General features: G+C 42.2%; 2 protein-coding genes and 1 long non-coding RNA gene across 6 annotated transcripts; 2 read left to right on the forward strand and 1 right to left on the reverse strand.

Annotated features, from left to right (window-relative positions):
- The first annotated feature begins 7,010 nt into the window (after window positions 1-7,010).
- On the forward strand, window positions 7,011-30,679 carry nod2 (nucleotide-binding oligomerization domain containing 2). Of its 3 annotated transcripts, XM_034186101.1 has the most exons (11): window positions 7,011-7,197; window positions 7,488-8,024; window positions 11,237-11,363; window positions 11,475-13,248; window positions 13,348-13,431; window positions 13,506-13,589; window positions 13,683-13,766; window positions 13,834-13,917; window positions 20,051-20,134; window positions 21,753-21,836; window positions 30,476-30,679. In XM_034186101.1, the coding sequence occupies exons 2-11, from the start codon at window positions 7,557-7,559 to the stop codon at window positions 30,546-30,548; spliced, it is 2,946 nt and encodes a 981-aa protein (XP_034041992.1). In that variant the 5' UTR covers window positions 7,011-7,197; window positions 7,488-7,556; the 3' UTR covers window positions 30,549-30,679. The 3 variants fall into 3 exon arrangements, 2 of the variants coding, with proteins under 2 accessions (XP_034041992.1, XP_034042003.1); XR_004564751.1 differs by lacking the exon at window positions 30,476-30,679 and having other exon boundaries at window positions 19,986-20,134; window positions 21,753-21,833; XM_034186112.1 differs by lacking the exons at window positions 21,753-21,836; window positions 30,476-30,679 and having other exon boundaries at window positions 19,986-20,352.
- A 5,402-nt stretch (window positions 30,680-36,081) lies between these two features.
- On the forward strand, window positions 36,082-97,536 carry cylda (cylindromatosis (turban tumor syndrome), a). Of its 2 annotated transcripts, XM_034186122.1 has the most exons (17): window positions 36,082-36,399; window positions 39,295-39,838; window positions 40,802-41,110; window positions 51,775-51,880; window positions 55,199-55,298; window positions 58,020-58,138; window positions 77,173-77,561; window positions 80,763-80,928; window positions 82,048-82,189; window positions 82,399-82,521; window positions 83,418-83,509; window positions 83,644-83,710; window positions 84,927-85,059; window positions 89,676-89,784; window positions 89,965-90,083; window positions 90,358-90,574; window positions 94,990-97,536. In XM_034186122.1, the coding sequence occupies exons 2-17, from the start codon at window positions 39,347-39,349 to the stop codon at window positions 95,172-95,174; spliced, it is 2,868 nt and encodes a 955-aa protein (XP_034042013.1). In that variant the 5' UTR covers window positions 36,082-36,399; window positions 39,295-39,346; the 3' UTR covers window positions 95,175-97,536. The 2 variants fall into 2 exon arrangements, with proteins under 2 accessions (XP_034042013.1, XP_034042019.1); XM_034186128.1 differs by lacking the exon at window positions 58,020-58,138 and having other exon boundaries at window positions 77,171-77,561.
- On the reverse strand, window positions 92,686-94,416 carry LOC117524376. Its single transcript, XR_004564757.1, has 2 exons — window positions 94,284-94,416; window positions 92,686-93,637 (listed from the first exon to the last, which is right to left on the reverse strand). It is a non-coding gene; the product is annotated as an uncharacterized LOC117524376 (long non-coding RNA).
- Window positions 97,537-144,179: the final 46,643 nt, after the last annotated feature.

Here is a 144,179-nt window from a genome sequence, read left to right on the forward strand (position 1 = left end):
ACCCAGACAGCTAGAGATGGACGGCATTGTAGTTGCGCACACACACTCTCCACTGCTGAAAACGGATGTACTGTTGCACGCATCATCAACCCTACACAGGGACCTGTTGTTCTTCATTCAGGCAGTGGTGGCTTTTGATACGGGCCATGCGGGCCATTGCCCTGGGTGACATTCATGGAGGGGCGGCACCGTGGGGACAAGCACTTAAAAAAAATCATCTCCACCGCAAAATGGTTTTCTTGTCACTGTGTGCAGAATTGGCAAATTGGCGCCGCCTGTAGGCAGTTGCAGGCGCCCCACTTGCTGAAGCAGTGAGATGGTGAAAGAAAGAGGACGGACATGCCTCGTGCGGAGGACAGTTCACCTCTGGGTTTCTCTAATGGGAGGTGGTGTGTGTGTGTGTGGGGGGGGGGAGGTCGTGAGCTAAAGTCAGTTCCACCTCGACTTTCTTCCAAATAACGCACATCTCATTCATAACATTTTAAATACAGGCTTATAATTCATGCACATTTTTCTGAATTGTGTGACATCTCCTGACAAACTACTACTACTACTACTAATTGGGAAGAAAAAAAGGCAAACACTACATGATCAAATTTCTGTGAAACCTAAAACTTTTGCAGATGAGTTAATGCTAAGTATTTACACATTTAGCCTAATATATACACACATCAAGCTAAATATTTAACTAAATGTTGAGACAAATATGCACCTTAATAAAAGAGCTAATTGTTCATCCCTGAAAGACGGATTAATAAAGTGTCTAATGTAAGACATGTTTATCCAAACTTGCATTTCATGGATGTTTTGTTTTGGAGTAATATTGTAGCCTGCAGGCTTTTGATGTTGATTTCAATTTCAATTTCAGGGGCACTTCTAAAATATTAATAATATAATGATAAAAAATGGCTGTTTGTGCAAAATTTTGTCTGTTTTTTTAAGGGGTGGGGGTGGGGGGGCGCTCAGACGGAGTGTTGCCCAGGGAGTAATTCAGTGTAGAACCGCCACTGCATTCAGTTTACCAAAGTGTCGGACACAGAAATAATTTACGATTCAGCCACTAGTTGTAATGTGTGATCCTTAATTAATTTGTTAATTAATCTCATGTCGTGGCAGACATAGTTTGTTTGACAATCTGATGGTATTATTTACTATCTTGCTTCACAAGAACTGGACTGGGACTAACAAATTAATTCAAGTCTAGTATTGATCCTCTTCTGTATTTGTTTTGACAAATATTGGCTGTACAAATGTTAAATTGAGTTTGAATAAATGTAACAGCACAGTAATAGCACAGAAAATGCAGATTTATCCTGAAACTCTCTTGAAAACATTGATCATGTCCACACTGATTTCTATTTATGTCTGGTTGTTAGATGCTAACCAAGATGGCGGTACTCTGGCAACAGCCAGCAAATGAGCGGATCGCCCCAGTCCTCCAGCTAGTGAGTAAACAGAAATCAATGGCTAAAACCCAGAAACTGGCATGCACACAAAAATCCAGATGTATCAATGTGTGCGTATGCATGGCTCCAAGCACGTTCCATTTGTACGTCCTAATCAACGTGGAAATGCGCGCACATGCAGACATACCAAACTCCTCCCTGTCCGTGCCCAAATTTCAAGATGCAAATGTATTTAAATAGGCCCTAGGACCTGGGGATTCCCCTCTCTGTCTGGAATGATCAGGGTAAGAAAAGGAATTTTAAGAAGTGTGAGCTGCATATGAGGTGGAGTAAATGAAGTGGAAATACACAGGGATATTTTATTTGCCACCCTGTGAACCAGAATAAACAAGAAACGGAAGCAGCGCCCACACATTTAAGTTAAAAAAAGAGGCAATAATTCTTTAAACAAAATTAGGCGGGTGCATAAATTTGGGCACCCCAACAGAAAAAATACATCAATATTTATTAGATCCTCCTTTTGCAGAAATAACAGCCTCTAAACACTTCCTATAGCTTCCAAAGAGAGTCTGGATTCTGGTTGAAGGTATTTTGGACCAGTCTTCTTTACAAAATGTCTCAGGTTTGTTGGTTTCTGAGCATGGACAACCTGCATGAATGCCTTAGTAGATTTTGAGAAGTGTTTAGGGCCGTTGTCTTGTCGAAAGCTCCAGCCCCAGTGCTACTTCAACTTTGTCACTGATTCTTGAACATTGTTCTCAAGAATCTGTTGCTATTGATTGGAATCCATGTGACCCTCAACTTTAAGAAGATTCCCAGTACCCGCACTGACCACACAGCCCCACAGCATGATGGAACCACCTCCAAATTTTACTGTAGGTAGCAAGTGTTTTTCTTGGAATGCTGTTCTCTTTTTCAGCCATGCATACCGCCGCTTGTTATGTCCAAATAACTCAATTTTAGTTTCATCAGTCCACAGCACCTTATTCCAAAATGAAGCTGGCTTGTCTAAATGTGCTTTAGCATACCTCAAGCCACTCTGTTTGTGGTGTGTGAAAAGGCTTCGTCTACATTGCAGCATCATACAGCATCTCTTTGTGCAAAGTGTGCTGTATAGTTGAACGATGAACAGGGACACTATCTGCAGCAAGATCATGTTGTAGGTCTTTGGGGCAGGTCTGTGCATTGACTATGACTGTTCTCACCATCCTTCGCTTCTGCTTATCTGAGATTTTTCTTGGCCTGCCACTTCAGGCCTTAACTAGTACTGTTCCTGCGGTCTTTCATTTCCTCACTATGTTCATCACAGTGGAGACCGACAGCTGAAATCTCTAAGATAGCTTTTTGTATCCATGATATTGAACAATCTTTGTTTTCAGGTCATTTGAGAGTTGTTTAGAGATTCCCATGTTGCCACTCATTAGAAGAGATGCAAATAGGGGAAACATTTGCAAATGGCCATCTTAAATACCCTTTCTCATGATTGGATTCACCTGTGTAAGGAGGACAAGGGTAAGTGAGCTTGCCAAACCAATTTTGTGTTCCAATAATTAGTGCTAAATGTATTCAAATCAATACATGGCTAAAACATTTCATGCCCCCTCCCCGCTCTCTGCCGTGACTATAAATAATATCATTTGTTCATAAAATTGTTGTTGTAAGTACACCTCTGCATAACATTGTATCCTTATTAATATTAAAGAAAACAAAAAAGAAAGAAATTTAGATCAACTTACAGCAAAGAATAACTTTATTAACATTGTTTTTTAGTCTGTAACAGAATTTTTTTGAAGTGCATCACTTTGCTTGAAATAAAAAAATTAATCCTTAAACTATAAAGTTTTTTGGGCCGACTGCCATTTGATACTGAAAAACAAAATGAAATAAAATCAATAAATAATAATAAATTCAAATGTTTCCGAATACTTACTCAGGATCACAATATATAAAACACTTTTAACAGACAAACAACAATGAATAAAACAATTTGTGCTCATTTTTTATGATTTTTTTATTTTAAATTTATTTTTATTAGTTTTTACTTTTGCAGCACCTGTGTCATCCAGCATGACTGCTGCTCAGTCCCTCTGCTAAGGTGCCGTGATGTTAATGGTGCTCGCTGGTTTACTGAAGCAGCATTCACAAAGCGGGATGATTGCTGGCAATATCTGGCACGTTTTTGCTGAAAAAACTCAAGCGGCTTATCTGCATGATTGGGGTTTAATGTCTTTAAGTGACACCTTCATTTATTTGGCTTCATGCTGTCCGCTGTCAACATTTTAAGACACACTAGTCTTTCCTTGTCTCCCACCGTAGTCACAGTGACGCCAAGCTCTACATACGCTTCATCATATATAATCGTCTTAGCTTTCAAGTGCGAAAATACCCTACATAGACCTGCATCCCATTATGCTAGAGTCCTCAATACTCCCTGCGCACACTCTGACAATGAGAGCGCCACGGCCACCTACTGTAGTGGATGTGCAATTACACTTTATTCTAATACAGGGAAAATAACATGTTCCCTGCGGGCACACGTGCCCCCTGGAGGGGGGGGGGGAGCCCCACTATTTGAGAAGGACTGCATTAGGGAAATTGTCTCTTGCTGCAAATTGCACTTTGGTGTTGGACTCTGATGTATCTGGATGACATCTGGATGATTGCATTCCACACAGCTGGCATGGCTCAGCTCAAGTTTGACTGGCACACTCCTGAGTGATCGGCCAGCTCCAGCTGGAATGCCCCTGTTGCCAGGAAGCCCAGAGTGGCCACTACATGCGTGGGCACAGACAGCCCCTGGCTCCTTGCTGTATTACGCTCTGGGCCGGTTGCAGTCTGCGCGCAACTCCAGTAACACTGGTCTTGGTAATCAGAATTGGCTTATGAGCCAATTATTGTCATTTGCAAGTAAATTGTTGTGTTCTCTGAATAAACGCTCACATTGGATTGCACTATTTGCAAGGTCCTTTAACAATGCTAATGCAATCATTGTTCGTGCCATTTTACACATCACTTTGTGCATGCTTTTATATCCACCCATATAATTGCAAACACATGGGTGTGTTAATTGTTCATAAGTGTGTTTCTGATGTGCACATCACTCTGATGACTTCATGTTTTCACAATATTGACAGTTTCCCAGCATCACCTCTACGTGTTGCCAGTGGACCAATAGCTGTAGAAATGTGCGTATTCCAGCCATGATTTTGGCATGGTGCAGTGCACATTCCACGGTCATTTCATTTTGATACATCTGAACGTTAGCCCTACGCCACCTTTGTCCATGATGCCCAAGATGAATGAACTGGTGCTCTTTCCTGATGTATGAGTGAGTGAGAGAGAGAGAGAGAGAGAGAGAGAGAGAGAGGAGTTGACGGTAATGGCCGTTGGAGCTCACTAAAAGTTATGAGAAAGACCCGAAACCTGTTTTGATTGATTTTTTTCCTTCACACACACCCACATCACTTGCACCATTATTATTATTATTATTTTAAAAAGTTAATTTTAAGACCAATGTGCACATGGATGCACAGATGAGTACCATTGCATTTGCTATTTAAACAACGTGGTAGCTTGACATTTAAATGACAAATGCATTGGTTGGAAATGAGCAGTGACACTTTAGTTACGCAGTGCGCTGCTTTGGGTCAGGTGGAAGATACGATGATGTCATGAAGAACTGCAGACTCATAGTTGTAAACCCTTCCTGTCTTGGCTGTCAGTGCAACTTTACTGAAACATTGCAGAGTTACGAGTACAATAAATATATAAAATTGTCGGTTTATGCTAGAAACTCCTGATATGGATATGGACACAAAAGAAAAACAGAAAGTGGTTGATTGAGGCAATACCCCATCATGTGGTTGTGTGGCAAAATCACGAATCAGACAGTGATGAAACCAACAAAACATGTTGAAACTTGACTTTCCTCTTCATTTTATGATACCATCCATCCATCCATCCATCTTCTACCGCTTAGTCCAATTAAGGGTTGCGGGGGGCTGAAGCCTATCCCAGCAGCCATAGAGCGCAAGGCGGGGTACACCCAGGACAGGACGCCAGTCCACCTAACCCACATGTCTTTGGAAGTGGGAGGAAACCAGAGCACCTGGAGGAAACCCATGCAAACATGGGGAGAACATGCAAACTCCACACAGAAAGACCACGGGAAGTGAACCCACGAACTTCTCGCTGTGAGGTAACAGTGCTAACCACTAAGCCACCGTGCTGCCATTTTATGATAGTACCATTTTTTCAAATTATATAAGTACAAAGAACTAGTTTTGCTTAAATATTGCATGAACAGGAGGTCTAATGGCTCTCCATGCTTGTGGGAAAAGTCTTTGTATGTTGATTCTAGTCTGACTGCATTTGTTGGTCAGAGGTCATCTTAGCTTCACAATGCTGTTTATTCTGCATCATCAGCACAACAAAGTTGTCACACAAGCCCAGCAACATTGAAGGTTTGGGCAATGACAAAGAAAGAAAGAAAGAAAGCCCCCCCCCCCCCCCCCCCAAAAAAAAAACCCAACTTGAATGCTTTGAGGTTTTGTCACTCAACAACCATGTCACCGTTTCTGGTGGCAAAAATGAAAGAGGTGTGTATGGCCAGTCTTGTATGCAGGTCTGTGTAGCAAGTATCACTAGCTCTTTATATCGGTGTCGAGGGGTAACAGATATACAGGGCAAGGCTCATGCACTAAGCATCCACATGCAGCTGCATGGTACAAAAAACTCAAACACACAAATGAAGTGTTGCATTATTATCGCTGCAAGATGTCATTAAGACATTAAATCTATACATCAATAAATAGTTTCTTGTCAGCGGGCCCAACAATATTGTATCAATGTTGTTCTTATTCAACTTAATATAATAAAATGCCAAAATCAAGAAGTAATGTTGGTTGCTTTGTGTAAATAATTTCCTATGGGTTTGTAACAGAAATTTAAAAGCTCAAAATACACCTAACAACATTTTACATCAATCAGCATGATATGAATGTTGATCCAACGTCACTCTCATGATGTTGTGACAACATCAGAATGTAACATTGATACGATGTCAAAATGTGATTAGGTGTATTTTGATCTATTTTTAATTTCTGTTAGAAACCTATAGGAAGTGTATGTATTTATTTACACAAAGCAGCAGATGTTACTTATTGATTTTGACAGTTATTTTAATAAGTTGAATATTCTATTTAATATCTATGTTGAACCAATGTTAGGATTTCTAAGTGGATCCAATTTTCAAATCAGCACATTTTCTCCATTGATTCAAGTCAGATTTCAACATGGATCAGTGCTGCCCTGTGTGTTGTATTATGTTCAAAATATCATTTAGGTGCCTTTAATCACAAAAGAACAAAAAGCAGCAATAACAAAAAAACTGGTTCTTTTTGGTTGACTTTTAAAAGCACCTTGGCAACCTGAGACACGTGAACAGCATGAACATGCGGATGTGGCCACTTTCTGTTTATTTAACTTCCTGCTGAACATTTGAGTTTTGGTGACTCTGTTCTATATAAACCGTTAAACAGGGAAGCGAATTCACTTCTGTGGGGTGGTGTGCACATATATCAACTACTGTTTCGGTCAGTCGTGGTTGTGTGTGTACTTGTGGAGGTGCCACTCTTTTTGCTCGCAGACTTCGGTTTGGTTCTCACCAGAACCAGTTTGACAGCAGAGCGAGATTCTCTTTCAGCTGTGGAATGAGGAAGGAGCCAAAGTAATGCAGCGTTTGTGACTGACACCAGTAGGCAAGACAACTATGTAACGTTGAGACCACACCGTAAGTTTAACTTTAAATGTAGTTATTTGGTTGGCTAGCCTGAACCCTTACTGCCAATAAGTTATATAAGCACATTATTGCATTATCAGCTCCTGTTATTATATTTTTATAGCCAATAATGTAATAACATTATATTATGGGCAAACATTCATTACATTGTTGGGTTGATAAATTTTACATAATTGGCTTTTATGACATTAAGAATGGAAAATTATTACTTTATTAGCAGCTACTACATTATCAGTAGTTATTATGTTATTGGCTGTTACAATTCATTCTCACTGCCACAGGTGGAGATACGAGAAGCCGCATAATTTGTTCCTGATGTTTCCGAGTATGGAAGCTGGCAGAGATAAAGTATGTTTACCCCGGAGCTCGTCCTGAAAAAACGAACAGAGATAGTGCATGCTTTGTCTAGCAGCGGCTCAGCCGAGCATCTGGAAAGAATCCTGGACATACTGCTGGCCCAAGGTGTGCTTGCATGGGAGGAATACCAGAGCATACAAGTACAGGGTAGGACGCTGTACACCAATGCCAGACAGCTGCTCGACCTGATACAGACAAAGGGTGCAGACACCTGTGGCGTGTTCCTGACTGCTGTCAAACAGGTCATCCCTGGAGACCAGGGTGCTGACATCTTCTCTGAAGAAGAAAGAGGAGTATCACATAAAACTGTGACTTGCGCACTTCTAACTCAAAGACCAGGACTGGTGAATGAGCTCCAAGGCTGCATTGAAGGTGCTCTGAAAACTCTGGTTGATTCAGGACACTTCACCTCGACAGAATGGAATGAGGTGCAACTGCCAATATACACACCCTCCCAGAAGGTGAATGTCACTGTAATGTGGTTTACCAACTCACTAGACAGGAAATGTCTGTCATCACCACAGCTACGGTTAGGTTAATAAGTAATTGGATAGTGACACAGTTTTTGGAATCTTGCCTGTGCACACCACCATAATGGAGTAGAAATGAAACATTTAAGATATGTTTGGCCGTGTCAGCTTCTAGATTTAATGTAATTTAATGTTCAACAAAAGCCATTGGACCCCCATTTTCAGAGCCCATAACTAATTAGAAAAATTAAATTTAGCACAATTTAATACAAATCATGACTTTTACAGCCACTTTTTATTAGACAAGCCAAAAGTTGGATCCACAAACACTTCCAAGTCACTGAATATGCTTTGGACTTCATTCACATTCTGGATTGAAGAGCATAACTCCAATATAGGCTCTGAGGCCCACTGGTGAAGGAGTTTATCCCCAGAATCCATCATGTGGAACAAATGACAGTCTACGACTCCCCGTAGAAGGGACGCCTGTTTGATGCAGGTTACTTCCCCAGCCAGGTACCTGTTTACAGCTGGGTGGACTAAGATGATGTAGATGTGTTTTGTCCTAGGACAGAGGCAAGTAATGTGACTGGAATCCAAACCAGGTCTACTCAATGATAGCTCAACTTCTTCATTAAGAAATGCAAACAGTATTAAATGGTATGGTACATCGATCAGGAGAAGGTCGCTTTTAAATAAAAACTGAGTGACTGTGCAAGAAGAAGACTGCCGGCACATCAATTACAACTCTGATGGTGATGGAGGCGTCTGTGGCTGTGATTAGAGGAACTGTGTACAGTACAACTTTTCTATCTTGCATCACCTCGTGTACAGCTTCTTGTTGAAGTGGAAGAGAAGAATTCCCTAAAAACAAAAAAAAGAATACATGAAATTTCAGTTTCATGTATGGGAAAATAATCAGGCCTAGATTTGAGTTCCACCATATCATGAAACTGCAACTGGCAAAGGTTGCACTATCCCCAGGTACTCAGCCACTAACTCATTCAGAGTTGTCATGGGTGTCTTGGTGGCTTCCTTCACTCATCTTTATCTTGCACAGTCACTCAGGTTTTGAGAACTGCCTCCTCCACACAGTACCATACACCATATATTGAATGTTCATTTCTCTACCATAAGCTGTCTCCAAAGGCGTTTCAGAGAATTTGGCAGTACATCCAACCAGCCTCACAACCGCAGACCACGTGTAACCACACCAGCCCAGGACCTCCACATCCAGCATGTTCACCTCCAAGATCGTCTGAGACCAGCCACTCGGACAGCTGCTGAAACAATCGGTTTGCATAACCAAAGAATTTCTGCACAAACTGTCAGAAACCGTCTCAGGGAAGCTCATCTGCATGCTCGTTGTCCTCATCGGGGTCTCGACCTGACTCCAGTTCGTCGACGTAACCAACTTGACTGGGCAAATGCTCACATTCACTGGCATTTGGCACGTTGGAGAGGTGTTCTCTTCACGGATGAATCCCGGTTCACACTGTCCAGGGCAGATGGCAGACAGCGTGTGTGGCGTCGTGTGGGTGAGTGGTTTTGTGATGTCAATGTTGTGGATCGAGTGGCCCATGGTGGCGGTGGGGTTATGGTATGGGCAGGCGTCTGTTATGGACGAAGAACACAGGTGCGTTTTATTGATGGCATTTTGAATGCACAGAGATACCGTGACGAGATCCTGAGGCCCATTGTTGTGCCATACATCTAAGAACATCACCTCATGTTGCAGCAGGATAATGCACGGCCCCATGTTGCAAGGATCTGTACACAATTCTTGGAAGCTGAAAATGTCCCAGTTCTTGCATGGCCGGCATACTCACCGGACATGTCACCCATTGAGCATGTTTGAGATGCTCTGGGCCGGCGTATACGACAGCATGTACCAGTTCCTGCCAATATCCAGCAACTTCACACAGCCATTGAAGAGGAGTGGACCAACATTCCACAGGCCACAATTGACAACCTGATCAACTCTATGCGAAGGAGATGTGTTGCACTGCATGAGGCAAATGGTGGTCACACCAGATACTGACTGGTATCCCCCCCCCAATAAAACAAAACTGCATCTTTCAGAGTGGCCTTTTATTGTGGACAGTCTAAGGCACACCTGTGCACTAATCATGGTGTCTAATCAGCATCTTGATATGGCACACCTGTGAGGTGGGATGGATTATCTCAGCAAAGGAGAAGTGCTCACTATCACAGATTTAGACTGGTTTGTGAACAATATTTGAGGGAAATGGTGATATTGTGTATGTGGAAAAAGTTTAGATCTTTGAGTTCATCTCATACAAAATGGGAGCAAAACCAAAGTGTTGCGTTTATATTTTTGTTGAGTGTATTTAAAAACAATCAAATGTTTCATTTCATCTGTTCTTTGTACAATTTCAGTTAAATAGCGGGTTGTAGGATTTGTAGATCATCACATTGTGTTTTCTTTACATTTTCCAGTGTCCCAGTTTTTACACTGTGCATTGTATGTGTTGGGACAAGATAACTCAGAAACAGCTAAACAGATTTCCTTCAAACATGGTGGGAATATTACTTGGATAGATATCTAGATGTGATTTGGAGTAGTTTGGTCAAAGACAGCAAGTCACAGAAAACATGAGAAAAAAAAGGTATATCTCAACAACCAAGAAGCCTTGATGGAAGATCTAAAACATATGTTGATCAGCAAAATATTTGTAATTGACTGGTATGAATCACTTCATCATGAAGCCACACGTAGTCAAAACACCATTACAGACATATATATTTACTTGTACATTTTTATTGTGTGTAGTGTGCATATGCATCAGCCTTCTGATGCCGTTCACTTTTGCAAATGGGGTTGTAGATTTTAGTTTCAAACAGGGGAACAAATTTTCTCCACAACCTGAGATGCAAGGTGTGCTACCACCGTGTGAGGTTTGAATGAAATCCACCAAATGGTTTATAAGGAATTGGGCTTCTAATAGTCAACCTCCACCAGTTTCTGTTTGCAGTGGGTATAACAAGATTATAAAAAGTTTATTTGTCCTTTAACACGGAACCCAGACATATCTAACTACTAAAAGTATATCAAATCTTTGTGCAATATAACTCTTTTTATGAGAACAACTGAAAGGTGAAACATTGAACTTGTGATACTATAAGTACAGTACTGGGCGTGAGATGTAACAAATAATGGACATGTGACTCCTGTCAATTAGGCAAGATGTTTGATTGACCAAGTGAGATCAAAAGGAGAGGCAGCAACGAAGGTTCTGCTCCAATACCTTCAACAAAGACATGCGTGTGGATACACACACAACCAGGAGAAATGGACTCCTCCCCAAGGTATTTCATTACCACAGTAATAGTAAATGCCAAAACTAAAGCCTTTTAAATGATTATTGTTTTAAGAATTATTGTTGTGATTTCAAAAATTGTAACTATTTTCTGTCATAGAGTTCTTAAGGTATCAGAAGAAGCTTAGTAGTACCGTGTCGGCCCAGTCGTGTTTCCTCAGCAGTTATGGAGGGATGAGCCACATGCCTCTGGATGACATCTACACTGAAAGCCAGCTGGAGCTAGCTCATGATTCTGTTGGTGTTCATAGCCCTTTGGACATAGAGGACATTGTTGGTAGCCTGGGTACAGTGAATGAGGAGGCCGACACTGTTCTAGTATCTGGAGAAGCAGGCAGCGGAAAGAGCACTCTACTCCAACGGCTGCACTGGCTTTGGTCACGAGGAGCTGCCCTCCAGGACATTCTCCTTCTCTTCCCATTCAGCTGTCGACGACTGAACTCAGAGCAGAGGGAACTGTCTGTACATGAGCTGCTCTTTCATCACTGCTGCTGGCCAGACAGGGAACAAGAAAACATTTTCCAAGTCATCCAGGACCACCCAGATCTCATCCTCTGTACCTTTGATGGCCTGGACGAGCTCAAGCAGAGTTTTTCAGATGAGCTCCATCTTTGCTGCCCGACTGAACGTGCCCCTGTTTCTGTAATATTGTTCAACTTACTCCAGGGTTCCTTACTGAAGGGAGTAAGGAAAGTGGTGACAAGTCGCCCAGAAGCAGTGGGACCTGTGTTGAAGAAACATTTTCGCAAAGAGATCCTCCTGAAGGGCTTTTCCCCCAGTGGGATAGAATGTTTTGTGAGGAAACACCACAGCGACTCTGTGGTAGCTGGTAAGGTTTTAGAGTCCCTACAGACAAATACTGCTTTACTTGGATTGTGTCACACTCCAGTCCTCTGCTGGATTGTCTCGCAGTGCCATAAAGAGCTTCTAGGCTGTGGAGGTGGCAGCCCACAAACCATCACAGATGTTTACCTCATGATCTTACAGCACTTTTTCCAGCATCAAGACTCCCCGAAGAGCACTGCTACAGAAAGTTGGCTACAGAAAAACTTAAAAACAATCTTACATTTGGGGCAACTTGCTTTTGGGGGGATAAGCACCTCCTGCTATATATTTTCCAATGAGGACCTGGAGACATGTGGTGTGACCATGAAGGATATTGCTATAGGGTTTCTCATACATACCAAAGACATGTCATCTGCCTTTAGCAGACGGTATGAATTCCTTCACGTGACTGTGCAATGTTTCTTTGCTGCCCTATATATTGTTTTGTCAAACGACACAGACCGTTGGACTATCCCTAAGCTCTTTCAATCACAGGAAGTGAAGGAGTCAGGCCGGCGCACTGCCTGCTTCAAGTGTTTACCCTCCTCTGACAATCAACAAGTTTTAGAGAAGGAGACCAAAATGACAGAAAGACTAAATCTGCAAATCACAGCTACTTTTGTGTCTGGACTCCTGTCCCAGCAGCATCAAAATCTACAACTTCACTGCTGCTCCAGTGTGACATTTGACAAGAAGGTCAGGCAAGTTATGAAATGCTTGTCCAAAGGCATGCAGAAACACTTTAAGTCTATTCCTCAGCCTGTACCAGGAGAGAAGAAGAGCATGCACGCAATGCCAAGTTTTGTCTGGCTTATCAAATGCATCTACGAATTACAAGAGAGCGAGCTTGCCAAAGATGCAATGCAAAAGCTGCAGGTAGACCACTTGAAACTGACCTACTGTAACATTGGTCCTGTAGAATGCACTGCTTTAGCCTACGTGCTCCAACATTTAAGCAACCCTATAGGCCTGCAACTGGACTACAACTCTATAGGAGATGTTGGTGTAGAGCAGCTTCTTCCCTGCATGCAAAAATGTCATGCTCTGTAGTAAGTAAAACACTTAAATTGCTCTTTATTAATTTGCACATGAACTAACCACATTTTCAGAGGAAAAGGCTCATTATGTACAAATTTGTGCTTCATCAGTCTCCGAAATAATAGCATTACAGATGAGGGGATCTGCAAACTGATTTCTAAGGTTATTCACTGTGAAAACCTCCAGAAAATTGCGTAAGTATTGTCAACATGACAGACATTATTGCAATCAAGTACTACTTATGCCTCTTCACTTTGCTTCTCTTTAGGCTCTTCAATAACAAGTTAACCGATGCCTGCACACATCACCTTTCTCATTTACTGAAGACCAAGCAGAATTTCTGCTCTCTACGGTTGGCATATATTTCCAGCACCACTCAGCTGTAACACTAATGTGGTATCCAAATAATGAAAGAAGCCAAATGAGATATTTTTGTTTTTTTCAGGATTGGCAACAATAATATAACAGCAGAAGGAGCGTGTCGGCTGGCGGAGGGACTGAAATTCAATCGTTCACTGCAGTATTTAGGGTAAAGTTATTGTGTGTGAGTGAATTTCCATGTACTGCGATGTATTAAACTTTGCTTTTATGCGCAGGCTTTGGGGCAATAAAATAGGTGATGCAGGAGCAGAAGCTCTTGCCAGTGCACTTGAAAACAGCAACACCCTGGTGTGGCTAAGGTAATACTTTTCTTCCTATTTACTGCAATGTAAACATTACCCCTGTGTGAGCTCCCACAACAGATAATACTGTTCATATGTATGCACTTATGTTCACTTCATTAGGCATGCCAAATGAATTCTGCCATGATCTACCGAGACAAACAATTTTGAGATGAGCCTATAAGTGTTTAGGACAGTTGGGTTAGCACCGTTGAAAGGGGAACTACAAGCAGATTTTTATGCAAGGGGAATTTCATGTGCTCAGAGAGAAATGTAAAAGATAGGTCAGAGGTGATGTGATAAAATTAGCTGCTAGCTTAAAAAATAAGGCTCCAACTGATCAAGACCATCTGATTTTTTTAATATCTTAGGGCTTTGTGCATCTCACACACTATAATGGGATGAGAACTATTGATCATCATAACAAACTGGAATTTTTGTGAATAATCTCAAGAGTGTCATACACCAAACCTTACTTTAAATACTCATTAAAGTCCTTAAAAACACATGGAGGAAATTCTGTATTATTTTTTATTTAGATTAGATTGTTCATGAATTGTTGGCGGCTGTGGTCAAAGAAGAATGGCCACATGTAGTGGTGGGCACAGCTAACATAACCGTCAGCTTTGATAACCGCTTATCCCCTGACTGAAAAGCTAACTGTATTCTCAAGGTCGGTCATCCGGGCATTTAACCTCAAGAGGCGGGTTTTGTCGCTAAAAACATCATTGAGCTCAATACAAATACATGCAATTTGGTCACTTTTAAAAGGGGCCTGATTCATCAATAAAGTCAATTTAATGTACAGTGGTTCATTTCAGGTCCGCTTGGTGTATAAATCACATGGTTCCAGGCAGTGAGAGCTGTTAAAGTAAGTTAGAAACAATAAAAAACGTCTGATTTCAGTAGAACAGCATATAGACCGAGCGTGTTGTCACCAAACGGCCAGTCACGGAAGCATGAATTCTCGCCTTCGGATTGACCACTTTCCCGAGGTGACGTGGCGCCAACTTCAAGAATTAATGCTAAAATGATAACCTACTAAAACATTTGGCTGAAGCTACTGCTAACCACTGACTTTTATAATTATCACTGAACAGGGTGTTTCTCTGGAGGTTAGCTTTACTTTGTATGGACGCTCATGCTCTTTTAACAACTTGCCAAAGGCAGGCGATAATGAAAGGCAGATCTTTAATGTAACTGTCTGCCCACTAGTATGGCTTGGAAATGAGTGTTTTTAGTGCGAAGGCTTTGCGTCTGTCCGTCCATCTGTCTGTCTGTCTGCCTGTCTGTGCTCAGCATATCCCTTACCAAAAAATAGTACTGGTAAGTATATAAAAAGTAAACTAGAAGTACGAGGTCTATTAGAAAAGTATCCGACCTTATTATTTTTTCAAAAACCATATGGATTTGAATCACGTGTGATTACATCAGACATGCTTGAACCCTCGTGGGCATGCGAGAGTTTTTTCACGCCTGTCGGTTACGTCATTCGCCAGTGGGCAGTCTTTGAGTGAGGAGTCGTCCACACGCTCGTCGATTTTTTTCATTGTTTAGGAATGGCTCAGAGACTGTTGCTTTGTTTGATAAAAATTTTTTCAAAACTGTAAGGCACAACTGAGTGGACACCATTCAATAAATTCAGCTGGTTTTCGGTAAAAATTTTAACGGCTGATGAGAGATTTTGGTCTGGTAGTGTCGCTTTAAGGACGGTCCACGGCGCCTGACGGCGATCTGCGCTTCGAGGCGGCAGCGTCTCGCCGTTCAAGTTGAAAACTTCCACATTTCAGGCTCTGTTGACGCAGTAAGTCGTCAGAGAACAGAGAACTTTCAGAAGAAGTCGGCATGAGGAGTTTATTCGGACATTCCATTGTTAACGGTCATTTTGTAATGAAAGAACGTGCGGGCAGAGTCGCATGTCGGGCTGGACCCGACCGCGGGGGGTCGCGGCAGGAAAAACACCTCCGGTTGGAAATCTTAACAGGCAAGTTGGAACATGCCCAAGCTGTTAAACAATTTCTCAGTTACTCACTTGTTGAAAGCCATCAAAAGCCGTCTGAATTTTACAAATGGTCTTCAACACGGAGGTGTTTTTCTGGTCGCGGCGCACACAGATTTGCGTCGTCGTCACGGAAACGACTCGGCGAATTTGCGCGCACGTTCTTTCATTACAAAATGACCTTTAACAGTGGAATGTCCACATAAACTCCTCATGCCGGCCTCTTCTGAATCTTCTCTGTTCTCTCACGACGTCCTGGGTCAACAGAAACCTTAAATTAGGATGATTTCAGCTCGAAACAGCCAGACAACGTCGCCTGGGAGCGCTGCGCGACGTCCCGCTCCGTGGGAAGTCCTTACACCGACAGAAACACCCCATAATCTCTCATCAGCCGTTAAACTTTTCACAGAAAACCAGCTTAATTTCTCGAATAGTGTCCACTCGGATATTCCTCACAGGTCCAGAAAAAATTTTGATAAAGCAACGCGCGCCGTCTCGAGCAGCGTGTGAAACAAAGGAATTCAGCCGAGAGGGCGGGACCACATCTCACTCAAGGCCTGCCCACAGGGAAATGACGTCACCGACACGCGTGAAAAAACTCACGCATGCGCACGAGGGTTCAAGCATGATTGGTGTAATCGCACGTCATTCAAATCCATATAGTTAAAAAAAAAATAAAAGGGTCGGTTTATTATCTAAGAGATCTCGTATACTTGAAACATGCTTGCATATACTACTTTTTGGTAAGGGATGTCCAGCCCTATTATTGCCAAAGTCTTCAAATTGACAGGGAACATTCTTGGGACACAGACCTTGAACAAGTTCAAAGATGGCTAACCTTGACCTATTTTAAGAGGTTAAAAAGTCACATTCTGTAACCTGTTCCATTTTTTCTTTTCTTTTTTTTAGTGGTGGGGGGTGACAGCCAATCAGAGTAGATCTGTGCTGTGATATTTGTCTAAAATCGCTTCATTTATGTGTTTATATAACATGTTTCTCATATATTATGTAAAAGCTAGCAAGAAATAAACACTTCTAAAATGGAAAACGCTGTTTTTGGAACCTCATTGTCAGGGTTTGCTCCAGCTTAGGTCTTGACCTTATTTTCCATCAGCCTTTCTGTTGATATATTTTACTTGGTTTTTGATCATCTGTTTATTTTGCTTTTTTCACAGCTTGTTTCTGTTCCTCACACATCAGCCACATGTTTAGTACCATTCTTGTTTTATTCGTCTTTAACCCACTGTCTTTGATTTTGTTCATGATTGCTTTGGCCACAGTTTTTATTTGGCAGGTTTACCACTGAAGTGTTAGTTTAATTATCTTGTGTTTTATACTTTTTCCACTCATCGGTTCTGTCCTAGTTGTAGCTTTTGATTTACCTGTTACCTTCTTTTCAGTCTTAGCCATTTGTCACCTGTTGTTATTCTGTTCATGTTAAGATTTCTTTTTGTCTAGAGTTTTTTGTTTGTCTCGGTCTGGATATTTTAGTATTATTAGTTTATGGATTCTGTTTATGTCACTGCACTCCCTTGTCAGTTCCTCCTCATCTTTGTTCCTCATGTTTCACACCCAGTTTCGTTTGTATCACTGTCACACCCTCAAATCAATACACTCTCTTGCCCTTCACCAGCACTTCCTTATTCCAGTTGGCCATGCCCTGTTATGTTTGTCTTCTGCTTGCCCACTTGTCACTTCACTCTCTTGCCTTGTCTCTTATCTTTGGTTGTCCACGCCCTCTTCCTGCCAGCTCACCACACCTGTTTTCCATCACTGCCTAATTATTCACCATGCATTTAAGCCCTGTGAGTTCTGTTTGCATTTGCTAGTTCGTTGATTCTAATATCTTCATTCCAGCTCTTCCGCTCTTGATCTGTGTTGCTTGTTTTGGTACTTTATTGCCTCGGCGTGACTGACCGTGCTTGTTTCCTGGACCTCGTTTTTGTCTCTGCCCACTTACTACTGTTTGCTGTGCTCTCGACCATAGCCTGGTTATTTTTGACTACGCCATTGCCTTTAGCCTGCCTGTACCTTCACCTCGCTGACTGCTTCTTTGTGTAACAGACCACTGCCTGCATTTATTATGAAGTCTTTAATATCCTACTCCCTGTTTGAGAGTCTGCATTGTGCCTCGTATCATCTGTGCTCAGCTGCTCTGAGATCCTGACACTCATGACACCTCTGAAGTGTCATGAGTGTCAGGATGAGTGAAGTTTAGAAGACATTTCGCCGGCATTAGCGCGATGATGTCACAGGCTGGTTTAGCTATCTGCAAACCTCCATTTTGTTTGTGTGTTAATATAACCTCTTTGTCATTTATTATGTAAAAGCTAGTGAGAAATAAACACTTCTAAAACTGAAAACACTGTTTTTGGAACCTAATACCACCTCTGGAGCAAAATAGCAGACGCTAGCATGCACGCTAACTTTCGCTAACTCAAAGCTAACTTTCTATAGAGTTAAATTTGTCTCATTAATACCTGCAAATGCACATAAGGAGTCCTACAAATATTCCTTGATTTGCACAACTTCTGCTCGTCAAAAGCTCATGTATACGCACATGCAAAGCCTCCTGCAGATGTTGTTAAAATGTAAATATTGTTTTTGATTGATTGATTGATTGATTGATAGGGGGGCTTTATTGAACATGTACAAATTGTACGTAAGACGATAGGATCTTCATAATTAATTAAACAACTGCAACTTATAAAGAACACAGTACTCATACAGCCGAGGGTATTTTAGCATTGCCTTATATTTTTGAAATGCTATGGTATTAATACAATAACATGCTTTTGGAGGGCGGTATGTATTTTCAGAGGCCCGAAGTCCATGCCCAGTCACCCAAAATGACAGCTATTCGCCCGAGTTAGACGAGGGCATATATCTGTCATCTAGTGTAATCTGTCATGTAATGTAATCTGAATAGCTGAAGATCTAAGGGTTTAACCCTCTGAGGCAGACGCCGTCGTATATGATGACTGAGACCAAACTTTACTAAATTATAAATAACTTTTTAATGATATGAGATAGAAACGTACTTTTTCTTTACTGAAAAGTTAACTCCACGGACCTTTGAGCCACCGTCCACCATAGTTGTACTTCTCATAGAACCTGTGTGATGACGTGAGCAACGTGAGTGTCCAATCGGAATTGGTTCACTGTCACATGGTTTTCCAAAATCCAGTCGTAGGGCAGATTCACCTCACGTGACACACGAAAGATTGTTTTTAGGAGTGCTGTGTTACTAGTTTATTATAGTTTGCTGTGTGTTTTGAATAAATGTGTATGGAAAATTATTTGCTGCTTTACTTTTTCCTTTCTTATTTCTGATTGTAAACCTTTATTACACTTATAAAACACAACTATAGCATATATATTTAAAAGTACGAGTTGTCCTGAAAAAAGAGACATAAAACTTGATTGTGGGATTCAGGGAGAGCTGTTAACAGCAATAATAAAACATTTATGCCAGGCGAGTGAACTGTCCAAAAAAATGCCCTCGGACCCCAGAGGGTTAACCATTGAATCTGAAACATGACAGTAGATGTGTGAAATTATGTGGAATAAGTCTCTTTGCCAAAGGGTATTCCATGTGACATCAGTGACCCTATGGCCTTGGCGGAGGTTTGTGCTCTCCGAGTGCTTCTAGTTTCATTTGCAGCCCTCAGCTTAAGTCTTGTGTTGCTTGATTTCATGGAGGGTCGATGATAAACCATAGAAACCTCCAAATTTTTATTTTTGTCTGTATAACCTAGACAGACAGACCAAAAATAAATAAATAAAATAAAATAATATATTGAAGCAGAAATACAGAGGTTCTTATAAAGGTTGAGCACACCATGATCAGATGATGATCAAGATAAACACAAATAAATTAAATGAAATAGTATTTTCCATTCAATATTCATCCTATTCATATGACATAAATAAAAATATTAAGAAATAAATACCATGGAGCCACCGCCAATTTATCACAGTGCATGTAGGCTCTATGTCACAAAAGAATGAATTGAGGCAGTTTCATATAAAAGTGGTTCCATCTGAATGAAGTGGTGAGTGTATATCAACTGACAATATGTTTCAGGAAGTTATCACACATGTACATCTTGTGGCAGAAGAATCTGATGTTGATGTTTTATGCACTGACAGTCTGGTTGGTAATGGCGTAGGAAGCACAGGAGCTTGTGCCCTAGCCAATATGATCAAGAAGAGCACAAGTCTGGAAGAGCTTTGGTAAGTATTGCAGCAGATATACACAAACAAACAAAAACAATAACAATGATTCAACTGTTTGATGCCTTCTAGGAATCACATTGAAGGCTGTAAACGTACAAAAGTTCTGCCTATGCAGAATTGACTGACTGACTGACTGGCATGATGATCTGAGGAGCCATGGTCTGCCACAAGCCCGGCGCCAGAAAAAAAAATATTAAGGGGGCGATGAGTTTATCACAGGGGGCGGGGTGCTCCCCCTCCTCCAAAAAAAAAGTGCGCATCGGAGGGGACGTGCCTCTGAGCATGCATAATGAATTGGGTGCGCTCCTGGAAAGCTCATGTATTTGAGCTACACCGTTGTAAGAGACTGAGTGAGTAAGAGTAAAGAGTGATGACAGTATTTTTTTAATTATTATTTGAACGTATATAGACCCTCGGTCAAGTGATCTCCTGCATACCACAAAACCAAACCAACAACTGATCTGAGAAACGACAGGAGACAGTAGATTAACCCCACATACAGCCCTCCATCACAAGCACAAACACAGCGCAATTGGGCATGTGCGCCACTCCACGGCACAGAGCCCAACTACGCATGCAGTCACAAAGTTCTTCTGAAAACTGGAGCGATCTGAATTCGGTTGGATGAATATGGGTGTGTGTGGAGACAATTCACCTCGTTCACAACGTGACAGAACTTAACGATGCGCTGTTACGTGCAATAGTGCGCAACAACACGGAACACTATTCTTGACCGTGCGTAATGGTTCCTGATAATTCTCCAGCAACACGTGCCATTAATCGTAACGTGTGGTAACAGGTTGCAGCAGTTCCTGAAGACACCTGACGCCTCTGCCCCGAATCATCACATTCGTGATCAGCGGCCAAGAATGTGTACTTCGTGGCATTCGTGACTTGTTGTCATTATGTGTAAACGCAGCATTAACACCCTCCCCAAGTGTGTCGTGCTGCATGATCTGCCTTTTGCTTGGTGGACTTGACGAATCCCAGGAACTCCAGCTCTGACACTGCTTGAATAAATCGAGCATGCTTTAGTTCATCCACCTTGCCATAATCGCTGGACTCAGGATCCTTGTCCTCTGCCGCACTGACAAGCGCAACCCTCAACCTATCAAATCACTTGAACACAGACACATGCCATATCCGTTGTTTTAAAATTAATTACTTTAGTTAATTAATTTGGTTTATTTGTTAAATACGTGATATTATTGAATAACTAATATTTTGCTATATTTTCCAGTATTTCTTTTTCTTTCTTTTTTATTTTATTTTTTGATAACTCTCACATCCAGGGGGCATCACCCCAAACGCCCCCTCGTGGCGCCGGGTCTGGTCTGCCAGTTTGCATTGTTTGTTGCACCACTGCTGATTATACTGCTGCTTTATACAGTCTAGCCTGTTTTTCGAATAAATACATTTTCTTTTTCAAAAACTAGATTTGTTCTTCAGAAAGCCTTTTTTCCAAAAATATGTCATGAACAAAAATGAATAAAGTGTGTGTGTGTGGTGGTGGTGCTCATCTGTGATTTGTTGTAATTTTGTGCTGATATTTCAGCACAGACTTACATTGCTTGTGATATTATTATAATTTTATAATTTCTCTCCATCTTAAAAGGTTGACAGAAAACTGCATAACCAGAACAGGGGTGGAATGTCTGATTGAAGCTCTGGAACATAATACTCAAGTGAAGTCTGTGTGGTATGTGTTGCATTCTGAACATACATTGAATTTATTCAATCTATTTAGTTTATATAGGGCCAAATAACAATAAAGTTGCCCTCAAGGCACTTCACACAAGTAAGGTCTAACCTTACCAACCCCTAGAGCAAGCACACAGGCAACAGTGGTACAATACAGAACACAACACAGCACAACACAACAATTGATGAAAGTCTATGCAGGTGGACTGGACATCTCAGACAGAGAGAAAAACAAAAACAGAATTGGTTAGCCAGAAAAACTACACTTAAGGTATAATTTGTCAGCATTAAGCAACAGGAAAACAGAAGAAATACTAAGGTGATCGCCGACCACTATCCCTAAGCTTCACTAACAGACCCAGACTTTAAAGTTGAGGTTGTGACCCGTTCTGTTTACTAATAAAATGAATTTAAAAGGGTAGAAAGCATACAGTAGTACCAGTACAGTAGTCTGGACTTGGATTTGCATTTAGGTTGGGGGATGTATCAACATTGAGAGCAGCAAGATGGAATCTGGATGCGGGAATTAAAAGAGCAAAAGCTAGCTATGCTCTCAAAATATGGTGACATTTTTCCACTAATGATCCATGGATCATGTGGAAGAGCATCAAGACCATCACGGACTGTAAAAAGAAAGCTGCTGTGTGCTCAGTGGACCCTTCTCTACCTGATGCTTTGAACACATTTCATGCTCGCTTTGAGGCATCCAACACCACCTCCTGCACCAGACTCATTCTTCCACCAGGTGAACTGCCCCTCAGTGTGGGTGTTGGGGATGTAAGGAGGTCCCTGCCCAGAAACAACCTAATGAAAGGCAGCAAGACCGCATTTCATCCCGGGGTGGGATCTGAGAGATGCTGCTCATGAGCTCACAGGGTGTGACAGATGTTTTAAACATCTCCTTCTCCCATGCTATGGTGCCAACATGCTTCAAGACGGTCACCATCATTCTTGTACCTAAGACCTCCACAGTGACATGCATGAATGGTTATAGCCCTGTGGTGCTGACCTCGATAGCCATGAGGTGCACTGAGTGGCTGGTGTTGGCCATCTTAAAGGACACTACCAGTATCACTATGGACCTTCACTGGTATACTTACAGGAAAAATAGGTGCACATTTGATGCAGTGTTGGCAGTTGTCCACCAGGCCCTCACCCACCTGGAGAGCAGGGACACATTGTCAGGCTTCTCTTTTTGCACTTCAGTTCAGCCTTTAATACGATCTTCCCACAGACCCTTGTTAACAAGATGGCACTATTGGTGCTTAGACCATCACTGTGCCACTGGGTACTGGACTTTCTGACCAACAACCCACAGTCAATGATGATCCATGAACGCTCATCTTTCATCCACCATCCTAAACACTGGTTTCCCTCAGGGATGTGGCCTGAGCCCCCTCTGTCCAGAGCCCCACTCTGCTGACTTTTGACTGCTCAGCCTAATATCCCACCTGTCATATTGTCAGGTTTGCAGATGACACGGCCATGGTGTGACAAATCTTTCACAATGACGAGGCAGTACCAGCAGGAGGTGTGGTGCAGGGCCAACAATCTCTTCAGAAATGTGATGAAGATGAAGGAAGTGATCGTGAACTTCAGGAGGAGTAACCATTCCCCCCTCCCCTCTATATCACAGGCACAGCTGTACAGGTGGTCTCCAGCTTCAAAAACTTGGGTCTACACATTGCTGACAACCTCACCTGGTCCAACAACACAGCCAGCTTCCTGGAAAAGGCCCATCAGTGCCTTTACTTCCTGAGGAAGCTGAAATATGCTGGACTTGCCCCCCCCCCCCCCCCCCCCCGCTCTTGTCTCCATCTACACGTGTGGTGGAGAGCATCCTGTCCCAGTCCATCACTGTGTGGTATAGTTACTGCGCTGTGCAGTGTACAGGTAGGCTCTGCAATCCTGCTGAGTGCGCATCGGAGGTCACTGCCTGATGAAGCCAACAGGACCACATCATCTGCAAAAAGCAGAGGTGCAACTCTGATGTCACCAAACTAGACACTCTCTGGTCTCTGACTATACCTTGAAATCCCATCCATGAACATCACAAAGAGGATTGGTGACAAGGGGCAGCCCTGGCGTAGTCCAGCACAGGGAACAGGCCCAATGTACTCCCACAGTATCCCACACAGTATGTTGTGTGGGCCGCTGAAGAGGAGGTACTGCTGGCCCACCACCACCAGAGGGCGCCCTGCCTGGAGTGCGGGCTCCAGGCACCAGAGGGCGCTGCCGCCTCACAGGAGCAGCCAGGGTGACAGCTGTCACCCATCACCTGAGACGGCTGACAGCAATCATCAGAGGGGTATATCAGCAGGACAGCATCTCCACCTCATTGCCGAGATATCGTTTCTACCGAGGAGGTAACGTATCCAGCCGACTATATCAACCTTGAATACTTTTTGCCTTTATACAGACAGAGAGAAGAGCAGCAGGAGACAGTGTTGGATAAGTACTCACACTCCTGCACTTCAGTGTTTACTTGACGAGAGGAGGAGGTGGTGTTACCACCGTCCGTGTTGCTGGGTGCAGCGCACCCACCTCTGACTGTTTTTGTTCCTCGCCAGCAGTACCAGATCCGACAAGCGGAGGCAGTGGTCACCTGGGAGTTCGGGACTTGGCGGCTCCAGTATTCCCGGGGTTCGGTGGCGGTGGAAATCGAGTGGTTCCGGTTCGACTTGGACAGACGTCTCCTACCTTCGAGCCTGCCCACACAACACCATTGGAATTCGGCTTGTTCCCGAAATTGTAATCTGTTGTGTTTGTTGTGCGAGTTTCACAACAGTAAAGCTTTGTTATTTGACTTACTCCATTGTCCGTTCATTGCGCCCCCTGTTGTGGGTCCGTGTTCCTACACTTTCCCAACAGGATATCTCGGCCAGCGTCATGGATCCCGAGGGGCGTCAACCGGCTGTTGAACGGCCAATGGAAGAACAGGGCGCACAGGCGTCCGCAGGAGGGGTGATCGGTGAGTTGCAGCAGATCCTCACCGCTTTCACGACTCGGTTGGATTTGATGACCGAGCAGAACGTCCTCCTGAACCGCAGGGTGGAGGCTCTCGCCGCGCAGGTGGAAGCGCGCCCTCCGGGCGCCGCTGCGGCTCTCCCTCCCGTCGACCCTGTGCGTAACAGTGACGTTCCACTGGTCGTTCAACGACCCCTCCCACCTTCCCCTGAAGCATACATAAGCCCCCCAGAGCCGTACGGAGGCTGTGTGGAGACGTGCGCGGATTTCCTTATGCAGTGTTCGCTCGTCTTCGCACAGCGTCCCGTCATGTACGCGACCGACGCTAGCAAAGTAGCTTATGTGATAAATCTGCTTCATGGTGAGGCACGCGCTTGGGCTACAGCGCTCTGGGAGCAAAATTCACGGCTCCTTCAGACATATGATGGGTTTGTGAGGGAGTTCAGAACAGTGTTCGATCACCCTAATAGAGGAGAGACCGCTTCAGCCGTGCTGCTGTCAATGAGACAGGGGCGCCGGAGCGCAGCTGCCTATGCAGTCGACTTCCGCATCGTGGCTGCGAGGTCCGGCTGGAATAGCACTGCCCTCCGCGCCGCCTTTGTAAACGGACTGTCGTTGGTCCTCAAGGAGCACCTGGTGGCTAAGGACGAACCGCGGGATTTAGATGGGCTCATCGATCTTGTCATACGATTAGACAATCGGTTAGAAGAGCGCCATCGGGAACGAGACGAAGGGCGTGGCCGGGCACGCGTCGTCCCTCTCCCTTCCGGTTCCGACCGCGTTCCGCCCTCCCACGCTCCACGGCCCCTGCGCTCCGTGCGGTTACAGCCCCCCCTGCTGACGAAGCTATGGACACGAGTAGGGCAACATTTAGGGCACCGGTTACACAAAGGAGGCTGGCCCACGGGGCGTGTTTTGTTTGTGGCTCGATTGAGCATCAATTAAGAGACTGCCCCGAGCGGTTAAACACCAACGCCCGCCCCTAGAAACTGGGCTAGGGGTGGGCCGAGACATTCACGTGGGACACACCCACATCGCCACACGACTCCCAGTTACCATCCTGTATGAGGATTTAACCCTGAAGGCCCCAGCACTGGTGGACACGGGCTCAGAAGGGAATTTGCTAGACAGCAAATGGGCCAGGGAGATAGGGTTCCCTCTGGTGGCGCTTACCTCGCCTGTGCAGGTACGGGCGCTAGATGGCTCCCTACTCCCTCCAATCACTCACAAGACACCACCAGTAACTCTGGTGGTGTCGGGGAATCACCGGGAGGAGATCGAGTTTTTTGTGACTCCGGCCACCTCCCGTGTGATTTTAGGGTACCCTTGGATGTTGAAACACAATCCCCGGATCGATTGGCCGTCCGGGGTAGTGGTTCAGTGGAGCGAGACCTGCCATCGGGTATGTTTAGGTTCCTCGGTTCCTCCCGGTTCCCAGGCCAGGGAGGAGGTCAGAGCCCCGCCCAATCTAGGGACGGTTCCGATGCTGTACCATGACCTTGCGGAGGTGTGTTTAGCAAGGATCTGGTGCTCACCCTTCCCCCGCACCGCCCGTATGATTGTGCCATTGATTTGGTTCCAGGTGTTGAGTTCCCGTCCAGTAGGCTGTACAACCTCTCACGACCTGAACGCGAATCAATGGAGACCTACATCCGGGACTCTTTGGCTGCCGGGTTGATCCGGAATTCCACCTCCCCGATGGGTGCGGGTTTCTTTTTTGTGGGGAAAAAGGATGGCGGATTACGTCCATGCATCGATTACAGGGGGCTGAACGAAATCACGGTTCGTAACCGATACCCCTTACCCTTGTTGGATTCGGTGTTCACGCCCCTGCATGGAGCTAACATATTCACCAAGCTTGATCTTAGGAATGCGTATCACCTGGTTCGGATCCGGAAGGGAGACGAGTGGAAGACGGCATTTAACACCCCGTTAGGTCATTTTGAGTACCTGGTCATGCCGTTCGGTCTTACAAACGCTCCCGCGACGTTCCAAGCATTAGTTAATGATGTCTTGCGGGATTTCCTGCACCGATTCGTCTTCGTATATCTTGACGACATACTCATCTTTTCTCCGGATCCTGAGACCCATGTTCGACATGTACGTCAGGTCCTGCAGCGGTTATTGGAGAACCGGCTGTTTGTTAAGGGCGAGAAGTGTGAGTTTCACCGCACCTCTTTGTCCTTCCTGGGGTTCATCATCTCCCCCAACTCTGTCGCTCCTGATCCGGCCAAGGTTGCGGCGGTGAGAGACCGGCCCCAACCCACAAGCCGTAGGAAGCTGCAACAGTTCCTCGGCTTTGCTAATTTCTACAGGAGGTTCATTAAGGGCTACAGTCAGGTAGCTAGCCCCCTGACAGCCCTGACCTCACCAAAAGTCCCCTTCACCTGGTCGGATCGTTGCGATGCCGCGTTCAAGGAGTTGAAACGGCGCTTCTCGTCTGCACCCGTTCTGGTGCAGCCCGATCCTAGTCGCCAGTTAGTGGTTGAAGTGGATGCCTCGGACTCAGGGATAGGAGCTGTGCTGTCCCAGAGCGGGAAGACCGATAAGGTCCTTCGTCTGTGTGCCTATTTTTCCCGCAGGTTGACCCCGGCCGAACGGAACTATGACGTCGGCAATTGAGAGCTCCTTGCGGTGAAAGAGGCTCTTGAAGAGTGGAGACATCTGTTGGAGGGAACGTCTGTGCCATTCACGGTTTTCACTGACCACCGGAACCTGGAGTATATCAGGACCGCCAAGCGGCTGAATCCCAGGCAAGCCCGCTGGTCACTGTTCTTCGGCCGTTTTGACTTCCGCATCACCTACCGGCCCGGGACCAAGAACCAGAGATCGGATGCCTTGTCCCGGGTACACGAAGACGAAGTCAAAACGGAGTTGTCGGATCCACCGGAACCCATCATCCCGGAGTCCACTATCGTGGCCACCCTCACCTGGGACGTAGAGAGAACCGTCCGGGAGGCCCTGGCACGAAGCCCGGACCCTGGGACTGGACCGAAGAACAGACTTTACGTCCCACCAGAAGCTAGGGCTGCAGTCCTGGACTTCTGTCACGGCTCTAAGCTCTCCTGTCATCCAGGGGTGCGAAGAACCGTGGCAGTTGTCCGGCAGCGCTTCTGGTGGGCGTCCCTGGAGGCCGACGTCCGGGATTATATCCAGGCCTGTACCACCTGCGCCAGGGGCAAGGCCGACCATCGCAAGGCTCCGGGACTGCTACAGCCGCTGCCCGTGCCTCATCGCCCCTGGTCCCACATCGGCCTGGATTTTGTCACGGGCCTCCTGCCGTCCCAGGGAAACACCGTCATCCTCACGATAGTGGACCGATTCTCCAAGGCGGCCCACTTCGTGGCCCTCCCGAAGCTCCCAACAGCCCAGGAGACGGCAGACCTCCTGGTCCACCACGTCGTCTGGCTGCATGGGATTCCATCAGACATCGTCTCCGATCGCGGTCCCCAGTTCTCCTCGCATGTCTGGAGGAGCTTCTGCCGGGAACTGGGGGCCACGGTCAGTCTCTCGTCCGGATACCACCCCCAAACCAACGGGCAAGCAGAGCGGGCCAATCAAGAGATGGAGCAGACCCTGCGCTGCGTGACAGCCGCGCACCCAGCAGCCTGGAGTACCCATCTGGCCTGGATCGAGTACGCCCACAACAGCCAAGTGTCGTCAGCCACCGGCCTCTCCCCCTTTGAGGTGTGTTTGGGGTATCAGCCCCCGTTGTTTCCGGTGGTTGAGGGAGAGGTCGGTGTGCCCTTGGTCCAGGCCCACCTACGGAAGTGCCGTCGGGTGTGGCGTGCCGCCCGCTCTGCTTTGCTGAAGGCCCGGATGAGGACAAAGGCCCATGCAGACCGTCGGCGAACCCCGGCCCCTACGTATCGTCCCGGGCAGGAAGTGTGGTTGTCCACCAAGGACATCCCACTACAAGTAGCCTCCCCAAAATTGCAAGATAGATACATAGGTCCTTTCAAGATCCTCAAGGTCATCAATCCCGCCGCAGTGAGGCTTCAGCTTCCGGCCTCACTGCGGATCCATCCAGTGTTCCACGTGTCGAAGATCAAGCCCCATCACACCTCACCCCTATGTACACCCGGTCCGACACCACCTCCTGCCCGGATCATCGATGGCGAGCCGGCTTGGACTGTGCGCCGGCTTTTGGATGTCCGACGGATGGGCCGGGGCTTTCAATATCTGGTGGACTGGGAGGGGTACGGTCCGGAAGAACGCTCCTGGGTGAAGAGGAGGCTCATCCTGGACCCGGCCCTCCTGGCCGACTTCTATCGCCGCCACCCAGACAAGCCCGGTCGAGCGCCAGGAGGCGCCCGTTGAGGGGGGGGGGTCCTGTTGTGTGGGCCGCTGAAGAGGAGGTACTGCTGGCCCACCACCACCAGAGGGCGCCCTGCCTGGAGTGCGGGCTCCAGGCACCAGAGGGCGCTGCCGCCTCACAGGAGCAGCCAGGGTGACAGCTGTCACCCATCACCTGAGACAGCTGACAGCAATCATCAGAGGGGTATATCAGCAGGACGGCATCTCCACCTCATTGCCGAGATATCGTTTCTACCGAGGAGGTAACGTATCCAGCCGACTATATCAACCTTGAATACTTTTTGCCTTTATACAGAGAGAGAGAAGAGCAGCAGAAGACAGTGTTGGATAAGTACTCACACTCCTGCACTTCAGTGTTTACTTGACGAGAGGAGGAGGTGGTGTTACCACCGTCCGTGTTGCTGGGTGCAGCGCACCCACCTCTGACTGTTTTTGTTCCTCGCCAGCAGTACCAGATCCGACAAGCGGAGGCAGTGGTCACCTGGGAGTTCGGGACTTGGCGGCTCCAGTATTCCCGGGGTTCGGTGGCGGTGGAAATCGAGTGGTTCCGGTTCGACTTGGACAGACGTCTCCTACCTTCGAGCCTGCCCACACGACACCATTGGAATTCGGCTTGTTCCCGAAATTGTAATCTGTTGTGTTTGTTGTGCGAGTTTCACAACAGTAAAGCTTTGTTATTTGACTTACTCCATTGTCCGTTCATTTGCGCCCCCTGTTGTGGGTCCGTGTTCCTACACTTTCCCAACACAGTACACCTTGGGGGACCCAGTTGTATGCCTTTTCAAAGTCCACAAAACATGTAGACTGGGTGATCATACTCCCAAGACGCTTCCAATATTGGATATATGTAATAAAATGCTAGGAAAAAAAAAAGTCAGACCTTCACAACACAGGACCTGTCACTCAAAGTGGACATACTTCTAATGTGTTAGGATGTGTGGGCTTTCTTGAACATGCTCATGAGCACGGTGATGATGTCTGAAAGACAATGAATACATTACAAATACAAATACAGTTATACCACTGTCTTTGATCTTACATATAATGTATTTTGAGCATGTAGCAATAGCACATTCAACGATGATAACTATAATGATTGTGTCCCCAGCCCACGGTCAGTATTTACAGTCTTTTAACAGTCTTAAACAGTTCTTTCTCTGACTAATATAATATGGTCACAGCATTATTATTTTTTTTATCTTTTGCATTATGCATTCAAACCCATGTGTATTTCTACAAGTTGTCTTAAAAATGTGTTGTATGTTTGTGTAAGTGTAATCTTAGTGTATTGGCTATAGAATCACTGAAGAAATGTGGAGGTCCACAGCATCACTGATGATGTTTCTGTTGCAGGTTGAGGAACAATAACCTCAGTGTGGACGAGGTAGAAGAAATGAAACAACGTGAATCAAGACTGGTTTTCTGACTTTGTATTCAGTCTCTTACAATGGGAGTTGCATTAAATAGTGCTTCATTATAATTAACAATTTATATTAAAATGTGAAATCTAACCAGTGTTCTCAATAATTTCTTCAAGGCTTCTACTCAGAAGAGCAAACTATAAAATATATAATTTAAAGTTTCTACCCTTTCTTCGTGGTACACATAGCAGTCAGAGTCCATCTTACGTAGCACAGATAGCCAGCATTTTCATAATAATTCTATGGCTCACTTTAATTGGTTTCTATGGGTACCACCCTTGGCTGGGGAAGTAACCTAATTCTGAGTCTTGACCCAGGACTCAGAAGTCAAAGTTGGTAAACCTTTCCACACCAACAAAGGCACCTAAGCTGCTGCTTTCCACAACAAAACCCAACACCGAGTTCATGCAAACCACTCATCCAGAAAGCTGAATTAATCTTTCTTAATGAGGAATTTCACATTTAACCTTGATTTAAACAGGTTAGTCCCTTTGAGATCGACATCTCTTTTACAAGGGAGACCTGGACAAATTTTAAGTTTTGTCGTGACACACGAGCCCTTATTTCACTGCACTCTCATAAAGATGCCAAGCTGTTCCATAGTACCGGCAGAAAAAAAAAACCCTGGAGCCGCCACTATTCTACAGACTGAAGTTGCGTATGTGTCATCCTCTGTGAATCAAAGACAGACAATGTCTCTTTCCCTACAGACTGTTTTTAAGTGTGTCACAAGATTGTTATGACTAGTAAGCTGAGTGCACATATCCTGATTGATCAACTGGAGGTAGAAAGATCTCATGCTAGATTTATTGCACATAACTGACTGTTTTCAAGGGTAACCTGGCCAAGAAAGGCAGCAGCACACATCATAATAGACAGGTTAACATCATCAAGAGAATGTTAATAACAAATAAAATACAATCATCTTGGTCATCGTGACTTGTAACGATGTGTGGGGGGAAAAAATAGAATTTAAAGAGGCATTGTGCAAAAGAATTCCATTCAGGATCTCTTAAAACAGAGCAGAAGGCACTCAGAGAAGTTAACCCAGACAGTTTCAGTTCAGATTGGAGGGCATTCCACTCAAAGGGAGCAGAAAAACTGAAAACTTTCTTTCCCTTTTCAGTGTGGACATGAGGCACACAGAAATTTAACATGTCGTTTGAACGCAGAGTGTAACAGCTTTCCAGTCTCTGTAGCAAACTGGATTAATAGGTCTAAACCAGTCCAATAAGAGTCTTGTAAACCAGCATCATCCAATGTATATATCACCTTAAAGTCAAAGAGGATATGCCAGATTTGGCATACAACTCACAGTGGTGTGTGAGATGGTGACAGCCGAAGTGCACATGTATACGACATCGCCGTAGTCCAGTATCTGCAGGAAGGTAGCAGTTATCAGGAGCTTCCGGGGACTTAAGGGGAAATACGACTTATTTCTATAAAGGAAGCCCAGCTTCACCCTTAATTTGGAGATTAAGTATAAAAGGTTAAAAAAGAACAAAAGGTTTAAATCATGTATACTACAAGGATCATGACTAGTCAAAAGCTGCCTCACACTGTCAGATAATCGATCACCCATGATAGAAGTTCTTTTAATATCTCTACAGCAGGGGCGGTGCCAAGGGTTGCTAGGGACCCCTGCGCCGCCCCTGCACCCCATAGAACCCCCAAGGAAATAATGGCTCATTCAGTATTTTCATTTAATTTCATCCAGTGTTTTTAAGGCCTTGTTCACACTGAAACTGAAGTTTCCCAATACAATCTTTGTCATTTTCAAAAAGTGTTCCATTCAAGAAATATCTCTGTTCTCACAGATCCAGACAAACCGCTTGAAAATGCTGTAGTACATATGCCAAGCCTGTATGTGGCACTGTAACATTGTCCACAAAAAATGGAGACGAAGTAGTTGTTGGGCTAATCAATGTAGAAGCAGAAGCTAGAACTTTACAAAGTGCCACATAGAGTAAATAGTCTTTAAATCTGAGTTGTTGCGTGGATACATCATCACAGCTGACAATCCACCTTGTTTTGGAAAATGATGTCTGGAAATGCCTTAATTCCTTATCATGGACATTACTTGTGAATAAATTAAGGGTTTTTAAAGAACACCCTCACTGTTTGTCTGCTCTGGGAGCATTTCACAGCCTGAGCTGGAGGATGTCAGCGCTTTGTCCAGTCACCAAGAAGAAGAAATAACTTATGTTAAATAAAACTGTTAACAGCACCAATGACACAATGTCATTCATTATGAGCCGCTGAGGCTACAGAGGCAGGGTGATGACATCATCTATACAGAATAGTTCTCCACAGTAAGACGCAAATCTGGTGTTTTCAGATTTATGTGATCAGATAAATATTTCATACATAAAAGTTCTGTTTATAAATGTTTATTTTCTGACTGTTTTACATTCAGTGATGTCATCATGACATCATTGTACAGTAGTCAGTGAAGTTGGTTTCAAGTTGCTGAAATGGATTGGTTTTTGCTGCTCAAATATCCAAGTGAATTGGAAAGAAGTGAAGTCTGCATTGTCTAAAGAACTACTGAGGAATAGCGCTGGGGACGGCCAAACCAGTGACCTGGCACCTCATAGCAATTAACCCTTGGAGAACATGTAGCAGAAAGCCATTGTGACACACAAGCCATTATTTCATTGCACTCTCATAAAAATGCCAAGCTCTTCCATAGTACCTGCAGAAAAAAGATCTCTGGAGCCGCCACTGCTCTACAGACTGAAGTTGCATATGTGTCATCCTCTGTGAATCAAAAAGGGACAATGTCTCTTTTCCTACAGACTGTTTTTAAGCATGTCACAAGATTGTTATATCCAGTAAGCTGAGTGCACATATTCCAATTGATCAACTGGAGGTAGAAAGATCTCACCCTGGATTTACCGCACATAAATGACTTAAACAAACACGCGTGTGTAGCAACTGTAATCTGCGTTGTATTGTGTTCTTTGACTCTTCCCATTCGCTCCTCTCGGGATACGAACTCACAATCCCTGGCATGGGAGGTGGACTCTCTAACCAGAAGGCTAAAATCCAGGGCTCTGGCTTTGTGACCAGAGAATCCTTATTGGGAAGTGAGGTTTGCTAACTACTATTGCACAGTGACTCCTGCTGGTCTCCCTTACATGTGTTCATGTTATTGGTCATCTCTGTCCAATGAATTCTCATTGATTGTATAATGGGGAACAAGCTTGTGTATTTATGTAAGCTAAGTTTGATTTTCAGCAGGCTGCTCTGAGTCTTCTCAAGATTTCTGATGTCTCTCTTGGATAGATTAATTGCACTCAGGCCATAGGTGAGGACCTGTCTCACTGCTGCGTTCCATACATATAGGCAAGCATGACAACATTGGCATTTCTGTTGCTAAAACCTACAGCCTGAAGTGAGAAGAAAGGCCATCTGTATGCAGCTATCCTATTCTCCACATGGGCAATGAGTATCATTACGAGAGAGTCTCACACCCAGATACTTCACACTATCTACCTCATGGAACTGTGTACCATTAAGTGTCCATATAGGCTTTAGCTCCAAGTAACGCTGAATGTGACACATTCATTCTTGGAGGGATTGAACCTCAATCTGTGTGCTGTGATGTAACTATGACAATAGTCTATCATTCTGTACAGGTCAGTGACTGTCAAACACAGTGTTAACACGTCATCTGCATAGCAGAACACATTGAAGTTCACATCATTTATACATATACCATCATGGGAGTTGTCTAAGGTTGATATCATCTCTTGATAAAGAAGGTTAAATAAGAAGGGGCATAAGTCCACCTTACCTATAGTTCCCTTTGACACACAAATCGGTTCACTGAATGCATTTCCCACTTTATGTGCACATTGATAGCTTGGTACCACACTATCAGCAATACTGTTCCAACACTGATTTGGAACTATGTTAATTGTTTTATAGAATCATTTATCATGTGGTACTGCATCAAACACTCCTTCAGCATCCAGATCACATGTGTAAACAGTTGAGGATTGTTTTGTACAGTACGAGATCATATCATTCACAAGACAAGAAGCCATTACCATCCAGACACAAATCCAAATTGTACTTCTTCAAACTCGAGGAGTCTTGATTTGTCCAGACTATAACTCTAGAGTCTTTGATGGATATTGCAATGGGGCGGTAGCTGGTCGGATTTCCAGGGTCTAATGTGGCTTCTTTAAAATTGGTACCAAGAGCCCATGTTAGACATTATCCAGAACCACACTATGTCTAATACAGACTGATAGCATGGGGCTCAGATGGTTCAACACTTTGGAGTTGATTGCGTATTTCAAGTGTTTTGTTTTTATCCCAACAAGGTGGGGTGTGGTGCCAAGATTCAACTTACTGATGTACAGTACTTAGTTATTGAAAGATCACATGATGCATACATGGACTAAATGACAATTGATCATACCCGGTGGCAACCACTTTCCTGGTGTAAGTAAGTACATCCTTGTTGCATGATGATGGTCCAAACCTCTCTGATAAATGTGCATGTAGAGTGGAAAGATTTATAGAGTTACTATTACTAGTTTGCTGTTCTGTAGAGTGTATCATCTTTCAGAACTTAACATTTCTAGTTTGGTACATAGAGTTCAGTTTATTGGGTAAGCCATTAATTGTACATTTTCTTAGATGATTTGTAGCAGGAGTATACCATTCCAGCTTGGGGCCTATCACCATCTTTCCATATACTAAACCAAAAATTAGTGAAATGAAACATTGTGTAAACACATGTCTCGGTAAAATCTGCAGGATGAGCTTTTCTCTATCATATTGTTGTTACAGAGCAATGGAAACTGAAAGTATTCTAACTATATAACATCAGTTGATCAAATATATACATTACAGCTGCAATGATCAGCTGACTGCTAAATTAATTGTCAACAATTTTGATAAATGATGGGTTCTTTGTAATATTTTTAACATGCAAGTTGTCTGGTTTCTTTGCTTCTTTCTGACAATAAACTAAATATCTTTGGCTTCTGGACAATGTGAGGACGTAATTTGGGGTTTTATTTATTTATTTATTTATAATAGCTACATTATCGTGTAATTACAAATAACAAATCCCCCCTCCCAAAAAAGGCCTTCAGAATATATATATATATATATATATATATATATATATATATATATATATATATATATATATATATATATATGTGTGTGTGTGTGTGTGTGTGTGTGTCTGTGTGTGTGTGTGTGTGTGTGTGTATTGGAATGACAGAACCTGTCGGAGAGTGGGGGGGGGGGGGGGGGGGTACTCTATTGGGAACATTTTCAACTGATCCAACAAACACATTCTCCTATCTGCCTGACGATAATTTACATTTGGCTGCTGTTTCCTTTTTCTCCTTTTGACATCTCCCCGTCAATGTATACTTCAACCAAACTATGTGTTCTTCTGTGGGAAAACCCCATGTGGGACCTACTCGTAAAACAGACGCAACAAGCATCCAATTAGCGCTTGACATATACTTGTCTAACCAATCACTGACATGGAAAACGCCGACGTCATACCTTTTCGCTATTGTGGCCGGCTCCTGTAAATAAGATATCTCATAGGTGCACAGTGTATGATTAAACACATTTTCTGATGGAGGACAGATTAAATACATTCGGCGCTCTTGACGTTTCGTGTTGGCAATCCTCTGTGAGCCCGCTTGTTGCTGTGACATCTCCCCAAGCTACCGTAGCATGCTACATTAGCCGGCTAGGATGCTAGCGTTACTAGCCTCGTAGCTAATAAGGTTGTTATTACAGGCCGAGCGTTCACTAAACGGGACAAACATTTGAAATGACAGCCGGCTGTAAGTGAACGGAAGACCATCAAAGGTAAGATCCGTGTTGGTAGCAATAAATGTAAATGAATATGTGGTTCATTCTGTCTGACGTCAGTCGTACCTGTCTTTAAAGGCCTTTGACAGTTTGTGAAGCTTTCGAGCTGTCAAGTCAAAATGTGCATTAAAACATGTCACGGTGTCGATGCCGGTCATGCCGACAGGCTTTTATAAACCACCTGTAATCAGACACTTCATTCAGCATGCAGAATGAATGCAAACCAGGTTTACTTCAGATAGAAATGTCCCCAGTTTCGTATCCTCTTTGGGGTACATTTTGATGTCAATATGTTAACTGCATGTCGGTAACAATGTAATAACCAAATCACTGCATTAAAATTGATATCCATTATGATAACATGAGTACTTGACTACATTTGATTTCTCATTTTACAGGGAACTCCACAGGGCTGGTTATCTGAAAATGACTCTATGTGTCTGTCACAATATCAAACTGTCCTCTTGTCTAGTATTTCCACATTGTTCGTGCTGACTGACTTGAATAATGTCCTGAGAGAGCCCGGTGAGGGCTGTACAGTGTCTGCTTGAACACTCACAAGTTATTTAACTAGTTTTATGTGATCACTGTCATTTGTCTGGCAAACATCAATTCTTTGCCATTTCTTACATTTATATGCAGGCATGAAATGCAGTACTCAGGCCCCAGTAATTAAACATAAGTAAAATGTCACAGGTAAGTACACGAAAATAAGATAAAATAAAACAAATTACATTACCAATAAACAAATGAAAATACTGAAAACAGATTAAAATGCTAACTCTAAAATTATATATTATATTATGTCCTGTGATTAACTGAAAGGGAGGTAGCAGCAGCGTACTTTTCAGACGACTGAAACTAAAGTCGAAGTAATTGAAGTCACTTGGCCTGGAGTGTGTGTGTGTGTGTGTGTGTGTGTGTGTGTGTGTGTGTGTGTGTGTGTATATATATATATATATATATATATATATATATATATATATATATGTATATATAAAGTGTGTCCTGTCATTCCCTTTAATCTAGAGCACAAGGTGTGGACAACACAGCGGTATTGAACAGATACAAGTGAAAAATATGGAGAGATTTTATGGTGAAGGAATGGATCTAGGCAAACAGGGCAAGCATGCACACTCTGCCAAAAGAGACATAATGGTAGAAGTTGATGTGACAGTTGGATTAACACCTATATGAATATTGTGTCTTTAAACATTTTGCATCAACTGTGTGCAAAGTGTATGCATCTGGTGAATGCACTTAGGTAAGGTGCTGCTGATTGTTTTGCATTTTAAATGCAGCGTGATACAGTGCAGAACTTCAGACCTGATTTCTGGTGGAAACCATGAACGCTTTCTGGTGACAGATGATATAAGCACATCACCCAAGCATTGTACCACATCTTAGTTTTTGTGAACATGCCCATGGGGACGCAGATGAGCATAAGTATTTTTTGGTATTAAAGGAAAACGGGCACTGACTGGACATCGAGTGGTAACTAGCAGTAATACCTGCATTGCACTGTGTGCTCCTTAATGCCAGGTGGAAAATAGGGGCCTTTATCTCATATGATTATGTAGAGAGTTTTCGGTGTAGAGAGTTTTCGGTGAACATTTGTGGAGGGTTGGCTTTGGGTCATGGGGACAGTTGATTAGATTTTGAGGAGAATCCTCCCTCCTTCTTTGTGATTGCCTGTTTGTCTATGTCTATGAAAATTACAAGATAAATTTTTGTGTGTGTGTGTGTAATTTATTAAGAGATGGCCATTGGGTTAGGGGAGAGTCCAATCAAATTTTGATTTGATTAAATTCTGATTCACAATGTTTACAATGTGTCTCTCTTTTCCCTTTATTTCATTCTGTATTTCAACAACCAGCTTCTTGATATTGCAAAGATCAATCCATATGCTCCACAAAGACCTAGAGACTCAAATTTATATATGATATAGCCCTGTTTTATTTAGTCTGTCTGTCCAATAGCCACTGTAAACATTAACCTGAATTAGGCGCATTGTATGTAATCGTAGCATTTACAGCAGTCTCCTAAGTCAGATTTCTTTGTATCAAGTGTTTTGATAAAATGTCTGATGAAGGGCTAGGCCCGAAACGTCACTCTCTGTGTTATTAAAGATTTGTTTGGGAGCTAACCGGCTGTGCGGATCTTTACTTCATTTTTTGTGCTATTCGTCTGCTTGACCCTGTACGCCAATACAGACTCGGATGTGCGTGTCATTTCATTACAATGTAACAACCAAAACATATCTAGTTGTAGTGTATGACAGAGACTAATTTGTGTTGTATTTGAACTATCATATTATCTTAGAACTCTAACACATTGTAGCAGCTCGACTGCAGTGTACAACTAGCTACAATGTGGTAGAAAACGTGTTGGTTGTTTCATTTGCAACATTTCTGTTTGTTTTGCATGATGTTGCATGTTCTGTCAGTCTTGTGTTCTGTCTTGTAAGACTGGCCACAACAGATGGCCATCCCACTGAGCCTGGTCTGCTTGAGATTTCTTCCTTTAAAATAACAAAAATCTCTTAGGGAGTTTTTCCATACCATAGGTGAGGTCTGGAGCAGCCCAATTCTCCTTACCTAACCTGCAATTTTTATGTCTCACTGCTTAGCTCATTTAGGTGCCTGAATTGGCTGAAGATGTTTATAAATATTCAGTATGTACTGTAAGCATTTATTCACAAAATGCAGTAAGGCATAGCATGAAATAATATCTCAATTTTTTCAAAGAATATTGCACTTATCATTTAAAAATAAAATCACTGAAATATTGGTAATGAGTGACACAATTATAATTCAGTAGCATACAGCTGTTGTATCAGTGTGAGCAGACTTCATATAAGATTAATTTGTTCTTTATTCTTTTTTGCTGCAGACCACAGGTCAAGGTTGCCTTGATGTTAGACCTCCTGTTCTAGCATGCAGCCATGAGCTCTGCCCTGTGGAGCCAGGAGAAGCCCAGTGGTGGCTTCAGGGAGGACTGGCGCTTCTACATAGTAGTCAAGGATTGTTCGGTGGAAAAGCATCCCCAGAAGACCCTGAGAATCCCCCGTGGCAGCCTCGGCCAGGCCTGTCAGGAACGCAACAGCTTAGGGCGCACACTACCACCTTGCAAGGGCAAGAAAAGTCTCCGCATTCTAGACCAGACCAATGTGGTTCTGAGCTTGGATGAGCGGGATGTTCTGGAGTTGGACGAGAAGCTAGCTGAGCTGCTTTTCCCCATTACCAACTGTGAGGAGCGCTATGCCCTCCTTTGCAACAAGGCACGGCTTGAACGTGTCCGTGACATTGACTGTGGCTCGAAGGTGCGGGTCCAGCTGCGCTCAGGGGATGAACCACTTCCTGGTGTTGTGCGGTTCAAGGGCTCACTTCTGCCTGATAGGGCCCTCTCTGGTGTGTGGTTTGGTGTGGAGCTGCTGGTAAGAACTAATTCTATCTTCTCTGTAGTTCCTGTAGATGGAGATTGCTTACAGTCTTGTTTGCCATTTTTCAGGTGCTTTTTGGCAGGATACCTCAGATACAGTGTAAATATTAACATTCATGCAATAGAAATGGTTTGGTTAAGACTATTTTTTGATTGAGATGCAACATTAGTCACATTGGTATTTTCCCTGAGTGTGACATGTTTGCACTGTGTATGTCATCAACACATGTTGAACTTCCATGCTTCATCTGACTTGGATTGTTTTGTTTGTTTTAGTTTTGAGGTCAAAGTCAACTTTTTTCTGTACGTTCTTGAGGCAGTTAAGTTGACAGCCTCCTTTCCACAAGGCAGAAACAGAGCTGATTTTTTTGACTGACACAAAGATAATATTTTTAACAATATCTTTAAGATCAACAGAACTGTCATGTCATCCATTCTGCAGTTTATTGTATGTAGGTAGCACAAAGGCTTGTTTATTGCAGTACAATGTTGTTTGTATTCTATTGTGCTCAGCCACAGTCTCTTTGAGTGGGCCAGTGGCATCCATTGGCGGTTACACTGTTTATTATGAAGACTAAGAGACAGTACGTAGCACATACTTACATGTATGGTTCAAAGCATCTTTTGGATTTCAGGCCTTTTGGCAAACTTTGGCATAAATAGTCAATCTCAGCTTCTTCATATCTGGAAATGCTCCATGTGATGCCAAGAAGAAACACACAATATTAAAATATATATTTAGAAGCACACTTTGTCTGTTCTTCCAGTTATTGAACGTATTTAATTTTGTCTGCCGCAGCAATCGATCATATGCTCTCACAGCTGCATGATGTTGACTTCCCTTAACTGAAGAATGCTGAACAAGCAGCTTCACTCTCCTGGTTTCTGCATTATGAGCTGCACATCTGCTGTGCTCCTGTCTGTGTGTCTTCATCTTTGCCTTAATTACTTTTCTCAGGAGGAAGGCCGTGGTCAAGGCTTCACAGAGGGCTCCTACCAGGGACGCCAGCTCTTCCGATGTGAAGATGAGTGTGGTGTGTTTGTAGCCCTGGACAAGCTGGAACTCTGGGAAGATGAGGATGAGGAGCTGGGTGAGCTGGAGGTTGACCACATCAATTTGGTGGATGAGGAACAGGACTTTCCACCTTTGGAGATCAACTCCAGGGTCCTGGTACAGACCAGAGATGGACCGGAGAGAGGCACCATAATTTTTTGTGACCTTTTGCCAGGCAATGAGAGTCTGGGCTACTATGTTGGAGTTGATATGGTAAGGTTACCACATAATAAAATAAACATAAAGTTGTACATTTCAACTATAGCTCAGTTGGAAAGTGCTAGTCCACTAATTGGTGGGTGTGATTTTAAATTGCAGTGCTGACTATTGTTGCTTCATTGAGTAAAGTAGATCTCTTGTTGCTGATTTCTGGCACCACATTGTTCAGTTCTGTGTCTAAAAACAATCAATACCCAATTGGGGAATAATATTATGTGTAAGTGATGTTGCACAACATAGTGACCAATAGGGAAAATTCTGAACATTTAATTTTAGCCTTTAACTTTACCTTGGCATCAAAGTGACTGTGGACTCAAATCCACTTATGAGCTGAAATAATGCAATAACTAAATCAAAACCAGGGTGTTTGTAAAATTAAAGAAAAAGCTGTGTTATGTGTCGGACGCAGCCCGGAGAACCGACCAGCGTTTGAAGGACCCAGTATAAAATAAGCAGAGCACGGTACAAAGGATAACAGGGTTTAATAAACATAACAGTGATGTGAAAAAATACAAACAAATAAGTGCGCGGTCGGCGGGGTCCTTGGGTCCGAACTGGGTCTGGCGTGGCGGATTTGCGGTGTGCTCCCAGCAGCACAAAACGGTCCGGAGCCAGAACCAGTTCGGACCCAAGGACCCCGCCGACACCCCCCAGGTGGCCGCGACAAACCGAGTCTGTGAAAGAAGAAATCATCATGTGAGTCCACACTCTACACACAGAGGGACCGCTCAAAGGTGTACAAACAGCAAACACTTCCTGGCTTAATTACTAATCAGCTTCCCACCCTGCAGGCATAGAACACCCTGTTCACAAAACTCCACTGCAGTGGAAGCTGATTAAACGACTACATACAGCTCAATATAATAAGGTGTGAGGGACACCACATTTACTGACTGTATAAATGTTAGTCACAAAATCTAACGTACCTCAGGAAGTGTGCTGACGAGCGTGAGACCTCACCCCCTCCTCTTTCACAGACCATGCATCAAACCTGGACGTTCTCTGCATCCACTGATGATGAGATGGCTCTCGAGACGACGATCTCACCCGTCTGGTCACAAGGTCGAGTCTCTGGCAAATACACACTGTGTACTCCAGTCTTAAATGCCACCATGTTCCAATCCATGTAGATGCACCACAGCTGTGAGTCCTGACGAGCCGCAGGTGATCAGCCGCAGGTGATCAGGGTGAGGTCCTGATAAACTCAGCTACACAGCCACTCAGTCCCAAATGCGCACCACCTGGAAGGAAAACCAAAAGACAGACAAAAGCCAGCCAGGCACGCCAGCCACAACAGCACCCCACCCTCACGGGAAGCCTCCCGGTGACCACACAAACCTGGCCCAGGAGAAACACCCCCCTCCAGGGACCATGGCTGGAAACCGTATCTGCATTCATCTTCCAACAGAATCTTCATCCAACAGAACGGTTAATGTCTTCTCCTCTGGCTGCATCTTTGCCTTTGTTTCTGTCTGTCAATTAGCACAGGTATGGCCAGGAGTTCTTAAACCTGTGCGGTCAGCCTTTGTCCAACCATGTTCAGTCTGATTAGTCATAAAACAAAAAGACAAACATAAACAACCAAACCACCCCCCCCTCCCCAGGGGACCGTCCCATCAAACCCCGGGAGGAGGAGAAAAGAAAAACACAACCCAAACTTAAGCTTGCAAATAAAAACGCTAACACCACCACCCCCCCCCTCCCCAGAGGACCGTTCCATCAAACCCCGGGGAAGGGGAGAAAAGAAAAACCCAAACTTAAGCTTGCAAATAAAAATGCTAACACCCCCCCCCCCCCAACGACATGTAGGGACCAACACCCCCCAGAGGACATCCCGCCAGCTCCAGGAGTAATAACCACAGCCGAGGTCCCTCTGGGATCCAACGTCACCCACGGGGACTCCCAGCGCCTCCCAGAGGACCATTCCATCAACCCCAGGAGACGCCTCCCCTCATGACCAACGGACCCAGCCCCGGCCGTCTATGGCTAGATGGACCCACAGCCCTTTCCCCCCCAGAGGACACCACAGTCACACCCTGAGGGCAGAAACTGGGGGGAAAAACAAAAGGAAAGAAAAAAAAAAACATACAAACAAAACAACCCCAACCCCACCCCCTTGGCGCAGTGGAAACTGGAAGCACGTCCAGCGTCACCAACCGTGACTATACCCCAGAAGCCAACCGGGAGGAGTGGAACAGCGGTTATGGCAGACGGCACAAAACGGCGCCACTCCTCCGACTCCCAAACCAGCCACCAGCTGCGGGTATATCCCACTGCCCCAAACCTCAGCCACGCCGATGGCAGACGGCTCAAAGGCGCGCTGAAGCCGGAGGTGGAACAGGGAATCAACAAACAAACCCCCCCCCCCCCCAGGTGCAGAGGTTACCTGGGAAACGCCCAGCATAACCAAACTGCACCACTCCAGCAACGCCGACAACCTACGGCTCACACGGCTGGAGCCAGAGGAGAAGAGAGGGAATAAAAAGAAAATACCCCAAACCCCCCCCCCCCCCTCCCGGGTGCAGAGGTTACCTGGGAAACGCCCAGCATAACCAAACCGCACCACTCCAGCAACGCCGACTCTACGGCTCACCCGGCTGGAGTCAGAGGAGAAGAGAGGGCATAACAAAAACAAAAAAAAAGAAAAAAACAACCCAATTACCCCCCCATCACCCCCCAGGGGACCGTCCCATCAAACCCTGGGAGGTGAAACTAAAAGAAATAAAAAGAAAGACTAACAGACTAACATAAAGTTGCTTGGGTCCTTTTCATGCTCCAAACAGAACTGCAGGGTCACGACCCCAGACACTAAATAGTGTAAAAAATAATCCCACACAAAAACCAACTCAAAAAACACCCACACAAAATGAACTAACACAAAACGAATAAGTGACGTATACCGTTAAGCTCAAACAAATGGAACACACCTGTTCCAACTTAAGAGCTTAACAGTAATGTGACTCAGTCACCAACAGAGGGAGCCAGAGTGCTAAAAATGAAAAACCCCCTTTGGTGACAGAAAATAATTCATGCTGCTTTTCCTGTGAGCAGCTGTGTGTAACACACACAACCAAAAATGTGCTCAACTAAATAACACCGGAGCTGACACAACAGACGCAGTAGCTATCATTACCCGGGGAAACGGGGCTACGACTGTAACACAGGAAGCACCGCGACCCGTGCCACAGAGCTCCGCCGTGTGCATTCACCCATTACAGACCCACTCCTGCAGCTCCCGTTTAAACCTCTTATCCGGTCGAAGTGTGACGCGAAGCCGTCGCCAGTCACACTCCCCCACGACCCACGGATAAGGCACAAACACAGGAAACACGGCTGCATGAGCGCTCAAATCAGTATTCAGTAATGGGTTCTCCAAAGCGCACCATCCGGGCGGAGAGCACCCGTAACTGATCCGGATAACTTCTGAACGTCTGCTGCCGCCTTCCCGGCACGTTACCGTCTCTGCTACCGCTGGGTCCGTGATGTTAGGCCAGAGACTACTGTTATGTGTCGGACGCAGCCCGGAGAACCGACCAGCGTTTGAAGGACCCAGTATAAAATAAGCAGAGCACGGTACAAAGGATAACAGGGTTTAATAAACATAACAGTGATGTGAAAAAATACAAACAAATAACTGCGCGGTCTGGCGTGGCGGATTTGCGGTGTGCTCCCAGCAGCACAAAACGGTCCGGAGCCAGAACCAGTTCGGACCCAAGGACCCCGCCGACACCCCCCAGGTGGCCGCGACAAACCGAGTCTGTGAAAGAAGAAATCATCATGTGAGTCCACACTCTACACACAGAGGGACGGCTCAAAGGTGTACAAACAGCAAACACTTCCTGGCTTAATTACTAATCAGCTTCCCACCCTGCAGGCATAGAACACCCTGTTCACAAAACTCCACTGCAGTGGAAGCTGATTAAACGACTACATACAGCTCAATATAATAAGGTGTGAGGGACACCACATTTACTGACTGTATAAATGTTAGTCACAAAATCTAACGTACCTCAGGAAGTGTGCTGACGAGCGTGAGACCTCCCCCCTCCTCTTTCACAGACCATGCATCAAACCTGGACGTTCTCTGCATCCACTGATGATGAGATGGCTCTCGAGACGACGATCTCACCCGTCTGGTCACAAGGTCGAGTCTCTGGCAAATACACACTGTGTACTCCAGTCTTAAATGCCACCATGTTCCAATCCATGTAGATGCACCACAGCTGTGAGTCCTGACGAGCCGCAGGTGATCAGCCTCAGGTGATCAGGGTGAGGTCCTGATAAACTCAGCTACACAGCCACTCAGTCCCAAATGCGCACCACCTGGAAGGAAAACCAAAAGACAGACAAAAGCCAGCCAGGCACGCCAGCCACAACAAGCTGTCATGTCAGATTACTCACTTTTGTGAATCACAATGTCTCACAACATGATGATTTTTTTTTAATACAGTGCACATTGTTTTCTGTTTTGGAGCAGAGTGATTTCATTGACAGAGTGAGCAGTGGAATGCAACATAGCTGTCAGTGTGTTCATGGCGGTGCATTCATAGAGTCACTCTTCATTTAACTCTTTAAATCGCCTCTGGAAATATAATATCCATAATTCCATAAAAGGCATGCAGTCTTCAGCAGAAGACAGTTTTTACATATTAACGGATAGATTTTAGCTGACATTAGTGTGTAGACTTCACACAGTACCATTGTGAGCATGTCCAGCAGCTCTGGGGCTGCATTCAGTGTCACTTGTAATTGGCAGTAACCTTGTGTGTATACTATGACAAACAAATTTAGACTGTTGTTGTGGACAGTCTGGACTGATTACCTCACGTGGACAGCATTCGGAGCCCAAAATTGGCAATGGGACACATAATCCCTACACTGGTCGCTTTGACTACACGCAAATGTTCAACAGAGATGTATATGAAACTAGAAAAATGTTATTATATACACAAACCAAAAAGCCCCATCTTACTCTAGATGTGATTGAACAAGTAGTTATTCACTGTATTACTGGTAAGCAGTCAAAATACAGAGCCACCTTGGATCAGCTTAAATGAGGATAATAATGTAATTTCCTAAAATCTTTATGGATTTTGCGCTATAACACACAAGTAGTCAAGTATGGATCCATTGACCTTCTGGTTTGCGAACAATTTTGTATTCCTGTTCTCATCTAGTAGATTGTTTTCTCATTAAGTTGAAACCTCTGACAAAGATTTCCTGTTAGTCTGGGAGGACATTAAATGTTATTTCTTCCCCTTTTGGTTTGCTGAGGCAGACTCAGATGGTACATATGCTGGAATTAACAACAACAAAAAATAGCATGGGTTGCATACATTTATACAAAGAAATTATATTGCTTTCAGACAGTAGTGAAGATGGTAGAGCATTGTTTTGAAGCTAGAAAGTTGGTCGCTCAATCTCTGAGGACACCTGTGTGTCAAAGTGTCCTCGATTTTTTACATGCAGTACGCGTATATAATTTTTTGCTTTTGGCCGCCCCTGGGTGCTTGGGGTCTTCATAATGATTGCGTTGGAACTTGGCACAGGTTTTACACCAGATGCCTTTTATACAGTTCCAGTTCTACATGGAGAAATGTGCACAGCTCCCTGCCATGTACTAATCAAGACCTGCTCTGCTTCACGTCTGAGATCTGACAGGATCAGGTGTGCTCATAGTAATGGGACTTTATGTGTCCTTGATCAAATCTCAACACATCAATGGGAAATTCATCCAGTTGAGACTGTGGCCTGTCTCCGCAGACGTGTCCATAAAAATCATAGAGGGATATGCTTTACAAACATAATACTCATTACTACATTGGATAATACTACTACTACTGCAGATAACATTCTGATTATTGGTGACTTCAGTATTTATATAAATAAGCCTTCTGATCCCCTCTGCAAATCATTTATGGAAATTATGGATGTATTAGGATTCCAGCAGTACATTCAGGATTTGATGCACATTAGTGGAAATACCCTGGATTTGGTTGACACGTGGTATTGCTGTCACAAACATTGACATCATGCCTCTTACATCGGTGGTCTCTGATCACTCACTTATTAGGTTTACAGTTTCGCTGCCGTGTTTAGTGGAACAATAACCTTGTTTATCACTGCAGCAACACATCAACTCCTCAATTTCAACTGAAATCAAAGGTAGATGCCCTGATATATTAGCTTCACTTTTGGAAAATGCCCAGTCAGTAGACAGTCTTGTGGACAGTTTAAACTCAGCGCTCAAGACTACACTCAACGTGATTGTGCCACCTATATTAAAACCACGCTCCCCCAAAACACAGTCACCTTGGTTCAGTGATTACTTGCGTGACCTCAAGCATAAGGCTAGAGGTTTACAACGACAATGCCGTAGTTCAAAATTAGAAGTACTCCACCTCACATGGCGTGATGTTATCTTAGACTATAAGCATGCACTACTGGCTACAAAGTGGACCTAATACTCTGATTTTATCAACAAAAACAAGCATAACTCAAAGTTCTTGTTTGACACGGTGGCAACACTTATTCATGGACAATCACCTATAAGTCACTCTCCTTTTACAGCACAAGATTTCTTGGATTACTTTGAGAAGAAAATTGATGACATTAGGTTAAACATATCCCAGCATGCCTTAACCCAGTCACGACATACTGCTATTGAGGTGGGTGCCATCACTGAGGTTTTACCTAGATTTATTTGATAGTATTTCACTAGGCGTGCTGATGAAACTCGTAACGTCTACAAAAAGCACAACCTGCTTATTTGATCCTATACCAACAAAACTGTTTAAGGACCTGTGGCCCACTCTTGGGCCGACTGTGCTGGAAATTATTAATCTCTCATTAGCCTCTGGATCTGTTCCTACAACCCCTGGCAAAAATTATGGAATCACCGGCCTCGGAGGATGTTCATTCAGTTGTTTAATTTTGTAGAAAAAAAGCAGATCACAGACATGACACAAAACTAAAGTCATTTCAAATGGCAACTTTCTGGCTTTAAGAAACACTATAAGAAATCAGGAAAAGAAATTGTGGCAGTCAGTAACGGTTACTTTTTTTAGACCAAGCAGAGGGAAAAAAATATGGAATCACTCAATTCTGAGGAAAAAATTATGGAATCATGAAAAACAAAAGAACGCTCCAACACATCACTAGTATTTTGTTGCACTACCTCTGGCTTTTATAACAGCTTGCAGTCTCTGAGGCATGGACTTAATGAGTGACAAACAGTACTCTTCATCAATCTGGCTCCAGCTTTCTCTGATTGCTGTTGCCAGATCAGCTTTGCAGGTTGGAGCCTTGTCATGGACCATTTTCTTCAACTTCCACCAAAGATTTTCATTTGGATTAAGATCCGGACTATTTGCAGGCCATGACATTGACCCTATGTGTCTTTTTGCAAGGAATGTTTTCACAGTTTTTGCTCTATGGCAAGATGCATTATCATCTTGAAAAATGATTTCATCATCCCCAAACATCCTTTCAATTGATGGGATAAGAAAAGTGTCCAAAATATCAACGTAAACTTGTGCATTTATTGATGATGTAATGACAGCCATCTCCCCAGTGCCTTTACCTGACATGCAGCCCCATATCATCAATGATTGTGGAAATTTACATGTTCTCTTCAGGCAGTCATCTTTATAAATCTCATTGGAACGGCACCAAACAAAAGTTCCAATGCAGATGCCCAATGCAGATTTGAGATTCATCACTGAATATGACTTTCATCCAGTCATCCACAGTCCACGATTGCTTTTCCTTAGCCCATTGTAACCTTGTTTTTTTCTGTTTAGGTGTTAATGATGGCTTTCGTTTAGCTTTTCTGTATGTAAATCCCATTTCCTTTAGGCGGTTTCTTACAGTTCGGTCACAGACGTTGACTCCAGTATCCTCCCATTCGTTCCTCATTTGTTTTGTTGTGCATTTTCGATTTTTGAGACATATTGCTTTAAGTTTTCTGGTCTACCAGTATGTTTGCCTTTAACAACCTTCCCATGTTGTTTGTATTTGGTCCAGAGTTGAGACACAGCTGACTGTGAACAACCAACATCTTTTGCAACATTGCTTGATGATTTACTCTCTTTTAAGAGTTTGATAATCCTCTCCTTTGTTTCAATTGACATCTCTCGTGTTGGAGCCATGATTCATGTCAGTCCACTTGGTGCAACAGCTCTCCAAGGTGTGATCACTGCTTTTTAGATGCAGACTAACGAGCAGATCTGATTTGATGCAGGTGTTAGTTTTGGGGATGAAAATTTACAGGGTGATTCCATAATTTTTTTCTCAGAATTGAGTGATTCCATCTTTTTTTCCCTCTACTTGGTCTAAAAAAGTAACCATTACTGACTGCCACAATTTTTTTTCCTGATATCTTATAGTGTTTCTTAAAGCCAGAAAGTTGCCATTTGAAATTACTTTAGTTTTGTGTCATGTCTGTGATCTGCTTTTTTTCTACAAAATTAAACAACTGAATGAACATCCTCCGAGGCCGGTGATTCCATAATTTTTACCAGGGGTTGTAAATGTTTCATATCTGCAGTGATTAAACCATTACTTAAATCCTAGTGTATTGAAAAACTATCGGCCGTTATCAAATCTATCATTCTGCTCTAAAATTCTGGAAAAGGTTGTTTCACAGCAGCTTGTGGACCACCTTATTGAGAATAATCTTTTTGAGCCACTGCAGTCTGTTTTTAGAAAATATCATTCCACAGAGATGGCTCTCACTAAAGTGGTGAATGATCTTCTGCTTGCTTGATTCAAACACCACTATGGTTCTGGTGCTGTTAGATCTTAGCGTTGCATTTGATACCGTGGATCACCATATTATACTCAATAGGCTGGAGAATCATTTTAGGATTACTGGGAATGCCCTGGCATGGTTGACATCATACCTGGTCATTATGACCAGGTATGATGTCAACCATACATGATGGTATCACTGGGTATCACTGTGTTTTGTACTATAACACTACCTCTAACCTTAGTGACATGAAATTTGGGGTTCCAGAGGGGTCCACAGGGATCTGTCTTAGGCCCCCTGCTCTTCTCCCTTTATATAGCACCTCTTGGGCACATATTGCGGCATTTTGGGATTACCTTTCATTGCTATGCTGATGACACTCAGTTATACATGCAGATAACTGCTGGTAATCTCATCCACATAAAATCCTCAGAGGATTGCCTTGCATCAGTGAAAAGCTTGATGTACAGCAATTTCCTACTTTTAAACCCTGACGACTGAAATGATGGTTCTTGGTCAGTGAGACATCGGCATCAATTTGACCAGCTAACACTTGGCCTAGGTTCATGTGTCATACATCACGCTGACAAAGTGAGGAACCTTGGGATAATTTTTAATCTTACAAAGGGACTATATAATCCATTCAGAAACACCTTCCATTATAACTTTACACCTTACGTTATTATCATGATATATACTGTTACCGTAAAAGGATTCAATTTATATCGTGATATGAATTTTAAGTCATATCGCCCATCCCTAGTGGAGGGCAACAAGGAACCATTTTCTTAAAAAGTACTAAACATGAGGTTTCAGTTCCAGTTTGTCAGAAGCACATGGGAAACTCAAGCCTAGATTTGATCTGTTGCATAGAAATGGTTTACTGTAGGTCACATTCACTCACTCTCATCTCATCACTCACTCATGTATCCATCCCTTGAGTTGTCGAAAGAAAACCGTCTGTAAAAGCCATGATTATTTGTGCAATTACTTATGAAGGGACTCATACAAATGGGCTTGATTCCCAATGCAGGAATGTGATATTTTAGGTAAACCTGATGAATTACAGCTGAAAATTTACACTCCATGCACATCTTGATTGTCCATTTCAACTCCATTGTGGTGGTTGTATAGATACAAAATTACGAAAACTGTCAATGTCCGTTACTTACAAACTAAATGTATCCTCACTTAAGTGGAATGCTGCTGTGTGCAGAAATTTGCAGATACAGGGTCAGTAATTTATAGGTTTTCTGTCCCTACTCCATGAACATTGAACGGTGTATTGAGGGACCGTATCGTCTTGGGTTGTAGTGCCTGGAATCGCAGCAGCTAGTGTGCTCTATATTGTTTTTAGGGGGAAAGTTGTAGTACTACAGCGATTTGAAACATAACTGAGACATTTTGACTGTTGATTGTTAGCAGCAGCAGCCCACTCGGTGCATCTGAGCCACCCACACAAAGGCATGCAGTCACGCGGGGAGTGAGGTAAGACTGGAGCTGTATGACCAACTGCATGGCATGGGGCCAGCAGGCAGCTGAGGAGAGCTCTGCCTCACTCTGTGTCCAGCCTCGCCCAGCCTTTGCTAGCTAGTGCCACTGACTCTGTCTTATCTTAAATCATCTTACCATAGCAGAATTCCCGACTCTAAACCAAAGAAGCATCTCAGGGTTGTTCTGCAGAGAAAGCAGCTCTTTCAGGGGGAGGACTTGGGTTGGTAGGTCTGTGTAGGTACAATCTGGAGGATCAAGCTTCAGTAGTGAAACGTGCCGCATACCTTTGATTTATTAATCACCAGAAGAAGCGTCGTTGGCAGACATGCGTGTGGCAGCAGCTTGAATGGTTACACAGAGATGACAAACATCCAGAGCTTAAAAAGGTTGTTGTTTGTCTCCAACTTTTCAGGATAATCCTATCGGGGACTGGGATGGTGTGTTTGATGGGAAGCTGCTATGTAATTTTGCCAGTTTGGAACACACTCGACTCGTCCCCATCTGTGACGTAATGCCAGGTAAGCAGCATGATATTTTATCACTGCTTCTGTTTGTTTTGATGTATCGCAAATCATCAGGTTTTCCAGAACAGTTTTGCAGTGGCGCTTCTGTTGGAACTGTTCGGAGCGTGTGTGTGTTTGTGTTTTGCTTGCGTGTAGGAACAGAGAGCTATTTGTGCTGATGGCTGACTTGTTTTAGAAAGTCCAGTGAGATATTCTGGCTTTTTCTTTACCACAATAGCGTGTTGATTTGGGTATTTTCTGACTTTCCTCCAAGAATTTTTGAGGATTGCAACTTGCAATTTAATGTGATTATATATAGAGCTGGGTGATATGGCAAAAAATAATATTATCGCTGTTTTTTCAGGTTGAGCATTTAAGTACACAAAAAAAAAAAAACAGAAGTACAGGTCTACATAAATCATACATTTTCCTATGATTCAAATCTTTAAATAAATCAATAACTTGGTGTTTCCACAACAGTGATGTTGTGCAACATGGTGGTGTAGTGGTTAGCACTGTTGCCTCACAGCAAGAAAGTCATGGGATCGCTTCCCGCCTGTGGCCTTTCTGTGTGGAGTTTGCATGTTCTCCCTGTGTTCATTTGGGTTCCCCCCAGGTGCTCCTGCTTCCTCCCACAACCAAAGACATGCAGATTAGGTGAATTTGAAACTTTAAATTGTTCATAGGTGTGCGTGTAGGTGTCAATGTCCAGGATGTACCATGCCTCATGCTCTATGACTGCTGGGATAGGCTCCAGCCCCCTGACCCTTAATTGGAGTAAGCGGGTCGAGAAAATGATAGATGAATAGATGAATGATGCTGTGCAAGATCTGCGTATAGCTGAGATCGTGCAGGTTATGGAACATTTCTGTACAGATATTTGATAAAAAGATTAATTAAGGCCTCTAGTCAAAATGTCCTTCCCTTGGTCGACTAAGATGAACAAGAGTTTAACTTGGACTATTCATTTTCAAATCTGCTTATTCATATTTAAAATCTGGATAAAAACCATCATAAAATCAATTATTTTTTTATTTTTCTGTATGCTTAACAAATATGGATTATTAAGGCTTAAAGTGCAGTGCAAAGGCCCACTGGTTAAAACAACAGAATCACATTTTAACAATATTTCCATGGCTGTTGTCTCCTTCTGAAAATGACTTTATATTCAGTTAGGTCAATAAGAAACATACAGGTGTTTGACTTGTGTGGAGCTCAGCAGAACATAAGATAAGCAGAACTTGGATCACCACATCAGAGAAGAACGCTGTCACATGTCAGAGAAGAATGCTGTCACACTCTATTAAGGATCACCACTCATCAAGACGGATCAACACGCTCAGTTGCGACCTCCAGGACATGAGTTGAAATGAGGGTGGTGCGTGACATTCGTGGAAGATTTTTTGACAGCCAAAAACATGCTCCACGAAAATCACGAATATCACGCACTATTAAGAAACCTATTCAGTGCATAAAGTCATGTTAAGAATGTTAGGAATATGCCAAGAATGATGCAAATATGACATTCGTAACGTGTTTAACGTGTGTAAACGCAGCATAAAATGACGATTCACTTTGAAGTTATTCATTCCGGCCGTTCTCCAACATGACTCGGTAGAGAGCGGTGCAGCGTTTGGAGCTGTGCGAACGGAACGGAGGACGATTCTCGTTTCTTGCCTGCAACAAGACAAGAGTCCCAGTTAGTGACTTTAATCAGCACAAAAGTGACTCATGATTGACATTTTTAAATGGCTTTGAGGGGGGTTAAGAAGTGGACTTACCGCTCCTGAAAAGCATCGAAGCAGTGAACCAATGAAGCAGCGGGTGGGAGCACGACTTCGTTGGTTCAAGCTTCAAAGCAGAGCCATTACAGAAGCGGTTGATTACAACCCACTGCAGGGTCTGCAATCAACATAGAGAAATGATCATTATCCCGACAAACATCCTCAAAAACAATGACTGCTCTGAAGGACCGATAAAGGAATCGTTAAGCAAAAAGGCTATTGATGTTGGTGGATCGAATAATTTCTTAACGATTCTCGAAAAGAACCGGTACTCGATACCCATCCCTAGTGCAGAGGTCTCAAACCTGATTCTATCTGCTCAAATTGATGTTACTCACTGAAATCACCTGGTGGAGTGGGTGGTTACAAAGAAAGTCAGCACCCTCTCGGCCCTTTCTGGAACGAGTTTGAGACCTCTGATCTCATGGATAAGCGTTGGGCTTGAGACCAGAGGATCCTCGGTTCAAATCCCATACTGTCCGGAAAATCATTAAGGGCCTTTGGGCAAGGTCCTTAATCCCCGAGTTGCTCCCTGTGTGTGGTGATCACCTTGCATGGCAGCACCCTGACATCGGTGTGTAAGTCTGTTTGTGTGAATGGGTGAATGTGAGGCATAATTGTAAAGCGCTTTGAGTGTCTGATGCAGATGGAAAAGTGCTATATAAATTTAGCCCATTTGCCACAGGCTCAGTGCTGCAGGGCTGTGTAGAGCTGGCAAAATTCTTGTTGATTGCCACCCCCCCCCCAAAAAAAAACAAAAAAAACATGGATGTTTGGAGTTATTTTCATGATATCATCAGCATTATTTTTTTTGTCATCATTAAAGTAAATATTTCTGGTCTGACAGGGGTTCTTGTTGGCCTGATTTTTCACGGTGTTGACAGTATTGCACAATCACTATTTGGCCCACTATCACACCTTTGGATGACAGCTGTGTACCACCCACCCCTAGTAAACATTAAGACCATACTTCATTTTGAGTTCTTATCATATGGGTCCATGGCTGATAATGTAGACACAACTGCTACTAGGGTTTGTGGAAGCATTAAGAAGGACTTGTTTTTGCCAGGAGTTACACTGTTGTTAGGTATTAGCTTGTGTGTAAATGCTAACAGCTGAGCACCTCAGACTGGGTGGTCCCTTTCAAATGTGCAAAGGATGTTCTCTTTATTCAGCATATCCAAACCATTTATGAATCACAAATGTTGTGTGGCCTCTCTTTGCCACAGTGTGCTTGCCTTGCACACACGTAGGTTTAATTCCCTGTGTTGGTCATGTTTTTGATGGCTGTTGTAGTTAAAACTAACTAGCCTGTCATGTAGAGTCTTATTGATATGGGATAGTCATGTCCAGTAAATTGATTCATGATGTTCAAATGTTTATTTTCTACAGCCAAAGTGAAAATTTGAAACCCTTTAAAGGAAGATGGTATCAGATCAATTCATGTTTACCTACATTATGAACTAGCTGTTCAAGATGTAATAAATATTTGTGCAAGACTGATAATTGTACTTTGTCTCTAATGTTGGACAATTTTTGCTCTGTGCAGAATATTCCATGCAGGACCAAAGGCTGCAAAAGCACAGTTTTTCTTCAAGAAGCATTAGCAGTGAGAAGTCCTCCTCGGGCCAAAGCAAACCAAAGAGCAAGGTACTGTACTGATGATAAACCAATTCATCATTCATCCACATGCATCTTATTGTGGCAGTAATTACTGAAAGATAATTCCATAGACTTGTCTGATTTTGATTCTACAAATTAAAAAGGTTGTGGGATCTTTAAAAAATTACTTGTTTCAAAACTTTTAATTTTCCAGTTGAACAACTTCATGAAACTAAAATGGCAGTGTCTTTCTTATATTTTCATCCTGAAACAAACACTTCAAAGAAGCTTGTTTTGGGAAAATACTGAGATTGGCAGGGCTGGTAAAAAAACAACAACAACTTTTTTTCTCCAAAATGTTCAGATTTTTTTTTTTTTCGATTTAAATGGACTTTTATTGATTTAAATTGACTTTTGTCATTTTTATTTATTTCACTCTTCTAAATGAGACTATACAAATGATATCATTAGTTGTAATCTTTACTGATATGTTAAACATAAAGGTGCACATACAACATGCACAAGTACCATTAATTAATGGTACTGATTTCATATTTGTTTTAAGTACTGATTTCTAAAAAATTTTTTTTTGATGATTTTATTGATTTTTTTTTTTTTACAGCAATTTAAATCTTAGCTTTTCTTGTCAAACCTTCCCAGATATAATTAATAATTTTGCATAAAATATGCTTTGCATTTTAAAACATTTTTAAAAAGTAATAATAATAATAATAACAATAATTTAATATAAATTGAATAACCAGAGGGGCATCACACTACTCATACTCCCTGGAAAAGTCTACTCCAGGGGGCTGGAAATGAGGGTTCGGCCCATAGTCAAGCCTCAGATTTAACAGGAACAGTGCTGGTTCCATTCTGGCCATGGAACAAATCGACCAGCTCTTTACTTAACAAGGATCCTGGAGGGGGCCTGGGAGTATGTCCATCCAGTCTACATGTGCTTTGAGAAGGCGTTTGATCGGGCACCCCGGGAGATACTGTGGAAGGTGCTGAGGGAGTATGGTGTGAGGGGGTCCCTTCTAAGGGCCATCTGACCTCTGTACTCACAAAGAGAGAGCTGTGTTCGGGTTCTCAGCAGTAAGTCTGACTCGTTTCTGGTGGGGGTTGGCCTCTGCCAGGGCTGCGCCTGGTGACCAATCCTGTTTGTGATATTCATGATTAGGATATCGAGGCGTAGTCAGGGGGAGGAGGGTCTCTTCACTGCTTTTTTCAGGTGATGTGGTCCTCTTGACTCATCAGCCTGTGACCTCCAGCAATCACTGGGCTGGTTTACAGCGAGTGTTGAAGTGGCTGAGATGAGGATCAGAACCTACAAATCTGAGGGCCATGGTTCTCAGCAGGAAACAGATGGATTGCCTACTCTGGGTATGGAACTGAGGTCTTGCTCCAAGTGAAGGAGTCAAGTACTTCGGGGACTTGTTCACGAGTGAGGGACAATGGAGAGTAAGATTGGCTATAAATTGGCACAGCTAGGGACGGTATTGTATTCACTCTACCGTACTGTTGTGATGAAAAGGGAGCTGAGCCAAAAGGCGAAGCTCTCGATCTACGTTCAATCTTGTTCCTTCGCTCACCTATGGCTCATGAAGGTTGGGTCGTAACAGAAAGAACTAGATTATGGATTCAAGCGGCCGAAATGGGTTTCCTAAGGATGGTGGCTGGCTTCCAGCTGAGGTGGGTCGCACATCTGGTAAGGATGCCTCCTGGGCGCCTCCCTAGGGACGTGTTCCAGACATGTCCAGCTAGGAGTAGAGCCAGGGGAAGACCCAGGTGGAGAGATTATATCTACACACTGGCCTGGGAATGCCTCAGTATTCCCCAATCAGAGGTGGTTAATGTGGCCTGGGAAAGGGAATTTTGGGGTTCCTTGCTGGAGGTGTTGCCCCCACGACCCGATCCCGGATAAGCGGATGAAGATGTATGTGTGTATGTATAAACTGAATTGAATTGAATGAATTGACTTGAATACTGATTCATTTCCAGCCTGGCATAATTAGTATGGATTCATAAGCTCTTTTGTCATTTCCAAAGGGCCATTACCAAAATTTAATCTGTACACAATTGGATACACGTACAGCCAATCAGAGCAAAGAAACGTCATGTATGCTGAATGATGCAGATATGTGACAAACATCTTTTGTTCATACACGACTGTTGGTATGATAAATTTAGTTGCTGACTCTTACCATTTTACTGTTAAGTGAATTAACCACAACAACCTCCATAAGGTTTCTTGGAAGACCACGGGGGTTAAGAAGCCAAATAAACCAAATAAGAGGACCATTGTCCCCTGGACCTCAAGTGGTATGGCAGCCATTTCCAGTTTCGATGTTTTCCTGATGTTTCTTCATGAGAGCGGTCAACAGAGAAATAACAACAGTCTAGTCCCCATCCTTTCAGCAACCAGTGGAGTTAGCCTAGCCTAGCTGTATCATGGAAACCATCATTGTATAAAGCCCGCCCCATATCAGATCAATGGTGTGGTTGGCTGGAATTCTCAGCTGGGTGGAAATCGGCTTCAGTGAAATAGGGGCCACTGCTCGTGTGCAAGGGAAAACAACTAAAATATGAGCTCTCAGGTGTGTTGCTTCTCACACTGGAGAATTCCCCTTTTCATATGATCATTGCAGTCTTAAGACACTGTAAACCCTGTGTATGCACTCTACACACAGATGACATACTCATTTTGCTTATATTATGCCTTTTAAAAATTGTTTTTGTGTGTTGTTTTATTATTGTTATTTTTCAGGATTAGCTCTCAGTGTTGGCCGTAGAAGCAAGTCTGAATTTTACTCTACCTTAAATGGCAGCTCTGTTGATCACCCTGCCCAGTCCAAATCCAAAAGCACATGGTACATTGACGAAGGTAAAAATTAGTACTCATGGGAATCATCCATTTCACTGGCAAGCTCCTGATCAGAAAAACAACATATACTGATCATTTTTGTTAATCTGTACATTTTATATTTTGTCCAGTTGACAATACAGAAAAAATTCTGTTTTTAATACCGACTCAGCTCCTCCTGTATGAAAATATGTACTAAAACTAGCAAAAACAGTCATAGTCAAGGGAAAGTGATGTGCTAGGCAGTTTTTAGAAATAATCAGACAAAACATTTTTTATACATAGTCCCTGTATTTTTAGAGGCCATAAGTAATTGGACATATTAAATGTAAGAAGTAAGTTGCATACATGCAACTTTGTGCTCTTGGTTCGCAGGCCTGTTCGGTGATGACGCTTGTTTGTCTACCTTTTTCTCAACGAATTTGACTTTTTACTTTTTTCCCTTAATTCAGGAATCATCGTATGCCCGTTGTGACTGGGCCATAATCCCCGCTTTTTCATGCTTGGGTGTATGCTCTACCATGTCATCTAACTCACTCCAGAAACGTCTTTCTCCATCTAAACCTACTTGTGGGCATAGTACACCACTGTTACATTCAACCCCTTCAAACACCCATTTACTCTTCCTTGAGAATGACCCCAGAACATTTCTCTTTCCATCTACTCCCATGATACAGTAGTATGAAGCCACCTTTGATGCTCCTGGCATTACTTCCCTTCCACTTGGTGCCTTGAATACACGGTGTGTCTACTTTTCTCCTTTCCATTATATCAGCCAGTTCTCTCCCATTACTATTCACGCTGCTAACATTCATAGTCCTGACTCTCACTTCCATACTCTTTAACTTTAATCCTCTTTCTGTTGTGGTTAGAGGTCCGGACAGGATGGGACTGGTTCAGGCAAAGGACTCAAGTGCTGGGAGCAAGGACGAGACAGGAGTGAAAGAAAGGAGATTTATTTACAGTAATGGATTTAATAGTGCTGAAGCTGGAGCTGGTGCCTGCAGAGCCGAGACAGGGCCCATTTCTAGCAGTGAAGCCGGGAGCTGCAGTGCACACGGAGCGAGGTTTGGTCCGAACAGGAGTAGGCTAGGGTTTAGGTGGACAGAGCTCACTTGGGTGTTCAGGCTTGAGTCAGGACCTACGGAAAACAGGGATGCTCTGTAGGGACAGAGGTAGACTGGACACAGAATCCAACCCAATATGGGACCACGGGCGTTCCAGAACAGTAAGCTGGCTGGAGGAGTCCAGCAGGAGGACGATGCAGAGTATTACATTTGGCACAGGTTGTACAGGCTTGAATATATTCTCTTTCATCAGCTTGACTGGAGGGCCACCAGAAGCACCGGTGGATCAGATCCAAGGTTCTGTGGCCTCCAGGATAACAGGCCAACTTGGATGCATGGAAAAACTGAATTACAGTGGACCGGGCTTCTGGTGGCATGAAGGTTCGTCCAGGGGGTTTCTTGTCGGGATCCGGATGGCAAGCCAGAGCCTCCTGGACAGTGTTTTCAACTTCCCATGTAAGTGCCCCCATGACCATGGACTGAGGGAGAATGAGGTCTGGGGTCTCTGTGGGAGGTAAGTGAGTGGAACTGTCGGGAAAGGGTGTTGGGTTTCCCATTCCTCTTCCCTGGGTGGTAAGTTATGGAAAACTGAAACTGTCCAAAAAACAGTGCCCACGCCTTGTCGGGAGTTGAGTCATCTTGCTGATCTGATATTCTCAAGGTTTTTGTGGTCAGTCCACACAATAAATGGCACTGCAGCTCCTCCAGCTAATGTCTCCACTCTGACAGGGCTTCTTTACTGCCAAGAATTCCCGGTTCCCTCACATCATCAGTTTCTCTCAGCTGGTTGTCCAGGCACTGAGAGTAGCAAGGCGCACGGTGCAGATGATTGTCCCCCTCAGCCCTTTGAGATAGAACTGCACCTACACTTAGATCTGAAGCATCCACCTCCACTATGAATTGGCATTCAGGATCTGGCTGGGTGAGAATGGGTGCTGAGGTGAAGCACTGCTTCAGAAGACAGAAAGCAGAGTCAGCTTGTGGGGACCATTGAAAGGGGACTTTAGGGATGTGAGTGCAGTGAGTAGCATGGCGACCCTGACTGTACCCACGGATGAATCAATGGTACAAATTTGCCAAACCTGAGGAATTGCTGTAGTTGTTTGCGAGATGACAGACGGGCCAGTCAAGTGATCGTCTTCACTTTGGAAGGATCTGGTTCGATATGGTTGGGAGAGACAGTGGACCTGAGGAAAGACACTGTGTCACTATTGAATTCACACTTCTCACCCTTGGCAAAAAGACGGTTCTGGAGGAGTTGTTGGAGGACTAACCAGACGTGCTGAGTGTGTGAAACGGGGTCAGGAGAAAAAATCAGGATGTCGTCTAAGTAGACAAAAACGAACTGGTTCAGAAAATCACAAAGGACGTCATTCACCAATGCCTGGAACATAGCGGGGGCATTGGTGAGGCCGACTGGAACAGAGGATAAATCGGGAGTTGAAGTGACCAACTCTCACAGCAGTCACGCTGGGAGGAACCAAGGAATGACGGGACCCATGGTAGCAAGCTTCACTAAACTGGGTCATGTCCCCGGATGGCCAGTCAATCTGGGGGTTGTGCTCATGACCCAGGGGTGCTCAAGAACCAAAGCAGACGAAGAGTGAATAACAAAAAATTAATCACTTCCCGATGGTTTCAGGAAATGACTAGGGTGACCGGTTCAGTCTGATGGGTAAGTGGTAGAAGCGGGGTTCTGTCCAGAGCAAACACAGAGAGAGGAACAGGAAGAGGCATGACAGGGATTTGAGCTTTGGCAACAACTTTCTGGTCAAGAAAGTTGCCCTCCGTTCCAGTGACCACCAGTGCAGAAAGAGAAACTGATGAGTTCTTAAAAAGAATCATCGCCAGGATTTGAGTGCAACCCGATAACCCACCCGTGAATTCAGCTCGTCTCACCCGCAGCCCGGATCTGATGGGTGAGTACAGTTTTTGAGGCCAGACAGGGCAGTAGATGTGGACATTTCCCTTTGTACCGCAGTAAATGCACGCTCCGGCAGCCAGTCCCCACTTAAGTTCTTTTGGGGATAATCTCGCCCTGCCGAGCTGCATGGACTCGTCAACAGGGGGAGCCGGTGAACCGGAGAGGGGAATCCCACTGGAGTTCGGGAGGGATGGACCTGGACATTGTCAGGGAGGAGCCCGAGTGAAAGACTCATTAGTAGGCTTTTAATGAGCCTTTCATTGGATTCAGGTGTGTTGGAGCAGGGAGACAACTAAGCGTATCAGGAAGGTAGCTCTCGAGGACCGAATTTGAGCACCCCTGGTCTATGCTGTAATGAGCAGCTCTCCGCCCACTTCACGTTGAGTTTTTTTCTCAATACGCAGCAGTATGTTGAGGGCTATGCGCATAGGACGGAAGAAATTAAACATTTAATTTTTTTTGGCGTAGAGCGCTGGACACAGTTTGAAGCAGGTCTGCGCAGCACAGCATTATTGCAGGCAAGTCTGTGCAACACTGTGCTCCTGTACACAACCAAAAACTGAATGCGTCAGCTGGAGAACATGAGAACATGAGCACACAGCCCACAGCACCTGTTTCTTCAAAACAGGGAATCGAACCTCAATTTATAAATCCAGAAACACAACAGAAACAGCAGGTCGGTCACTCACTCTCTCTTGCGTGCGCGCACTCACTCTCTCTCTATCTCTCTCTGTCTCTCTGTGTCTGAAAAGCTGAAAAGAGCTGTGACTCTTCAAAATAAATGCGCACTCGCTGCATGTCGGTGCAATCATCAGACGACCTGATCAATCAGTCTGGTCAAAGCTGAAAAGAGCTGTGACTCTTTAAAATAAACGCGCACTCACTGCATGTCGGTACGATCATCAGACGACCTGATCGATCAGTCTGATCAAATCAGCGGACCTGATTGGAGCAACCAGAGCTTTAAACGTTTAACGAGTCACAGCGTTTCGTTCAGGGCAGCCTTTACCACAGTCAGACTCAGCAGCATCTGGACACAATGAAAGTGATCCACCAAGACAAATGAATAAATAAATAAACAAACAATAATAATAATGTTAAATGAGCCGCACCACACCATGCAGTAGAGAACAGAGCGCACTTCCACAGAGGCAGAAAATAGCACTGGTTTAATAGTGGCATGGTACACGCGACTGTGTGCACACATTAAAAAGGGAACACATGCAGCTGCAAGTATTAACGAACACTGAAAAAGGCTGAGTACGCTCGTATTTCGGGCGTATTTAAATGAAACATAACGCTGCAATGAGCAGCTCTACAAATACGCCAATGTGACAGGGGCTTAAGACCTTAGTCTAAACAAATGACCAGAGCAATTAATGTATCCAAATCCTCCGGTTCATCATGAAGCACTAATTCATCCTGAAGTGGATCATTTAGGCCCCTGTCGAAGATGCTTTGCAGCGCCGTGGCATTCCAACCAACCTCCGCAGCTAGAATGCGTCGACAGAAAACTCTGTGGCACTCCGATGCTCCTGTTTTATCAACAGCAAACGCTGAGCAGCAGAGTGAGCTTTCATTATGTGATCGAAGACCAGACGGAGTTTGTGGGAGAACTCGGAATAAATGTTTAACACTGGAGACTCGTTGTTCCAGAGAACTGTAGCTCATGCCCGTGCATCACCCCAGAGCAGATTCGTCACATATGCAATGCGACTACTGTTGGGGTAGTACTGCGAGGGTCTCTGGGAAAAAACGCGAGAACACAGCATCAAAAAAACGGCACACGTTTTTACACAACTGGCATAAGGTTCACGGTGACAGATATATGGCTTGGGAGCCGGATTAACAGACGCGGATGAGATAACTAGTTGTACGGCAAAAGGAGACACAGAAGCTGGGCTGACGGAGGAATCTGTGAGCTGCACTGTGAGATGCGAGTGTCTGAATGAGTGATTTGAGCAGCAAGCTGAGAAATGAGTGTGTCTGAGTGAGTAACCTGAGAGGTTCTGAACTCAGTCCCCAATGGAATCCATGGATTGCTGTATCTCTTCCAGCTATCTCCCTTGAAGGCTGTGAGCCTGCTGGACAGGATCTACTCCCACTGAGTCCATAATTCTGGCCAGATACTTCTGTTGTGGTTAGAGGTCTGACAAGACCGGACCGGTTCAGGCGTTTGACTCAAATGCTGGGCGCAAGGACGAGATAGGAGTGAACAAAAGGAGATTTATTTACAATAATGGATTAACAAAGGATTTAATAGTGCTGAAGCTGGAGCTGGTGCCTGCAGAGTCGAGACAGAGCCCGCTTATAGCAGTGGAAAGCTGGGAGCTGCAGTGCACGTGGAGCCAGGCTTGAGAGTTAGTGAGTCAGAATGAAACCCAGGAGTGTGGTACAGGAACCGGAGCCAGGTGGGATGCTTAGAGCTGAGGAGGGATGAACATTCTGAGAAATGAGGAGAAAACAGGTGAGTGATTACACTTGTAACTCTGGAAGCCTTTGACAACAGAATGTCCACAGGAACAGTAGCTCAGTTTCTGTCAGCACCCTGTTAATAGCATCGTTGGTGGTGGTTGTTAACCTGGGCCTCAGCCGATCCAGTATGGAAATTTGATTTGTGACCTGCATGTTTTATGTATGTGGCGAGATTTATGCTGGATGCCCTTCCTGATGCAACCCTACTCATTTATCCCGGCTTGGGACCAATTTGAATATGGGCTTGAACACGTCTGAAGCTTCAAAAGCCTGAGCCATTAAGAAATACAAACAGTATGGTACTGTATGGTAAATCTCTTTGGGGTTGGCAGTCCTCAAAAACTAACTGTTTAAGAAGGAGACTACTGAGGGAAGCCAAACAGACCACAAAAATATTGTATTTTATGCTGCGTTCATGTCGGCATCAGAAAAACTTTCACAGCTGTCATTGTAGCAGAATTTCTGTCATCTGCAGCTGCTGACTGCAGGTGACTATGTGAAGCACCATCATTTTCCAGTGCTAACAACATGGATGAATAATTTACTTTATTGTAGGATACAACAGAGTTTCTAGCATTTGGCACAGTGTTATATTAACACAGGAAGCCTCTGATGGCAGCATAAAAAAAACTTTTTGTAAGGTTAGAAATTAATTCCTTTGTGAAATGTCACAAAGATTATTCACATTTACCTGTTTAAAACCAGATGACTGCACTTGGCTAATCCATCTGTTATGGTCCGTTTTTCCTCCAATTTCCTCCAAGAATAAAACAACATCCGGTTTGGCCTGTCATTGCAGTAAGTAGCAAAAGTTGAAAAACTTTAACTTTTGCCTGCAAGTGCTGACATGTGTGCAGATGCCATGCTCACAGCCAGAGGTGGTGCAGTTTTTCTGCCAACTTCTCATTGAATGGAACCAGAGGCTTACTGCTGACGTGAATGCAGCTTTAGTTTATACAATTGATTGTGCTATATAAATATTGTTATTATAAGACACTCATGACATCAGAATGAGTTGTAGAGTTTCGTGGCTGTGATTTGAGAAACTGTGTATATTGTAGTGTAAATTTTGTCTGTTGCACTATTTGTTGTACAGCTTCATGGATGAGTGTAATAGAGAAGGATTTTCTTAAAAAGATGTGTTGTTTTTACAATTTAAAGTGCCATATACGAGGTCTGTTAGAAAAGTATCGGACCTTTTTATTTTTTGCAAAAACCTGATGGATTTGAATCACGTGTGCTTGCATGAGCAAACCTTGAACCTTCGTGCGCATGCATGAATTTTTTCATGCCTGTCGATTGTGTCATTTGCTCGCAAATAGCCTTTGTGTGAGGACGTGTGTTGTGCTCTCATCGGATTTTCATTGCAAGGAAAATGGCGGAACGACTTGGAGCAGCACTGCATCAAATTTTGCCAGAAACTGGGCGAGAGCCAGGTGGAAACCATTCGGCTTTTGGTGACGACCCTATGGGCATCACACAGATTAAGGAGCGGTACAACCAGTTTAAAGACATCCGCACAGCGGTGGAGAGCGAGCCACGCTCTGGTCGGCCATCAACATGCTGAAATGACCAGATCATTTCCAAAGTGAACGCTGTGGTGATGCGGGACCGTCGTGTGACTATCCGAGAAATTGCGGAAGAGGTGGACATCAGCACTTTTTCGGCACATTCCACTGTGACAGAAGATTTGGCCATGTGGCGGTGAAATTCATGCCAAAGCTGATGGCGGAGCAAAAGCACCTTTGTGTTGAAGTCTCACAGGACATGCTGGACTCCGAAAAATGATGTCCACCTCTTCCACAATTTCTCAGATAGTCACACGACTGAAAAGCCACCGAAAGCCGTCTAAATCTTCTGAATGGTTTCCACCTGGCTGTCGCCCAGTTTCTGGCAAAATTTGATGCAGTGCTGCTCCAGTCGTTCCGTCATTTTCCTTGCAATGAAAATCCGCCGAGAGCACTACACACGACCTCACACAAAGACTGCTTGCCAGCAACTGACACAATCGACAGGCGTGAAAAAATTCACGCATGCGCACGAAGGTTCAAGGTTGGCTCATGCAAGCACACGTGATTCAAATCCATCAGGTTTTTGCAAAAACTAAAAAGGTCCGATACTTTTCTAACAGACCTCGTAAATAAGTGTTGTTGTTATAAGATGCTCAATGTCAAAGTCTACTTTATTGTCAATTCTTCATATGTACTAGACATACAAGGAATCAAAATTTAGTTTCTCACCTTCCCTCGGTGATGACAGGACAAGACATTTCGACAATAAGGACAGTAAAGTGCACAAGTATTTACAGTGTAGTGTCTGAGGTAATAGTAAAAGTGGAAAGTGCAGTAGTGCAAACCATTCAGTATTTGTAGCAGCAGCAGATTTTTGTTAAGACACTGTGCAAGTGGTGTGATAGTGATAAAGTGAAACAGTGCAGGACATTGGTCATGGGCAACAGATTATATATTATGTGTATATATATATATACACATACAGTGAGGAAAATAGTATGCGATTTTGCAAGTTCTCCCACTTAGAAATCATGGAGGGGTCTGAAATTTTGTGAGAGGCATAATCTAAAAAAAAAAATCTGGAAATCACAATGTATGATTTTTTAATAATTTATTTGTATGTTACTGCTGCAAATAAGTATTTGAACACCTACCAACCAGCAAAAACTTTGGCTCACACAGACCTGTTAATTTTTCTTTAAGAAGCCCTCTTATTCTGCACTCTTTACCTGTATTAATTGCACCTGTTTGAACTTGTTACCTGTATAAAAGACACCTGTTCGCACACTCAATCAATCACAGCTCAGAACTACACAGGAGGACCTGGTCAGTGACCTGAAAAGAGCTGGGACCACACTCACAAAGATTACATTAGTAACACATGATGCTGTCATGGTTTAAAATCCTGCAGGGCAGCAAGGTCCCTCTGCTCAAGCCAGCACATGTCCAGGCCTGTTTGAAGTTCACCAGTGACCATCTGGATGATCCAGAGGAGGCATGGTAGAAGGTCATGTGGTCAGATGACACCAGAATAGAGCTTTTTGGAATCAACTCCACTTACCATGTTTAGAGGATGAGAACAACTCCAAGAAAACCATCCCAACCGTGAAGCATGTGGGTGGAAACATCATACTCTGGGGGTGCTCTTCTGCAAAGGGGACAGGACGACTGCACCATATTGAAGGGAGGATGGATGGGGTCATGTATTGCGAGATTTTGGCAAACAACCTCCTTCTCTCAGTAAGAGCATTGAAGATGGGTCCGTGGGCTGGGTCTTCCAGCACGTCAATGACCCCAAACACACAGCCAGGGCAACTAAGGAGGAGCTCCGTAAGAAGCATTTCAAGGTCCTGGAGTGGCCTGGCCAGTCTCCAGACCTGAACTCAATAGAAAATCTTTGGAGGGAGCTGAAACTCCAAACCTGAAAGATCTAGAGAAGATCTATATGGAGGAGTGGACCAAAATCCCTGCTGCAGTGTGTGCAAACCTGGTGAAAAACTACAGGAAACGTTTGACCTCTATAATTGAAAACAAAGGCTACTGTACCAAATATTAACATTGATTTTCACAGGTGTTGAAATACTTATTTGCAGCAGTAACATACAAATAAATTATTAAAAATTAATACATTGTAATTTCCAGATTTTTTATTTTTTATTTTTTTTAGATTATGTCTCTCACAGTGGACATGCACCTAAGATGAAAATTTCAGACACCTCCATATATATAAGCTTCTTGAAAGCCTGGGTGGAGCTGTGGGGAGAGAGTGAAGCTCTTGTGAGTCTGGTGGGGCAGGACGGATGCTCCTCTTAGTTTTCTGTGGCTGTGATTATATACAAGTAGAACTGTGTATACTGTAGTGTAAATTTTAGTTTGCATCACCAGTTATAAAGCATCGTGGTTGAGGCCATTAGATAAGGATTTTCTTAATAAGATGTGAAATTTCAGCTACAGTTTGCTGGAAGGCACATGGGAGACTCAATTCCAGATTTGATCTGTTTTCTTGTATGAAATCCTTCTCTCCCCCATATCACCATGAAGCTGTGGCTACTAGTAGCTGTGCAACAGACAAAAGCTTTTCCCATGGGTGTCTTGATGGCTTCCCTCACTACTGTCTTTCTTACACTGTCACTCAGTTATTGAGAGCATGGCACATTTACCATATTGTTTGTATTTCTTAATGACTGATGCAAATGAAGCCCAAGACATAGCCACTGACTTGGAAATGTTTCATGTGTCAATCCCCTGACTTGTGTAAGAAAACTGGTTTTAAAAAGTGATTTATAGGGACACTAATTCTCATATTTAATTTGTTAATTACTTAAGTTACTTGTTTTGTCTTCTGAAAATAGTGGGACTATGTATACAAATCACTGTTAAGCCTGAATGTTTCATGTGAAACGTTTGTTAAACTCCCTTGAATTAAGGCTGACATTCTACACTACAAGCACATCTTGTTTCCTTTCAGCTCCACTCTGGTGGTGTACAGAGGGAAATTTACAAACATGCCTGTGTGCTGTCCAAATACTTATGGACCTGAACTATTGAATAGGTTGCACATGTGCAGACTAGAATAGAGTTTTTTCCTCAGTCAAACAGACCCTGTAATTTACTTTGAAAACACAAAGTGACATCAAAGAAAATTTGCCTTTAGTATTAACAAAGTCTGATGTTACAACTTACAATTTTCAGAAATTTTATGTTAAGTTAAATTAATCAGTGTTCTCAAGGACAACTCACTGTCTGAATTAAAATATTTGCTGGCATTGAAACAGTCGGGTTCCATTCTTTAAAATGACTTGACAGCATGAAGTTACAACAAGCCTGAAGAAAATGTGTAGCTCAGTTTTGTTTTACGGGACAAAACAAACAAAATAAAAAATATAAATTTGATGCAGTAGCTTGCTATAAAGAACTTTCAACATTTGTCTTACACCCTCATTTAATATGACTTTCCACCTGCATGACATAATTGGTGCTGGAGAAGGTTTTTAATAATGCTCAGTGATGGGAGTTACTTTGCTGTTGTTATTTATGTATGTATGTATGCATTTATTTATTTTGTTGGCAGAGACAGACACTTCATTTATACAGTGCCAAATCATAACTCATCTCAAGGTGATAAACAAGATTTGACAGCACATGAGACTGCAATTAATGATTGAATTAATTTTGAAAGCTTCTCCTCAAATAAATAACTTTATTTGGAAAGTTCAATATGTAATTTGTATTTTTTATTATTTGTAACCCCCATTCAAAGCATTAGTAAAAGCCTCCATTTCTGGTATTGTGTCTCGGTAATTTAGTCATACCATTGCCACATTGTTGTATGCTTGTTTTGCAGCTTATAGTGCAAGGACATACATTTCATTTGTCAATGGACCGGAAAAATGCAAAGGGAAATAATAGCAATTCCTGTGCTCATGCTATCACTGTTCATGGCAGCTGTGATTATTTTTTCTAGAAAACATATTGTAATGTGTCCTGTTGTCTGTTTTGTTTTCTTTGGGATGGGGCATTGTGGGTGAAGGCTTCACTGTTTTATACATACACAGCTTTGTGGGTATGATCACTTTACTCTGTTTAAGGCTGTATTTTATATGCACTGCTTTGAAACATGTTCATATTCTGGTCATGAATAACAATGAAGGCACAAAAATTTGGAGAGATGCTCAGTAATTATAACAATCAAAGTTAATCATAATCTAAATAATGGTGGTATTACCTCGGCAGGTGTACCTACAGAACTGTATGTCAGTGCACATACTGTTTCAGATGTAGCAGTTTGCAGCTGTATAAATGTTTGTGTTCAAAATAGCTAATGTGTCATGTTCAAGTGTTATCACACTCAACTTCTTCAGGGCCACGTTCCACATTTAGGTTACAACTATGTTTCTTTTATGTTACTACTGTCTTCAGTTTGGGAACAGTTTATGCTTGGGATGTAACATCTAACTGAAGGTAAAGCAATATAGCATATGATTCAACACCATCTTAGCACGAATATAAGACTTTTTTGTGCAAACACATATGAAACATATGGGTGCATCTTATAATCAAATACAAGCCTTTTACATGTCATACAACCACAGCGACAGACAGTGCCAAACACCCACACAAATTATGCCTTTCACTCAACATACCAACATCGTGGTCACACAGTTTGCACTTATGGTGCTGAATGGTATTTTTCTGCATTTTAACATCACAAGGATTGATTGACACAACTTTAACAGATCACCACAGGAACCAGCATGTAACATTTACAATAATGCATCAAATCACATGATTTACAATTATTGACAGTTCTTGCAGAAGGCCTTGTTGTTCACTGTGAGCTTTACGTCCATTCCTGCCCACTGTGCAAGATGCTTTGACACATGCACGCACGCGCACACACACACACACACACACACACAAAAAGGCTGAGTGGGTGACAGATGTGGAGGCTTTGCGTGTGAAATTAATGGATATTTGTCTTTATTTTTTTTAAGAACGCCAATGACAATAATGAGAAAACAACAAAAAATGATTTTGGCCTTTCAGGGGCTCTTGTTGGCCTGACAGGCCGCCAGGCCTATAGTTCTGTGGGGCAATACTGCAGTTGCTGTCAGTTAAGGTTAGATTGAAGATTATTACAGTCACTGGGGCCAGCAAAGCAAAAAGCATTATTTCCTGTCTCTGTGCCAACCTGGGGCACAAAAATGAGGTACTAGTTTGATGAGCGTTGACCAGTTTCCAGTATGACCTCTTAGTGTCACGTTGCCTAAATAAGAATGCAAGATGCTCAAGATCGAGTCTTCAGTTGCTAACTGTTATAAACCACAATTTAAGTAATGTTTGTGCTTTTTTTTATTTTTTTATTTAACACTTTCATTGTGTCCATTTATGTGGAAGAAATGACACACATTAAATCTGCTGACTTAGTTATGTCAGAATTTTGGGTCACATCTGTCCATGTTGAAAATGCAAGTGAAGTGGAAAGCAGCTATGGAGCAAGAAGTACTGTTGGACAGAGCTGCATTTTCACACATGAATTTTTGAAGTAAAAACATCACGTTATCCAACTTTTCTGAGTGGTTACCACAAATCATTTGGTTTGTGATTCAGATAAGCATTTGGCTTCATACTTCAAATGTCTCGGATACAGTTGTTTGCACAAAATTGCAGATTCTTAATATTTTCAAAGGTCATGTCAAAGAGCTGGCTCATTTTGCTGCACCCACCAAAGGCTTTGAGAAATTAAGACTTCAGCACCCTCTGGTGATGGTGTCGAGAAAGTGCTGCAGCAGGCAGCATGTGTTATATAATTCAGTGATGACCAACCCTGTGGCTGAAAGGAAGAGGGTGCAAGCTCAAATCATCAGTGATTTCACTGATGAAAGGTTATCCTCACTAACTCAAGAGGAGTGTTGTTTATGGTGCAGTTCCAGATATTTCAGATATTATATTGTCTTGAGTTGAATATTTTCCAAAATGTGTATTGAGTTATTCTATTCTAGTCTGCAAGAATGCTTTGTGAAATCCTCCTTCATAGTCATATATTTAAACAGTGTGATTTGTTCTACAGTGCACCTGTTGTGCAGAACTTTTCTTTCTAAATTCTTATTGCAAATTTGAAATATGTTTCAGGAACTGAGATTTGGCAAGCACTGTGATTCCGTACACACTGTTTACCTGATTTGGGTGTAAACGCACTTGACCTCGTAGGCATCGTTTCCTGTCAATGCCAATATGTTGTAATAGACATTTAAAATGAGATTGAGATTTTTACTCTCCCCAGATGGAGTATTGTTGCTACCTGGGCAGCTGGGTGGGTGTCACTAATTGGATTGTTAGCTTGATTGAGGTCACAGGTCAGATGGTCTTGCTAACACTAGAGAAATTCTGCCACTCAGGGATTTTACGGCCATGGAGGCTGAAGGATAGCATTTGTAGCTACCAGTATTTTTTTGTTGTTGTTGTTTTTCTTTTGTTGACATGCATTGAGGACCATACATGTTTGCAAATTTGTTTCCTGGATTAAGTCCATGCACCATATATGTAAATGCACTACATTTTGATGGTGCGCTTCTGAAGCAAATCCTGAAAGTGCTTTACAGTGATGTCCTCCATTCTCTCTCTCTCTCTCTCTCTCTCTCTCTCTCACACTCACACACACTCACACACTCTCACACACACACATCAATATCAGGCTGCTGCCGTGCAAAGCGCACAGATGCACCCTGAGAGGAACTTGGGGATCAGGGACTTTGCCTAATGCTGCATTTACACATAGGCAGGATGCATTAGGAATGTCATATTCCTGTCAATTGTGGCACATTCCTGACATTCTTAATGGGACTTAACGCATCTGAATAGGGTCCCGAGCTGTCCGTTCGGTCGTGTCGGTATGTGACATACGTTATATTCGTGGAGCATGTTTTTGGCTGCCAAAAATTCTTCCATGAATGTCACAAATAACCCCGATTCCTGGAGTTTGCAACTGAGCGTGTCGATTAGTGGTGATCCATAACAGAGCTTGACAGCATTCGTAGTGTATTCTTGATGGTTCTTTGAGTGGTTCACGCATTGTTACATGAATGGACACAAAAGCTGTCAAAAACTGACACGATTGTCACATGCTTTCACGCAGCGTCATGTATCGTTGTGCCCCACTATGAATCATTGCTTTCTCACACGTGCCCACTTGGGATTGATATAAACCCTGCTGCACTGCATTTCTTCAGTTCATTTTTCTACCTGCAGTATGCAAAAGAAGCAATGTGGTGCATAGTCGGTGCTCCTGCAGTTGTTATTCCTGCGGTCATTCCTCTTGCTGTTGTTCCTGCTGTGGATCCATCTGGATGGTGTTGAGCAATCTGGAACAATAGGAACTGTTCAGCAGCTGATGGTAGGATGACTGTGAGCTGTGTGTGGAGCCATATGTATAACAAATTCGCCTGATTCGCAACATTCGTAAGGCAAGACGTGACAATTCACAATGGAGCGCAACAGCGCAAAACAGTATTCGTGACAGTGTGTAATGATTCCAGATGATTCACCAGGGATTCGTGTGATTAATCGTAATGCGTGGTAACAGGTTGGTGATAGTCCATGACGCCTCTGCCCTGAGTCATCAAATTCTATTCAAATTCACAATCCTCTGTCACAAATTTACATTCCTTGAATTCCTGATTTGCCATGTTAGATTAGATTAAATTACATTAGATAGAACTTTATTGATCCCTTGGGAAGACTCTCTCAGGCAAACTGAGGTTCCAGCAGCATTGTATAGCAGCACACAGTGAAAGTAAAAACAGTTTGCAAATATAAATATGAATACACAAATATAAATACCACACATACTGATCAATACTAGTTTACTGGCTACTACTGTTCCTCTCCTTCCTGTCCTCTGTCTTCTTGTTACTCCTCCTCCCCCTGAGTGAGGAGTTGTACAGTCTGATGGCCTGAGGGACAAAGGAGTTTTTCAGCCACAGACTGCTACTTGCTACTACATTTTAAAAATCCTTACACAATGACTCTTGCATTACCAAACCATTTCCATATTACTGAGGTACCATTACAGGTGACTGTTAGAGAAGATCCTCAGTTCTGTTCCCCACAGGCAGAAAACTTACTAAGGTGTCCTTGAGCATGTCCCTTAATCCCCAAGTTGCTCTTGTTGCACAGTTGGGAGCTTTCCATGCCAGCAGACTGCATCTGTGTGTGTGTGTGTGTGTGTGTGTGTGTGTGTGTGTGTGTGTGTGTGTGTGTGTGTGTGTGTGTGTGTGTGTGTGTGAGAGAGAGAGAGAGAGAAAGGGTGAATGTGAGACATCTTTGTAAAGCGTTTTGAAGCGCTACGTACACCAGATGGAGAAGCGTGATAGAAGTACAGACCATCTAACTTTCTTCAGTATTATGTCGTGATCTTTAATGGTTACAGTAACTCAAATTCAACTGGCAAAGCTTGAATGGTGTTATTAGATTAAACTCAATTTTCCATCTAATCAGGCAGGAAGCTTATCAGATCTGCAGCATTGTGTTCAGATGTTCAGGTGTCTCCAAGGAAGAGACAACATTTGATGTAACTATAGAGAACGGCTGGTGCTGATGTTTTAGTGACACTAATCTCAGTTTTATGATTTAGGTGTTTCATTTAAAAGAAACACTATAATTAATTTAAATATGTCCTTCAGCGCTTACCTAACTATTTCAGGATGCATTTAAGTGGAAAAAGGAAAATGTTCTTAAGACAGTAAGGACATAGTGCCCCAAAAACACTACAGACTTAACACTTTTTCTTTTTTATGAAAATTCTTCTTGTTGGGCCAAGACTACTAGTTTATTTCATTCTGGCTTATTGTCATCACCGTTTTCCAGCTTGAATCATATTTATGCTTGCTACTTACATCTTCTTGTTATCATCTGCCTTTTGGTGGCTGGTGTACTGGTTTCTTTTTCCTTTGGGAACCACAAAGTACTTACTTAACTTTTCTGAAAATCATGTCCAGTGGTTGAAGTTCTCACCTAACTGTAGTGATGTTCAGGTGCACTCTGGGTGTTGATATTCATGTACAGATATACAACCAACTTTAGCATCTCACTGAGTTATCCCTTAAAGGGGTCAAATTGTGCTTAATGGGTTTTGGTCTGAATATAACATTGGAATGTTGTTGAGGAGTCTCACATTTTTGTGGTTACATAGGAACTACCTTCTCATGGGACTGACTTTCTCAGTCTGATGGAAATCTGGAGAATAAAATATGCTTACAAAGACTAAATATGTCCATGTTAATTGGTGCAGCCAAATACTGAACACAAAATCATTACAAAGTTTTTGAACCAGATTGTTCAAAAGTAATGCAAACAGAATTCATGATTTGCTAGTCTGGGCAATATGAACAAGGCTTTCTTGCCCCCTGTCAAGATGATGACATAGGCACATAACTGGGTTGTTTGTGAAGGACCTGATTTAAAAAAAAAACGAGAACCTGATTTATTGTATTTTTGAATACAATCTTTACTGTTTTTCATGTATTAGCTTGTTGAAAAAGTAGATAACATGACCCCTTAAAGGGAAATTCATGTTTATTACAATCTGGATCTTATTTTTCATAGTTTGGCTTTCTTTTCTTTTGGTTATACTAAAGTGCTACTCACCAATGTGGTTGTTATAACCTGAAGATGTGTTAATGTTGCTGTTACCAAGTCAAACCAGGCTAGGAGCATTTGAACCACAAAGCCTTAAAATATTAAACTAGAGCAGAGGTCTCAAACTGATTCCAGAAAGGGCCAAGAGAGTGCAGGTTTTCTTTGCAACCACCCACTCCACCACGTGATTTCACTGATTAACTGATTCTATCTGCTCAAAGTGATGTTATTCAGTGAAATCACAGGGGGCCTCATGTACAAAGACTTGTGTGGATTTCCTGCTGAAACATGGTGTACACCAAAACCCAGAAACTCACGTAGGCACAAAAATATATAGATGTATCAAAGTGTGTGTACGCATGTATCCATGCATGTTCCGTTTGTACATTCCACTGAACATGGAATTGAGCGCATGTGCACACACACCATGCTCCTCCCTTTCTACACCCCTATTTAAATATGCAAATACATGTAAATATGCCCTGGGAGCTGGGAATCCCCCTCCGTCAGATCAGTTAACATGAACACAGAAAAGAAATTATACTAAGTGGGCGCTACAGATGACGTGAAGACAAGCAAGGATAATTTATTTGGTACCGTGTCAAATAAACATGAAACAGTAAAAGAGTTAGTAGCCCTACGCTGTGGACTCAGTGCAACGCACACATACTGAAGTAAAACGTGTGGAGTACCGCGGCTGGCAGTGTGTGACATTCACAACTTTACACATGTGTTTATTGACAAATACTGAACAAAAGGGGGCCTGTTAAGAAGCTCTAGTTTCACACTCAAGAAACAAAAAAAGATAATAATAACAACAAAATACATATTTGAATGCGCACATGCCCAAATGTGCCTGGAAGGGTTTTCATTTGGGTTTTCATTCGGAACAATTACGCGAATAAACTATTAACTCATCGCACACATGCCAGACGGGGCACGAAATGCGGGGTGACACGGGGGAGTTAGGGGAAGGGAGACAGTTATGTTATGGTTGGGGTTAGGAGAAGGGGTTAGGGGTAGAATAGTAAAATAATAAAAAAAAACCATCATGGAAATGTCAATCAACTCATGATGGGAGCATGAAAAAAAAGGTGTGAAACTGGGCTGCCCCAACCACGCTGTTAGTCAGGATGAATGAGTCCAACCTGGTCTCACGGCAAGTCGTGATTCAGCAGCACGAAATATACATTAATCTATTAGTTTGTGATATTGTGACGAAAAGTGCCTCATTTTCATCACAGCAGCACAAATTCATGCTAATTCATTCTGTGATGGCTGCACGAAATTAAAAGTGAAGCGGGGGGGTCGGGGTGGGTATTGGGGAAGGAGTATGATTAGGTTATGGTTAAGGTTAGGGTTGGGGGTAGGAGTAAGGTTAGTGAGTTAGAAAAAAAAAGAAAAAAAAAAAAAACACCCGTCACGAAAATTTGGCTCATTTCGTGACGGGAGCACGAAAAAAAAAACGTGAGACTGGGCTGAATGAGTCATGCGTTGAACCAGACCACCTTGCCACAATGTTAGTTAGATGGATTTGTGCACCACATATGATTTGAACATTGATGGAATTCAAATGTTTCCTATTAGCAAAAACAGTTTAGGCACCATCATATGATGACATTCATAAGATTATGTTCCATACAGCTTGAATGGCTTGGTGCAAGGTTGACTGGCACACTCTTAACCGATTGGCGAGGTCCCACTGGAATGCCCCTGTTGCCAGGAAACCCAGCGTGGTCAGCACCTGTGTGGGCACAGACAACCCCTGACGTCTTGCCGTATTGCGCTCTGGCCCGGCTACAGTTCTGCGCATAACTCCAGTGACACTGGCCTTGATAATCGAATTTGGCTTATGAGCCAGTTATTGTCAATTTAAAAGTAAATCCTCTTGTTCCCTGAATATATGCTCACCTCGGATTGCACCATTTGAAAGGTCTTCTAACAATGCTAACGTAGCTATTGTTAATGCCATTTTCCTTATCACTTTGTGCATACTGTTATATCCACCCATATAATTGCATACATGTGGGTGTGTTAATTGTTCATAAGTGAGTCTCTGATGTGCACATCACTCTGGTGATGTCATATTTTCATGTTGTTAACGGTTCCCAGCATCACCTCCACGTGTCGGCAGTGGAACAATTGCTGTAGAAACGTGTCTGCCAGCCAGGATTTTTGTGTGATGCACCACACATTTCTGTGGTCATTTTATTTTTGATACAGCTGAATGTCAGCGTGGAGATGGACTTACGTACGCACACCACATTTTTGTTCGTACTCACGCTTTGTACATGAGGCCCATGGTGGAGTGGGTTGCAAAGAAAGCCTGCACCTTGATGGCTCTTTCTGGAATGAGTTGAAGACCTCTGAATTTGAGTTTTCCTTTACGGACTGATGATTTGATTGCATTAGCTGGACTAATTTTTGATCTTTTTCACACAGTTGGGGAGGACCCTGCCAAGTCACTTACTGAAACACCCCCTGAATTCAACCAGTCCTCGCCGCCTTCCAGAGCTCCGGCTTCTGTTTCTTTGTCCAGTGACAACAAATTCCACTCTCTACCCTTCAGCCTGAACAGGAAAGCTGGGCCCAATGGCAGCATGAGTCATGGGCCCCTCTCCCTTTCTGTACAGTCAGTGATGGGAGAGCAGCCTGAGCCTCCTTCTCCTGCTGCTCCCCCTTCACCACGGCCTCCCACCCCTCCCCGAGGACAGTCAGGTCTAGAAGTGGGCTCCCTGGTGGAGGTGAAGGAGAACCCGCCTCTCTGTGGTGTCATCCGTTGGGTGGGTCTACCTCCTGGCCTACTGGAGCCTTTGGCTGGCCTTGAGTTGGTGAGACAACACAGTAGAAAAGCATTCTCCTGTACTACTTCCATTTAATAAATATTGACAGATTTACATGTTTTTGTTCTTACAAAATTTTTCACATGTTCTAGATTGAACTTTGGAGATTTGAGAGTGTGTTATTATCAAGCGGGAAGCTTCGATGTTCTCAGATGAAGCCTTACCAGAAGACGAAAAAAATTCCAGTTCCTTAACTGGCCATTCGAGGCTGGCTCTAAAACAGAGCACATTCCCATAGGAGTCCATGTTAAAATGTCCAACTTTAGAGCAGAAATAAACATCCTTACAGCTTGGTTAAAAAAATGGTTTTGGTCTCTATAGATATTTTCCCCCACTATGATAACAGGGCGTGAATTTTTTTCTAACTTCTTAATTTAAGACATTTTAAGACAGAAACCTTTGTATTATTAGAGGCGTGGTCGCTTTAAGTGACAGTGGCCGAGCCCAGTTACTCCGCCTCTTACAGCATCTGACAATAACTCAGAATCTTCTTGATGCGACTTCTCGTTGTTGTGGAGGCGGTGTCTGCTGTTTTGGGGTATTTTACTGCAAACTCCCAGAATAATATGGGTTATTGTGTGCTGAAGCGTTGTAAGGGATCATCTACGACGTATCTGCTTAATATTCACGCTGAGTGAAATTCTTGTGGCATTTAATGTAGTATACTAAAGCCATACTATTTTTAGGAGCTGTTGGTATAGGTCCGGTTACTGCAGGATTACTGAGAAAATAAGCAGCTCATAACTTTTAATGTTCATACCAAAGCAAATTGTTATGAGAACTGCTGCACCCAAAAATATAATTTAATGAACACGCAAACCGAGCTTTGCCTGTTAGCTTAGGTGGTTTGGACTCAAAGAGAGGGGCGTATTCAGGCTTCTTTCGTTACACACTGAGCCACCCATGCCCCACCCTTTTATGCATTAAACAGTTCATTGCTGCCAACATGGCGACACCCAGATGTGGGGTTTTATATCAGCTGCTCCGGGTCTTGATAGAGAACCTGTGGGTGACATCACGCAGGCTTTGTCCATATATACAGTCTGTGGTTATTATGCAACACAGTTTAGAAAAATTTCTTGACATCAGAGTTGATAGTGCAGGATGATCAAACACAGCTAGAATAGTAATCTTGCTTTGAACATTCACATGGGTCACTTTGAAAACACATCAGATCTCAGTGGGGAAAAAAAAAAATCATGTTATCTTTCCTGATATGGACTGAGTAATGTGTTAGGAACGAAAGGATGCCACACTGATGGAAATGAAAATTGTCAACTTACAGAGGGCTGAATTCAAAGACACCTTGAAAATCAAAATGAAAAAATGATGTGGCAGGCTTGTCCATTTTGACAAAATTTCATTGTAGCAACTCAAAATTGTACTCAGTATTTGTGTGGCCCCCACTTGGCTGTATGACTTCATGTATTACTCCGTGCCGTAACCAGCTGCGCTGCTACGCAGATGTCATTAATGGCGCTGTTTTCTGAGAGTGAGAGAACGTCACATACTGATGATGATGCTGAAATGGGTGAATTTAAGCTACCATACAAAAATATTGATGTGGATTCTGATACAGAATTACCGTTTCACATTTGATGGATTTTCACTTTTGATGGATTACTCCACGCCCCGACCGCTGTTGGAGTGATGCTGCTTCGACGGTAAGGTTCGTTGACCGAATTACCTACAGAAAAATAAACCATGCAAACAATGGGAATGGTTTACAATGGGAATAACCCCCTTGTGTCTGATGATTTGCAGACATTCATGCTGGATTATGGTTGCAAATATCGCAAACTCCTTTTTACCAGTAAAGCTCAATTTGCAAACGTCCGCAAATCATCAGACACAACAGGGTTATTCCCTAACTGACTGATGATGAAGTCACAAAGCGGGAATGGAACAGGGAGAGTTACAACACATGCAGGGCAGGTGCCCTCCAGGAACAAGGTAGGTGACCCCTGCTCTAGTGGCTTGGTTTTTGATGTCACTATCTTGGCAGTGTCTGATTCCAGTTAACTACTGGCTAACCCATAAATGGGAAAAGGGTTGGAGTGTAGGCAAGACCTGTGTGATCTGAGGGGGCCAATTAAGGCCCGGATATGCCCAGCTATCTCAAAATTAAAATGGGAGCTGAGGCTAACAAGGGTTAACCTTGATTTGTGTGATGAATTAATGTATATTTTTGCACACTGGGTGGTGGCTTTAATAATGGTTGGTTTGGCTTGGGTATTAACAGCTATAACTAGCTTATTGCCTTAATAACAGTGGCACTATTAGTGTATTTAACACTACTAACTAGCTTATTGCCTTAATAACAGTGGCACTTAGTGTATTTAACACTACCCATCTATTGATATCTGCTAATTGATGCTAACAGTGCTAGAATACAACTTAAATAATACAAAATTTTCACTAGAAATACTGGTGGACAGACTTCTTAGACACATGTAACTGCACAGCAAACTATATGTATACTTCTATTAAAATGCCCAAGGAAGTCTGATGGGGTCTTTCCTGGAATAGCATCATGGAGGGCATCTGGGATAAGACATGCAAATCAATACTGGATGTGCTGTAGTAACCCCAAATACAATATATGTGTTTCTGAGCAACCAGGTTTATTCAGCATCTTTTACACATGATCTGTAGTCCGTGAAGACTCCTGCTCTTGACCAGGACAGCGGTATGTGAGGACACATTCGGAAAGTGGAATGGAGATAAACTAATGGAGATAAACACGTTACCTGAATGTAACTATGGTTCTGTATTGTGTGTATTAGCTTCTAGTAAGTCTTGCTTCAGAGAAAATACATGTCAGAATAAACAACAGCACTTGTGACAGTGACACACACTCCTTGACTGGGAATTTGGGGGCTAAGTATCTTTGTAGTTATTGTGGCTGTCTTGCATTGTCCTTGCATCATGTCAGTGAGAAATGGTAGTCAGAGAACATTTCTGTACAAAGTACTCCTGCTTTGCTCAGGTAGACATGTGTGACATGAAATACTATACTGTAAGTACAACTTTCAGTTTCTGGTACAGAGCTGGATTTTTTGATACTATACTTACACAAGCCAATTGCTTTAGATGTAAGCAGCAACTTAAAGATTTTTATCTTTCATCTGCTAAATACCATATTCATAGCCTGAATGATGAAAAAATGAAATCTTGACTCTGTTCTAGGAAGAAGAGTGTGCTGGTTGCACTGATGGCACCTTCAAAGGTACGCGTTACTTCACCTGCCCACCCAAAAAAGCCCTGTTTGTGAAGCTCAAGTGCTGTCGGCCTGACTCCCGCTTCCCATCCCTGCACCATTCCTCCAACCCTATAGAGCGTTGCAACTCCATTGGTGAGTCAGTAGAAGTGACACTTTGCTAGTAATAGACATGTGGAACAGTATTCTCAAACAAACCCCCATCTTACCACCTGATGACCTCTTAACAGGCACTAAGCTTTAATAGCTAACATTTGCTGCTAAGATTTACTATTAAAGCTCAGAATACAAGCCATTCATTTTATAAGGGAACATGAAGCAAAATGAATTTAATTGGCACATTATTTTTTCATAATCCAAAAACCGTATTTGTAATCAGAAGCTAGCGAGCTAATTAATGTCATTGTACGAGGCACAAAGGACTTGAGTAAACTACTTCTTTTGACTAACGGATAGACAATCATGGATGAGGTAAATCTAAATTAAAAGTTAGAAAACTCAATACATTATTTATAACAAACGCTGTGGTAGCATTCAAAAGCTAACGAGGTAATGTTACTGTATGAGGCACAAAATGCAAGTAAAATGCTTCCTGTTACCACTGAACAGAAAATTGCAAGTGAGGTAAAAGTGCTATGTAACTAAAATTTTGAAAACTCACAGCATTATTATTTATGATCCAAACACTTACCTTAGATTTGGATTTCTGACCTGCCATTGCCGTCCTTGTTGTCTCAGACAGAACAAAGAGGTGCTGTGCCGAACAGTATGAAAGTTATATTTCCTCTTAATAGTTTAACTTTACTCTTTCTCTAAAACACAGACTGTATTTCTCTTTCAGATCTTTTTCTTGTTATATGGCATCCAGCTTAATGGTGCATTACTGCCACCCTTTGCTCTGGATTGCAACTCAGTTCCTTATTCAGTATACAGGAGCACCTTGTCATGTGTGTGGAGATGTTGCTGTCTTGTGGCCATAGATGACAAAGCAGTATTTTTCCATATACATTATCTGTCATTTGGAATATAAGTCACAGGCCCTCCCAAACTAGTAAAAAAAAAAAAAAACCTGAAACTTATAGCCCTTGAAAATACCATAACTTTTTCTACCCATGAAATATTTTTCATGTTCCTCAAGCTGGTTAAGAAATCATTTTATTTTTAAGGTATTTAGTTAATACAGCTCCTGAAAGGCTTAACAATAACTCCCCAAAATGAATGTTACATTTATTCTCTGCATATGTGTTCATTCAGCATTTGGGGGTTACCTGAGTGAGGTGGTACATGAGAACACTCCTCCCCGCACAGAACATGATGGTTTGGATGTCATGGTGGGAAAAAAGAAAGGCATTCAGGGCCACTACAACTCCTGCTACCTAGATTCAACCCTCTTCTGGTCAGTGTTGTTGTTTGCAATCAAGTACAGAGTATGCCATTTTACATTATAACCAGACATGAAACATTTATTTGATATGTGTACTATAATAGATTATTAAATGTTAAATTTTGGTAGCTTTAAATGTGACTAAAGTTTGTAAATATAAGAAACCTTGTTTATATTTGTCCTGTATTGATTTAGTTTAACAGTCATGTATTGTGCACCAGTCTTTTTGCATTTAGCTCAGTACTGGACACAGTTCTCTTGAGGCCACGCTCAAAGACTGATGTGGAGTATTACAGAGAGACCCAAGAGCTGTTACGTACAGAGATAGTGAATCCACTGCGCATGTAAGTCTGTACCTCTCAGAGTGTAGACCAAACCTAGGGTTTTGCAAAGTCAGTGTCCCCTCAGTTTTTGATCCTTAATCATGAAAGGGTTTGAGTAATTGGTCTGCTCTCCAAGAGTCATGTTTGTGTGTCCCCGTGAACCTGCAGTCTATGCTCTTAGAGGGCATCAGCCCTTGATAGTGTTTCTCAAGACAAACTAATCTCAAGTGAGGAATAGAGTGTGACAGACAGTGACATGAACTTACACTTGGATGGCGGAGTCCTGTGTAAAACTGAAATAATGAAAAGCTATGAAATGTCTTATAATAATGATGTCATTCTGATGGCTTCAGAACATGAGACCTAACTGTGGCATTATGCAGCTCACTGTGAAGCGCTTGAGATAAGCATCAGCACCTCTGTACATGAAGCTATAATAAACTGGGGATTTGTCCCACTTGCCGTGCCAAGTGAAGGACATCAAATATCTTGACAAAGACTGGGGAACAAATCAAGTGTGGGCCATACATGTAGATTAGTGTACGTAGCTTTTGCAATATCCTGCTATATTGAAGTGGGAGCTGAGCCGTAAGACAAACCCTTCAACTTGCCAGTTGATTTGCATTCACAGCCTCATTTGTATTTGTGAATTGTGGGTAGTGGTCATAAGAGGCAGCTGCACTCATTCTTACAGACTGAATGAGGAACTCTAACATCTGGAATGAGACAAGATTAGAAGTGTTACCCCTCAGTGTTAAAAGGACCCAGTCGAGTGATTATGACATCTAATTAGGATCCATTTTCCTTTGGAGGATTTTAGCGTGTGTCCAACTGGGAGACACCTAATGTCAATGTTAACTTCACTGACAGATGTGACTAATGAATTAGCTTGTGACTGCTTGCTCTCTGTCCTTCAGACATGGGTATGTGTGTGCTACTAAAGTGATGAAGCTTAGAAGGATCCTGGAGAAGGTGGAGGCTGCTTCCGGATTTACCTCTGAAGAAAAAGGTAAGTCAATGAAACATTGTGTTTGTCAGTCTGGGTATTACTCTTAAATTGTTGTTCATTTGACCATATGTTAGTGTTTCAGTATCTTACTTTGATGCTTTTCCAATCTCACTTGCGCACATCTTCTACTCCAGATCCTGAGGAATTTCTCAATATCCTTTTTCATCACATACTGAGGGTGGACCCATTACTCAAGTTAAGGCAAGTTGGCTGCTGTGGCATTATTATTAATATTATCCATTATTTTCTATACTTGCGTACTCCGATTAAGGGTCATGGTGGGGCTGGTGGTCATCCCAGTTGTCATAGGGCATGAGGCAGAGTGCACCCTGGACAGGACGGCAGCCTATTGCAGGGCGTTATATTTGGTGTAGCAGTTTGGAGTAGCAGGACAGAGCCTTGTCAGAGACCCATTTTTAATTTTTTTATTTATTTTTTATTTCAACCCCAAATTTAAAATTGGGTTGAGATCCCTTTCCTGAAGAAAAGCTTTAACACTCTTTGCTCTGTGATAAGATACATTAAAAGATACATTATCATCCTGACATCTGAATTCATCATCACCCAGCAAATTTCCTTTTGATGGAACAGGAAAAGTGTCCAAAATGTCACTGCCTCACTATGTATTGAGTGTTGAGGTAATGGTTGCCATGTCCCCTGCAACCCATATCATAATTGAGAGTCAAGCACTCATCTTATATGTGTTCCATCAGAACAGCACCAGACAAAAGTTCCAGTATCAGCTTCTTGTCCAATGCAGATCAGCAAATAATACTTTCATCAGGTCATCCACACTCTGTGACTGCTTTGCTTCAGCCCCTGTGATGTTGCTTTCTTCTAGCTGGTGGTGGGGACGGGCAATTGACTGCAGTACTGTCACAAATTTTGACTTTTATTTCTGCCCATTTATTTTGTGCATTTTGTATTTTTAAAATCATATACTTTAGCATTTTCTACTGTGATGCTTTGCATTGTTTTCAGTTGGCAACTCTCTTCTTGGGGCCACATTTCCTTTCAATTTTCTAAGACCAATAGCTTGTTCAGCCTGGTAGGCACTCCTTTGCATACTGATTTAAATTTTTTAGAATTTGTCCATTTGATTCCATAATTGTTTTCTCAACATTCATTGATTCCATAATCATTTTTTCCTCTACTTCTTCTGGTTAAGGTATGCCAATAATTAAATTTTGTTTTATTTGTTCAAAGCCTGTTTCACAGAGCCAGAATGTTATGCCATTAAAAAAAATGGTGTTTGTGGCTGACTACATGAAGTGATTCCATGATTTTTGCCAGGGCTTTACTTGATATGAAGGAAAATCTTTCTGATATTTGAACATTTATCTGCTTTTTAGATTATTTTAAGTGGCTTTTTTCCTGTGAGAATAGAAAGCGTGAAACGTTTACTCTTCCTGTGCAGATCAGCAGGACAAAAGGTCCAAGACTGTTATTTTTACCAGATCTTCATGGATAAGAAGGACAAGGTTGGAGTTCCTACCATCCAACAGCTCCTCGAGTGGTCCTTCATCAACAGTGACCTCAAGTTTGCAGAGGTGATTTCATTTGAACTCTTAAAAAAATCAATCAATAAATAAAATATATTCTGGTTAACTTTAACAGGGTCATGGGTTTTTTTTTTGGCCGGGGGGGGGTCACAATGACTATTTGGTACTACCAACATTAGATATATGTGGACTGAAAGCTGCTCTTTGGAACATAATCCATCTTCAGTGCATTTTGGGCACTTTGTACAATCCAATCTTAATGCCAGGTGTAAATGGAGTAACAGTCGTTAAAAGCAGCGGAGTGATTACTCTCATCTCCACAAAGACTTTTGGGGTTGGCCATTTGTGCCTCAGAACAAAGTAGCTGAGTTTAAATCACCAACAACTGCTGAAGAGTCGCAAAAGGTAGCTTCAGGTCAGTTGAGTCTTCAACTTAAGTTATCATTTCTTTTTTTTAAATATGTAAACAAATATCTCCATCAGCTCCATCAGCTGGTCTAGTGGTTAAGGTGTTGGGCTTGAGTCCAGAAGATCCCCCGCCTGACTGGAAAATCACTAAGGGCCCTTGGGCAAGGCCTTTAATCCTCTATTGCTCCCGGTGTGTAGTGAGCACCTTGTATGGCAGCACCCTGACATCGGGGTAAATGTGAGGCATAATTGTAAAGCGCTTTGAGCGTCTGACGCAGATGGAAAAGCGCTATATAAATGCAGTCCATTTACCATTTAGCTCCTCATATCAGTGTGTGTGACACGATTGTTTGCTTGTTCATTCTGTGAGTGATGCTAATATTAGCTCATCCATAAAGTAGTTGAATTAACAAACCTATCAGTAATTTGTCAAGAACATTCATAACTAGTCAATTAACAAAACACCAGCGCCCGGTTTCATGAAGCAGTCTAATCTTTCAGTCTACTAAACTTACTTAATCGACTACAGCCCAACACTATGCGTCTAATCACCATTTCTCATTGACAGTAAACTTGTAGATTGGCCATCTTATGTTTGTCAACGGTTTTCACGGGCATAACAGCCTCACGCGTGTCGTTGCCAAGAGACGGCTCCAATGCACGACAGTTTTGTTTACTTCTGGGTTGGTCACTGGCATGAACTATCCTGCCTTTGTTTCGTTAACTGGCTTTATTAATATTTACCTACTCATATGAACAGCAGAATGACATGCTTAGCAGTTAGCCTAGCAGTTTCGCTTTTCAGTTTCTTCTTCTACACTTCTGTCAAGCTTTTTGTGCACACAGTGTAACAGCAACACCCAGTGGATAATTGAGAACTGTCACAAAGACACATCACATAACAGTCATCTGCTACAAACATGGTCAAAAGCTGAGGATGCTCTCCTTTTGAAGAAATACGAGCAACATAGGGGTGCTTGAGTACATGATAGCTGCCATTTTTGAGGTAAGACGCTGACGTTTTGTCGACTAAAATAAGATTAGCCTCCTTTGTACCAGGCTGAAAACTTTAGTCAGGTAAAGTGAAAGACTAAGCACTTTCTACTGTTGATGGAACACTCGGGCGCACCCCTTCATCACTCGTATTCCTCCAAAAGGAGAGCTTCCTCCACTTTTGGCCATGGTTGCAGCAGACGACTGTCATGTGATGTGTTTGTGACAGTTCTCACATAAGCCACCGGGCGTCACTGTAACACTGAGCAGGGTTGTGTGCACAAAAAGGCTTGAGAGAACTGCTGTAGTACGTAGAAGAAGAATTGCTAGGCTAAGACCTAAGCACGTTGTTCTGCAGTTTGTATGTGTCTGTTAATAAAGCCAGTTAATGAAACAAAGACTGGATAGTTCGTGACAATGACCAACCCAGAAGTGAGCCAAGCTCTCTCACATTGGAGGTGTTTCTTGGCAACTGCACTCACGAGGCCGCTGTGCCTGTGAAAATCATCGACTAACGTAAGACGGCTAATCTACAAGTTAAGGCGTCTATGTGAAATGGAGATTAGATGGCTAATGTTGGGCAACTAACCATAGTTGGCTAAGTAAGTTTAGTAGACTAGAAGATTAGACTGCTTTATGAAACTTGGCCCAGTTTTGAATGTTATAATACCATCAGTAGTACCACTGTTATCTAAAGTGACTTGTTTATTTATAGGAACATGCAACGTTTGTGAGGTTGCTCATCTCGAAATAGCCCAATACCTAATCCCACTGAGTTACCTTCTTTTAATAATTGCAATAAAATTTAATGCAATTTTTATTCGTCAGATCATGTTAGTATTAAATATTTAGCAAAATATCTTTTGTCACTTTATTTTTCTCTTTGATAGCTGTAGCTATGGGTAGTTTTGATCATTGTTAATCATTCTGTGTTTTTTTTAAGCCAGCAAACATTGGCAAGAGACTCCAGTTTATTTTGTGTGTATTTATGGTCTTGACATCACAACAGAAGGGTGCTGTAGAATCTCTCAAATGGAAGAAGAAACCTATAAAAACAGAAAGGTTTGCAGCAGATCATCATTAAAATTTGCTCAACTCTTACTTGACCCAAACACCAGCTCTAAAAAATTAAATTCTTATCCATAAATACTCCATTTCCCTCTGTAGAACTGTTTGTGCATTTCATATGGTTTAACTGTCGCAGCCCACAAACCTCCTTCCATATGTCATTTACGTCAGCATGGACATCAAGAAAAATATCGATGAGAGGGCATGACAGACTGTGTTGAACGTTTCTGACATCAAATACTGAAATGTTGAATAAGTCGTAATATTTCTGCTGCAAAAGAAACAAAAGAGTCGGCAGCAGTGTACACAGAGGTGGTCTGTGTGATAGATATTATTAGAGATATTATAAGTATACTTGAGGTCTTGGCGAAATTCTGTCGTACCTGCATTAAAGGTGAATGTCCACCAGGTAGACATATTTCATTTCAACAACCTTGGGACATGACCATGCTGTTGCTTATAGTAGTATGCTGTTAGGCGATTAAAAAAATGTGTCCAATTAATTACAAGGTTTGCCATTAATTAATCTAAATTAATTGCCTTTAATCGCATGTATAATTTTTTTTTTTTTTTTTTAACATCACCCCTGAAATCACAAAACACATGCACAGGCTTGCAGAAACAATGAAGAGAAAAAAAAAATCACTCCTATCAACAATTACAGAGATATTGTAATGTATAAAACTAAACTGTGCAGTCTATGAACATAGCAAAAATAGGGGATCATGAACATATTGAGCATTATTTATTGCTGTACTACAGCATGTGTTTTGGAATATCTTTATCACTTAATTACAGTGGCAGAGAGTGTGATGTAGCAATTTGCACTTTGGATGTCAGAATTTTTTTTTTGTAGTTATTTTGCAATACAGATGTAATCATGGGTTATTGAGAAAGTGCGTGTGTGTGTGTTGGGGGGGCAGTTTGGGGAAGCTTTTCATAATCTGAGGTAAAATAGAGGTTATTTCTGTTACATATGTCACATAGGTGTTAAGCTGTGATATAAATTCCCCTTAAATCAGGAGAATATCTCTAAAAATACTCATAGAAATGTGGGACCTTGGAGATGCTGAACATTAAATATCAAGCACTTGAAAATGGAAAACTGATTTTCCACAATATGACCCATTTATCTTGTTGGATACAAGACTGTTTCATTTTTAAATCTGCCCATTGACCATTAAAATCTGGATGGAAAAACACCATGAATCAAACATTTTTTGACTGTTTTAAAACTGTCTTAAGCTCTCCATGTAGGTGTTTAATTAAAGACTGTTAAAGCTGAACCAGCTGCATGAACCCAGTTTACACACACAAAGCATTTCACATTTGACCTATAACAATGACAGTTATTAAAGCAAGTTACTTTGGTATGACAAGTATTTAACAAATATTCCACCTACATCTGTCACTGAGTAGCAGGAAGCATTCCTCACATCAGAGAACAAGATCAAGATCATCTATGAGCTGTAGATGTGCTGATAGTGGTATTTTTCCTTGGTGTTATAAAAGAAAAGAAAAAAACGTCTGGTCTGATGCTGTTGTTAAACCGTGCAAAAACACCCAGACCGGTTATTCCTCTCAGAATACACACTTTATTTATAGACCATGTCGGTGATATCAACACAAAAAGAATCAAAGTGTGAAGATTTTAAAAATGAATGTGTTATAGGTGCTGTAATTAATTAATTAATTAATCTATCTAAATTAATGTGTTATTTTGACAGCCCTTTATGTATTTATGTCCATATTTGTCCATTTTCTGAAAGCTTTCACATTTTGACGAAACTGAGCAGCATATATATGTGTGTGCGTGTGTGTGTGTGTTGCTCAGAAAACGGACATAAATATGGACGAAATGTACACGGAGTGTGGATAGAAGGCTTAGTCTGTCCCTGTGTTACCGTTGAGCATAAATGAGCCTTTAGTGTCTTCAAACAGAAAGGATGCATCAACTGCTGCACTTATCTGTTGTTTGGTGGAGGTAATCAGTCTTTGCAGATAGTCACTTCTGTGTATTTTAGTTGTTTTAAGCCTTCATGAGATGGATATCAGGTACCCTCTGAGGGCACTTTACAGCCGGTGCTTTGTCCTCAGTTTTGAGTTCCTGTGAACGCTGTTTGCTGATATGTTATGTCCACGCTGCTTTGTTGATAACTCCATAAGCTTTCCCTTTTGTTTTTACTGGCTCCCAGGCTCCCTCCTGCCTTATCATCCAGATGCCCCGCTTTGGCAAGGACTTCAAAATGTTCAACAAGATTTTCCCCTCGCTGGAGTTGGATATCACAGACCTCCTTGAAGACAGTGAGTTGCAGACTGTCATTTTTTCCAGTGTGGCGATGTGTTTGTGTTGGTCAGTGGTGGCTTAGTAAAATGCTCTCACATTTGTAAATAAAATTTCCAAAGCATTTTCAACATTTAAAGAACCGAGCCTCTGTAGAATAAAGCCATGTTTTATTTTATTTCACTACCCCCCCCCACCAGCTCCAAGGGAGTGTCGAATCTGTAGTGGCCTGGCTCTCTATGAGTGCCGCGATTGTTATGAGGATGGTGACATCACCGCAGGCAAAATAAAACAGTTCTGCGAAAAGTGCAATACCCAGGTAAACAACAGGACATTTCCTATCACACCAGTAGAACTAGTAAAGCATATGTCAGTGTGATCCATTGGGTGGCGCCAAATCCATAAGAATTGTGCTGTGGCTCCTGTTGCATCTCCTGCTTTTACCAATGGGATTTAGTAAAATATGATTAATGGGTTAAAATTGTATCAGATGCACATATTTTGTTTTATTTGTAATCTTTATGAGCTGTAAATAACAAACCTGAAAGTGAATCAGTCAGTTTGATGGTTTGTGTCTGCGTGCACTGAATTAGGTTCACCTCCACCCGAGGAGGAAAGCACATCGGCACGGCAAACTGTCTGTCCCCAAGGAGCTCCAAGAAGGCATGGGCCGTCAGGGACACTTCCCCCGCCAGCGGATGGAGCTGTTTGCTGTGCTGTGTATTGAAACCAGTCACTATGTGGCCTTCGTCAAGTACGGCAACGCAGATTCGGCCTGGCTCTTCTTTGACAGCATGGCTGACCGTGATGGTAGGCTCATAACTCCTTTTGAAGTTGTTTTCCAGTGAAGCTGTGGCAGAAAACAGATATTTAAAAAAAAATCATTTTTAAGTCGAATGGCAGGGGTGGTGGCACTTGGTTTCAGTGCGGAAGGTTCATGGTTCAAACCCCACCCCTGCCATATTTCTCCATGTAATGTGGAGTTGCATCAGGAAGGGCATCCGGTGTAAAGTTTGTGCCAATTCAACATGCAGATCCATCTCAGATTGCAAACAAGGGAGCAGCCGAAGGGACTTACTTTTACATTTTTAAGTGGAATACCAGTGCAAAAAATCAGGGAAATTTGGACAATCATTTAGTTAAATTGTAAGATATGAAATACAGTCTCAATTTACAATCTTTTTGATGTTTTGGTGAAGATCCCTTATCAGAGCATTGCTTTTTTGTAAGTGAAGAATCATTCAGAGTGAAGCTTTGTGCATTTCTCTGATTGCGTAATATTTTAGATGTAGAGCTAATCTTTTTTATTCAGTAGGTTGTCCCACTGCCGCTGTCTGCAGTGACCATGAATAAAAAGCAGTCAAGGATCATAATGGTCAAACATATTAATTCTACCTGACCAGTGGAGAAGCGGGAGGATTACATAAATGCTTCTTCCTACGCCTTCTCGAACATGTGGAGTTAGTATGCTGTTTTTTTTTTTTTTTTTTTTTTTTTACTGTGTACCTTCATAAGCCTTCATAAATGCATAAAAAATAAATATTTGAGATGAGTACGTAAGTAAGAAAGCTGGGAAACTTCATCAAACTCTATGTAATTAATGCAGAATTGCAGTGTCACGATTCCAGTACATGGTGCTGCAAGTTACCATATTTTCCAGAGTGTAAGTTGCCTTTTTTTTTTTTACTAGTTTGGTAGGCCCTCCGACTTATACTCCAGTGCGACTTATATGCCAAAAATTCACAAGTTTATTATTAATAATAGTAATTATAATAACTATTTATGTGGAGCTTTTCCAAGACTCTAAGCACTAAACAAAATAAAAAAAAAAGTCCCTTGTTTGCACTCGGTGTCACCACAGCAAATCCAAGGTGGATCTGCATGTTGAATTGGCAAAGGTTTTATGCCGGATGCCCTTCCTGACGCAACTCCCTATTAAATGGAGAAATGTGGCAGGGGTGGGGTTCGAACCTGGAACCTTCTGCAATGAAACCAAGTGCACTAACCACTTGGCCTGCTAAATTAATAAAAGAATAAATGCTAGCAATAAAAAATACACAACAACAATGCACAAAAAATCCCAAATTAACACAGGAACGTATAGTCCGGTGTGACTTATATATGTTTTTTCCTCTTGAAGAGGCATTTTTTTGACAGGTGTGTCTTGTACTCCGGTGCGACTTATACTCTGGAAAATATGGTGCTGCAGAAAGATGAGTTTAGTTTAAAAAAACCTATAAACCCAATTATACAGAGAACTTTATTTGTGCTGGGGGGTGGGGAGTATAAATGGTGACCTGTATTTGTGGTATATAGATCAAATTATGTTGCAAGATCGGAAGTGAATTGATGTGATGTGGTTCATGTGGACATGGATGCAGTAGTGAACACATGAAAATTGAGGGCCTAATGGCTGCTATGTGATTGTCATATATGATGACTGTATGCTTGGTATCACACCAGAGAATTTCTGAAACAAATTGTTGAGTTATATAAATACAGCTACAATGGCATTTGGAAGAGCACATACCTCCAACTGTTCTGACTGCTGATCTTTGATGCTTATAGTTCAACTTTGATATTTATCACTCAGCTTTGAGCTGATTGGAGTTTTGATCATGTTTGTTGACCTTTGCTCCCAATCTTTGATGCTGATTACTCACCTTTGATCCTGTTGAATTAACTTCTTGTCACTTGTATTTTAGCCAGATTGCTGAATTTTGACCCTGAATGTTAATTTTTGATCATGGTCTTCACTTTAGATGCTTATCTCTGGTCTTGGATCCTCACCTTTGCTCAGTGCTAACTTTTGTTTTTCATTGCTTACCTTTGCCACGCCTGTTCCATGACTGACCGGAGGTCCTGGCCTGAAGCCTACCAGTGCTGGACATTATATATTAGAGGCCCAAGTTGGACTCTACTATATTTTCAATTCAGGACTCTGTTTTTGTTGCTCGTCTGTATGTAAACAAACTTTTGTACAATCTGTAAAAGCCTTGTAAATGTTAGAATGGCCTAAGCAGTGGGTCACCCTTCTGAGTCCAGTCTGCTTGAGGTTTCTTCCTCATTATCACCAGAGGGAGTTTTCCTTGCCGCTGTTGCTTGTGTGCTTACTGAAGGGGTTTGGTGAGATTAGACTTTACTCACGTGAAGCGCCTTCAGCCAGCTTTGTTGTGATTTGGCACTATACAAATAAAAATAAATTGAAAAATTAATTGAAACCTTTGATCCAAATCTTGACCTTTCATAGTGATTGTTGACCATTAATCTTGATTACTAAGTTTTGATTGTGTTCCTGATTTCTTTTATTTTTGTCTCAGATCTTTGATCCATACCCTGGCCTTTGATTATGATCACTGTTCTTTGATCCTTGTTTCTGTTTACCTACCTTTGATTAAATCTTGACCTTTTTTAGTGATGACTGAACAGTGATCTTGATTGCTAAGCTGAGATCATGTTCCTCATGTTTTGTCATTATTGTTGATCTTTGATCCTGATCTTTGGTGATAGTTGCTGCTTTTTGATCCTTATTTGTCTTTGCTTACCTTTGATCTGAATCTACCTTTCATGCTGATAATTGACCATTGATCCAGTAATTTTTGACCATGTTCCTGGCATTTTGTTCTTATCTCTGCTCTTTGATCCCAATCCACACCAAAGTTGAATGGGTCCTTTGTTGACCTATGCTCCACCTCTCTGCCAGGTTTCATTAAATGCGGTGACTGTGTAAGAATGTTCGTACTTTTAACCCCCACCCCAAATATAAACATAATGCCACCCCAAAGACACACAAATGAATATGAACAGTGCACACTGCGTAAGGATGCAGACTCCTATATGGCTCAGTGGTTATGTGGCGCAGTGAGTAAGTCACTTATGCCTGGTTCACACAGCAAGATAATTAGGCTGATATCGGACCCGATCTTCTCCTTCCGACAGTCTTAAGGATGCCCCAACTATTGTGATGACGCTAAAGATAATCTTCCTGCCGTGTGTGGTGTGTTAAGAGTGGTGTAGTCTGCTTGGAAGGACATCAGGAGCGCTCAGATCGCAAATCAGGGATATTCAACATGTTGGATTGTCTTGGCCTGATATCATCAGAAAGCGAGGTGACGTACGTACGGAGCGGAATCCAAAATCAAAACAGCTGTTATGGCGCACCAGAAAGTTGGCTGCACTGTCTCCACTGCTTTAAACAATGCCTTTTCTTTTTCTTTTTGCATCATTTTTTTCTCTGTTAGAAATAGTCCGCAAACTTGTCTCCGTTGCGTCTTCCTCGTCCACCATGTTTCTTTACTCTGAAGTCACGTTTAATCTCGATAGATTTTGCAAGATTTCCTGTCTGACCTGGGAATGTTCCTGTGTGAAATCTGTTAGTGTGTGGTGTGTTGTCTTTATCATGTGGCTGCACACCACACACTGTACGACCAAACCTGTTAGATCTATGATTTTTATCTCCACGTGTGGTCTCTCAGGTATTGGAAATCTACAGACAGTTTGAAAATCTGCCCGTGTGAACCACGATTTAGTCAGAAAATAATCAGGGGCTCAAACGACTTTATTCCTATAACAGTAAATAAACACAATCATACATGTGACACAAAACAATTTCTGCTTAACAGCTGAACATTCTGCATTCACAAAGTACACCTCAAATACACTGCATTTAATAAAAAAAAAAAAATTACTGAATCATCATCATCAACAGCAAAAGACGCCCAACACACACACACACACACACACACACACACACACACACACACACACACACACACACACACACACACACACACACACACACACACACACACACACAACCATAATCAGTAGGTTCAGTACACCGCTGCCTTTTACAGTCAGGAGCTTAAGTATTCTGCTCACAACCATAATGAAGTTGAAGATGTTCTTGTAGTGTTGCCTTTTACACAAACAGCAGTGCTGATGATCACATAACCTTCTTGGATGAGGTACTAAAAATTGGATGTGGATCAGCACCCTGAAACATCTTTTGTATTTTATTGTCTGTGGGTTTTACATTTTGCTAGAAAGTGACAGAAAAACCATTGGAGGGGTAAAAAAAACACAGGTACAACTAAGTAGCAGGGGAAGAGAGAACAGATCAGCATTTATAAAATTATGGAAACCAGGTCATCTAGGACTCAAAAAATCATTGTGATTAGTCTTCACCAAGTTTTATGTTGTTCCTCATCACTGTGACTCTGCAGGAGGGCAGAATGGGTTCAACATCCCCCAGGTGTCACCCTGTCCGGAGGTGGAGGACTACCTGAAAATGACCCCAGAGGAGCTGCACACCCTGGATCCAAAGAGCATCCAGGGTCAGGCGCGACGCCTGCTGTGTGATGCCTACATGTGCATGTACCAGAGCCCTACAATGAGCCTGTACAAGTAAAACCCTCAGCCTCTCCCTGCGCCTCATCAGCCCACCAACCCCACCAACAGGGCAGGAGATGCCAATAAAGACCAAAAATGAAAAATAAACTGAAGGAAGAAAGGCTGCCTGACAGTAGGGGGCGCTGTCCACAGTTAGCCGTCTCCACCCCAGCGCTCCTTAACGTCCGTCCATCTCTCGAAGCTGGGCGGTGGGGGAGATGGGGAGAAACCAGTTTGCACTGTGCATTAGTTGAAGTGTTGTGTTCTTTATGTCGTCCTATGTAGCTTCCTTGTGTCTCACAGCTGAGCGTTTAATGGTGAATGATGAAGAAATGGCCTTATGAAGAGTCGTTCTCTGTTAAGGGAGGAAGGAGAAAATGCTCTGGGTGGGAAGGGTATGCCCACATTGCTGCGGCTGGCACAACATGACCAAGAAAAACAAGAGAAACTAGAAGGGAGGACTTTTGGCCACCTCATTTACCTTAAGAAAAAGGGAGTCATGCTGTTCTTAATCACTGTAGGAGATGGGAGCTTTTCGTGATGCCACTTTAAGGGAGTAATGCAATGTGCACATCCTCATCCAGTCAATATACACTGCTCTAAAAACATGTAAAATCCTCTTCATAGCACCAAGTTCTGCAGCTAGTAACATCAGTAGTATAATTGTCAGCCTACTGCACAGTTGCATTTATAACCGGAGTATTCTACACTTTGTCACCCACTTTGCATATTCCCCACTTTGTAAACATCTTTACAGTGTTTGTTTTGCAGGAACAGACAGACCAGTGCACAGGTAACGGAAGGTTCCACTACTTGGCTCCATTCCTGCTCCACCCGTGCTGCACTTTGACTCCACACCCAAATGGACCTTTCAGGAAACATTAGCATTTTGCTCCTTTATTTTCTCCCGTTGGAAGTCACACAGAGTGTTAATTTATGTGTCAGGAGACATCGGAGTTCTGTGTTACAGAATACAAATTTGGTTCCCCTCTGTGTATTTGGGAAATGGTCTTTCTAATGCGGAGTAGATGCCAGATGAACACATAAAGGGAGGCCGCTGTGAGACTTCCTGTTGGCCGAGCACACCGGGCATTCATTGGGTCAAAGAGGTGAAATACTGGAAACGTTTGGCTTGGTAATACGAATTAAGAGTGTGATTGGAAAGATTTTGATATGCAGTTTACTGTAAGTTTTTTACTCTGTGTGTTGATGATTAAATTATATTTTATGTTTATTTTCTCCACCCATCACAGCAGTTCTAATTCCCAGTGGGTGAACAGAGTATTTCCATGCTGCCTCTCATGAAGATGTGACAGTCATGCATCAGATGACGTAAAATCTTAGATCAAATGCATTTATTTATTACAGTCTCATAATCTTACAAACGTATTAACCTTTTAAGAAAAACTGGGGTTGATGAGAAGTTTTAGGTACTGCTTATCCTTTTTCACTGTAATGGCAGTTTACACCGTCTCTTGCAACGAACCACTGCAAAGTTTGCAAAGAGTGCCGGGGAAAAGAGCCACCAGGCTTTTACACCGTAACTTTGACTCTGCAGTGAGTACATAATGGTCCCATTCCAAACAGTGTTAAATCAACTCCATCTGTGTCTGCTATAGTGTTAAATCATGTTGGTCAATTCTAATAGAGTTCCTTTATACTATGACAGAGATGACACCATTTTGAGTGGGACCATACAGAATGTACTCACTGTAGAGTCATTTTAACTCTGCACATTTGACTGTAAGTGTATTTTAAGAGGGAAAATACTTGATTGGTGATCCAGTGATATACCGGTGTTGAGTAGCTACAATATACTATTAATGCACGGTAAATTTTGCAGAGTTAAATAGACTCTGCAGTGAGTACGCACTGTGTGGTCCCAGTCCAAAGTGTGAAATGAATAACTGTTAGAGTTGATTGAATACTGTTTTGTATGGTTCTCTATGTACTCTGCAAAATTTATTGTATACCTTTGTTGATTTTATAGACAGAATTTCTTCTTTTTGTAATAAATAAACTTAAAAATCCTTCTGATGTTGCAATCTTCTGACATTGGCATCACAACTTCATTGGATTTGGTTGTAAAGAGTCTAAGGTATTGAGCCCAGAAGACAACACCCAAAATGTTTTGTGATTGTTTCCCCCGCCACTGGGATTTAGGTCAGGATGCTTTTTGTGCGAACAGTTACTGCACTGCATAAGCTTAATGCTTGTCACTGACTGGAACACGTCCTCCATAAGAGCAGTGTTAAAACAGAGGATGGACCTTTTATTATTTTGGTTGCATTTGTACAGTAGACTTGTATGTAATGGGTGGAAAGTTAATGTCAGTGATGTTCCTGTAAATGTTAATGAAATAAATTTCATTTTGAAGGGAACACTGTGGTTTATAAATGAATTTGAGAATTGTGGTTTCACAGTTGGATGGCTGATCTCCATTTGTAGTGATGTGATTTTTTTTATGTTTTGGACAGTGACAGAAACATTACAGTCAAGAGTGTTAATCACAGACAGGGTTTATGTTTTAAGCTTTGACACCCTTTGTTTCATATTCTTGAAATACAAGAAACATTGATAAGACAAAATGGTTAGAAGACACAGTAACTATCATTCTTGCACTGCACAAGTGATTTACTGCACAATTAGATTTGTGATGTTTGTTGACATCAGTTGCTGAATGGTTCATCGTATAATTAAGAAGGAGCTGGATTCTGTGTAATGATGGAATCCTCAACTTCCACATAGAATGTAGTTAAATTTAATATTTTGTGCTTTAATTAGCGTGCGACAATAGGTTTGGCTAAACACTTTGAAACTTAATTTTTTCTGCTGCAGGTGTCCATTGTGTCCAATGATGATGCTTCTGGGAAGAATTACTGTCTACGTCATTGCCATATATATTAAAATTTTTTTTAGTTTTTATTCAGTGTCAGATTTTTAATGGATCAGCAGTTTATATACACCAAGATGGCTGCATTATTAAATAGCACAGAAATGGATGGAATTACTTTAAAAAGCTTCTCAATGATTAAGTGGCACAATTTGGGGTTACTTAGGGAACCTTTAGCTGTACTTGCGTGTATAACTGCCTAAACAATAAGACCCCCGTTAAACATAGCGAGACTGAGCAGAATCAGCCGAAATTGGTAAAAACCCAAATGTCAAGGTGCAGTCAGGAGGGGCAGACAGTCTGGGGATGAAGTGATGAGATAGAGACTCAGAAAATATAATTTCCCATAATGCCTTTTGGCGTGTGTCGGTTAATGTGCAAACCTTCAGAATTAGTGTGTTACTTTAAAAGATGTGCGATATTTTCACTTTGTAAAAAATACAGAGTTGCCGTTGATGTCGATAAACCGTCCGGAATTAGTTTTGTTTATAAATAAAACCATGAGTGAAATTAGATGGATGTGCTATCAGAGTGATTGTGACACTTTGTTTCCGAGGTTATGACCAACCCCACGCCACTATGGCCATGTAATAGAATACATCTGTGGTCTATGAGTGTGATGGCTTAGTTTACAGTATTTTACGACAAACACCTGGGATAATCTGGCTTGTTATGCGGTGAAACATCCTAATGGATCACAGGCCGCTGTTGCAGTGGACACGCTGAGAGAAACTGGTCAGATTTAATGTTGTATGCTAATGGAATAACATTTTTTGTGTGATTAAAAAAATTGTACAGATTAAAACCTTTGGACCATATAGACAACATAATTGAGGAAAGAGGTCCAAATTGACACACAGGAATTTTTCTTTGCTTTTCTAAAGGATCACAACTAAGGATTTGATGGAGTTGGAGGTGTCATATACAGTATAAATGTGATACAAATTTTGATGTCTGATGTTTTTCCTGGTGATGAGCTATAAATTTCATGTCAAGGGTAACAATGAAAGAGATTATTTCTGTTCTCTCACCTTCACTGCATACATTATTCCTGTCTGACTAAGACACTGAACCTACAACCCTCTGGCTATAAGATCACTTCTCTAACCTTTCAGCTAACACTTCATCTGAATTATGTCACCACAAGCTCACAGATAGGTATTCAGCTGCTATTATTTACATCCTGTTAAATTTGTCTGGAGCAGAGCACCCAAAACATACCAAAGGGTTGTGTTACCAGGGTTAAAGGTCAAAGCAATAATTTCTAGGCATTTTATTGAGATGTTTACGAGGTCAAATATAGAAACTCGTAGTCTCTTAATAATTTAATACCGGAATCTCACTAGTATGCGATCCAGTGAAAACTGGTATTTGCAGTCATTTTCAGAAGATGAATTGTCAATTTGAACAAATGGAAATTTGAGGTCCCTGAATACTTTATGCCCATGATCTGCTGTACAGTCATAGTGGTTACAGAGATCTGAGTAGGACACTCGCTTTATTATGCACATGACAATTTCAACAAAATTATACAAATTTCATCAAACTGAACTGGGCTTGGGTGACATAGTGGGTTTGTGGTTAGCACTGTCACGTCACAGCAAGGTCTTGGGATCGCTTTCTACCTGGTCCTTTCTCTGTGGAGTTTGCATGTTCTTCCCATATTCACATGAGTTCCCTCAGGGTGGTCCGGATTCCTCCCACTTCCAAAGGCATGCAGTTTAGGTGAAGTGATGACTTCAAATGTGTGGCCCTGCGATAGACTGGCGTCTTGAATAAGCAAGTATAGAAAATGAATGAATGAATGAACTAGGCTTCTGAAATGAGTGTATCTGGGACGGGATTTGAATTTGAGCACAATCGGGTTTTACGGGTTTTACAAAAAAGTATTGATTATTGGAAATTACTAGATAATAGTACTCACAGGCAAGAAGGCAGTAAGGGCTAATTAAATATGATATTTTCATCTAATGACCTTTAACCTTCAGCCAAAAGATTGACCTTTGGCTGATCTTGGCAGGGTAGTTCTGGAATCCACCTAACGTGTGCCACATTTGGTCTGAATTTGGATGAAAATCAAATTCTTTGAGCCTCACTGTGGTTTGTAGTGGTATTAGCCTGATGTTAATTTGCAGTGACCTTTAGTAATTGCTTTTGCAAAAACACAACAAAATATAAAAAAGCATATCAAAGCAATAAGAATAAATACTGAGGTTTTTTGTTTTTTAACAGATCGGGTCAAGCTCCCTGCCCCCACCCCCACACTCTTCAAATATTGTTCCTACACCCATGGTGTCGTGGTACTGATGGGATTATTCTCATTACAGTCTAAAACTGTAAACACAACAATATGATCACAGCTTGTTATGTTTACAGGAGATTGACAGAGATTAAGGGTCATCTGTTTTGACCACTGCTTTGCTTGCCAATAAATTTGGATTAAATCCACCTCCTGCGACCCAATTCCCCAGACGATGCCCACCGAATGATACTCGAGGATAAATCAGCGTGTATTAAACACGAGCTTCCCCCTGCAGGAAACCTCACTCCGTTTAGTTTTTAGTCAAACTTGAAACCAGCTTAGCAAGCTGACTTCAGAAGTGCCACATAAGTATTTGTCAACAGAACAGCTGGCGCACAATGCCCTCTTGTAGCTTTATGCCACAGCATATGCTAGCTGCTCGTAGCGTGTGGTAATTTAGCTGGGGCTGGTTGTACACCAACAGATGGGCTCGAGTATTGTTATTCTCACTCCGGCTTGGGCCCCTGGGGAGAATCACTAAATAAAATCAAAGCAGATGGACCTCTCTGGGCAAGGCTGTGTTTATGATAAACAGTACACCCAGTGCCCGTGTGTGAGCCGCTGTCCAAACCAGATTACAGTAGAGTTCAACCTCACTTGCACAAGGCGCCTTTCACCAAACTACGGCAAACCCAAATAAATATGGGAGGAAGTACATGATGACTAAAACTATCCTTGCAGAGTTTCAATAATTTCTACTCTTGATAAGTTCCTTTTTTGGGGGTCACCTTGACCTTAAAATTTCCAAATTTTCTCACAGCAGAAAGTCAAGCAGATTATTTGTTTTTGATTTGGAAATGTGACTTCCCTGTTCTTTCTCACTGATGGAACATGGGACTGTTTTGTTCTTTTTTAAAGATTTCTCTGCCGTGGTTCTCACATCCACACGACAGTGCCGGTCTCTGTCAAGTCAACATCATTTCCGACACAAACCTGGCAACGTGTGGAACAATTCGCACTTAGCACGGCCTGACCCCAAAACGAGGTTTATTCCCGTGGGAAAGACAGCAATAAACAAAGAAATCCCATCAGCGTGGAAGAAAGGTGAATGTTTGAGGCCATTCAGACAACAGCAAAACGTTGATTTCCGCTGCCAGAGATGAAAGAGCCGAGCGTGAACAGTTTTAAGCCAATTAGTACTAATCCAATATACCACTTAGGTGTTGTTTTGACTCCATCATGATAAGTAGTTTTATTTAGTCTCTTCAAAGGTCAGATTCTGATGCAGTCAGAGTCGATCAACATAAATCTTTATAGCCGACCGCCTTAAAGCAACAGCTTACTTTCAACTCTAGAAATCAATGTTTTGGTTTTCTTCAGGTTCCATCGAGTTGTATTATTTCATCTTTACATAACTGATTTTTACTCCACTTTGTATCTTCATTTACTGTTTTAAAAATATAATGCAATGCTAAAATACACTCGGCCATATGAGCATGAAAATAGGAAACCATGTGACCTTTTAAAATAAGTCAAGCTTAGCCATCTCTGAGCTTGTCCAAGGTCTGTGTCCCAGGAATGTTTCTTGTGAATTTGAAGACCCTGGCAGTAATATGACTGGACTAATGCTGAGGATAGACAGATGGACGCAAGGCCTTCGCAATACCTGATGGCCATATTTTGGTCTCGGGTAATAAATTTATCCAACATCTTTCAAACATCTTTTAGAGCAGGTAGTTTTTTGGGATAAGGGGTTGAGCTGTCAGTATGTAGACCTGGATTCCATTCCTGTAGTCTTGGACATGATACTTCATCTGTCCACCCATGTGCAAACCAGTACCAGCCTTGGCTGGGAAGTAACCTTTGTCCGACTGGTGTCTTATTCAGGGGAAGTTGTAGAGTCTCATTCTCTTCATGCGATGGTATCTGGAGATAAGTGCTGATATTAGTGGATTTCAGGGCCTGTATTACTTCTGCGTCTTTCAAACAAGTGTTCCAGTTGTCCAGAGCAGGTGGCTCTGTGGGACAGGAGTGGGACGAATGTCTGTGTCCTTGGACAAGACACTTCATTTGCCTTGTCTCGGTCCACCCTGCTGTAAATGGGTGCTGGCTTCAATTGGGGAAGTAACCTGTGATGGACACGCATCTCATCTGCTGCATGATATGGTACCTGAAGATAAGGACTGGCCAAGTGGGCCCCAGGGACTACATAGGGCTTATTAATAGTAATAGCATGTCAATAAAAAAGAAGCAATTATAAAAGTATATTAATGATGGGTTAAAAGCAACATATATCCAAGAATACTGTTTAATTACAAAGACAAACAATTAAAAAGACATGATTTCAGACCACATGATTACTTAACCCTGCGGTACCATATATGAATATGTTTTTGTCCTTGTTTGAACAAAATAGCTCAAACAGTTTTGATCTGATTTGGATCAAAATTAGTAGAACGACTGAGGGTCAGCCAAGTGATTTGCACAAATCACAAAGTGATTTGATTTTGAGAACACTCAGTTAAAAGTCAAGGTTGCAGTCGAAGGTAAAATCTTTGACTCAGTCATCATACAATGTGTATATCATAGAGCAGGTAGTTCAGTGGCATAAGTCATTGGGCTATGAAAAAGTGGACCTTATCCTGTCTTTGTCTGCAGATGAAACACTCCATCTGTGTTGTCTCAGTCCACCCAGCTGTAAAAGAGTACTGGCCCTGGCTGGGGAAGTAACATGTGTTGGACTGGGGTCCCATCATAGATTCTCCTCCTAAAACTAGGAAATCTGTGGATAAACAACACAACCAAAGGGCTTCAGTGCTGATATAGAATATAAGGGACTGACTTCTACATCATCTTAAAACAGATTACAACAAATTCTGCTTTTACTTAGATTTAATAGCAATGAAATCCAAAGTTCTAAACCTTTTTGGTGCAAACTTTAATATTAAAGCCAAAAACGGCTGCTTTAACAGGCTGACCATCCTGCTGTATGGGTATTTTAAATTACACTGTAATGTTAAAACTTGCACTCATCTTGAGTAAGTCCTCCCACATTTTCAGTAAGGACCCTAGCTGTGTGGATGAAGAATTAATTGCCCCTAAAGCAACAGCTACCAGATGTTGTTGCTCCTAAGAGCCAGGTGTAGATAAATTGCATATGCAGAATGCGTGTAAAATATTTAAAGTCGCATCTTTCACTTAAAGTGTGAAGTGTTTTTATTGCCCATCACTGCTTTGAATATGGTGAGAGGAAAGGCCGGCGGCCCCCATGGGCCCGCCATGCTGGAGTGCAGCACCTGCAGCGTTAACGCTGCGGGTGGGGGACTTGACGTGGCGGTGAGTTGTGGGTGGGTGGAATGATGAGAGAAGGCTTCCTCCACCTGTTCACCCCTCTAATCCCCTCCTGGCTGCCACCTTTAACTCTGCATTATTTACAGGAGACACAAGACGCCGTCTGCTTTAAATATGGATGACTTGTGTGTTTGTGTCTCCGCCGGTGTAAAGACAGAAACATGCCACTGAGCCGGTGGAAAAGTGAACATCAATGATTTTTGATGTCAGCCTCAAAATAAATGAAATTGTAATTCATAAGAGATACTGTGAAAAAATGTAATTAAATTACAATGACTCGAATGTGTAAAATATTCTTTCTGTCAGAGGTGTTAAATCCAGCTTCAGAAAGTAAAAGTCCAGCCACATATTTGTTCCATCTTCCCAATAAACCAGCTGACTGTAATTAGTTCAGCTCTTCAGGCAGGTGGATGAGCTAATTATTGAGATCACCTGTTTTAGGTGCACAGGTAGAAGCAACACATGGGAGGGTTTTTAACTTTCTGAAGCCGGATTTGACACCTCTGTTTTCCGTCTATGTTGCTTGACATCTTTGCTGTGCAGGAATGTCTTATTTCTAAACAAAAATAAGCCGTCAACAGCTAATGAGACAAATTTGATTGGTTCTTATTTTTTATTTGCACGATGACATCCTGTCTCAGTGTTGCCAATTTAGCCACTCTGTCACTACATTTAGTGATTTTTGACCTTCCTGAGCTACTAAAAGTCCTCACTAGTGACAAATCTGGTGACTTTGGCCCTTCCCCAGGGGTTAGTGGAAGGGTGGGGGTGGGGGAGTGGGGTACTTGGATTGGGCCTTTTATTTCACACATTATCACATCTCACAGTAATACTGTGAGAAATCTTGGAGTCATTTTTGATCAGGATATGTCCTTCAATGCGTATATTAAGCAAATATGTAGGACTGCTTTTTTGCATTTGCGTAATATCTCTAAAATTAGAAAGGTCTTGTCTCAGAGTGAAGCTGAAAAACTAATTCATGCATTTATTTCCTCTAGGCTGGACTATTGTAATTCATTATTATCAAGTTGTCCTAAAAGTTCCCTTAAAAGCCTTCAGTTAATTCAAAATGCTGCAGCTAGAGTACTGATGGGGACTAGAAGGAGAGAGCATATCTCACCCATATTGGCCTCTCTTCATTGGCTTCCTGTTAATTCTAGAATAGAATTTAAAATTCTTCTTCTTACTTATAAGGTTTTGAATAATCAGGTCCCATCTTATCTTAGGGACCTCATAGTACCATATCACCCCAATAGAGCGCTTCGCTCTCAGACTGCAGGCTTACTTGTAGTTCCTAGGGTTTTTAAGAGTAGAATGGGAGGCAGAGCCTTCAGATTTCAGGCTCCTCTCCTGTGGAACCAGCTCCCAATTCGGATCAGGAAGACAGACACCCTCTCTACTTTTAAGATTAGGCTTAAAACTTTCCTTTTTGCTAAAGCTTATAGTTAGGGCTGGATCAGGTGATCCTGAACCATCCCTTAGTTATGCTGCTATAGACTTAGACTGCTGGGGGGTTCCCATGAGGCACTGAGTGTTTCTTTCTCTTTTTGCTCTGTATGCACCACTCTGCATTTAATCATTAGTGATTGATCTCTGCTGTCTTCCACAGCATGTCTTTTTCCTGATTCTCTCCCCTCAGCCCCAACCAGTCCCAGCAGAAGACTGCCCCTCCCTGAGCCGGGTTCTGCTGGAGGTTTCTTCCTGTTAAAAGGGAGTTTTTCCTTCCCACTGTCGCCAAGTGCTTGCTCATAGGGGGTCGTTTTGATCGTTGGGATATTTCTGTGATTATTGTATGGCTTTTGCCTTACAATATAAAGCACCTTGGGGCAACTGTTGTTGTGATTTGGCGCTATATAAATAAAATTGATTTGATTTGATTTGATTCCCATCAATTCTGTTACAATTTTGTTTTGTTTTGGAATGTTGTTGCTTGCGAAACAGAAAAGAGGTGAAGACTGGGAGATGCAGGGGAGGAGCACATGTTCTCATGAATTCAAGTTATATTGAATAACTTTTAATAAATTTGATAGTAGTCATTGTGAGGTCGACACTGCCATGTTAACATTTATGTTCTTAACATTTTTTGGCTTTATTGTCCAGATTTAAAGGTTTGGTAGAAATGTAAAAAAAACAAACAAACAAAAAAAAAAAACATCAAAAGTCATAATTTACATTACACTGGAGTAATTAAAAGTTACATGATTATTTATTACATTTTTAAGAGTAATCTGTAACCTGTTGCAGTTCAAAGATAACCTTCCCAACACTGTTAATTACTGTACTTTTATATTGAAAATGTGGTATGTAATGAAAGTAACTTCAGCTGTTTCCAGTGAAAGCAGTGTTCTATAATATACAGGTTGTTTAGGTACCTCACTTAAATTAATACAATATAAAGATTATTATTAATAGTAAAGGTAATGGTCAATATGTGGCTTGTGATTTATTACAATAAAATACCATAGTGTTACTGTAAGTGTACTATGCAGTTGTGGGAATGAAACCTTGTAGCAGTTGATTGAGCAATATGACAAAATCAATTTACCCAAACCTTATTAAAATCCACCATGAGCCATCAGCAGAAAATAGACATTGTTCTTGTGCTCTAACCTAGTCTATTTATTGAAAAAATTAGCTATATTAAGTGTCTACTGCTTCTTTCAGCAACATTATTTTCAAATTATCCTCACAATTCCCAGACAGATTAAGCAGTAGTGTTCATATTTAGACATGATTATTCAGACATGGTCAAAAGGGTGAATCGCATGACTCAAAACTCAATTAGATTATGAGTCTAAAGGGCTCCTATTAACTTTGAAGTAAAAATGTTCATGCCTTCTGTTATGTTTTTTGTCTGCGTGTTTGTCGGCCCTTCAGGATTTCCCAAAAAAGAATCAGCTGATTTTCATTAAATATGGTTAATAAACATGAGTCTGGATCTGGATTAGAAACAATTCAGTTTTGGGTGTACTTTGCCAAAATGGGTTATGGCACAAAACATATTTTCAGAAAACTGCAAGAAAGGACATGTTAAACGAACCCATTTTTATTGAACTCTGAAAGGTGTTAACAGTCCTGGCATAGTCACCATTCCAGAGGGGGCAGAATTAAGACAAACACATTTTAGCCCATTAAGTGCGCATGAAGCAGAAATCGTAAGCAGTGTGATTTCGTAGCTGCTTCCAACGCCTCATACACCTGTTGTTACAACTATTTGCGCACACCAGCGGCTGAAAGACAGAGTGTGTGCTGTGCATGCCCATTGGTGTCGGTCAAATTCCAGCTGACACGCAGGGACATCTAACACCGCTCGCATGGCACTTAAAAAATGTGTGGCCATTCGCACTATTAACACGACAACAGACTGCAGACAATCACTGTTGTACTCAGTGAAATTTGTCTAAGTGCCCCACGAGTGTGGCTTTGGTTTGTGCACTGAACTGACAGGATGTATGGCTATGACAGAATGTGGCCTTGGAGATCTGTCATTCTGGACATCCCAGTTGGACAGTACTGTGTTTGGACTAACGACTGACCACTGTGACGCGTGTGTGTCTGTTTGCTGTCATAAAGTGGACACAAATAAAAACATATATCGTCATATACCGTCAGATCATAACACACGGCAGGCGATCTGACTGTCACGTCACCCATGTGAGCTCCGGTCCACATTATGCGGTGTCCTGTGGCACACCATCCACAAGACGCGCGTGTGGCGACTAGAGACGCGCCAGGAGATGTGGACATGAATGAGATGAGCAAACTGCTTCTCATTCATGTCATTTCATGACTGTATGTCTGTGACCATGTGTCATCTACAAAGGAACAGACGGATCATATTTGTATTGCCAGCTTGATAAGAGGGATTTAATACAATGTTTTTGTATTGTTATTGATGTTTTTTATGGTGCGGCATCATTTTTTTTAATACATCCACATCATGTAACCACATTGTGCAGCTGGTGGCACTGTGTTCCTGCGTGCATGAACTGTTGCACCAGCATTGTGCAACAGGAGATAACTGACTTTCTGTCTAATGTGCCAGAATCATGAGAGAACTTTGTGAGGAGCTGATGGCAGAGCTGCTGTGGGAGCACACAAACATGACAAAGATGATCAGAGAGAGAGTCACTTTTGGAAGTGGCCAAGAGAGTCCAGCAGCCATGGGTCATGGGAAGTGGGCTGGACACACCTGTCAGTACCAGCTGGGATTATCCTTTTTCTTCTTCTTCTAAATCAGGACCACAATGGGAAAACATCTCATGCTGGCAGCCGTGGTCAGCCCCCAAGCACAGAGATGGGCTTAATTACAGTGGAACCATGGAGGACATCTACCCACAAGAGGATGGCTTGGACCTGGACTGTGGGCCATCCCTGCATCACAGTGCCAGTCGGGACCTCTTTCATGGCATGGACATTGTTCTCTCACTAGCAATTGTGGGCCATCCGTGTGTGATGGTGCCATCGGGACCTCTTTGATGGCAGACGTGGACATTATTCACCAGATGGTAATTGTGCACCAGCCATGTTTGATGACTTTTTTGATGGTGTAGACTTTACACATTTAAACTTGGAAATCATTCTACAAGTGCGTGAGTGCCCTGTTTAGTTTTTTCCTTTTTGTTCTCCTCAGTGGAGCTGGTAGTCCCTGTTATTTTTATTTTACTATGAGAGAGTCAGATTTTCGATATTGATGTGTGCAGAGTCTGTTCTCTGTACCGGAGCAGCACGCTGTTTTAACCCCATTATAGCTCCTACCATGAACATGCACGCGGAACTCTGTTTTTCAAGCTTCCTGATCACACAGATGCATTTCTTAGATTTTTCACAGTTACATCAATGACAACACTTAGGCGTGCACAAGCATGAGCCTTTAGGAGACTGTTTTTAACAGCTTTTACTGTGACTGCCTCAAAATGAAGTTATCTCTTAAAAGTGAGACATCATAACACAACCTCACACTTACATAAACTTTGCAATTAATCTGCAGTTCTATTCTTAATATTAGCAGCTACATTCAAGCGTGTGCTGGGACGTTTTCCTCAAAACTACGTAAACACTGTCAGAAACACTTGGAAAAAATGAGTACTCATGAGTTCTTTGTTTTCCACAGTCTCCGCAGCTGTTTGTTTGGGAATGCCGTATACTTTGAGACCAGTCATGGAAGTGCACAAAGTAATCCCAGTGTATCATCGGATGATCACTAAGACTAAATCTAAGTTATGATTTCTGTGCAACATGTCCTTTAAGATCATCCCTCAATGAAAATGACTTTTGTTACACCAGATACAAACGTTCATTTGGATATGCACTACTTTAGAAAAAAATTATAGATATTATTGCTTTAAATTTTCCTGAGTTTTTTCATAAAAGTCAGTGTAATGTTTACAGAGAAATTACTAAAAGTAAAAAAAAAAAATACATTCATTGATCTGGAACCTTGTTTGTGGCCATAAAGTAAGATCAACCCCCTACAAAAATACATTTTGCTACACTGGGTGCAAACTTTTATTTGGATCTGCACTAAATTGGAAAAATTTATAGATATTATTGCTCTAACATTTTTTGAGTTTCTTCATGAAAGTCAGTTTAATGTTTCCTGAGAAATTCCTAACACGTTTAAAAAAATTAAATAAAATCCAGTCATTGAACTGGATCCAAGGCAAAACTTACTCCGTTTTTCCAGGGGCCATGATCCAACCCTCCATCAGTTTTCAATAAAATCACAAGTCAGCCTGGTGGTTTTTGAGTAATCAGGCTGCAAACATACTACTCTGAGCACACCTGACCCTGTCAGATCTCAGAAGGAGGAGAGGAGGTCCTGATTAGTACTTGGTTGGGGGACTGGATAGGATCACCAGGATCTGCATATTTTTCCATGTGTCGATTTAAACATTGTGCCTAATGTGGATGTGTTGCTGGATCGGTTGTGGTGACCTTGAGCAATTGGTAGCAGCTGAAAGCAAAAACAAATTTATTTTTATTTATTTATTCATCACTTTTGGATAATCCTGTTAACAAACAAACAAAAGGCAATGAAAACATCACCTCCTTGCTGGAGCACCTTTTGTGAAATAGTCACAGATTTATTTTGTTGATGCTGGAACAGAGTTATTCATATTTATTATTAATACATTTGAGAAATAAAAAATAATATCTTTTTTTGCACTCACCATTGCTACAGTGAATCCAATTATCATCAGTTAAATTTTAAAAAATTTATCTCCACTTTCTTGAATTACTGAGTCCAAACATCAGTTAATATTTTGATGGAGAATGTTGCTCCTTTGCCACAGAGGGAGTCTCCTTGGCGTGCTAGCTGGACTCGTCGCGCCCTGTACAGATAGATGCATAAACAGTCCTTGTACCCAAACAAAAGCATCAAGCAGGCATTTCATTAGACCATTGTGTAATATGGCAGGCCGCTGCTGTGAATGTATTTATTAGTTTGAGATACATGTCGTTTCCTGTTGTTCCCGGGGTTGTGGATAATGCTGGTTTTGTTCGTGGCCCAGTGTGAACGGCGCCTCGGCTGCCAGCTGTCAGTGCTGATACCGTCTCATTTGGATTCCCAGCCTGCTTGCTGAATGGCTAATTAGATTTGCCATTTTCAATCCACTGATTGCTATACATAGAGGGACAAAGGAGCTGACAGCATGTAGCTTTCAAATCCAACTGTAACAAGTAATAACTATGTTAATTAACATGTGTGCCGGGCACCATTGATTATGACATTACCTGCAGAACGGATGGCCAGGCTGCTGCCATTTCATTAAGGAGCACAGATATAGATTGTTATTAATAAACTGCTCTGTGCAGCTGAGAGGAGGTTATTAATTACACAAATTAGCGGGTGCAAAGGTAATCAAGTTAAAGCGGTTTCGTTTACAATAATTGATCTAATTTTTAGTGACCATTCGTGCTGGATGGTGTCACACGCCCCCGTTTGAAGAGAAATCACCTCATTAACAAAAGTTTAATCCCAATCATAGTTGTTGGACTGGCTGGCTTTAAGGTCATATCTGAATGTCAGAACCATTTGAAATTGATTGGTGGCAAATTGAATCAATGTCATGTTTGGGGAAAACAATAACAGTTAATGGATGGGGCGAGTCAGCCCAAAACAAACAGCCTTACCGGGAGGTGCCTGGAGAGAGCTACCCGTGGGAAAAAAAAAGGGGGGGAGGTTAGGTTTCGTTTGCCACTTTCATAATTCATTGTGTCCATATAAGAGAAATGTCAGGTTCAGGCAATTAACAGCAGCTGTGAGGATCTGTTGGTGCAGAGGGAGGGGGCCGGTGAAGACTACAGTCAGACTGACTGCACTCTGAGGATTTACTGTTTCATACTTTAACAACAGTTATAATACTTAAAAAAAAAAGCAAAAACACTGGGCCTATTGGTGGCACCATCTACAGACGATCTATTCACATTAAAAACAGACAAGACTGTTATAACACAAGGCAAGTATTCAAACACAAGCCCAAGGCAAATAGAGACAAGCATGTGTGAAGGCAGATAAATGATTGAAAATATATAGAAGTACAAAACTAGAGGGCGCTCAGAGAGCACAAAGCTCTGTGTCGAAACAGGTTTGCCCCTATAGGCATCCTTAAGTGAGCTGAAGTGTAAAGTAAAAGTTATGCTCAATCAATATGCAGATCATAAAAATCAGAATTCCATACCAGATCAGTTCATGGAGATAGAGAAGCTGCTCATGCTGTGGGGTTGTCCCACCCCAAAGTAATACATAAAATAAAATATCCCAAAATAACCTTTCGTTTCACACAAAGTCATTCTCGTGGTGCCACGAGATCCACCAAAGAAAACTCGTATCGAAGACATCCACTCATCGTCTTAGGTCATTGGTTAGCATCCAAGTCTCACAATCATACAGAAGCACCCAAAGCACCAAGACCCTCAAGAACTGGACCTTTGTTCTCCTACAAAGGTATTGGCATAGCTAAACACCTCTGTCCGCCAACGTCATGACTCCATGAACTCATCATAAGCATCATTCGACCTCAAAGGCTGAGGGTACCCAGAGACGGGAATGTCACTGTCAAAATTCTGTGAGGGAAAGACCAAGTCAAGGAAGTCAATGAAAGCCTGGATCTTAGTCTTCATCCAGGAGAATTGCAAACCCGGACACTCTGATTCTTCATTCAGCTCGAACATTTCATCACTAGCAAATGTAAATACATTAATAAAAAAACGTTTTGCCAGAAGAAATCAGATTTTTGGAACCTGCTGAGATGGAGACGAAAATCCTGACTCAGCTTATCTGAAATGGTGATGTGAACATATCCAAATATTTGACTTCGGTTTTGAGGAAACTACAAGCCAAAACCCTTAAATCTCTTTCCAATAGTGTCTGTTTGAGGTGACTGGTGAGCAGCCAGCAGTAAGGAGCGCCGTTGATCCTTACAAAGCTGTGGAACATGAAGGGACGCCATCCCTCAGCGATTCTAATGGCTCACAGTTGATAAGACCGGCACCTCCCAACCCCACAACACACTTCTGCGTCGTCTTTGCACATCAACAACCACGCATCAGATTTCAATTTCTCCACCACCTGGCAAAACAGCAGCTGCTTTTATCATCCGGAGTGTGTGAAATTTCACACTTATTTTTTTCCTGCAACACAACATCTTGTAATATGCACTGCTCCATTCTTTCTTCCAATGCTGTCTGCATATGAAATCCATCCATTGCTGGCTGCCAACGCCAAAGATCGAGCCAATCATCTCCAAGTGATGGCAGTTACAATTTTCTGTGAACAATTTGCCACCTTAAGAGGAAAATTGCTTTCAATATAAGCTCCCTTTGAAAGACAACAACAATAAAAAGGTACAACTGTAATACGGGCGCCTCTGTCAGCACTTGGCTGTGACAGCTTCAGCGTATGACTGCAGGATGAGGTGCTTACAAGTCAGCCTTGTAATATCAGCATCTGCGTGAGACAGTTCTGGCAAATGAATCCCACTTTGAACATAACAGCTTGTGCATCACATGAAAACGACTGCCATGAGCGGCGGTTGTCAGTTCTGCTCTCACCGTTGTGATGGTGAATTGTCATTTATTACATGTTGTGCTCCCCGCTGCTGTCACATCCTGTGGACTCTGTGCATTGATTTGCAAGAGTGAACAGGTGCAGAGGTCACTTTGATAAAAAAAATCATCAGCTCCTGGGAATCAAACCATACTGGTGTTCTATTACCCCAAAGTCAAAACAAAGATGTTCAGGAATGTTGCACTTCAATACAGCAATATGATTATTGTTAACCTAGATTGATGGTGTATGTTTGTGCTCCTGGATGCGATTGTGTTCCTGACACATGCACACAGTCTCCTCAATATTACACACTTGACTTCTTAGCTCACCTGATTCCCTTGTGGTTTTGCTGCATTTCCTGAGTTTGCTAACATTAAATATTGTACTTTCGGTGGCCTGATCCTGATGCACAGATGAATAAAACAGATTATATTTACTTTTATTTCTCTTTGAGGAATATTGTTCTTTGATACATGTTGCGTAAAAAGTAAGTCCCTTCGGCTCCCCCCCGTTCTCACTCGGGGTCGCCACAGCAGATCCAAGGTGATCTGCATGTTGAAGTTTTTATGCCGGATGCCCTTCCTGACACATTTCCACGTTACATGGAGAAATCTGGCAGGGGTGGGGTTTGATTTTCAATGTAGCGCTATTTGTAGCTCAGTGGTGGGCTATCAAACTTAGTTTTATTAAACTTAGTTTTGCTCATTTGTCTATTTGACTTCTCTACTTCTTACATAAGTATTTTCTTTTATTGTTGTTTATGCACCAATGACACCAGATCAAACCCCTTATATGTGGGAACTTATTTGGCAATAAATTCGATTCTGATTCTGAATATGCAGACACAGGTTTGATTCCCGGTCATGCTACCTGTCTCTGTCCTTGGAGAAGACACTTTATCTGCATTTTCTCAGTCCACCCAGCTGTTAATGCGTACCGGCATTGATTGGTGAAGTATTTTTTATCGGGCTAGTATCGCTTCCAGGTGGAGTTACACATATTTAACTCACCTTTGTGATGTTATCAATGCTTAGGTGCCTTTTTTTTTCAGGAAAAATTTACTGAACTTGACTTTGGGGACAATGCTGTGACTTTTGCAGAATCCATGGGTACCCTTCTGTGTTTGTGACTGTTGTGGATCATGACTGAGATCCAGGATTTCAGTGACTTCCTGGATTAGACCATCACAAGTACATCTGTACAGTATACAGTGAAATTGTCAAACTTGCTGAGCCATTCACATACCTCTGCTGTTGCATACGTACATGCCTCTGGATCCTCAGCCTTGAGATCGAGAGATGCCTGGGAAGAGCTCGTGGAATTATAAGGTCACTGCACAGAGGTGTTTGGTGATGCTGACATCTTTGCAGCCCAAAGCATATATCGCCACAGCGATATATGTTTTTATTTATATCCTGATATATCCTTATATCATGATGACAGCAAACAGACACACGTACGTCACAGTGGGCAGTTGTTAGTCCATGTCTGTCCAAACACAGTACGTATTGTTCAGTCTGGATGTCCAGAATGACAGATCTCCACAGCTGCTTCAGTTGGCGGACACACCTCCTGTCAGTTCAGTGCACACACCAAAGCCACACTCGTGGGGCACTTGAACAAATTTCCCGGCCAGCTTGACAGCGATTGTCTGCAGACTGTTGTCGTGCCAAGAGTGCGTATGGCCACACATTTTCTAAGTGCCAAATGAGCGGTGTTAGATGTTTGTGCATGTCAGCTGGAATTTGGCCAACACCTACCGCGAGAGGGTTCGACAGGCTCGCACAGTGCAGACGTTGTCTTTCAGCCACTGGTGTGCGCAAATAGTTGTAGCAACAGGTGTACGAGGCGTTTGAGGCAGGGACGATTTTACACGTTTTGCACACTTTTCCTGCTTCATGCGCACTTCGACCAAACTTCGCACTATGTGTGAAGGGGCCCTTACATATTCCTCCTCGCTTGTAGTACTTTTTCCTCACTCTAGCAATTTCATCTGAGTGTGCGTGCAGAGATAATTTGTGCACTCGCAGTTAATATCTATGGGTGTGAAATAATATAATATGCCCAAATGCATGTTTTATGCGAGAGTGGTTTTGGCACCGATTTGATGGGTGGTAACTATGTAGGACCAATAGTGTGGCCGACGCAGTGGCATGCAGACTTGACCAAAGGCTACACGGAACCATTTTATTACGTATCACTGAATCATAAAGAATTAATTTGAATGAATTTGTTTCAAACAAAGTGGGGTTGTTGCATTCTCTGACTGCTCCTCCTTGCTGATTATCCAACTGTTGTCTTTATGTTTGACTACTCAAATATTTATTGCAGTATTTTCTACAACTTTCAACAGGTTTCTCAATGAATAATGAAATAAAGACATCAAACTGACATAGCCAAAACAAAACTGGCTTCAATCTGGATGCTCTCCTGAGCTCACAGCAGCCAAATACGTTTATTTATTAACAAGCTGTTGGTAAATGGGGGACATGATCACGAACGAGCATTGCTGCGATGGAGCTTGTGTCTCACCGCCGGCTTAAGCAAGAGCCCGGCTGACTGGTGTTATTGTGTGGGCCAGGCCTGCTGCTGTCGGTTGGACCTGTCAAAGTCATGAGAGGATCACTTTATCATTGTTTGTCTGCCATGTCTGATGCTATTGAGTAGGGGGAGGACCTTAGGGAAATGGCGGCAGGCTTCTCTATTTGCTGTATGCTCTGTTTTTACTCAGTTGCGGGCTCAGCTTTATCAGGATTCTTGTTCCAGCCTGTCAGATTGCATTGTAAGGTTTGTTACGCGGCTTACAAAAAACAACAGTCTGGCATCATGTGGTATTACACAATATGATGGCTCGTCAAATTGTCAGCAGCGCTGCTGCTCTGTTAGGCTTAAACAGAATAATGGCCACGTTTACGCAGAAAGAGGAATTCTGACTGCATACATCATACATTTAAACTCTCAAGGTCAGAAACTGGAATTTGTTTCTCAGCAAAAGTAATAAAGTGGACAACTACAGTATATAGTGCTTTAATTTTCAAGGATTCCATTTAAATTTAACCAACTTCATCTATTTATTTGTTCATTCATTTATTTTTGGAGGAAGGATAAGGAAAGTGACACTGATTTCAATTACATGTTTTTAAATATATATATATATATATATATATATATATATATATATATATATATATATATATATTACTTCCACTACTAAGGTTATATATCTGCTTCAGTTTCATTGGTTGTTTGACAACATAATTCACAAGCTTATGGATTTTGATAAAATCTTTTGTAATGGGAGGCAGGGAGAAGAAATTTCAATTTGTGGTAAAGATGTTGATCTGAATTCAGAACCTTCGACTCAGCAAATTGACAGGATAGGTTTGAAGGGTCTGTGGTGTCCTTTGTTTGTTGGTCTGTCTATATTAAAGTTATCTCAGATGATGGTGGGTGGATTTCGATGCATTTTGTGGATTTGCTTGGGTGAGGACCTGCTGCAGCCTTCCTTTGTCAAACGTCTTATAGGTTTTGAGTCCTCTGTTATTAAGGAACTTATTAAGGCTTTTGTTTTGTTGAACAGTCTCTAGTTTCAGGTTTATGTTGTGTCTCTGGAATCAGCAGGCTACAGAGCATTTACATAACTTGATTTGAACATCGCAACCACAAAACTGATAGCAATCTCCCTTATGGCCCTTTCACACATAGTGCGAAGTGTGGACAACATGTGGAAGAAAACGGCAAAACAGCGCAAAACAATTTGAAATAAGCGCACCACAAAACATCACGCCAACGAGCAGACGTGCACGACGCCAGCGTGACGTTTCGTGCACACGGCAGTGTCTGTCATTGTGTCACTGCATTGTGTTCCATGGGACGAGCTGCACCATGTCACACTGCTGATGTGTTGTGGGGGAAGCCAACAGCACGATCACATCTTGGCAACTCCACAGTCGTGTGGAACTTAGACAAATTTCATTCCCAGTACAGTGGGAATGAGAATTCCCAGGACAGTGGTCATCTGCAGACTGTTGTCGTGCCAAGAGTGTGACTGGCCACACATTTTCTCAGTGTCATGCAAGTGGTGTTAGGTGTTCGTGCGTGTCACCTGGAATTTGTCCGACACCTGCCGTGAGAGGGTGCGATGTGTTCGCACAGCGCCCACTTTGTCTTTCATGCACTTGTGTCTGCAAATAGTTGTAGCAACAGGTATATGAGGCATTAGAGGCAGGGATGTTTGCAAGATTCCTGCGTAATGTGCACTAAGTGTGCACTTCGTCCAAACTTTGTACTATGTGTGAAGGGGCCCTTAACAGACACCATCCATCTGGCAGACAAGCAGTCCATCCCCACTTCTCAAAAGTAGCCTTTTATCTACTGCAGCCAGGTGACACGGGTGTTCCCTTGGCCTTTTACAGTTGCTAAACACTGAAGTACCTGCCTGGTAGATCAAGCTCAGAGAAATGCACCACATAGCCAAAATCTCAACATTTCTTCACCATGCAAGTGACACTCCTAATCTGAGTATTGCTAAGTAAACATTCATTTGAAACAAAGTCATCTCAGCAATACCTAAGGACCCTTCAGTACCAAAGATCTCACCTTTGTTCAGCGGTTAGAATCTAAGTCTCACAACGATACAGTAAGACAGGAACCACCAAGACTGTAAAGACTCTGACCCTGTTCTCCTAAATACCAGTGTCACCACACACCTCTGTCCAGAGACGCCATAACTCCATAAGCAACTTCAAAGGCAACATCCCTGCCACAATGATGAACTTCTCTACAAATTTAACACTTTTACCACACAGATACACATCTGATGGCTGAATCCAGGAAGCCTGGACCAAGAGGTGTTACAGCATATGCAGAGAAAACAATAGTAGAACTAGAACAGAACCCTGAGGTACGTCATATATGATTGCAGAAAATTCAGATAGTGTTATTATAAAACCGCAACAAAACTGCAGTGAATCAAGTAAGATCTCACACTGATCAGCTGTATCAGAAACTGCACTTACTCCAAATAACATTTTGAGAAAAATAAGTTTTAATCTGTTTTCTGTCCATGCAGTATGAAATAATGAGGAAAATAATACTCTTCAAAGTAGTAGTCTTGTGAATGGTTCACTGGCAACATTACCATCACATTTACAGTAAAGATCACTGCAGTTCCATCTTAAAAACACTGCTGCATTTGCAGTCTTATGGCATAAAGGTTTGTAGTAATTCAGCTGTTTTCTCTCACCATCATCACTTGGTAATATTAACAGTTCCCAACATATGATAATGTGATGCAGGAAGCTTATCAGTGCAGCACTGGATGAAGTGGTTTTTAAATATATGACACTCCAGCAAAATTGTTGTTGCTTCCTGTGAAAGTGACAATGCTGCAGCCCAGTGGAATGAGGTTAATGAGTTCTGATGGGTGTTAACATTAACAGACCGTGCCAGGTGAAGCAGACTGGTATGAATGACTCAGTTGCACCATAGTCATTTTTAAGGATCACAGTCTTTTCCTCCCAGGCAAAATTATAAAAAAAAATTTTTTTTACACATTTTACAAATTTCATACAGCTTGTCCACAGTAGGTTCTGTGATGAATGATACGTGCACAACTTAATAATCAGTCTTATCAGACGGTTTCACAATGCAGCAAAGTACAGAAGAGTTGGGAGGGAGAGGATTTACGTAGCTGGTACAAAACTAAATCTGTATGATGTGGGTTACAGTGTTTGCTGCTGACAGCAAACACACCAGCTGGTTGGTTATATCCAATATTATAAAAATGCAATTTCCTTGTGGTAAACATACCACTGTCCCAGCTTTTTTGAAACATGTTGCAGGCATCCATTTCAAAATGAGCAAATATTTGCACAAAAACAATAAAGTTTATCAGTTTGAACATTAAATATCTTGTCTTTGTGCTGTATTCAACTGAATATAGGTTGAAGAGGATTTGCAAATCATTGTATTCTGTTTTTATTTACATTTTGCACAATGTCCCAACTTCATTGGAACTGGGGTAGTAAAATCACACTGGGGATGTGTTGTAAAAGATGAAATATAGTTTTGTTTTACAGTATTAGAAGTAATACAGCAAATAAGAAGCTTGTTGCAGTGTTTAAATCCCAACAGGCCACAATTTGACAAATGTTGGTAAAACTGCAGCTGACTGAGGTTTTCTTAATTTTTTTCCCCAAGACATAAGAAACTATTTAAATGCCCCGTGTCGAGGCCATTTGAGGGTCGAGGTCAAAATAAAAGGTCAGATCCAAAGCTACAGACCTTCCTCTGTCCTGTACCCATAACATCTTTGTATCCCTCCAATCTTAGAAGTCACATTAACAAGATACAACCCCTTTCCCTCAAAACTGCATATTTAAATGTCCCAAATCAAGATAATTTAAAAGATCTAATGAAATGTGGGGTGCAAAACTACACATGATCACCTATTGTTATATGTCTAGCCATGTGGGAGGAGTCACGTTTTTGATACATTGCAAAAAAATGAAAGATGGCTAAAAACAAAACCAAAACGGAAATGGCCTTTATAGCTGCTTACCTCCTCGTACACATCGCTAGATCATATATGTAAGCTGGCGAAATGCACTGACCTTTTATTCTGTGTAGCTGACAAAAATAAAACAGCAGCAGTGCATGTTTTAGGTGAGACAATATGTTGGATAGTGACTTCACTTTTTGCAACTGAGTGCTATAGCACCACCTAACCTAGTGTTTGAGATCAGTATTTAGGTGTTTTTAGTTCTGTCCTCTTCCTGTCTTTCCTGGTCCTACTTCAAACCTAAATCGATGCTGCATAACTGAAAAATGGCAGTGGTGCATGGACAGTTCACACTGCGACACAGCTGAATGTCATCTGCCATCTGTCTGCAGAAACACGCCCCTTCGAAGTTCCCTCAGTTACTCCTTTAAAACCATTGCAATGAAGGTCAATGTTTAACACATTCAAACCTTTTAGTAAGGAGAATACATCACATAGCTACTCAAAACTGTTGGAACACACGCCACTTTCACAATGACCCAGGCAGCGTAGGCAAAATAGTTTTGTAACCCAGTTATATGAACACAGAGAGAGGAATTACGTGAAATGTGTGCACCAAATATGATCCAAGTCAGTGATAGCGTTTCACTTTCTACGCAGCTCTCCATCAGAGTGTTGAAGCATCTTTGTGCATCCATTGTGGCAGCGACACTGCATGTATTACACCCTGCTCCGGGGCAATCCACAACGCAAAATTGATTAATATTTGCTTTCAAAATGACACAGCGTGATGCATGGGGGCTCTCCACATGTAAATGAACACTTTAAAGGAGATGAATAGCCTCAGCGGAGGATTGTAAAGTTCAAGCAGCGTATTTGCATATTTATATTACAAGTTACTGATAATAAGCAGGGCAGCAAGGAGTAAATCCAATCCCTTTGTCAATGTACAATTCCCAAATTACAAAAGTAGGTCTTATTAGCTTCTGTGAACTGATATGTTCAATTCCGTGCCACAATAGCCGTGCTGAAGATGTACTGCATTTTGACTGCATAATACAATTTAGATGAAGACAGAGACATGAAACAATTGATGATTCTTTCTGGAGATCAGAGTGAATATTGTGGAGGAACATTTCTTTCATAGTAGCTTTCATGTTTTTCAGTAAAGCTGTCTATAAAACAAGTGTGGACTGAACTGTAATACTGATAGTGTTATAAATATAATAAAAGTGTATTAGATTTTTCCTTTGAGTAGACCCTATATTTTTTTCCCCCAAAGAAAAGTGGCATTTGTGAGGGATGTGTTCTGGATCCAACATGTTCTGGATCCTATAGTGTAAATGTTCACATGAACTGGGTGTTGGGTTGTGGACATCAGCAACTTAGCTGCCTTTGTTGCTCAGGAAAGATTCACTGATCTTGACTTTGTGGACAACGGTGTGATGTTTATGGAATCAATGGTGGCCCTGATGGCAGCACTTGAGAATCTGAGCAAGGAAGACAAAGATACAGGCCTTCAAAAACTTCCTAGATTTGGCTGTCAGAAGTGTATCTGTATGTGGTGATGATTAGGGTTGAAAAAAGTCTTGAACTTGTCTTTGCAGTCTGTGCAGGCTGAAGACCCATGTCTCTGGGTCTTCAGCCTTTAAAATTGGGAGATGCCTGGAAAGACAGATAGATAGATGATGGCTATAGGTGGGGATGGACCAGTTGTCTGTCTGGGTGGTTGCCATCCAGAAACCAAGGCTGTTCCTTGGTGTGGTGGATGTGACAATACATAGCATGAGTACATGCTACCCAACCTAACCTGTAGACCACATATATTTTTTATGGACAAAACGCTCAACATAAATAACTGTTGTGTGTCTTTGTCATCATTGCTTCAGTTCAGAGTGTCGCAACTCAACTTCAGAGTGAATTTTATTTTTTCTATTCATAAACAAAAAGACTGGTCAGCACGAAGAGGACAAAGTGCTTCTATGTTTCGGAAAAGGAAACAAACAGGAAACCTGTGGCGTCCACTCATGTCCAGTATGATGTCACTTTTCTTTTTTCAGCAAAACCTTATCGGTTGTGTTTCCAGTAAAGTTGTGTCTGTTTAATTGCACTGTGGGAAAATGTTGTCAGCATAAAACAGGAAAAAAGTGGCTTTCAAATATCAGTTATGTTTAGATAAAAGTGGTACAGTGCTTAAAAAACTAACCAATTTGGGGTTTTTATTTTTTTTATTGTTTTGTGACATCAAATAGAAATGCAAACGCACTTATGTGTAAGAATATAGTGCCTGTATTATATATTTTCTTTATGGGAATAACATTCTGCCATGTAGCCATGAAGATGTAATTGGTGAAGCAACAGGTGACGATAGTTGCCCTCCAACAGTCATGTCTTGGCGTCTTCCCTCATAAATCCTCCATATATACATAGGTAGACACACACACACACACACACACTTTTTTTTTGTCAGGAAAAAACTGTGAAATATGAAACTCTTTTCATTTCTTAATGACTTAAAACCTTGTGCACCCTTGAGCTTCAATAAAGTTATATGACATCAAATACAAAACAAGAGCAACAACAAAAACTGGCTTCTTTACATCAAAATGTATTTAAAATGATGCTCTTCAAAATCACAGTGACATCTAATCTCTACAACATCACAAAATATAAATGCTAAAGCAATGGCATGCCTTTAAGTGTCATGCATATAACTCATCACTTTTACAGCCATTTCCTTTAGATAATGGATACAGGAACATTTCCAATTCACTGAATATGTTTCTGACTTCACTTACGTCAATTATTAAGAAAGACAAAGAGTAGGGTACTGTATGGTAAATCTGTTTGGAGGAGTGACCACTCATAAAGGAATCAGGTGTGGGAAGCCACCAAGCCCCCTAGACAACTCTGAAGAAGGTTTCTCTAGATGTGACTGGAGAGACCATGCATAATTCAGCTTTTGTCTTTTGCATCACTTGCCACAGTTTTCGGGTGGAATTGAGCAGAGAAGGATTTTCATACACAACAAACAACAACAACAACAAAAAAACATGACATCCAGGCATGAATCTCCCATGGGTGTTCAAGCAAACTGTAGCTGAAATTTCATATCTTCTTTTGAAGAAAAAAAAAAAAATACTGATACTGATTGACACACACATACACACATTGAATGAATGCAAGTATCTGCACATAGTGAACTAGACTAATAACAATACCTGGTTTGTTACCTTTAGTTTTGTTTAACAAGCAGGAAGTACTGCAGTAGCTGATATCAGGGATCTTGATCCTGTCAGTAGCATCTGTGATATGAAGAATGTGACATCTGTTACATGAAGCCATTGGATGAGAAAGATGATACTGCCAAAAGAAAAAACAATATATAAGTAATCTAATATGTGCCATATGTTACCCATACATATGGGTCTTTGAAAGAACTCAAATATCATGAATGATAGAAACTAACCACACTGTAACATAAACCAGCCTGTGAATTTTTTGCTGACACTAAAGATGTTACATTTTTAATCCTGTCTCATTTTCATCAAGTGAAATTACTTTAATTAATTCCTTAATTAATCATTGTGTTATCGTGCTTAGAATTCATTTAGCCAGCACTTCATGGCTTAAAATACATTCATCCCAAACAGCAGCAGAGGTGCTTCTAGTGTTTTTAAAATGGGATAACAACAGAGGACACCATTTTCACAGACATCCAACACAATGTGGTGCAAAGATTACAACTTTGTTTTTTTTTCCCATGTTTTTTTTCAGTTAAGTTACAATTTATTTATTGATCTATCGTTTCTACTATTTTACACATTAATAAATATTCAAAAGTCATCAACACGAGAGAAAGTGCTAAAATGTTTTACCTTTAATAATAATTGGGGTGTGTGTGTGTGTGGGGGGGGGGGGGGTTCTGAAAGATATGTGGAATTAAGCTTTTAGTTTTGGAATGATCAGGAACACTATATATTTTACAACCAAAGTTTAGATCAGTGGTGCCCAAAGACATTCCAGAAAAGGCCAAGAGGGTGCAGGCTTTCTTTGCAGCCACTGACTCCAGCCGGTGATTTCACTGATGGGATAGGTTCATCACGCAATGTTGTGAATTGCATTTCCATGATCCCTAAATTCCTGGCTTGGAGTACCTGCATCAGTTCCCAGCATGCTCTGGGCACAGCTATACGAGCTCGTATGCGTGAATTACTGCTCATGAATTTTGTGCTGATTGTAATGTCACAATCAGTCATGTTTAAACTTCTGTTAATTGATGTCATGCCAGGAGTAGACCTGATAATGGGATTTTATGGTCCTTCTCTGGGAGTGAAAAGTAGCCACAGTCACACAGAACCCAGTCAGCTTTGATAAGGGACCAGTGATCCAGAGGACAATTCATAACCCAAAGACAGTAAAAATAAAAAGTGATTTATTTTACAAATCATTAAAGTTTTCTGGAAATACTAGGATTTCTGGTTTGGGGCAAAATAATATGTATGGTAGTCATTGTTAGATCTACATGACGTTGGACTAAAAAATATTCTCAAGGTCGGCGCTAGGTCACTTCAGGAAAGTCACCAATCCGAAGGTGAGAATTCGTACTTCCGTGACTGGCCACTTGTCGATAACATGCTAGGGGCGTATGTTCTTTTATTGAAATCATCTGATTTTTTTATTGTCTCTAACTTGCTTCTAACAGCCAGCTGACAGCTATCATTGCCTGGAACAGTGAGATTTCTACATCAAGCTGACCTAAGATGAACCGTTGTAAGTTAACTTTATTGACAAGTCTGACCCATTTGAAAAGTGACCAAATTACATGTATTTGTATTGAGTTCAGCGATGTTTTCACCGAGAAACTCTGCCCCTCGAGGTTAAATGCCCAGATGACCGACCTTGATGACCAACCTGCTAACATACGATCATGGTAACACTTCAACGTGAAACATGAAAATCTGGTCATTTTGAGGTGAAAAGATGTTTATGTAGAACACTGTTATGTCAACATGCCCTATTTCATAAATGAAGGGCCAAGATAACTGTAGTTAGCATATAAAGTCAAACTATTTCTTAATACTATCTATGGCTAATATGTAGCTGTTAGCCTTAAACCCAGAAATGTGGTCATTTTGAGGCAAAACGATTGAAGGCTATCACACTGCTGTAGTACATTTGATAAATCAAGAGCCACAGTAAAGAAAAACATAACTTCGGTTAGCATATACAGTCAGACTAACTTTTTGTAGCTAGCTCTATACACAGCTATTAGCCACAGCTATTAGCATCACTAAACACCTCTTTCCAGTTTTGAGGTGAAATTATATTCATGTAGAAAATTGTTATGCCAACATGCCACATTTGGTAAATCAAGTGCTGTAGTAAAGAAAACAAAAATCATGTTTAGCTGTCATGCTATTTGTTAGCAATATCCATGCTTAGGTAAATAAATTTTTGGCTCCAAACCCTGTAGAGCCAGGAACTTCCATAAACTTTAAATTTTAAAGAGCATAAACAGGTCATAGAAAAGTATAAAAATGATCTTAAAGCAACAACACAAAGTACACATTTTAATATCTAGTTCACAAAGCCCAGTTGGCAAAAAAGTAAAGATGAATAGGTTTCCTCAAAGTTCTCTTCTCGTGGCTCTTGTTGAACAAATTCAAGAGCAAGCATGCGCATGAGTCCAAAATTGGAAACCCAGCATTTATTTAAAGGGTTTAACACAGCACTAAACATCCTAACAATCACTGAATCAGTGCTCCACTGAGCAGCATGTCCAGCTTCCGTCTAATAAGAGTGTTTGTTTGTCTAATGAAGTGGACATAAAAATCTGGCAGGGGATCAATGTGGAGTTAGTTTAATTTGGTATAACTGCTGTGATTATTGGTAAATGAATATTTTTTATTGTATTTATGAAGTCGCTATTGGCAGGGACAGACAGCGATTGAGACTTTGCAGTCCTGCCAAACCATAAATCTCCATCATTTTAACAAGAAGAGACATGAGCCAATTTGTGAAATTTATGTTTTTTCCTCATTCAAATATGAAGTGAGCACAGGCATATCTATGAGGCGACAGTGATGCCACTAAATTTAATCAGAATGGAAAGTGAATTTTAACAAGCTTGTCGTTAGGATTTAAGTCTCATCAGGAGCTTCTCCTGATATCACGTTAATTTGATTCCTGATTGCGATGATTTCCACAGAATGCAGGAATGTCTGAACCAGAACGAAGGTCTTTAAGGGCATGCATTACATGTTTGAGAGGGTCAGATATGTCCTGTAATTGAATAATAAACAATGTCCAAATTACATTAGCCAGAGTAATTGGATTACAGGAAAATGCAAGTAAATCACATAATAATAACATATAAAGAAATGGAATGGGAGCAGTATGCTGTTCATTGATAGAACAGTAAAGGTCTGTGGTGCCCACACTGAGAATGTTCCACTTTAAGTGTGCATGTCTGTAAGAGACATTTTATAGTTGAACACATGAGCATGGACACGTTCACTCAGACAAACACCAACTCTACAGTAAGGTGCACTTTAATTATGCAGGAAGACAGAAAAACTTCAGTTTCTGCCCATGAAAGACAGTTTGTTAGAATCAGAGTCCAGTTTATGGGAATAATGCTGTAGCGGAATACTTTGTATTCCTGTGAATGACAAAGTTGTTTCAAAGAATTATGTTTGAGTTGAAAACATATATGACCTGTTTACACAGACTGCTTATGCAGTGGTGGTTTGTGGGAAAAAAAATATATTGTATGTCAGTAAAACATTCACAGAGCTACTCCAAATAAATAAATAACCAAGAGCAATCAGAGATTTCTGACGTCCGGGAATGCAGATCTGGATTACCTCCAAAATGCAGTGGAGTCTTCTTTGCCCTAAAATCTATCTGTGGTGCAAATGTAGTGATAATCTGTGAAGTAGTTTTGACATAATCCTTCAAAGCCTATATAAAATGAAATCTTGATCCAGAATCTGGATGCTGATTACTCCCAAAATTCCCTAATATTCCCTAAATTCCCTAAAATTCACTCCCTAATATGTGTCCATGGTGAAAAATTAGTGAGAATCTGTGTAGTTTTAATGTAATCCTTCAAAGCCTATATAAAGTGAAACTTGATCTAGGATCTGGATCCAGATCCGGATCACCTCCAAAATTGAATGGAATCTTCCTTGGTTTAACACCAATCTGTGGTGAAAATTTCATCAAAATCCATGTTTTGACATAATCTTGCTAACAGACAGACAGACAGACAGATAGTGATTTTATTACATTCTTGGCAGATGTAATAAACCAATAAAACAAACAAACCCCACCCCAAAATTCCCAAAATTTGCATTGAATGATCTTGTTTCTACATATTCTCCTTCAATGATGATGCATGGGTGTGAGCTGCCTTGGACACCAAAGGCATGGTACATGAACTGCTGGATCTAGGGACAACTGTGTCTAGCTGTGGTGGATACTGGCTCGGTGTCCCTGGCCTGTTCACCAGCCGACACTCAGTTAAGGACAGCGACTGGGACATGATGCATGACTTCTGGGTTGCTAATACTCAGGAGCCATATATCATTGGCCTGGATGTCTTGACTCACTGAAGAGTGCGTGTCAACACCACCATTACTATCAGTACAAAGACAGTGGCTCTCCAGTCTGGTCGGAGGAGAAACAGAGGGCTCAGATGATTCCAAGGAGCAGCGAAAATTAAAGCTTAGCCTAAAAGAGCAGGCGTGCATGAGCCAAGCAACGGTGCAGTGCCTGATGGTGCAGCGGCAAATATGAGTGGTGATGTCTTCAACGTGGCCATGACAATTGTGGGACAACACCCAATGGATGCTGAGCAGCACTCTGCATGAGCAGTCCATCCAAGAACTGAAGGCAGGTTCCAGGTGAGGTAGTAGACCAGTTGTGTTGCATCTGTACTGGGATGGGCCTGAACCCTAACATCTCGATAAGTGTGAATGAACCTCCTTAGACTTTGCTGCCTGTGGACTCACTGCTGCCTTTTTGCTGGCGGTGACAGCTTTTAAAAGCTTAAAGAACTATTTGCTAGGTGACGGGGGTTGCTCAGGATGCCTGACCCCTCAGACGGTGGCTATGTAGCGGTCAAAGGAGGAGTTCACTGTCATGAGAACTGGAGTGCAAGTACTCCGGGGAAAATGGGAAATAACTATAAATAATTGGGATTTATCATGTTATTGTATATGTGAATGTTTATTGATTGTTCTGTTGTGAAATTGCAAAGAGGGTGTATTTGTGTTAAATACCAGAAGTGACATGGATTTTATTGCTGACACACTAAATGTAAATAACATTCTACCATTTGCTGTTTGTGGTTGAATAAAAGCACCTACTCTCTAGGTTGTGTGGCGTATGATACATAAATGGCACTGGCCTAAATATACCATCTTTCTGTACGCTGTCCATTCTCGTGTCAATGCTATAAATCAATGAGTGAGATCAGCAATTTAGTTGTATAGACGCAAGGGTCTGCTGGATAAACCAGGACCACCATCTTTGAGTTCCATCATGTAGAATTTCTTCATGCTAAGTGAGACTTTACGTAAAGATGTTTATGATAACATCAAACATCTTCACCACAGACATTTTCCCAACGGAAGAATTTAAACGAGCCATCTTAAGAGCAAATACCTCAGCTCCACTCACACAGCACGTCTTTATGTGCACGGTGTAATCTGATAATATCAATCATAATTGTGTTAGAGGTAATCCATCTGACTTTCAGTTTGCCGGGGTCAGGGAAGGAAGCAAGGCCCCACTTGCCATCAATTATCAGATATAAGAGAGTAGTGGATGGAGCGCTCCTCTATAAATAATATGGTGGGGCCCCTACACTGCCAATCGATGCTGTACAGTTCCACTGTCATGGCTTTAATGGCAGCTGGCTTTCTTGGCTGGGGGGATCAATAGCGTGTCTCGTCAGGGCTCAGTCTGGGTCCAGGTCATGCCTGGTGACAGGGATGTAAATGACACTTCTTGCGACTGGGAAAAATGCAAGCCTTTTAGGATATTTAGTCTCACTACTGGGTGACTAACCTTTAATTTTCTCCCAGGAACTGAAGGGGAAACCTGTTGGTAAAGTTATGAACTGTCATATTTTTGCAATAAGACAAAAAAATATGCATTTTCACTTTGAAATTTAAATCTTGTCATCGCACCATGCACCCAGGTGAGCAAAAGTTATAGAGTAAAATAGAGGGTCACACAAATATGTGTGCATGAGGTTTTACAACAGGTTAAAAAAAAAAAAAAAAAAAAAAAATATATATATATATATATATATATATATATATATATATATATATATATATATATATATATATATATATATATATATATATATATATACACACACACACATATATATATATATATATATATATATATATATATATATATATATACGGCCAATATGTCAGTGGTTTGTGGATATTTATTTATTTTATCCACAAACCACTGACATATTGGCCGTTTTTCCAAACAAGGAAAAACGGCCAGGTTTTTTGTGCAAACAAGGATAGTGAGCCCTTTAAATTCCAAACAGGGAGGTTTGAAGTGATGTCTAATTGAAAAACATGAAGCGACACAGCTGCTCGGTCTGAATGTCAATGGAAACAAGAATGACAGGCGGCTCAGCGGGCAGCCAGGCCGCGACTGCTCCTCCACAACTCACAAGTCACACAAATGCCGAGCCACGCAGATTTGGGGGAAAAAAAAAAAAAATCTGCATGAAGCTAACAAGATGGTGAGGAAAGTTCCTTAACATGAGGTTGAAAAGTAAATCACTGCATGCTAAGAAATCAACATGTTCACAATGTTTCTCAGGAGAAACCATGTTCTTGTGCAAAATATGCTTGTATATGTAATGTACACGCAGCAGCTGCTTTACTGGGTACAACTGTTCAATTGTTTGTTAACATAAATAGCTAATCAGCTAATTACGTGGCAGCAACTCAATGCATTTAGGCATCTAGACATGGTGAAGATGACCTGCTGAAGGTCAAACCGAGCATCAGAATGGGGAAGAAAGGGGTTCACACAGAACCGTCTTTAGGGTGTACAGAGAATGGTCCAAAAAAGAAGATATCCAGTGAACAGCAGTTGTGTGGACGAAAATGCCTTGTTGAGGTCAGAGGAGAATGGGCAGACTGGTCGAATGGGCGACTGCGTGATGCTATCATGTCATCATGGACCAACATCTTTGACACCCCGTCACACTACAGCACGAATGAGCCTGAATGCTGTACGAATGAGGATTTGAGCCACATTCGGGCAAATTCGAGTTGTCTTCGAACTCCTCGTACAGCATTCTTACAGCAATTGGCACATTTGTGCAGCCAGAGCACATGCACTCTAGACTCGCGTTGCTCTTGTGTTGGAAATAACAGAGCAGCGGTCGAGATGCAGCCATACCACAATGTAACTGCAACTGGTACACAATTCAAACCATTCAAAGAGCATTCAAGGGACTGTTCAAATTGACTGAGTGCCTCGAATCCTGGCCAAATGTCCCGACCGTGCCGACATGCACCTCCCTGTCACACAATGACTGCTGGGATAAGCTCCAGAACCACTCCAAGTATTTTCTGAAGCCCATTTCTCATGCTGTGCCAACTGCATTTCTCTACTCTGTATGGAACAAAGCACTTCCACTTCTCCCTCAAAAATCTTCTGTGGAAAACTTTACTTTACAATAATCACCACAACTGGTTATGATGGACCCTCCCAAAACACACCTGTTCATCATTTTGACAGATTCACCGTCAAACTCCACAAAATAACAGATTTCAAGCTGCAAAAAATTCCAGTTTTCCAATTCATTTCAATAATGTCTCTGAGGGGGCAGTGCCTCACATAATGGGCCTCATGTATCAACGTTGCGTATGGCGATATTTGAGCGTATATGGGGTGTACGCCGAAACGGCTGCGCTACTTGGCATTTATCAGTGTGGTCGTTGGCGTACGCTGCGCTGAAAATATACACCAGGTCGAGAGGTGGCGTAAATTATACACCAAAATGAACCAGCGCTGGAATCCACATAAAAATGAAGATGATCAACATGATAAACAGTGCCATTATACAAATCAATGCATATGTTACATAAATAACACTTTCTTGATTATACTACATAATAATTAATACAAATCCCGCTTTTGCGGGATTGTTGGTCTCGAGCATGATCCGTGGCCACAGCGCTGACTGCAAAGAACGCACTGCTCGCCTTTTTCTCCAGACTTCGAGCCTGGAGCCAGAGCAGCGCTGAGCTTAACTTTATATGGTGTAATCGTTTTAGACAATGAAATTGATAATTACAACTGTAGTGTTGTCATTCCCTTCGCCTGTGCTGCAATCAGGTTTTGTCTTCTCCATTCGTTTGTTACAATAAAATAAATAAATACATTTTAAAAATAAAGAAATCTGAAAAATTAGGCGTGTCTTATTAATTGAGTGAGCAAATATCCACATGTCAAGAATTATATGTCAAGAATACAGTGGTCCCTCGCAATAACGCGGTTCACCTTTCGCGGCCTCGCCGTTTCGCGGATTTCTTTAGTCCAATTTTGCATGCTTTTTTTTACAGTGCATTGTGTTCTGCATGTCTGTTTATAAGAATCTTCTTGCCCAGAAGAAAAAAGAGCGCCAACAACTACTCATAACTGTGTTTGTCACTCGGAAAAAGACACCTGCAGCGAGATGTGAGTGGAAAAAGGTGCGACAGTGGACGAAGAGGTGCGATCAGAGGAACTGTGAAATACTGGTCAGTCACTATTAATAATTTCTTATGTGTCCAACCTCGTACGTTGATCGTTAAAATTAAATTCGTTAGTTCTAAAAGCCATCATAATTATTTATAGGAAAATGTTCTATTTTTATTTCTCAAACAAATGTTTGGGCCTGAAAACAGTTTGGTCTTATTTTTCTACTAAGGTTTGAACTTTGAGAGTGTTTACACATGATCGAACAGTGAGAAAATGTTAATGCCTGATTGAGAAAAGTGTATAAAGTGGTTTTACAGGGTTTTTACAGCTTTAAAACGTCTATAATAATTGTAAAAAAATAACGCTGACTACGTCGCGGACTTCGCTTTTTGCGGACTATTTTTAGAACGTAACTCCCGCGATAAACGAGGGACCACTGTAACACTTTTTTGATTATACTACAAAACAATTAATACGACGGCCGCTTTTGACGCTCTATTGGCACACGTCCTGATTGGTGGAGTTCTTTTTTTTTGCCGTCTTCCTGGCTTCCATGTCGTAAAATGAGGGTGTGTCTGAATTGGAGTCTGAATATTTATGGGCGTGTTTATTATAATTACGATTGTTTTCACCCGCCGCATTTATCAAGGTCACGTCAGGCGTACGCCGGAAATGGGCAGGTGTGCACTGCTTGATACATGTCATGGCAACTTTGGTGTACTTCAAATTTACACCGTAAATTTACGCCACAAGTGTGCAACTTTGATACATGAGGCCCAATATCACCAAAGTCAACTTTTCTGGAAAGCAAACATTTCTGGGTGTTTATCAGCAGCAGATGAAATAAAGCTAATTTCCCCATGTCTATGACTTAATTTCTCAGGGCATATGGCACTAAAAATAAAGTACAATACATAAATATTTTCATAATTCTTTATGTATTTAGAATAGTCAGCTCATTTGACATTTCATTTACCAGAGATATGCATTTTAACAATATAACGCAGCAGCACATTGCAGAAGAACTGCAGAGAAGACACATATATGTAAAGATGACAGTTCACACTTTCAAACAAAAGAATGGCGCCCAGGGAAAGTGTAATGAATTGTGGTCCTATCCATGGTTGACACCCAGACAAAATCTGGGTACTGTGGAGGACTGGATTGAAATAGATAAAGAAAACAGATGTATATCAATACTTGTGCACTCGTGTACAACATCACTTTAACACTCATGTGAAATATTATGAAACATTCTTTCTGCTTATATAGAGTGTAATCTATTCTACTGCATATATTGTTATTCCGCACAGAAATTGACTTACGTATTGTGGTAATTATTATTCTTTTACCTTATTTTTGCATATTTGCACTATTTTTCTGTGACTGTGCTGCAGTGACATCGTAAATTTCCCCGTCGTGGGACTATATGATGATTATCTTATCTTATCTTATCTTATCTTATCTTATCAAGCTCAAGTTCAATTCAGTTCAATTTATTTAGTTTATGTAGTGCCAAATCACAGCAAAGCTGCCTCAAGGTGCATCACACAGTAAGGTCTAACCTAACCAACCCATAGAGGAAGCACACAGGGGACAGTGGTAAGGAAAACTCTCTCTGATGATACTGAGGAAGAAACCTCAAGCAGACCAGACTGAGAGGGGTGACCCACTGTTTAGGGCATTCTAACAGCTACAAGACGTAACACGACAAAAGATGACAAAAGAGAAGTCTATGCAGACGTCCAGTCCACAGGCAGGGGTCATCCATCATGCCATTCAGTGGGCCTGTTCCCGCGACAGAGTCTGTTCTGCATTCCACATTCATTTAAAAAATTATGCAGTTGTCAAATCCAGCACATGACATCATGGCATCATCCGCACCTCAGACAGAGAGATAAAAGCATAATCAGTTGGCCACAAAAACTACACCTAAGGTAAAATTCATCAGTATTAAGCAACAGGAAAGCAGAGAAAATACTAAAGTAATCCCTGGCTGCGAGCCTTATGCTTCACCAACAGACCCAGAATTTAGATATAGTTGAGGCCGAGACCCGCTCCATTTACTAATAAAATGAATTTAAATGGATAGAAAGCATAGTACCATACTATGCCAGTATGCTAGCCATACAAGAGGGAAATAAATGCATCTTAAGTCTGGATTTGAAGGGCTCTACATAAAGTGACTGTTTTTTTGCCATAGGGAGATCATTCCACAAAGCAGGTTCATGATAAATCTTGACCCTAGTGTATTGAAAAGCTATAGGCTGATATCAAATCTATCATTTTGCTCTAAAATTCTGGAAAAAGTGGTTTCATGGCAACTCGTGGACCACCTTACTGAGAATAATCTTTTTGAGCCACTGCAGTCTGATTTTAGAAAATATCATTCCACAGAGACACCTCCCACTAAAGTGGTGAATGATCTTCTGCTTGCAATGGATTCGGACACCACTACGGTTCTGGTGCTGTTGGATCTCAGTGTTGCGTTTGATTCCGTGCATCATCACAAATGGGTATCAAGCTATCTAGTCAACAGAAAACAGTTTGTACAGGTAAACGATATAAGATCTGGATTATTAAGTGTTACCTGTGGGGTACCTCAGGGGTCGGTCCTTGGACCAAAACAATTTACACTGTATGTCAATGACATTGTTAATGTATCTAAGATGTTACATTGTATTCTGTTTGGTGACAATACCACATTTTTCTATTCTGGTAAAAATTTACAACATGTGTTGAGAGTAATCAAAAAAGAATTCATGGGAATAAAAACTTGGCTTGACAATAAATCATCGCTTAACTTTGACAAAACTAATTTCATGATATTTAGTAATAGAGAAAAAAGTATGAATACCCCTATTATTATAGATGGTGTAGAAATTAAAAGCGTGATGGAAACAAAATTTCTGGGTGTCATGATTGATAAGTTACTAGTCTATCGGCTAATGTAAATTTTTAAAAATTTTGGGTAGACTCTTCAAAAATGCATTTAATATATTCTAAATACTCCATAGAACAACAAAAAGCATGTTGCCAATTTTTCTAAATGGGTTTAGGGTATTTTGAGAAAGCAAATGTATTTAAGCATAAACAAATGGGGGAAAATGGTCCGAAAAGCTAAACCATTTGGCTGTCATAGACATAAAGTGATTCAAATTGCTCAAAATTATTGTTCTGAAAATATTTAGCATTATGACACATTCATAGAGTATATAAAACACCATGGAAATGCTTCTTTAGTACAAAATATATTTATTAATTTTAGTGAAAAACAGACACATACAATAAAAAAAATATACAACAGAGAAATAACGATGGGTTAACAGAAAAAATAGCCAGTGTACCAAGAAGCATTGTCCCATATGATAAGGAAAAAATAAATAAATAAAATAAATAAATAAACAAATTAAATAATAGCAATAAAATAAAATAATAGAGTAAGAAAAAATGAAAATCTCTGCCTTATAATGTCCAATAAACAATATTATGTTTCCCCGTGTCCCCCCCCATCCAAAAGAATGTTTGATAAATTAGAACTTTCCAGTGTCTCCAAATTGCCTCGAAGAGCTCAATTTTTCCTTTCAGAGTATAGGTTATCTTTTCCAAAGGAAGGCTAGAGGACATTTCTTGTATCCAATGGACCAAAGTTGGACGCTCAATTTTCTTCCAAAACAATGCTATCAAACGCTTAGCATGGAGTAAGCCAATGTTCAAAAGTGTCTTCGCTGAACTATGCATAGAGCAATTTTGGGGATATAGACCTAAAATAAATCATTTAGAATGTGGTTGTATATTTACTGTTAACATTATATTCATCACACTTGCTATGTCTTTCCAAAACTTCTGTAACTCCTCACATTCCCACAAGCAATGGTATAAAGTACCCTTCTCTCTATTACATTTGACACGTGTCTGGAATATTGTTGTCAAAGGAGTGAAGTTTAACTGGAGAGATATATGTTCGCATTGTCCAATTAAGCTGTAAAAGCTGTAACCTTGTGTTTACACTCTGGGTATGAGCATTTAGACAGACCTCCTTCCACTCATCTAGAGATATATCCTCTCCTATGTCTTCCCTCCAATAGTTCAACCTGTTTACAGAAGATTCGGTTGATTGATCAATTAACAAATTATACAAATGGGAAATATGCTTTTTGGTGTAATGATAGTCAGATATTGCTTTCCCAACTATTGATAAAGCAGGTATGGTAAGTTTGTTCTTTAGTGAAGCTGCAACAAAACTCCTCACTTGTAAAAATTTTAAAAAATGTGAGTTGGGTAGATTATATTTAACTCTTATTTATTCAAATGACATCATTACACCATCACGATATAAATCTTCAACCTTAATCAATCCTCTATTAGCCCACATCTTGAAACTTGAATCCGACATACCTGGCTTAAATTGAGAGTTACCCCATTTAGGACTAAAACGTGAGAATGAAATGTCTTCTTTCAATACTTTATGAACTTTATACCAAATGTTAACCATATGTAGAACCATGGGATTTTTTGTCTTACTTCTTAGCTCTTTAACTGGTGCAATATATAAATATGAGATAATAGACATCTCCACGTCAAGCGAGGAAGATTCAATATTTACCCATTCTGGAGGGTGGTCATCCAAAAAGTAAAACATCATCATTCTCAATTGTGCGGCCCAATAATACCATTCAAAGTTTGATGTTTTTAGTCCTCCTCTATCATATGGCAGTACAGTAAAGTTAATCTTAGCCTATGGTGACGGTATTCCAAAGAAAATTTGAGACCAATTTTTTAATCCTTGAGAAAAGGTCCTGTGGAACAGGTAGTGGGATATTTTGGAATAAATACAGAAGTCTAGGAAGCATGTTCATTTTTACAATATTAATACGCCCGATCAATGAAATGGGTAGATCTGACCATCTTTCTATGGAATCAGCTAGGGACTGAACTGCTGGGTCGGAGTTAATTAGAGAGATTTTATCAACCTCTGGTACAATCCGAATTCCCAAGTAAGTGAAGTCATTGGACAGTTTAAATGTTGAAGCCGTGCTTAAAAATTGTGGTTGTTCCTCTTTGTTCAGAAGCATTAAGGAGGATTTAGAGTCATTAATTTTATATCCAGAAAAGCATCCAAAATTCTTAATAACATCTTGTAAAGAAGATAGTGACTGATCAAGATTTAATAAAAAAAGAACAACATCATTTGCATAAAGCGCTTTTCTGTGATCTGTCTTGCCAAACTTAATACCAGTGATATTCCTATGGCTTCTAATTGCTATGGCGAATCGTTCAATAGCTAGAGTAAAGAGGAGAGGGGAAAGTGGACAACCCTGGCGTGTCCCCCTAGAGATTTGGAATGGATCAGAAATTATGCTGTTTGTTAAAATTTCAGCCATTGGCTGTGTATAGAGAAGTCCCACCCATTTACAAAACTTATCCCATAACCAAATCTAGATAAAATTTCGAATAAATATGGCCATTCCATTCGATCGAAAGCTTTCTCCGCATCGAGAGACAGAATCGCAATATCGGGGGAATTTCGTTTTTCATGCAATAAATTAATTAGCCTTCTCACGTTTTGAAATCCGTGCCGCCCTTTAATGAAGCCATTTTGGTCCATATGTACTACTGATGGTAAACATTTCTCTAATCGAAGAGCCAGAATTTTACAAAGAATTTTTGTATCCGCATTTAATAGGGAAATCGGACAGTAAGATTGGCATTCATCTTTGGGTTTTTCGGATTTCGGAAGTAATGTAATCAATGCGGCCCTCAGAGTAGGAGGCAGAATTCCATTTTCCAATGATTCCAAAAACATTTCTAAAAGGGGTAATGAAATTTTAAATTTGAATTTTCTATAAAAATCTATGGGAATCCCATCTGGGCCTGCTGCTTTTCCTAAATTCATTGCTTCCATAGCATCCATTATTTCTTTGATAGTCAAATTGGCATTAAGTTTTTCTCTTAACTCCTCCGAGATAGATGGAATTTCAAGTGCATCTAGGAATGCTGCTTGCTTCATTTCGAAGTTATGGCACTCCGAGTGGTATAAATCTTCATAAAAGTTCTTAAACACCGTATTTATTCCTTTAGGTTCTACAATTAATTCACCTGTATTTTTCTTCACTGAGTTTGTTGTTCGTTCTGTTTTAAGATGTTTGAGAGGCCAAGCCAGCAGTCTCCCAGGCTTCTCACCTTGATCATAAAAGGATTGTCTTAAGTCTCCTCAAACTTTCGGCAGCTTTTTCTGCAGAGAGTTCATTGTACTGAGCCTTACATAATAAAAGTTCCTTTTGGCATTGTATAGACTTATCCTCATCCTTGTTCTAAAAATCCTAATCTTGGCCTCAAGTAGATTAAATCTATGTTGTGTATTTCTTGATTTTGTGGTGGTGAAACTTATTATTTGGCCCCGTAAAAAAGCTTTGAAGGCTTCCCATCTGACACATGCTGATGTGTTCTGTTCAAAGTACAAATCTATCTGAGAGTTAATATAATCTATAAATGCTGAATTTTGCAACCATTTAATAGAGAAGCGCCAACGTGGAGGGTTTGAAAGTAATTCAGTGTCATTATAAATTAAAGAGACCGGAGCATGATCCGATATCAAAATACTGTCATAACAACAGTTTTTAATTTTATGTCTGAGAGTTGCGGATATTAGAAAAAAGTCAATTCTAGAATAAGTCTTATAGGTAGCTGAATAGCATGAGTAAACTGTATCATATGGATACAACTCTCGCCAAATCTCCAGTAAATTTAATTCTGATATGAAACAGTTTATAGTCTTCCTAGGTTGAAGGTGAGAAGAGGAGGAACTTGTGGACCTATCCTTAACCTGATCCAAATCCACGTTGTAATCTCCGCCTATTATATGTTGACCATCCTATGTTGAGAGCAGCAAAAACAGGTCTTTAAAAATTTTGGATTATCCTCATTGGGGCCATAAATGTTAACCAAATTAATTTTTGTAGTTAAAATAGATCCCTGTATAATTAAAAAGCATCCAGATGAATCTTTAATTGTATTACTAATTTCAAAGGGGATACTCTTATGGATAAGAATCATCACACCATGTGCATGAGAACTAAAGGATGCAGAAAAGACAGATCCTGGCCATCGTCTACTGATCAAGGCAACATTACAAGGCAATAAGTGGGTCTCTTGCAAAAAAATTGTTAGCTTGCAAACGCTTCAATCTGGTTAAAGCTTGCTTCACTTTACTAATTTTATTCAAACCCCTACAATTCCAGGAGGTTATCTTCACATTCATTATTTGGGACATAGGTTAGCTTGAATTAAACAGAATACTGCGGAGAGGCAATGAAAGAAGTAATAAACAAAAATAAAACAGAATAAAAACACACAGAATGAGTAATAAACTGTACTCAATAAACTGTAACATTACTTTAGAAAACACATTTCTGAACTGGAAAAAACAAACTGAACATCCCACCATAATCCCAAAATGCCCCGTAGATTCTAAGAATCCTTCCCTCCCTTTAATCAACCTCCGCCTTATGTCCGTAGTCTACTCTTTTTCAAAACTTACTTTGCTACCGTTTAAAATAAAATAAAATAAAATAATTGTATGAGCTATATACTCCACTTTAAAGTTGGCACAGAGAGAAATGATAAACAAAAATTAAATAGAAAGCATAATTTAAAATAAAAAAAGGCCATATATTTAAATATAGAAAAGTGCAACTCTGAAGCCACAGCCATAATGCCACTGCTGTACCAGCCATAACAGTTACTCACATATACATCCCGTTTGCAGCGTCAATAAAGGACAGTCATCCATATGTTTATGAGCTGGCTACTCCAAGGAGTTAACAAAGCGTTCTGCCTCAGCGGGAGACTCAAAGGTGTACGAGCCGTCCCCGTATGATACTCTCAGGCGCGCCGGGTAGAGCATCCCATAACGGACGCCCTTGGCACGCATCCTCAGCTTGACGGCAGTGAAGCTCCTCTGTTGTTTGTGGACTTCCGCTTACAAATCCGGGAAAAACACCACCTGCCGATCTTTATACAGGACCTTTCCTTTACGTCGAGCAGCTTGTTGGACAAGTTCTTTATCTTTAAAGTTGAGAAACTTCATAATGATGGCCCGTGGCGCATTAGTTTGTTTAGGATTAGTCGGCCCGGGTAAGCGATGACATCTTTCAATGATAAGCGGCGCCCGGCGTGGACCCAAATCCAGGACTTCAGGAAGCCAGCTCTCCATGAAGGAGCACGGGTCGTCACCCTCTGCCCCCTCTGGTAAGCCAACCAACCTCAGGTTCGATCTGCGCCCATGGTTTTCTTGGTCATCATGTTGTGAAAGTGTAGTGACATGGACCCACAACAGGGGGCGCAAATGAACGGTCAATAGATGAGCCAAAAAGTAACAATTTAATGTTGTGAAGGTGCACAACGAATATACAGACAATCTCAGAATATGATTACAGTCAATCCACAAAGGTGACGTGTGGGCAGGCTCGAGGATAGAAAACGTCTGTCCTGAGAAGAGCCGGAACCACACGATTTCCGCCGCCACCGAACCTGGTGAATACTGGAGCCGCCAAGTCCCGAATTCCCAGGTGATCACCGTCCCCGACTGTCGGATCTGGTACTGCTGGCGAAGAACAAAGACAGTCAAGTGTGGGTGTGTGTACACCCCGTAACAACAACGGTGGGAATGCCACCTCCACCTCTAACACAATATTCTGCAGAGTACCGCAGTGATTCCTCAGGGGAAAAGAGTGCCGTCCAGCACTCACTCAGCTTCCACAGACAGAGGGACCGGTACTCCTGCAAACACTCACAATATACAGATTATATTGTAAAACACAAACGGCTGAGTCTGTTACCTCCAAAGAAGTACGATATCTCGGCGATGAGGTGGAGATAACGTCTGGGTTTTATGGAGTGCGATGATGAAGAATGAGTGACAGCTGTCAGGAATTAATGAGTGACAGCTGTCACTCCCGGCTGTGTCCGTGGCGGCAGCGCCCTCTCGTGCCTGAAGCCCGCACTTCAGGCAGGGCGCCCTCTGGTGGTGGGCCAGCAGTACCTCCTCTTCTGGCGGCCCACACAACAGGACCCCCCCCTCCAGGCTTGTCTGGGTGTCGACGGTAGAAGTCGGCCAGGAGGACCGGACTGCCCGGGCTGGTAAGCAGGGGCCGGGGATCGCCGGCGGTCCGCATGGGTCTTCGCCCTCGTCCGGGCCTTCAACAAGGCAGAACGGGCGGAGCGCCACACCCGATGGCACTTCCGCAGGTGGGCCTGGACCGAGGGCACACCGACCTCTCCCTCCACCACGGGAAATAATGGGGGCTGATACCCCAAACACACCTCAAACGGGGAGAGGCCGGTGGCAGAGGACACCTGGCTGTTATGCGCATACTCGATCCAGGCCAGATGTTTACTCCAGGCCGTCGGGTGTGCGGACGTTACACAACGCAGGGCTTGCTCCAGTTCCTGATTGGCCCGTTCTGCCTGTCCATTGGTCTGCGGGTGATAGCCGGACGAGAGGCTCACAGTGGCCCCCAGTTCCCGGCAGAAGCTCCTCCAGACGTGTGAGGAGAACTGGGGACCACGATCAGAGACGATGTTGATGGGTATCCCATGCAGACGGAAGACGTGGTGGACCAGGAGGTCTGCTGTCTCCTGGGCTGTTGGGAGCTTCGGGAGGGCCACGAAGTGGGCCGCCTTGGAGAATCGGTCCACTATCGTGAAGATGGTAGTGTTGCCCTGGGACGGCGGGAGGCCCGTGACGAAATCCAGGCCGATGTGGGACCAGGGGCGATGAGGCACAGGTAGCGGCTGGAGAAGTCCTTGGGACCTTTTATGGTCTGCCTTGCCCCTGGCACAGGTGGTGCAGGCCTGGATGTACTCCCGGACGTCGGCCTCCATAGACGCCCACCAGAAGCGCTGCCGGACAACTCCCACGGTCCTTCGCACCCCTGGATGACAGGAGAGCTTGGAACCGTGATAGAAGTCCAAGACTGCAGCTCTGGCCTCTGGTGGGACGTACAAACGGTTCTTCGGACCTGTTCCTGGGTCCGGGCTCCGTGCCAGGGCCTCCCGGACGATCTTCTCCACGTTCCAGGTGAGGGTGGCCACGATAGTGGACTCAGGCAGGATGGGCTCCGGTGGATCCGACAGTGCAGTTTTGACCTCCTCTTCGTGTACCCGGGACAAGGCATCCGACCTCTGGTTCTTGGTCCCGGGGCGATAGGTGATCCGGAAGTCAAAACGCCCGAAGAACAGTGACCAGCGGGCTTGCCAGGGGTTCAGCCGCTTGGCGGTCCTGATATACTCCAGGTTCCGATGGTCAGTGAAAACCGTGAACGGCACAGACGCTCCCTCCAACAGGTGTCGCCACTCCTCAAGAGCCTCTTTCACCGCAAGGAGTTCTCGATTGCCGACGTCATAGTTCCGTTCAGCTGGGGTCAACCTGCGTGAAAAGTAGGCACACGGGTGAAGAACCTTATCGGTCTCTCCGCTCTGGGATAGCACGGCTCCTATCCCTGAGTCAGAGGCGTCCACTTCAACCACAAACTGGCAGCTAGGGTCGGGCTGCACCAAAACTGGCGCAGTAGAGAACCGTCGTTTCAACTCCTTGAACGCGGCTTTGCACCGATCCGACCAGGTGAAGGGGACTTTTGGAGAGGTCAGGGCTGTCAGGGGGCTAACTACCTGACTGTAGCCCTTAATGAACCTCCTATAGAAATTAGCGAAGCCGAGGAACTGTTGCAGCTTCCTATGGCTTGTTGGTTGGGGCCAATCTCTCACCGCCGCAACCTTGGCCGGATCAGGGGTGACGGAGTTAGAGGAGATGATAAACCCCAGGAAGGACAAAGACGTGCGGTGAAACTCGCACTTCTCGCCCTTCACAAACAGTCGGTTCTCTAACAACCACTGCAGGACCTGACGTACATGCTGGACATGGGTCTCAGGATCCGGAGAAAAGATGAGAATATCGTCCAGATATACGAAGACGAATCGGTGCAGGAAGTCCCGCAAGACGTCGTTAACCAAGGCTTGGAACGTCGCGGGGGCGTTGGTGAGGCCGAACGGCATCACCAGGTACTCAAAGTGACCTAACTGTTATGTGTCGGACGCAGCTCGGAGAACCGACCAGCGTTTGAAGGACCCAGTATGAAATAAGCAGAGCACGGTACAAAGGCTAACAGAATTTAATACATAACAGTGAAATATAATAAAAAGGTGCGGCCTGGCGTGGTGCGCTCCCAGCAGCGCTAACGGTCCGGAGCCAGAAGCTGTTTCGGACCCAAGGACCCCGCCGACACCCCCCAGGTGGCCGCAACAGCCGAGTCTGTGAAAGAAGGAACCATTATGTGAGTCCACACTCTACACACAGAACACTTAAGGGTGTACAAACAGCAAACACTTCCTGGCTTGATTACTGATCAGCTTCCCAACCTGCAGGCATGGAACCTCCCGTTCACAAAACTCCACTGCAGTGGAAGCTGATACATGACTAACAAACAGCTCAATACAATAAGGTGTGAGGGACACCACATTTACTGACTGTATAACTGTTAGTCACAAAATCTAACGTACCTCAGGAAGTGTGCTGACGAGCGTGAGACCTCACCCCCTCCTCTTTCACAGACTGTGCATCAAACCTGGACGTTCTCAGCATCCGCTGCTGATGAGATGGCTCCCGAGACGACGATCTCACCCGTCTGGTCACAAGGTCGAGTCTCTGGCAAATACACACTGTGCACTCCAGTCTTAAATGCCAACATGTTCCAATCCATCCAGATGCACTACAGCTGTGAGTCCTGACGAGTCGCAGGTGATCAGGGTGAGGTCCTGACAGCCTCAGCAACACAGCCACTCAGTCCCAAACGCACGCCACCTGGGAGGAAACCAAAAGACAAACAAACCGGCAGCCAGGCCCCCCCAGCCATATAACACTAACGGGGTGTTAAATGCCATCTTCCATTCGTCTCCCTTCCGGATCCGAACCAGGTGATACGCATTTCTAAGATCCAGCTTAGTAAAGATTTTGGCTCCATGCAGGGGGGTGAACACGGAATCCAACAATGGCAACGGGTATCAGTTGCGAACCGTAATCTCATTCAGCCCCCTGTAATCAATGCATGGACGGAGTCCGCCATCTTTCTTGCCCACAAAAAAGAAACCTGCCCCCATCGGGGAGGTGGAGTTCCGGATCAGCCCGGCAGCTAATGAGTCCCGGATGTAGGTCTCCATTGATTCGCGCTCAGGTCATGAGAGGTTGTACAGCCTGCTGGACGGGAACTCAGTGCCTGGAACCAAATCAATGGCACAATCGTACGGACGGTGCGGGGGAAGGGTGAGTGCCAGATCCTTGCTGAAGACGTCAGCAAGATCGTGGTACTCAACCGGCACTGCCGTCAGATTGGGAGGGACTTTGACCTCCTCCTTAGCCTGTAAACCGGGAGGAACCGAGGATCCTAAACACACCCGATGGCAGGTTTCGCTCCACTGAACCACCACCCCAGACGGCCAATCAATCCGGGGATTGTGCTTCAACATCCATGGGAAGCCCAAAATCACGCGGGAGGTAGAAGGAGTTACAAAAAACTCAATCTCCTCCCGATGGTTTCCAGACACCACCAGAGTTACTGGTTGTGTCTTGTGTGTGATTAAAGGGAGGAGGGTGCCATCTAGTGCCCGCACCTGCAATGGCGAAGGAAGCACCACCAGAGGGAGCCCTACCTCCCTTGCCCATCTGCTGTCTAGCAAATTCCCTTCTGACCCCGTGTCCACCAGTGCTGGGGCTTGAAGGGTTAAATCTCCGCTCAGGATTGTAACTGGGAGTCGTGTGGCAATCTGTGTGTGTCCCACGTGAATGTTTTGACTCCCCCTTAGCCCAGTCTCTGAGGGCGGTTGTTGTTGTGGCCGTTTGGGTCAGTTTTTCTGTGTGTGCTCCTTTGAGCTGCAGAGAAAACACTCCCCGCGGACCGGCCTCCTCATTTTGGCCCTGTGCGTTTCCCTAACAACGTCAGCAGGGGGGGCTGTTGCCCCACGGAGCGCTGCGGCTGTGGAGTGTGGGGAGGGCGGCCCCTTTTCGAACCCGGAAGGGAGAGGGACGGCGCGTATCCGGCCACGTCCTTCGCCTCACTCCCGACGGCGTTCCTCCAACTGATTGTCTAACTGTATAACGAGATCGATAAGCCCATCTAAATCCCGCGGTTCCTCCTTAGCAACCAGATGCTCCTTCAGGACCGATGACAGTCCATTTATGAAGGC

This window comes from Thalassophryne amazonica, chromosome 2 (genome assembly GCF_902500255.1).
Source record: "Thalassophryne amazonica chromosome 2, fThaAma1.1, whole genome shotgun sequence".
Taxonomy (NCBI): Eukaryota; Metazoa; Chordata; class Actinopteri; order Batrachoidiformes; family Batrachoididae; genus Thalassophryne; species Thalassophryne amazonica.

Bases quoted from the DNA above. Each gene is read 5' to 3' on its own strand.
- nod2 (XM_034186101.1), top strand. From the start codon at position 7,557: ATGTTTACCCCGGAGCTCGTCCTGAAAAAACGAACAGAGATAGTGCAT. The intron at 8,025-11,236 runs GTGAATGTCACT...CCTGTCAATTAG, and splicing joins TATACACACCCTCCCAGAAG to GCAAGATGTTTGATTGACCA. The intron at 13,432-13,505 runs GTAAGTATTGTC...GCTTCTCTTTAG, and splicing joins GAAAACCTCCAGAAAATTGC to GCTCTTCAATAACAAGTTAA.
- cylda (XM_034186122.1), top strand. From the start codon at position 39,347: ATGAGCTCTGCCCTGTGGAGCCAGGAGAAGCCCAGTGGTGGCTTCAGG. The intron at 55,299-58,019 runs GGTACTGTACTG...TTGTTATTTTTC, and splicing joins CAAAGCAAACCAAAGAGCAA to AGGATTAGCTCTCAGTGTTG. The intron at 90,084-90,357 runs GTAAACAACAGG...GCACTGAATTAG, and splicing joins GCGAAAAGTGCAATACCCAG to GTTCACCTCCACCCGAGGAG.